This window comes from Sarcophilus harrisii, chromosome 6 (assembly GCF_902635505.1).
Source record: "Sarcophilus harrisii chromosome 6, mSarHar1.11, whole genome shotgun sequence".
In the NCBI taxonomy this organism is placed as follows: Eukaryota; Metazoa; Chordata; class Mammalia; order Dasyuromorphia; family Dasyuridae; genus Sarcophilus; species Sarcophilus harrisii.
The window spans coordinates 147,733,550-147,877,728 of record NC_045431.1 but is presented as its reverse complement, the minus strand read 5'-3'; the positions used below and the strand labels follow the sequence as shown (position 1 = coordinate 147,877,728).

General features: G+C 33.5%; 1 protein-coding gene across 1 annotated transcript; it reads right to left on the bottom strand.

The window, feature by feature from the left end:
• Window positions 1-57,013: 57,013 nt before the first annotated feature.
• On the bottom strand, window positions 57,014-134,104 carry LOC111721305 (B-cell scaffold protein with ankyrin repeats-like). The gene is made up of 9 exons (XM_031943851.1): window positions 134,013-134,104; window positions 127,588-127,869; window positions 123,053-123,352; window positions 87,902-87,970; window positions 64,986-65,164; window positions 62,372-62,435; window positions 60,827-60,856; window positions 58,863-58,918; window positions 57,014-58,221 (listed from the first exon to the last, which is right to left on the bottom strand). The coding sequence occupies exons 1-9, from the start codon at window positions 134,050-134,052 to the stop codon at window positions 58,162-58,164; spliced, it is 1,080 nt and encodes a 359-aa protein (XP_031799711.1). The 5' UTR covers window positions 134,053-134,104; the 3' UTR covers window positions 57,014-58,161.
• Between the last annotated feature and the right edge of the window lie 10,075 nt (window positions 134,105-144,179).

The window sequence follows — 144,179 nt, the reverse complement described above, 5'->3', positions numbered from 1 at the left end:
TCTTAATTTGTATTTCTCTGATTAATAATGTCTTGGAGCATCTTTTCATATGGCTAGAAATAGTTTCCATTTCTTCATCTGAAAATTGTCTGTTCATATCCTTTTACCATTTATCAATAGGATAATGGCTTGATTTCTTATAAATTAGAGTCAATTCTCTATATATTTTAGAAATGAGGTCTTTATCAGAACCTTGGACTGTAAAAATGTTTTTCCAATTTATTGCTTCCCTTCTAATCTTGTCTGCATTAGTTTTGATTGTACAAAAGCTTTTCAATTTGATATCAAAATTTTCTATTTTGTGATCAATAATGATCTCTAGTTCTTCTTTGGTCACAAATTCCTTCCTCCTCCACAGGTCTGAGAAATAAACTATCCTATGTTCTTTTAATTTATTTATAATTTCATTCTTTAGATCATGAACCCATTTTGACCTTATCTTGGTGCACAGGAGTACAGTGTGGGTCAATGCCTAGTTTCTGCCATACTAATTTCCAATTTTCCCAGCAGTTTTTTGTCAAATAGTGAATTCTTGTCCCAAAAGCTAAAGACCAGCATCTTATACCACATTCTGCAGTTTCTTTTTTTTTTCTTTTTCTTGTAGTCCTTCCTTTTGTTCTGGTTATTCATGTACATTTCAATATACATTTCTTTATGAATTATGTTGGGAAAGAAAAATCAGAACAAAAGGAAAAAAACAAAAGAAGAATAAGGGAAAAAAAGTGGATATAGCATCTGTTGATTTACATTCAGTATCCTGCAATATGTATCAAATGGATACTTGATTTAATTATTAGATGTCACATCATAAAAATTTGAAGTAAAATGAGTGGTGGTATATTTCATAGATATGACTGGGGAGCAGGGTAAAGTTTTCTCCAAACAAAAGATAGTGGAGATTATCAAAGAAAGAAAATATATAATTATGATTACATGAAACAGAAAAATAAAATGTAACCAAAAGGTTACATTGGCCAAAAGGGGGTAAATGAATTTTTGCAACAAATAACTCTGAAAGGGGTTTGAGATCCATTATATATAGGGAATCAGCACAATTAAATAAGAGCAATAATAATTCGCCAATGAATGATTATAAGATATATGCAAACCTTTCTCAAAAGAATTGTGAATTGCTGGTAACCATATGAAAGTTTATTCCAAATCACTAAAAAAAAATGCAAATCAAACAACTCTGATATTTTATCTCATACACAGATGATTGGTAAAGAATGACAAAAGATGGGAATAGTCATTGTTGGAAGGATTATGGGAAGACAAGCTGTGAACTGTTCTAACAATTTTGGAAAACAATTTGGAATTATGGAAGAAAAGTGACTAATTTGTTTACCTGCTCATATTAAAATCCTAGTGCTCTTAGGAGGTTAAAGAAAAAAGTAAGCTCTTATATTCATGAAAATATAAACAGTATCAATTCTTTTTTTTTTTTTTTTTACAAAGCAAAATCTAGAGGCAAAGTGGACACATTATTTGGGGAATGGCTAAACTAATGGTGGTATCTAAAGAAATAGATAAGTAGATAGATAGATACCACATTTATTAAATACTCATTCCCGGTTATTATATTCAATGTGTGGGAAACCAGTGGGGTTGGATAGTAGGGGAAGGATACAGAAGAGGAGCCAAGTCTATTGGCCAGGAGGTGGAGATATCCAAAGAATAAGTTGAATTGAGAGTGAAGTGATCATTGACTGTTGCAGCTTCTGAAATGATGCTCCAGATTGATTTAGGTTAAATGGATAAGCTATAGAGCTAATAAAAGTCACAAAACTGCTTGCTATTAAGAAAGAAACACCCAACCCTCTATTTTTATAATGAATGCAGACACATTATTTCAATCCCAAGGAAATTTTCATCTCTCTAGTGCTTTCTGCATGCATGTAGCATAAACTGACATAGAGACATGATCAAGTACCTTGGAGTAAATAACTCAGGCCCTTTGTGGATTTCACTTGACAGAGTAAGAGTTAGCAGAGAGGACATTTACTGGTTATAATTGGCTCAACTAAGTGAAACAAATGCTCCAAATATTATATGTCATATTAGTTACTTAGCACAGAACAAATAGAAAGCAAACTAAAATTTTAAAGGCAGTCAACTAAAAATCAAAAAGTTCACTTTTTAAAAATAGGATATAGGTCATGGGAGTACTCTAGTGAAAATTTTTTTTAATTTCATACTTCATCATAAAATGATTTCATGGTGTCAGTTTTGGCGGACCTCAGACAAATTCTTGTTCTAGATTTGGAATAGACAAAAAAAGAGATTGTTCTATTTTTTTCTCTTTTCCATCCTCCAGAACTGGTGTTTATTCACATGTTGCTAAAAGCTAGTTTGTAACTTTATGCCTTGCAATTCAACTTATTCTTCAGATTTCTTATCTTCTTCCCAGGAACCTTATCCCACTTCTGTATCTTTCCTCTTTCACTGTCCAGATCTGCTCTTTTAGTGCCTTCTCCTATTAAGATGCAAATCTTGTGACGGAAAAGTCTACCTTGTTTATTTAAACTTCTATTCCCAGAATTTAGTGCAATTCCTAAAACATAATAAGTACTTAAGTCCTTTCTCCACCTTCCTATCTAATCATCTATATTCCAACACAGTTAACTATTGCTCAAATCATTTTGTTCCATAAAACTGTGACTATTGAATATTAGACTTTTCTATCTTTGACCTCTTAAGAATACATGGCTAAATGTAGGAAATTAGTATCAGAGGGTATCAATAATTTAGTTATTTTCCTCACATAATCCCAAATTATTTCCCAAAATTATGAGATCAATTCATAACCTCTCTTCCCCTGGCCATTGTCAGCATGCTCAGACTCTAGAGTAAGTAAGAGATGTCTACACCAATTTAAATAATATTTTAAGAGTGACCTTGGTGGTCTGTTTCTTGTCTGTGTTCTTGAAATGTCCTAGATGAATTTTTATTTAAGAGATTTAAAAAATCATCTTATGTTGGGAATTTTAGTACTAATAGTTTGTTTTTCCTTTTCCATCTAAAAATTAACAAATTAAACATTTTAAATATTGGCATAGCATATAAAATGATATGAAAATTGTTTTTGTCAAAATTTAAAAACAAAAAATTAATACTGTTAAGGCTTGTAAACTCATCTAATATATGTTTATTATATTAGAAGTTCCACAGTATATCATAAATATCTTTCAAAAGTTTAAAATTTGATACTGGTAAAGCATATTGGTATATATTTATATAACATATATATGTTTTTAAAAATTACATTAAATTTTTTAATATTAATTTTTTTCAAAGTTTGAACAATTCAATGCCAATAATATAAACTAATAGAAATTAAATTTTTACAGTTTTTCTTTTCAAAATAAAAAAATAAAATTGTATAATGACATAGTATATAAATATGTGGTTTATAAGATTTCTGTTTAAAAATAGGCAATTTTCATCTGATACTCTCTTCCTTCTCTCCTGGATACACACACTTACAGTTATTATTGATAGAATACATTTTAAGTAGAGGCTCTCCCTCTCCTACATCTTATTTAAATTAAATATTCTCAAGTCCCAGCGATGTAATCTTCTCTGACTGTGGCTAGTGTTCTGTGCTCCTTGCCCATGGATAAGGCCCCTCAAAAATTATGGAGAAGCTGGGTCTCTGCTGTACTCAAAGCCATAATTGGGAATTTTTGCATTCAGGTTTAAAAAAGAAGAAGAAAATATAATCACCACTGGAGATATGTTGGAGACAAAAACCCTATGATACTTGTATATGGCCAATGGAGAGGGGAAAGAAGCGCTCACTTTTTGGATCATCAAGTAGCTTCCAATACAATAAGTATTTATTGAATATATTCTAGGTATGAGACACTAGGTAAGTAAAATAAAAATTAGTCAAAAATAAAAATTAGTTTCTTTCCTCAAGGAAGTTGCATTTGATTGGATAGTTTCAAAATGTAAACATATAAATATGAGCATAGAGAGAACATTAATAATTAGGGAGAAAAAGATAAACCTACTTGGTAAAGGCAGTGACTGAGTTGAACTTTGAAAGAAGATGGAGCTTCTAAGAGGCAGTGGTGAGAAGAGAGCATCAAATGAAACATTAAATTTGGTGAATAGCAAAAAGACCAGTTAGGTTTTTTAATAGATTATATAAATGAGAATAATGTAAAATAAACTGTTTGAAATACTAAACAGGCAAGTGTGCATTTTATGAAAATTTTCTAGAATATGGAGCTGCTCAAGATTCTTGAGAAAAAAATGATATAGTTGAATTTGTGCTTTGGGTACATCGATTCAACAATTGTGTGGTATTAAAAATGGACTGAAAAACAAGGACATTGGAAGTCAGATATCCCACTTATAGGATATTGAACTAATCCAAGTGAGAAATGATGGGGGTCAGAATGAGGATGCTAACCATGGGAAGGGAGAGAAGGATAAATATGATGGATATTTATGGATAGAAATATAATTAATAAATTTTAACAATTTGGCTAAGGTAGGCCAAAGAAAAGGAAGAGTGATTTTAAGAATATAAATGTGAGGGAGTAGAAAGATTGTGGTACCCTCAAGAGAATTAGGGAATACCAAGATATATTATGCAATGAGATGATCAAATATCTCATTAGAAAGTGATTTCTTTTATATTGATTTACAAAGATACATATGCTTAAATATATGTACACATACAAGTATAATTTAATGAATGTTATTAATAGTAATGATAATACAATAATAATAACTAACACTTATCCTGCATATGCTACATGTCACTCATTGTGGTAAATACTTTATAATCATTATCTGATTTGATCCTCAGAAGAACCTTGAGAAGTAGGTGCTATTATTATCCTTATTTTATAAAGAAAGAAATTGAGATAAAAAGAGATTAAATGATTTGTCCAGAATTGTACAATTTGAAAGTGTCTGAGGCTAGATTTGAACTTGGGCATTATTATTTCTGCTGTTGTTATTTATCTCATTCTTAGCTTTTAGAATTTGATTACTATCTTATGATTTTTCATCACCTCCTCTTCTTCCATATTCTTCTCTTTCTCTCTGCCCTGAGAGCTACACCATATAATAAGAATATTTTAAGAAAAAAAGAGAGAAAAAATTGACAAAACCTATCAATATTTTAAAAAATACCTGAAAATAGACTTTCTCTATTGATAAGCAACTGCTTTGTTGCTAGTTCTTTACTACCAAAACAGTACTGCTATAAATAAATATCTTGATGTATGTGGGGACTTTCTCCATATCAGTGATTTCTTTGGAGTTTATGCTTCTGATAGAATATTTGAGTTAAAGGATATAAGGAATTTAGTCACTTTATTTGAATAATTCCAAATTGTTTTCAAAATGCTTGTCCTTACGCATATCTTCACCAAAAGTGTACATTTACCTATTTTCTGACAATCCTGTCTCATATTTTGTCATTTCCCCCCTAATTTTCTGAATGTAAACTGAAATATCAGGGTTGTTTTGATTTTCATTTTTTCTCATTAGTATTTTGGAACATTCTTTGGGTTGATAACAGTTGTCAATCCTTATTTTGAGATGTTTATTCATGATATTTGATCACTTTTTAAAATTGGGAATAGATAATATATATTTACATGTATATAGATATACATTTATATATATATATATATATACAAAATACATACATACACACAATCATATATATTGTGGAAATTAATTCTTTTTCCAAGAAATTTTATAAGAATGTAAAAAAAAGGTTTATATTGAAAAACACATTATTTGATAATGTTCCTTCTTATTCTAGATACATTAATTTTGATCTGCAGAATCTCAAAAATTTTGTGTGATTAAAAACTATTCATTTTATTTTTTAATTGCCTATTTCTTTTGTTTGGTTTTGAATTTTTCTCCCATCCTTAGCTGGGAAATGTGTGTGGTTTGGTTCTCTTCTAATATTTTATGGCATGATCTTTAATTGTAAGGTCATGTTTCTATTTTGAATTATTGTGTGATATGGTACAAAATAATGGTCTAACTAATTTATGTCAGACTGCTTTTCAGTTTTCCCAATAATTCCTATTAAGTAGGAAGTTCTTTCCTAAGAAATTTATGTTTTCCCATTTACTGGAGCCAAGTTATTAAATACTAGTATTTCTGATTCTCACTTTGTCAGGTCTGTTCCATTGATCTTTTTCCTTTTTTAAAATCTGTACCAAATGGTTTTGAAGAGTGTTACTTTGTAATATAGTGTGAGATCAGAAATGGAAAATATTATCCTTTGTTTATTCTTACTTTTTAAAAATATTTCTCTTTATAGTTTGAATCTTTTGCTTTTCTAAATTAATTTTGCTATTATTGTATTGTGTTCTGTGAAGTATCCCTTTGATAGTTTGATTGGTTTAACATTAAAACAATGAATTAATAGCATTGTCATTTTTTGTCAAAAGGGCACAAACCATCCATTGATGTGGAAATAGCTAGACTATTCCTTCAGTTACTTAAGTTATTGTTCAGTTATTTAAGGGCAAATCATAATTCAGTCCATATAAGTATGTTATATGTTTTGGTGAATTGACTCCCATATATTGTGTGCATTTTTGTAATTATTTTGAAGGTTATTTCCCTTTCTATTATTGCCTCTTAGGTTTTGCCATCATATTAAAATGCTGTTGTTAATTTTTGTGGGTTTATTTTGTGGCTTGCAACTTTGTTGAAGTTATTAATTGTCTCAATGTCATCTAAAAAGCCTAAGCAAAATATATTTGGCTTATCTTCCATACAGAGAAATATGAGAATGATAGATTACTTCAGCTTAAAATGTAAATTTGCTTCTAAAGTCCTATAGAAAAAATAATGGAATGTTATTAATAGTTTCTTATTACCAGTAAAGAAGGTAAAATCATTAAAGATACTTAAGGAAAAATTTTCCCTAGGCATTTAAGAGTAAAAAGGAAAAGAAATAATACAAAGAAGAAAAATGGAATGGATAGGTAAAAATTCTTATAGCATATTTTCACCTTAAATCAATGGAGCCACAGCATTAAGTTTTCTGCATCACAGTTCTGAATGTTCTCATAGAGGAGTTAGAAATACAGTTTTCTATAAAAAAGAAAGATGGGAAAAGCAAATGAATTGGACCAAGGGTACATAAGGGAGGTGACACAATTGTAAAGTTATTGGAGGATTAATTCACACGATATCTGAAAGATGGAAAGGTGCCAAACATATCTCATTAATAATAAGAAAGAGTAAATGATGGAAAATTAGTAACTTTTGAGCTATATGCTCACTTACCATCTGTATAAGAATGTTTATGAAGGTAATCCACAGCAGCAATGAAGGCATTTTTGAGACATGAACAGGAAAGTTTTCATAAATAATACACCACAGTAGAGCATATCTTGAATGTCACACACTGACTGAAACATTTAGGAAACACAGGATCCCACTCTTACTGTTTTTTATCATTAAATAAAATATTTGATTTGGTAGAGCGGAAAGCCACTTGACAGTTTCCTTTCAACAAAGGTTTCTCTGCATATACTGAAATTGTTCAGGATTTAAAAAAAATAAATACAATAGGGATAACTTTGTTTCATGATCCAGGGATCATTATCATGGAATGAATAAAAAAGAATCCTTTGTTTGTTAAAGTCATTTGTCACTGTTCTGAATAGAGGAGATACAGTTCAGAATCCAAGTTGAAGAGAATTTCCCAATAGATGTTGAGGTCCTTCAGATGCTTCTGTTTGTGAATCACATTGTGCTGGTTGTATAAAATTATAGAATATTGTTGGGGCTATTAAGAGACCTATACATTCAAGTGAGTTTAACCTAATCATTCACATAGATAAGACAAGGTAGATGAAGAATGTCTATTAGTCAAATTATGACTTGTAGTTGAGTAAACAAGCCAAAGAGCAGGGCTTCTCAGCATTTTTATATTTGTCAAGGACCCCATATACTGAAGCACATAGATTCTTTCTCAGAATGTTTTTAAATGTATATAATAAAATATATAGGATTATGAAGGAAACATTCTAATTAAACACTGTTAACGAAATAGTAAAAATAAAATAGTTCATGGACCCCAGGTTATAAGAAGCATTGCTATAAAGCTCACCCTTCACTATAAATATCTTGAATGAACACTGCAAATGGATAAGTTGGATCCATAATTAAATAGGAGAATGAATTTCCTTTTGTAACTTGCAAACCTCCCAAACTACTACTCCCTGCAACAAAATACCATATTTTTATTTTTTAAATAGTATTTTATTTTCCCAGATACATGAAAAAATAGTTTTCCACATTTAGCTTTGCAAAGCCTTGTGTTCCAAATTTTTCTCCCTCTCTCCCACCCTCTCCTCTTCAAAAGGCACCATCAATAATTTCCATATTCATCATACTGTGCCAGAAAAATCAGCTCAAAAGGGAAAAAAAGAGAAAGAAAAAAACAAACAAGCAAACAAATGGGGAAAAAAATGAAAACACCATGCTTCAATCCACAGTCAGTTTCCACAGTTCTTTCTCTGGATGCAGATGGCATTCCCCATTCCAAGTTCATTGGAATTGCCTTGAATCATAGCATTGTTGAAAAGAGGCAAGTTCATAACAGTTGATCATCACATAATCTTTGTGTTACTGTGTACCATGTTTTCTTGGTCTTGCTTACTTCACTCAGTATCAATTCATGTATGTCTTTCCAGGCTTTTCTGAAATCAGCTTGCTCATCATTTATTATAGAACAACAATATTTCATTACATTCATATATCAAAACTTAATCAGTTATTCCCCAACTGATGGGCAGTCCCTTGGAACTACAAAAGGGCTGCTATAAACATTTTTTGCACATGTGAAGACCATATTTTTTAATATCAATATTCCCAGAATGTTGTTATTCAGTTGTGAATTTTAGATACTACAATCTCTGAGGAATTTTGAAATTGTATGATTCTCAGAGTGATTGAAAGGTAAATGATGGGTATAAATAGGCAGCATAATAAAGACCTATGCAGAAGAAGGGAATATCATCAAAACAATATGTAACGAAAAAAAGAAGATTGTCTGGTCACTTGATGAGAGCAAATTATAATAGGTAGATAGGCCAATGGCTCCACTTTTTTCCTTGAAATACCATGGAAAAAGCACAGAAAGCCCTCCTGCATGTTGGGTTGCACCTCCTCTCTCTATTCACTTCCCTCCTCCCCAGCCTTCTCCTCATGAAGAATTTCCTAAGAGTTCCTAAGAGTATGCAGGAATAGTAGGTTAGGAAAGGCATTGCTGGAAGAGATGTCCTCATTGATAAGATCATGAACACATTTGAGTATTTTGAATACTCAGATGTGAGAGAAAGTCATCCCTGAGGGAATACTAGTCTATGGCAATGGCTGAGGAAGAGAAGAAAGTCAAATGAAGACCTATATCAGGCCATAAGATATTAATTTATGGGGGCAATATTCTGTGCTGCATGGTTATTAAATTTTGACAGATGTGATGTATTTTGACCTCAAAGGGTTTTGGGAATTTGGCCAGACTTCTGTTCATCATCACCTGTCTTTTTTATTTTAAGAATTCAGACTGCAGTTAATAGTTTTGGTGGACCTTTCATCATCTTTATAAGTTATTTCTTCCAGGAGCTGTGATTTGAAGGTTAATATTATTATTCCCATTTTATAGAAACTGAACTGAGAAAGTGATGATGATGATGTTGGATAACATTTACATAGTGTTTCAAAATTTCCCCAGCACTTTACAATGTTCACTCAACTGATTCTCATAACAACTCAGTGAAGTAGATGCTATTATTACCCATTTTAAAAATGAGGAAACTAAGACCCAGAGAGGTTAAACAAAAACCTTGCCCCTAGTCACAAAGCTAAGGAGTGTTTAAGAAAGGATTTGAACTCAAATAATCCTACTTGTATTTCCTGTCTACTATCCACTGCAATACATTTGTATAGCACTTTAAGGTTTGCAAAAGTATCATCTCATTTCTCCTCACAGCAAACCTGCAGGTACTATTATTATCATCATTTTATAAATGAGGAAACTGAGGTAGAGAGGGATTAATTGATTTGTCCAGAGTAACCACATCTTGTGTCTCAGGCCATGTTTAAACTTAGGTCTTGCTCATTCCAGATTGTGTGCTATTCTTTTTTTTTTTTTTTTTTAATTTAATAGCCTTTTATTTACAGGATATATACATGGGTAACTTTACAGCATTAACAATTGCCAAACCTCTTGTTCCAATTTTTCACCTCTTACCCCCCCACCTCCCTAAATGAGGATGACCAGTAGATGTTAAATATATTAAAATATAACTTAGATACACAATAAGTATACATGACAAAACATTATTTTGCTGTACAAAAAGAATCAGACTCTGAATTATTGTACAATTAGCTTGTGAAGGAAATCAAAGATGCAGGTGTGATAAATATAGGGATTGGGAATTCAATGTAATGGTTTTTAGTCATCTCCCAGAGTTCTTTTTCTGGGTATAGCTAGTTCAGTTCATTACTGCTCCATTAGAAATGATTTGGTTGATCTCGTTGCTGAGGATGGCCTGATCCATCAGAACTGGTCATCATCTAGTATTTTGTTGAAGTATATATGATCTCCTGGTCCTGCTCATTTCACTCAGCATCAGTTCGTGTAAGTCTCTCAGGCCTTTCTGAAATCATCCTTTGGTCATTTCTTACAGAACAGTAATATTCCATAATTTTCATATACCACAATTTATTCAGTCATTCTCCAACTGATGGACATCCATTCAGTTTCAGTTTCTAGCCACTACAAAAGGTGCCACAAATATTCGTGCACATACAGGTCCCTTTCCTTCTTTATAATCTCTTTGGGATATAAGCCTCAGTAGTAACACTGCTGGATCAAAGGGTATGCACAGTTTGATAACTTTTGAGCATAGTTCCAAACTACTCTCAAAATGGTTGGATTCGTTCACAACTCCACCAACAATGAATCAATGTCCCAGTTTTCCCACATCCCTCCAACAATCATCATTATTTTTTCCTGTCATCTTAGCCAATCTGACAGGTGTGTAGTGGTATCTTAGAGTTGTCTTAATTTGCATTTCTCGATTAATAATGACTTAGAGCATCTTTTTCATATGACTAGAAATAGTTTCAATTTCTTCATCTGAGAATTGTCTGTTCATATCCTTTGACCATTTTTCAATTAGAGAATGGCTTGATTTTTATAAATTAGAGTTAATTCTCATAGATTTTGGAAATGAGGCCTTTATCAGAACCTTTGACTGTAAAAATATTTTCCCAGTTTATTGCTTCCTTCTAATCTTGTCTGCATTAGTTTTGTTTGTACAAAAACTTTTCAGTTTGGTATAATCGAAATTTTCTATTTTGTGATCAGTAATGATCTCTAGTTCTGCTTTGGTCATAAAACCTTCCCTTCCACAGGTCTGAGAGGTAAACTATCCTATGTTCCTCTAATTTATTAATGATTTCATTCTTTATGCCTAGGTCATGAACCCATTTTGACCTTATCTTGGTGTACGGCGTTAAGTATGGATCAATGCCTAGTTTCTGCCATATTAGTTTCCAATTTTCCCAGCAATTTTTATCAAACAGTAAGTTCTTATCCCAAAAGCTGGGATCTTTGGGTTTGTCAAAGACTAGGTTGCTATATTTGTTGACTGTTTTATCCCTTGAACCTAATCTATTCCACTGATCAACTAATCTATTCCTCAGCCAATACCAAATAGTTTTGGTAACTGCTGCTCTATAATATAGTTTTAGATCTGGTACAGCTAAGCCACCATCATTTGATTTTTTTTTCATTAATTCCCTTGAAATTCTTGACCTTTTGTTTTTCCATATGAACTTTGTTGTTATTTTTTCTAGGTCACTAAAATAGTTTTTTGGGAGTCTGATTGGTATAGCGCTAAATAAATAGATTAGTTTAGGTAATATTGTCATCTTTATTATATTTGCTCGCCCTATCCAAGAGCATTTAATATTTTTCCAATTGGTTAGATCAGACTTAATTTGTGTGAAAAGTGGTCTGTAATTTTGCTCATAAAGTTTCTGATTTTCCCTTGGCAGATAGATTCCTAAATATTTTATATTATCAGTAGTTACTTTAAATGGAATTTCTCTTTGTAACTCTGACTGTTGGATTTTGTTAGTGATATATAAGAATGCTGATGACTTATGTGGGTTTATTTTATAACCAGCAACTTTGCTAAAGTTGTGGATTATTTCTAAAAATTGTTTAGCAGAATCTCTGGGTTCTCTAAGTATACCATCATGTCATCGGCAAAGAGTGATAATTTGGCTTCCTCATTGCCTATTCTTATTCCTTTAATCTCTTTCTCAGCTCTTATTGCTATAGCTAGCGTTTCTAATACAATATTAAATAGTAACGGTGATAGTGGGCAACCTTGTTTCACTCCAGATCTTATTGGGAATGGTTGCCGTTTGTCTCCATTACATATGATGCTTACTGATGGTTTTAAATAGATGCTGCTGATTATTTTAAGGAAAAGTCCATTTATTCCTATACTCTCAAGTGTTTTTAATAGGAATGGATGTTGGATTTTATCAAATGCTTTTTCTGCATCTATTGAGATGATCATATGGTTTTTGTTAATTTGGTTATTAACATGGCCAATTATATTGATAGTTTTCCTAATATGAACCAGCCCTGCATTCCTGGTATAAATCCTACTTGATCATAGTGTATTATCTTGGAGATGATTTTCTGTACTCTTTTTGCTAATATCTTATTTAAGATTTTAGCATCAATATTCATTAGGGAGATTGGTCTATAATTTTCTTTCTCTGTTTTCAGCCTACCTGGTTTAGGTATCAGTACCATGTCTGTGTCATAGAAGGAATTTGTAGGACTCCTTCATTCCCTATTTTATCAAATAATTTATATAGCATTAGGGCCAATTGTTCTTTAAATGTTTGGTAAAATTCACATGTAAATCCATCTGGTCCTGGGGATTTTTTCTTAGGAAGTTGTTTAATTTCCTGTTCTATTTCTTTTTCTGAAATGGACTATTCAACAATTTACTTCTTCCTCTGTTAGTCTGGGAAGTCTGTATTTTTGGAGGTAGTCATCCATTTCACTTAGGTTATCAAATTTATTGGCATAAAGTTGAGCAAAATAACTCCTTATTATTTCTCTAATTTCCTCTTCATTGGTGGAAAGTTCTCCTTTTCATTTTAAGACTACTAATTTCATTTTCCTCCCTCCTTTTTCTAATCAGATTTACCAAAGGCTTATCTATTTTATTGGATTTTTCATAGAACCAACTCTTAGTTTTATTAATTAGTTCAATAGTTTTTTTACTTTCAATATTTTTAATTTCTCCTTTTAATTTTAGAATTTCCAATTTAGTATTTGATTGGGGTTTTAATTTGGTCTTTTTTTAGTTTTTTTAGTTGCAAGCCCAATTCATTAATCTTTTCTTTCTCTGTTTTATTCAAGTAAGCCTCTAAGGATATAAAATTCCCTCTTATTACCGCTTTGGCTGCATCCCACAAATTTTGGTATGATGTCTCATCATTGTCATTATCTTGAGTGAAATTATTAATTGTATCTATAATTTGCTGCTTCACCCAATCATTTTTAAGATGAGATTGTTTAGTTTCAATTACTTTTTGGTCTATTTCCCCCTAACTTTTTGTTGAATGTAGTTTTTATTGCATCATGATCAGAAAAGAAAGCATTTACTATTTCTGCTTTCTTGCATTTAATTTTGAGGTCTTTATGTCCTAATATATGGTCAATTTTTGAATAGGTTCCATGAACTGCTGAGAAGAAAGTATATTCCTTCTATCTCCATTCAATTTTCTCCAAAGATCCAACATACCTAATTTTTCTAATATTATATTTACTTCTTTAATTTCTTTCTTATTTGTTTTGTGGTTTGATTTGTCTAATTCTGAGAGTGCCAGGTTGAGATCTCCTACTATTACAGTTTTGTTGTCTATTTCTTCTTGCAACTCTCTTAACTTCTCCTTTAGGAAGTTGAGTGCCATACCACTTGGTGCATATATGTTTAATATTGATATTGCTCGTTGTTTATGTACCCTTTAGCAGGATGTAGTTACCTTCCTTATCTCTTTTAATTAGATCAATTTTTACTTTTGCTTGATCTGAGATAGGGATGGCTACCCTGCTTTTTGACTTCACCCTGAAGCATAATAGATTTTGCTCCAGCCTTTTACTTTTACTCTATATGCATCCCCTGCTTTAAATGTGTTTCTTGTAAACAACATATTGTAGGGTTCTGACTTTTGATCCAGTCTGCTATCTGCCTCCTCTTTATGGGGAGTTCATCCCATTTACATTTACGGTTAGAATTACTAAATCTGTATTTCCTGCCATCCTAATAACCCCAAATTGTGCTTTACTTATTCTTGCCTCCCCAACCCTCTTTCCCTTTTAAACTTATGTAAAATCCCTCTTGTATCATGATCTTATCCTCTTTATAATCCCTCCCTCTCCCCCTTTGAGTCTTTCCCCTTCCTTCCCTCATTACTCTTGTTCTTTTTCCTTTTCCTCTCCCCTGTTTTTAATGAGGCGAGAGAGAATTTTCTCTAAAACAAATGTCAATTTATTTTTCTTTGAGCCAACTCTGATGAGATTAAGATTCCCACAATGTTCCTCCCCCTCTCTAAATTCCCTCAGATATGATAAGTTTCCTTAGCCTCTTTGTGGGATGTGGTTTCCCTCTTTTTATCCCTCCTTCCCACGTTATTCTGCCATCATCCCTTTTCCATATCTACTTCCCTTTTTATGTTATATCAGTACAATCAAATTATACATGTATTCTTTTGTATATCCACAACAGAAATACAATTCTCAAGAGTTATTTTACCTTTTCTGCATCTCTTGAGTTCTATTCTTGGAGATCAAATTTTTGTTTAGTTCTGGTTTTTTTCTTCAGAAACAAATGGAATTCATTTGTTTCATTAAATGTCCATCTTCTCCCTGAAGAAAATGCTCAGCTTAGCTGGGTAGTTTATTCTTGGCTGCATCTCAAGTTCTTGTGCCTTTCGGAATATCATATTCCAGGCCCTTCTTTCCTTTAATGTAGAGGCAGCCAGATCTTGGGTGATCCTTATTGTGGCACCTCGTATTTAAATGGTTTTTTGGCTGCTTGTAAAATTTTTTCCTTAATCTTATAGTTCTGAAATTTTGCCACAATATTCCTTGGGTTTTATTTTAGGGTTTCTTTCAGAAGGTGTTCGATGAATTCTTTCAATGCCTATTTTACCTTCTGATTCTATTACATCTGGGCAGTTCTCTTTGATGATTTCTTGTAAAATAGTATCTAGGCTCTTTTTTTCATCATAGTTTTCAGAAAGTCCAATATCCTCAGATTATCTCTCCCTAGATCTATTTTCCAAGTCTGTCGTTTTGCAAGTAGATAATTCGTGGTTTTTTCCAGTTTGTCATTTTTTGTTTTTGCTTGACTGATTCTTGCTGTCTCAATGAATCATTAGTTTCAATTTGTTCAGTTCTAATTTTTAAAGAATTATTTTCTTCAATAGCTTTTTACTTCTTTCTGTATATGTCCAATTGAGTTTTTGAATGTATTGTTTTGGTCTGTGAATTTTTTCCATTTCACTAATTTTTTTAGTGAATTATTTTCTTTTTCCAATTCACAGATCCTACTTTCTTGCGAGTTCTTTATTTTTTCCATTCCAATTCGTATTTCAGGAAGTTGTTGCTCTCTTGTAAGGCTTCTCTTTCCTTTCCCCATTTATCTTCTAACTCTCTTTTGAGACTTTTAATGGTCTCTTCTATGAGAGCATTATGTAAAGGAGGACAGTCTGATGCATTTTTGCTGTTTGAGGTCTCTTCAGGTTTGCTGACCTGCTCTTTTTCTGCATAGAAGCTGTCGATTGTTCTTTTCATCTTTTTATTCATGTTTTAAAGCCTTTAGGGTAGGTCTCCCTAGGCAAGGGGGTTACCAGCTTCCTCTGCAGAGCAGGGAGAGATGTAAACCGATTTCCGCCTCCGAGGTATGGGAGTGCTCTGAGTGAGAGTTTTCCCTTCCCCCAACAGGAGGTGGATTCAGCACTGGCTGAGCTATCAAACTGCTTAGTAGGGCTGAGTGGATTATTGATTGCCCTCGGCTAGAGACTAAGTGGTGAAAGTGTCACCGCCCAGGCCGGAGCCTCTTGTGGGACTGTGAGTATTAGCAGCTGATTGCAGACCGCCACAAACTCTGCCCAGTGTCTCTGCCTGATGCAAATCGGCCCTGGAAAAGCTCTATGGCCCCAAGCCGAGCTCCCCACTGCGCAGATTGGAGGCTAACCCCGGCTGCGTCCCTCCTGCTGCAGGATCACAACTGCCCCAAGGAAAAGCCCTGTACTAGGGTTGGGGCTGCGCAGCTTGTGCTGAGATCTGTGCCTTCACCCTCGGTTTGAGACTCCTCGGAACCCAATTTCTCTCCCGTCTGCGCCGATCTCCCTCCTGGCCCCGGAACCAACCTTTTTTGGCGAGACTGCAGATTTTCTTCGCGGTGAGTTAGTTCTACTTCTTATCTTTACGAATTGTAGCAGTCAAGACTATTTTTGAGGCTCGATATAATATTGATAAAGAGGGTAAGAGAAGAGCTTAGAAAGTCGCGTGTGTCTTCTCCGCCATCTTGGCCGTGTGCTATTCTTAATACCACTTAGTTGCCTCAATATAATTGATGGAAATAAAGTCTCAAAAAAGGTGACAATTTTGGATGATGAGATAGTTTGGTACTAAATTCATTGCCCTGTTGACTGAAGTCATATTGCTGTTCAGTTATTTCCATTGTGTCTGATTCTTTGTGACCTTATTTGCAGTTTTCTAAACAAAGATACTGTAGGGCTTTGCAATTTCTTTCTCTAGTTCATTTCACCAATGAGAAAACAGGCAAAATAGGGTTAAGTGACTTTCTCAGGGTGACATAACTAATAAGTGCCTGAGGCCAAAATGAACTTTTTTATTCTTGCTTCCAGGCACAATACTCTATCTTACCTAGCTGCCCATCTCTTTCTAAAGTGAGCTCTGCAGATTATAAAAGAATCAGTACCATCTTTGTATTATTTTGGTTTATCATTTTTTTGGGTGGAATATCAATAAATCCCAAGAATATCTTCTTTACTTTTTAGTTCATCTGAGAGCTCTAAAATTTGTCTTATTCAATAAAAGAAAAACTCAAGGAAAACCCTTATTCCTATCAGCTGAATAAATATAGTTCCTTCTCCTCCCTTACTTTTCATCACAGAATATTAGGCTAACAACTTTTTTGACTCTTAGAAACTCTTATATTCATTCAGTCTACATTGGAGTTTCAAGTTCTCAATACAATTGCATTCCTATCTAGTTACCAACATAATGCCTCTGGTAAAGGGGAACCAATAATTCTCTTTTCTTCTGTAATGGGTGGATTTCTTGATTTGTGCAAAGATAGGAAAGAAAAAAATTCCCTATTTTTTGGAAATAGCTAATTTGATTAGGCAGATTGAGTTGAAGTATGTGTAGGGGAAGAATTAGCATAGATGACCCCAAAGTTACTTAGGCAACTAAGTAAGTTGCCTAATATAATTTATCAAAATTTAATATAATGTATATTTCTGAATGAAAAAATAACATATGTAAATTATGTTCCAAATAAAAACTTAACAAAAGTACTAAAATAGGCAACCAAGTAGAACTACTTCTTATTGAAAATTCAAGTTCACAGCCATGATGTGACCAATAAATCAAAGTCAGATATCTTTAAATTTTATCTCTTCTATTTTTTGTCTTTAACAAGATAACCAGTGAACAGTGAAATGATAGAAGATAGCTGAAACTGAGAATTGAAAAACAAAGATTCTGGGTCATCTACCAACTGAATGATTGAGAGGTATTACTAAAAAGATCCAGATATGTCTAACAATAATGCCTTACCTTGGTGGGGAAGCAAACTTGGGTTCTCAAAGTTATATCACAGAATCATAAAATTTGAAAATTAGAAAGCACCCCAATGGCCATACAGCCTAACTCAAACACTAAATTAATCTCAATTATAATGCCATTATCATCATAATCATCACTAGTATTCATAAAATGTTTTAAGGTTTAAAAATTACAAACATTTTGTACTCGTTATCATTTATCCTCACAAAATCTTGGGAGGTAGATACTTTTATTATCCCCACTTCATAGATAGGGAAACCGAGGTTGACTAGCATTAAAATTACTTCATCAGAGCTAGTAAACATCAAAACTAGGATTTGATTTCAGATCTTAATGCTTCCAAGTTTATAGTGCTAGCCATCGTGCCATCTAGCTTTCACCACCATCAGGATCATAATTATATCATCATCATCATCATCATGTTCTTTTTCTTCTTTTTCATTATCTTCACCAATCATCATCATTATCATTGCTAGCATTTATATGGTATTTACATATTATCTTCTTTGAATCTCACAACAAGACTATGATGTAGGTGACAGCATTTTTTTGGTAAATATTTAACAACCAATTCTCAAAAAACATGAAATACTTTTAAGTTTCACCTATAATATTGATGTTTACTCCATTTATGCCTTAGGTCCAGATATCAATAAAACAATAAATGAGGACTTTATTTATGGTATTTTCTGATTTCTGAGATACAAAAACATACATTGAATATCTAGCAATTGGCTTTTGAAAGTCAGTATGAGTATATTCTAGGAGCTATATTCCCCAGTCTAATAGATGAGAAAACTGAAGCTGAGAGGAATTAATTGAATTTTTCAAGTTAACATAATTAACAATTATTTGAAGCAGAACTTGAAGTCAAGTCTGCCTGATTCTAAATCAACATTGAAGCCACCTGGTTCTTACAGCTCTTGACAAGTATTTATCTAGCTTCTTTTAGAGACCTCCAAGGGGGCACAATCCACTGACTCTCAGAACAAGTCATTCTTTTTTTAGACAACTCTGATTATTAGGATTTTTTTTCCTGATTCTGAGCCCAAATTCTTATCTTTTCATATGCTCTATGGATTTTACTATGTTGGATAGGCTTTGAAGACAAGACTAATGAAAGATTATACATCAGCCAATTGAAACTACATCTTGATAAGTAAAAAAAAAAACTCATTTTTATTTGCTTGTTGGTGATTAGTTTTCATTCAGGGACCCATAAAATCGAAACTAAATAATGTCAGATGGCCTCATCCTATGACATTTTGAGGGACAAAGTCTATTACCATCACTGGTAGAAAAGGGGACCAAAGGTTCTAAGAATCTCATAGTTTTGAGGCCATTAACAACTTTAACTTTATAAATTTAAACAGCAGGAACTGTTTTTCATTTTGGTCTTTCTATCCCCACTGCCTAGTACGGTCATACTTTCAGAAGAAAATTAGAATGCCTTCAGCATGGGGAGACCTTAACAATACCATTTAAAAAAGATAGACAAAAGATGTAGTGATATTTCATGATAAGCTATTTAATTGTAGTTAAGATCAAATGGTCATAGTCAAGGTCAAGGTAGACTGCAAATTAAAAAGAATACAAATTAGAATTTGACAAAGATTTCAACACAACCAATTCAAAAAAATTGGGAAATAGTTAAATGTAAATATTTTAGTTCTATCATCATTTTTGAGAGATGCAGAATAACTTCCACAATGAGCAATCATGACTTGATTTTTTTTATTTGAATATTGCTTTTCATTAATTTCGTTTGAATACTTCCCCATTGTCTTTGATCTTATATATTTGTTCTTGTTCTTATATATTTACAGCAAATCCATATATATCTTGGATGTCAGATTTTTGTTAGAAAAATATGTGACAAGTAATCCCCAATCCCCCATCACTAATAGTTAACTATTTTCTAATTATGACTGCATTGATTTTATATGGGTTTTTTAATATAGTTAAAATTTTCTGTTTTATATTTATGTTTCTCTACAACAGACTAAGGATTAACGGTTTATTTTTAGGATACAGTTTCATCACTGCTAAAACTAGTGCTTCTAAATGCTGAGAAAATCACAATAGCACAAATTGGAAGGTAAGGGGTGAGTTTTTAGGATTGTGGTCTACACAAATTACTTTTTAATGGCTCTCACTTAATGATTTCATTGCTCAGAAATAGAGAGGGTGCACATTAGACAATGCTGTAAAATCACTTTAATTAGACTTACTGTAGCTTTGCTCCATTGTACTAAAGACAATTTGAACCATCAAACCCTTTCCTTCATATCATGTCAGTTATTTACAGTAACAACTGCCTTGATTTCTGAAAAAAATTAGGAAGTTTTTCTCAACAAATATCCAGATTTAATAATCTCTCATTTTAAAGTAAAGATAGTAATCCCTTTTAATTTGTTCTTATTTTTTATTAAGAAATATATCTATTCTTCCCCTCTAATTTGTTTATGGAATGAGATTTTACATTTAGGTTACATATCTTTGTGGAACTTATTGTAGTACATGGGGTAGGTTACTGGTATAAAATAATTTGTTAGACTTTTTTCTATTTCAATTGCTTCTGGATCTTCTGTGCCTAATTTAATTTTTGATCAGCCTTTTTTTTTTAAACATCACCAAAGGATTCAATGTTATTACTTATAGTATTGTTTCAAATCTACTACTCTTAGACCACTACCATTCCTATGTTTTGTCATTTTCCCCTAGAGATTGTTGACTTCCCCCCTCCCCCAGATACATTTTATTATTATTTAGTCTAGTCCTATAGAATAATCTTTCTATAGATTGGTTGGTATAAACTAAATCAGGAAATTAATTTTTTGTTATATTTAAATGATATAGCTATTGGCTATCAGTTTTGTAGTTGCTTCATAGAACTCCTTAATGTGTTTTGATAGATCTACTTGGATACTTTATATATTTTGTAGTTAATTCTAATAAAATTCATTTCTTTCTTTTCATTGGGTTTTCTCCCAATATTGGCAGGGGATCATTTGATCATTTTATCTCTACTTGACCTTGCTCTTTCCAGAGAACCATATCATCCTCTCATCATAGAATTTCTTCAGGAATTTTGTGTTCTTCAGTTTCTTGTTTATTCTATGTTGCAACTTGTTCATAGTCACCATATGCTTCTCCATTTCTCCCAGTGTGATATTTATTTTTTGTTTTGCAGATACAGTAGTACTTCATGTTTTGTTGCTATGTAGCAGCATCAGCAAAACATTAGAATTGAAAAGAAGGACTTTCTGCTGTATAGAAAGCTTTAGTTCAGTAAAAGAGGTTTTCACTTTTCAAAAAGCAATTCACCCTACTCTTCTTTTCCTGTTCAACTCAGGACCCAGTCAATTTGTACTGTCCATTTCAGATACACACACTATTGGAGCAGTTCTGTGGGAGATTGGGAGATGAGTGGAGGAGGTTTGTCCAAATGTATGTTGATACCTGGGCAATAGAAATTCTTGATACACTTAATCTTTCCTGTGTGGATGGACAGGGTCAAACTCCTTTGAATTATAGATATCTTATGGAGGTTTTGCTATGTTTGAATGCAATCTGCAAATAGGAACATTCTGGAAGACTTCAACATCCATAAGGAATCATTTTTAGACATGTCCTTGGTATTAGATATCTTCCATTATAATGGTGATGGCATTTGGTGAGCATATATGTTCTTCTATTAAACTTGCCTAATGTTTGTTGCTAGACAGTCAGGATTATTTCTGTTATTACATCTTCTGATCACTCTTGAATAACCTTGATGTATATGTAGTTTCACTATCAAAAAATAATAAGCAAAATGTAATTTTATATTCCTACATCTTTTTAGTCGATTGTGAAATAGTAAACATGTGATCTCCTATTGAATATGACTTAAGAAAACCTCCTTGCATGCTGCTAATAATACTCTCATTAACACTATAGGAATTGATTCATGTATAGGTGAATGTTGAAGATTAAATAGTTATTGTTTACTCACTCAATTTTTTTATATTGTTTGGGATTTCCCTCACATTTTTGGCAATTATTAATTAATTAATTTTGTTAATATCTTGAAATCCTCTATATATTGGTCCCTCACTGTTCTCCTAATAGTATTGCCTTCAATCAGATATCATGTGTATGTGTGTGTGTTTTATACACATACATATAATAGATAGATATAGATATATAATCAAGTTAGCTATCTTCCTTACAATTGTTTTCGTTAGTGCCTTTCCTTCATCATCAATAAAAATAAACAGATCAAAAATTGTGATATTAACATCCACATATTTCCATCATCATTAATGGAGAAAACAGTTTGCAAAAGTTATATTTTTGCTAATATTTTTGCATATTTTTCTTTGTAATATTCCTTTCATTCTCATCTTTGAAGTATGACTGTTTATATATCTTATTCAACTTATTGTACTCTCTATTGCTTCTCTTTGCTTTATGAGATGATACTGTTCTACCCTAATCCATCACCCTTTTTCATAATATTGTACATATGAATTGGAATTATAATCTGGTGCCACTATTAATAGCCAATGATCTCTTTTAATAAAAAAATCAAATTTTGCTGACAAAGATGCTCTCTAAGTTTATTTGCTTTCCCTATGATAATTTATTCATACTGGTTAAACTTCTGGGTGAAATTATTATAGTAGATGTTCATGTTATTTCTGTTGTCCATTTCCCATTTTTGATTTTCAATTACTTAATCAATTCAGGCCTAAGTTATTTCAGTTATATGATACAATTTCTCTTATTACTTAATTTGTTAATTTTGATCTTGGCTCTTTGGAAGTGATGGTTTGAATATACACAGACATTTGACTCAGGATTAAGTCCTACATAAGTAACATCTTTTCTGTCTGTTAAAATGTAATCCAATTCCACTTTTTTGGTGTTATTTGGTGTTCTTCATGTACAATGCCCACCAATTCTTTTTAAGTAAAACATTCATGATATAGGGATCCTGTAAGTCTTCTGGGTGGAGATTGATAGCATTCAATTACAACCTCTTGTCTGTCTATATATGGTTATTAGACAAAAAAATTCATATTTAGAGAACCAATAGTAAAATAGAAGTTTATTGATTGTATAAAAATTGTGATTCTTAGAAGCCTTTCCCTTTTTCTTTCCATTTTGGCAATATCGCTTTTGAAGACGGGAACTGCAAATGATTAAGGGACTTTTTTGTTTTGTTTTGTTTTGCATTTCATTATTTATTTTATAACTTGTGGAATAAAACAATTATTTCTGTAACATAGTATAATAAAAAATGATTGCATGTGAAACTTCAAATCTTTTATATACAACTTGCTATACCTTTTAAATCATGTAAATTTCTTTTTTCCCTTTATTTCTCTCTTCCACCTAGAGATTTCTACCATCAGAAACAAATATGCATTTACATATGTATATATGGAAATAATTTTATACTTTGATTTATCAGATGGTTGAACAAATTTATAATATATGATTGTGATGGAATACTACTGTGCTCTAAGAAATGATAAGTTCAATGATCTTAGCAAAACATGGATAGTTTTGCTTGAAATAATGAAGAGCAAAATGAACAGAACCAAGAGCCATTTTATTTTAAGAACAACTTTGAGCAAATAAATCATTCAGACTGGAGTATTTTAAATTTGTTTGTTAGTTTCTTGCATTGGCTTGACAAAAAATAAAAAAACAAAACAAAAAACAAACAAAAACAAAAACACTACCCCCACAGAATAATAACAAGAACAAACAAACAAACTAAGAAAGAAACAAAAACAAAAAGCAACAAGAATAAGAAGCATCACCAATTGGCTAGCCTCCTGACATTCTTCCTTTTTGTAGTTAGGTTGATTAGCCTTCAGAAAAAAGCCTGCTATAGCATATGTCTCAAGAATATTGCCTTCATATCCTCTTGGTTACCTCCAAGTTACAATAGAATATGGAGGATAATTTTGTGGAGATATAAACGATGGTAATAAAACTGAACTCATAGGTGATAAGCTAGTGGGACTACCAGTTTTTGGTTAGGAAGATCCAAGTTAAGACTTCATACATAGTTATGTGTAGTCTCAGAACTTTTCAGCAATAATTTACCTCAAAGCCAAGGATGAATTGGATAATGAGTTTCCTTCTTAGTCAGTCCACTATTAAGAAATGTCTGTACTTTTGGAAATCATCACTATTTTGATATCTCTAAATAATTCTTCAAAAGTGGCCATATGAGGAGATGTCTTCATCACTCCTTGATGAGGTACTATATGACAGAGTTATAATTTATTGATTAAGCAATCTGAAGCAAGGAACCCAGAAATGCTTTGGCCCATGTGCTTAAATTGGGAAAATTTCACTGGATATGATAGAGTGGAGGGAACAGAGAAGTGAGTTTGGAGTCAAGAAACCCTAGCACAACCTTAGCCTTAGGTACTTACTAGCTGTATGACTCTGGACAAGGAGATAATAAAATATTTTGCACATATTAAAGCATTAAGTGAATGTTAAATATTATCTTCAACATCATTTTCATCATCATCTCCTTGCCATGAATATTTGTCCTAATCTAACAATGGAAGTGGAAGAGGAGGGAAGAAAATAAGCATTTATCTAATGATTACTATGTGTCAGAACCTTATAGTCCATCCTTAGCTTACTCCACAGAAAGATACTTTTAAACAGGAGCATTGCTCTTCAGATGGAAGAACAATGATCTGAAAAGAAAATATATGTTTGAATTTGCAACTTTTTCTTTTCTTTTTTTCCCTGGGAGTAATGAAGAAAAAGTGTTTATCACCTGAAATTTCATCATTCTGCTAACTCAGCTTTGGAAATTTACCCAGTGTCTCAGCAATCTGCTCTGATCTCAGAGCTAGAGGGTGAAGTGTTGGACTCTTCTTAGGATTTCTTTTATAGAAGAAAGGAATCTGGACCTATGAGATTATTCTGTATCCTCCATCTATACCTCTGCTTGATTTGAACTCTAATGAATACCCCCTTTCCTAGTTTTTGGTATACCCCCTCTTTCACCTTCTTTTTGTTCATTGTTCTCCTATTAGATAATTATCTTCTCCTATTAGATAATTATCTCCTATCTTTGGTGTTTAGCATAATACCTGGCACTTAATAGGTACTTATAAATGTTTATTGTATTGTATTTTATAGTATTAAATTAGGGAAGGAATGCTTGGAGAAGTAGGCCTCAAAAATAAATAGAAATACATCTTTAAAAAATTTTAAATTATGGAATAATTTTCATGACATAATATAATAAAAAGATGATTGCGTATGAAAACACAAATCTATTATGTACACTTACTTTTTCTTTTAAATATATAATAACATTATTAAGATTTTTTTCCCATTTCTTTTTCCCCCCACCCTAGAGATAGCAACCATTAGACACAAATGATATTATATGTATGTGTGTGTGCGTGTATAAAAATATTATATATATAATTCTATACCTATTTCTATTTGTCAGTTCTTTCTCTGGATGCAGATAGTATCTTTCTTCATATGTCCTCTGGAGTTAATTCAGGCATTTATAATAATCATCCTTAAAATTTGTCATTACTTTAAAAGTATTCTCTTGGTTCTGTTCATTTTGCTCTTTTTTGCTTTATTTTGTGCAATTTTTGGTGCATTTTTTGTGCAAGTCTTTTTATGTTTTTTTCTAGGATCACTAAGCTCATCATTTCTTATAGCAAAGTTGTATTCCATCATAACCACATACCACAACTTGTTCAGCCATTTCCCAATTGATGGACATCCCTGCAATTTCTACTGTTTTGCCATCACAAGAAACTACTATAAATATATTAAAACATGTAGGTTCTTTTCCTTTTCCCCTAATCATCTTTGGAAATAGACCTAGCAGTGTTATTGCTGAATAAAAGAGTATACACCATTTTTTGTTTGTGCTTGATCCAAAGGAAACAAGATATTTAATATATTTGCAATAAAATAAATTTTGTGTTCAAATTATAGGAAAAGATGAACATATCATATTTTCAATTCAGGAAATATATTTTAGGGGCTTTCTATATATAAGAAACTACTACATTTTTGGGGTTTTACAGAAGATCAGATTCTTAGAATTGGAAAGGGCCTTAGAGGTTTGGCAGTCTAACAAGAACAGGAATCATCTTTTCCATATTCCTGCCTAGTTAATCAATTAGTTAATAAAGACTTTGTTAAGCCTCTCCAATAGCCCAGGACCTGTGCAAAGTTCAGTGACATAAAAACATGCAGAAAGAAAGAAAGGCTCAGCCCTCAATGAAGAATTATATCTAATGGGAGAAAACAACACATAAAATGAAGGAGGTGAATGGGAAGAAGACTTATCATTAGGGACATGATAGAAAAAATCCAGAGTTCAACCAGGAAAGTAATGGTTGTTGGCTCCTGAAATGGAGGCTTCTAGGAGCTATCCAATAAAAAGGAGAGGTTGGAGGGACCATGGATCCAATGTGTGAATTCCAGCAGATGCTGCTGCTCCATGACTGGAGGAGAGTGAGACTGATGACTGCATAGCTCTGCTACACTTAAATTCAATTCACCAGCAAATCAAGACATCACCCTCTTGAAAACATTGATCTAGAGAACCAAGGATGATGAACAATGAATACTAGGGCTAAAGGGGACTTCCAAGATGAAGCTTTTGACACATGGTGGAGAAAGACTGCAATTTAGCCTAGAAAATAGGAGGTTATCAAAGATTTGGAACCCATTTCTACCCAATCAGCCAATGTCTCATCTGATTAGCTCTGATTTTAGGAGGCATTTCTTACTTCAAGCCTAAATTTGTATCTTAGTAACTTTTCCCTAAAACTACTAGTTTTGCCATCTGGGTCCAAGTTGAACAAGGATAATCCTTTCTTAACTGCAATTTTCCTGAAGTTGATGAGGACAGCTGTCTTGAGAAAAAATCTTGAGAAGATTAAAAAAAAATGTTTTGTAAAGGAAGAAATTACATGGACCATGCTGATTAGGGCTTGTGTTACATTATTTTGAACTTGATTTTATAAGCTGTTTGAGCTCATTTTGAGAGTTTGTGTCTAACAAAACAGAAGGAAATGTGATCTGCAATAATGCAGAAATAATAAACACCAAAATGAACTTAGCAAAGCAAGTGGGTGGAAGGTTTCTCAACTTTCTAATATTTAAAAATAATGAGCTTGTAATGCCACAATCAAAGAGACAAGAGCGTGGATTCTACTGAGGTGATTTCTGCCCTCAGTATAATGTACCACTTATATGTCAATTTAATCAATCAATGAGGTCTCATTTATTCATTTATCTATTTATTTATTTTTCCTTAGTCTGTGGTTTCATAATGTGAGGAGCTTTGCTAATTCAAATCAAGACTTTCTCTATAATTTTTAATCTGAGAGTTGTCTGAGGACATGATTGACCCAGAATATAATATCCTAGATGCTTCTTACTCCAAGGCTAGCTCTCTCTCCATTAGGTCATATTGCCCCTCAATTTTAATTTATGTATCATGATTGAATCAATTGGTTTTCCATGAAATGATCTGCAGCCTTCTCGCTGACTCAATTTCTTTCTGGTAATGGTAATTTGCTCTTCTTTATATCTAAGAGTGTTGGTGAATTATTGCTCTTGAAAGAAATGATTATTTCTCTTTTGTATTTAAAAACTAATTTTTGAATTAGAGTCAAGGTTTTCCCCCTTTCTACTTTTGCATCCAGAAATCAACCACAAACACAAAAATGGGAATTTTGGTTGAAGACTTATCCATTTTAAGATCTAATCAAAAATAGTAAAAGAAACTCTAAGTTTAGGTGAATAAATAGACTCCTGCTTATTTTGTTTACTCAGACAAATCCTGGAAAATATGGGTCTTCCCTTTTGTCAGATACATAATATGGAAATTGATAAATCTGACTAAAATTTGGGTATTCACTGTCATGTCCCTCAAGACACTCATTATAATATAACTTAATCTCTTGTAATATTTATTTTCTCATTAATTATTAACCAATCAGAGTTGTTTGCCATCTTCAAGAACACTCACTCTTCCAAGGTTATATAAATGTGAGACTTCCCCATAAGGGGTCTTTGGCAACCAAAACTTCTTTTATTAATAACATGCTAGTATTATTAAAAATGATTAGTTAACTAGTCTCTCAAACTTCTAAAATGTCATACTTTTATACTCTCTTACCTGACTCCTATTGTGATCAATAGTTAACCATTTTTGAGTTGACCCGGTAGCATAAGTCTATGGGCATGCAATAAAAAAGAGAGAATAACAGAAACTCAAAGGGAAAATCAACTTGTGATTTCAACCTCAGCATTATTCTGTAATCAACTAAACTACTTGGTAACAATGAGTTTTGTTGGAACTTATGGTTACTTTTTCCCACGTTGAAATATGGATTTGATATGTATACATATATTAGATTTAACATATATTTTTATATATTTAACATGTATTGGACTACCTGCCATCTAGGGGAGGGAGTGGGGGGAGGGAAGGGATAATTTGGAACAGAGAGCTTTGCAAGAGTCAATGTTGAAAAATTATCCATGCATATGTTTTGTAAATAAAAAAATTTTTAAAAAGAAATATGCATTTGACTGGGTAGAAATGAAGTGGCTTTGTTATAAAAAAGGGCATAAGATTATTTCTGCACATTCTTCTCAGGGCTGGAGGAAAAGCTACTCGCTTATTTTCCTCCATATTTTTCTGCATATAAGGTTAAAGTACCAGATTTCAATAGCATACAAAAGCAACAAATACTTAGCTTAATGTTTAAATTGGGTGTTGGTATTATAAAAATAAGGTCCTATTCTAATGGCCAATGAGTGGATCACTGGAAGAACTGACTCCTATCAATCAGAACATTCTTGATAAAAATGAAGCCAGAAGATAGAAGGCAGTTGCTACAAAATGGAAAAATAGCTCACAGATTGACTTTGGATAGTCATTTGGCAGGGTTTATTTTATCATTTATCTAAAAGGAAAAAGAAATATTTCATAGAATTTTTGGTCATTTGCAGCGCTGATATAAGTACATCAAAAAGAACATGGAAAATAATTAAAGCTTATGTATCAATATCTTTTACAATTTTTTAAATAAAGAATTCAGTGACTACTATTCAAATTAAATAATACCTATCTATCTATCTATCTGACTTGGCAACTTTAATATAAAAGTGGGAAAAGGAAAGGATGACAAAAATAGGTTGAAGAATATGGCTCAAGAATAAAGAATGAGAGTCCAAAAACTTTGGAGTTTGCAGATGCTTTTTAATTGTGCATACTTTTTTTTTTTTTTTTTTTTTTTTTTTTTTGAGAAGAGCAATTCAGGAAAGAATATAGAGGTAGCTCAAATGAAGGACTCTTCTTACTCTTACTTTTAGGTTCACATGCCTTTTAAAAATCCAAAATATTTGATTCATTGTTTGAAGCATAAGTTTGAATAATGTGCTAGACTTGAAGTTAGGAAAAATCTGAATCCAATGTGGCCTCAAAAACTTATTAGCCAGATAAGTTAATTACTTTTTTGTCTGACTTAGTGTCTTCATCTGTAAAAATATGGTCGTAATAGTATCTGCCTCTGAGGACAGATTGTTGTTGATTGTGAGGACAAAATTAATGTTTCTAAAGCGCTTTGCAAACCTCAGAGTTTCTGACATTATTTTCCAGTTTTCCTAGCAATTTTTGTGAAATAATAAATTCTTATCCTAGAAGCTAAAGTTTGGGGGTTTATCAAACACTAAATTATAGAGTCATTAATTATTGTGTCACATATATCTAACCAATTTCACTGATCCATCAATCTATTTCCATCATGTGGTTTTGATGACTGCTGCTTTGTAATAAGAGTTTTAGATCTAGTACTGCTAATATTTGTATTTTTTCTTTTATTTACTTGATATTCTTGACATTTTGTTCTTCCAGATGAATTTTATTATTTTTCTGGAACTATAAATAATTTTTTTTAGCAGTTTTTGACACTGAACAAGTAGAATAATTAGGTATAATTGCAATTTTTATTATATTATTTTGCCCTACCCATGAGCAATTGATAATTTTCCAATTGTTTAGATCTGATTTTATTTGTGTGAGAAGTGTTTTGTAATTGTTTTCATATTATTCCTGGGTTGTCTTGGCAGGTAGATATTTATTTTGAACATAGTAATTTTAAATGGAATTTTTCTATTTCTTGCTTCTGGGTTTTCTTAGTAACATACAGAAATGTTGATTATTTTGTGGGCTCATTTTATATTTTGTAACTTTGCTAATACTGTCAATTGATATGATGTTTTTTGGATGATTATCTAGAATTCTTTAAGTAGACTATCATATCATCTGCAAAGAATGGTAGTTTTATCTCCTTGTTGCCTACTCTAATTTCTTTAATTTATTTTTCTTTTCTATTTCTAAAGCCAACATTTCTACTACAATATTGAATAACAGTGGTGATAATGGACATTCTTGTTTCACTCCTGATCTTATTGAAAATGCATCTAACTTCCCCATTACAAATAATGCTTGCTGATGGTTTTAGATAGATGCTGCTTATCATTTTAAGGAAAACTCCATTTATTTCTATGCTCTCTAGTGTTTTTAATAGAAATAGGTGCTGTATTTTGTCAAAAGCTTTTTCTGCATCTACTGAGAGTATAATATGATTTCTGTTAGTTTTGTTATTGATATGATCAGTTATACCTATAGTTTTCTTTGCATTAAACCAGCTGTACATTTCTGGTATAAATCCCACTTGGTCATAGTGGACCCCAGTTTAAGAATATTTGTCTAACATCAATGAATTTAAAGATGTTTTGAAGTTTTAAAGAACTGATAATTAGCTATTGTACATACAGATTTTTTTTTTTAAAAAATCTTAATATGTGAGAATGTTTAGCTTTAAATTTTGCATAAGTATTTCAAATTTATTTCAAAATTGTGTTGTAGAATTGAAAAAAAATTTCTGCTCCTTCAGTAAGTGAAGGTGAGAAAAAGAGAGAAAGAAAGGAAGAAATGAAAGAGAGAAAGAAGTACTTCTTAATTTTCATTTATTATTATTGTTGTTTAGTTATTTTAATGTTTCAACATTCATTCCCCCCACCTTTACTTTTCTATTTTTTTGGCAGGGGAGTTGGAGTTAAGTGACTTGCTCAGAGCAATACAGCTTTTATTAAGCATTCAGTATCTGAGGCTGGATTAAACTTAGATCTTCTTGACTCTAGAGCCAGTGATTTGTCCACTGAACCATCTAGATGCTTCTTAACATTATTTTTTTAAATAAAAGTTTGAGTTCCACATTTTCTCCCTCTTTTCCTCATCTTCTTTTTTCCCTCCTCAAGATAGTAAGCAATTTGTATAGATTACATATGTCCATTCATGTAAAACATATTCCCTTATAAGTCACATAATAAAAGAAGGAAAAGATCAAAAAGGAAAAAAGTAACATGAATAAATAAGGAAAGTGAAAATTTTATGCTTTGAATTGCATTCAGAATCCATCTGTTCTTTTTCTGGATTTGGATAGCATTTTCCATTAATGTGTTCATTAATTGTCTTGGATCATTGCATTACTAAGAATAAATCATAATTGTTGCTGGGTATAATATTATCCTAGCCCTGCTCACTTCACTTAGCATCAGTTTGTATAAGTCTTCTGTAGTTTTTTTATTTTTTGAAAGCACCCTGCTCATCATAGCACAATAATTTTTCATTCCATTCATATACCACAACTTGTTCAACCACTCCCCAATAAATGGGCAACTTTTCAATTTTTTGCTACTAGAGAAAGAGCTCCTATAAATATTTTATATATGTAGATTCTTTCCTCTTTTTTTAATAATTTATGGGGTGGAGACCTAGCAGTGGCAATGCTAGATCAAAAGATATTCAAGTTTGATTGCTATTTGGGTATAGTTCCAAAATGCTCTTTAGAATGGTTGAATCAGTTCCCAACTCTACCAATAATGCATTTGTGTTCCAATTTTTCTGCATTCTTTCCAAAATTTATCATTTTCATTTTCTACAATATTAGACAAGCTTGATAGCTGTGAGTTGGTACCCAATTGGTATCAACTGGGGAATGACTTGTATTCTTATAAATTCAACTCAATTCTCTATATATTTGAGAAATGGGGTCTTTATCAGAGATATTTCCCATAAAAATTGTTCCCAAGTTTTCTGCTTCCTTTCTAATCTTGGTTGCATTGATTTTGTTTGGGCAAAAGCTTTAATTTTTTTCTGGGGCAATTGGGGTTAAGTGACAACCCCAATTAACAATTAACAGAACTAGGAAATTTTAAATATGTGAGGTGAGATTTGAACTCAGGTGCTCCTGATTTCAGGGCTGGGGCTCTATCTGCTGCACCCACTAGCTTCCCCTAAAAGCTTTTACATTTGGTCATAAATTCTTCCCTTCTTCTTAGATATGACAAACTATTTTTTGCTCTTCTGATTTACTTCTGGTATCAGTCTTTATGTCTAATTCATGTACCCAACTTTTGAGTCTTCTATGTATTGATTGTTTTATAGCAGAATGCCCAAAACAGATAATTATAAATGCTGAATAGTCAGTTGTGCAAAATCACACACACACATAAACACACATATATGTATATATGTATGTAGTGCTTAGGTACAAATGGGAGACAAGATTAAAAAAATTAACCACAAATTTATAATCCTCACAAATGAGTATTTAAATTAGATGATCCAAATTGATCTGCCTCCTTGGACTCAGTGTAACTGTAATTTTCTCTGAAACCAATAGAATCAATATACTAAATCATCATCAGTTTCACTGTGTAATCAATCACAACAAATTCCCTCTTCTAAGAGCTTTTCTTGGATTCTTTACAAACATGATCTGGTCTGGATGAAAAGACAACAGAAATTTCTTGATGATCAGTAGTCCAAAATTCTAAGAATAGTTAAATATTCTATGTGATCTATATTCACTGTTTCAGTTTTTAGTTAGGATGTACTTAGATTACTTTCTATAATTCCAAGCATGAAAGCTCTACCCCTGGCCCTAAGAATATTAGATCAGAAACTCTTGAAGAAAGGTTTGTCATCCTCATCTTCAGATATCATCCTGCAGTTCATGGTCCCAGTGTGCAGAATATCAGCTCCTTTGTACTGAGACTGCATCATTATGCATTGTCTTACTGAATCAAAGGGGAGTCATGCATCCATTTTTGATTTATTTTGGTATATGGTATATAGTCTTTACTCTACTGTTTTTCAGCTTTGCCACAATTTTTTCAAGTAGTGAGTTCTTATCCCAGAAGCTGGGGTCTTTGGGTTTATCAAACACTATATTACTATGATCATGGAATACTTAGTGTTTTGTGTACCTAATCTATTCCACTGATTAACTAGTCTGTCTCTTACCCTGTACCAGATAGTTTTGATAATTGCTGCTTTATAATATAGTTTGAGATCTAGTATGGCTAGGCTACCTTAAAGGAAGGATTTTTTTTTTAGTGCTTCAAAAATTTTGGTTTATTGATTGATTGATCCCAAATTACAAATGACTATGTACATAAATTTGGTTCTTTTTGTAAAAAATACCTTAATATAGCTGTACTTTCATATGGTTATTGAATATGTTGTAGACTACAATAAATCATTAACTTTGAATGCAATAAGACCTTAGACTTAGAGCTTTCAGAATCATCCATCTTTCATGCCCTAAAAAGTCAACTTGGACCTCCCTGTCTTCATTTTTGACCGTAGGAGGCAACCTTCTTTCTAGCTTGACAAAGTCTACTTTTGCCATTTCTTTCTTTCTCATATTTTCATTCCCTCTTTTTCAGGCCATATCTCTTTAGTACCAGGGTGTCTCTGCTCTTCAAGATGACAGTTAACTAATCTGATTAACTGATTGCAAGATGGACTTATTAACGGGCATTCCAATTGTTGGGAATATAAATATAAACAAGAGGAAAGGCAATCTCTTGAGGAACTTATGTTCTAATGAAGGAAAACAATACACAATGAAAAGATGAAAAACAGAGGGTTGGATTGGGGGAAGGATGAAAGGACATAGTTTCAAAGTCAGGAACAGGACTGGGATGGGCATGAAAGCAGGATTTCTTTACAAAATAAAGACTTTAGAAGGAACTAACCAATGAAAGGGACATTGCAAATGAGCATGCCATTGGAATAGTGAAATGTATCAAGTCAAGGAGGTTCTAGGTACTGAGAAAAGTTCAAAGATGAGCCAGAAGTAGAGGTAGGATTTCAAAATCAACAAAATCAGAAACAGGTGTTGCACTAAGATAGAATGGTAGTGTGGAAATAGTGACAAATTTGGGTTCAAATCTTGCCTTAGCTGCTTAATGCTAACCTTGGCCAGTCAATCATATTCCTCTCTGGATCTTAGTTACCTCACCTCTGAAATAGGGGTTTTGAAGTGATGGCATCTTCTAGTTCTAATCTCCCATCTTCATATATAAGTTAGTGATAAAATCTTAGTAGTTCATTCTATTTTAAACCTTTCCTCTCCCCCAAAATTCTTGAGACTTTTTTTAATCATTACTAATCACAATACTATTAATATCCTTTATTTGCCTGTATGCTATTTTACTTAAAAATAATTAATTTGTATCCAAACCCAGACAAAAGCCTCCACAAACAACCTCAGTTCACAGAAATGGAAGCAATAACGGAAAAATGTTCATGCCATCTGACTTGGACAGCTCTGCCAAAGAAATACGAAGGCCTGGTACTGTTCTGATGAAGAACTGAGAAGAAGAAAAAGACATTTCCTTTGTTTCTGACAAGTAAAACAGTATTAATCTGTGACATGGGAGAGCGACTTTCAGCTGTGATGATACAAGAAGTACGAAGAATAACAGATATTTGATCCTGACACTGATGTGGAAAGGGGCCTTGGCTGATTGCCTGACAAAGCATGTCAAAGATAAACAGGGAAGCTATTCTTTTTTTGTTTCCTGGTGGAGAGCAATAAACTCTTTTTCCTAAGGAGACAGTTTTATTAAGAGAGCAATGTGCTTCCTGAGGATCCTAGCAGAGACTGAGGCTGTCAGGAAGATCCAAGAAGAGAACTGAACAACCTCTCATTTAAGAGAGACTATAAATATTTTCAACATGGCTAGATGATATTAAACTGAATCAAAGGATGAGGAATTGAGTATAGGGAATTTGAATAGCCTCCTAGCCACATGAAAGTAGCTTAAAGACTAGATTGCCTGATCTCCTGATTGATATGAAGAAGAGCCTTGTCATTGGCTGCAGGAAGTCTCTTCCCTTAATAATCTGATACTAATACTGTCTTTTATTTTATTTTTAATTGTTTGATATTAGATCTGAACTTACTTAAACTGAAAGTGCAAAAATTTAGTCCAAGCCTACTGATTATCATCCAGAATCTGCATTGTTTCTGACCTGGGCTGATTCACCCTTCCTCAGGCAGTACACTTACCACCCTTAAGACTCTGGTGTATTGGTGTAGAAATTTGAGCATCTTTAGCATATTGCAGCTCAAAATTCCTGAACCTTGAGCAATCTGTCAGCCTCAGACTCTCCCATATCAGTAGTTACTGTTTTACCACTATAGTCAATTTACAACATACTATTTTAAATTCAGGGAATTTAGGGGTGGATTTTGTCCTGGAATCTTAGTCTTTCAAGTGATACAGATGTGTGAGATCAGAAAAAAGATTAGAAAACTTGAGGCCAGGATCTAACATCAGAAAATTAGCATCTTTTGGAGGAAACAGAATTTGTACCCAGGTCATTTCTGAGTCCAAATCTCAGAACTTTTGCCCTGACTATTCAGAACGCACTATGAATCAAAGAATGAGAACGGTAGGGCTTCAACTTTGGAAGCAATATGGTACAGTGGGAAAAAAGATATGGATTCAAATTCCACTTTTGATGATTGGTACCTGTGTAATCTTGGGCAAAGTAATTCCTGGTCTTAAATTTAATCACCTTTAAATTGAGATAGTTGGGCTAGATGGTTTTTGTGGTCCATTACAACTCATAACTATGAACTTTTAGAAGTTTAAAAGCCTCTAGTTGTCAAGCATACCCTATTTTACCCTCTAAGAGTAAAAAAAATTCTATCATTCTATCTACAAATCTTTATTCAGCATTTACTGTGTGTCAGATATTGTGATAAATAGCAAAAATACAGAGAAAAGAGTCTCTGCTTTCAAAAAGTTTATATTTATATGTACATATAAAAGTTTATCCAAGATACATACAGATTAGATACCTTAAATATAAAAGCATTAGGAGAAAGTAAGGGAAAAGATTCTCCCAGAGAATATATCTATTTTAATTTTGAGGGGTACCAATTCCATGACAGTTTCTCTTGTTTAACACATTCCTACCTTTCTTTCCTTCCCCCTTTCCTTCCTCTTTTTTTCTTTCTTCATTGCTTTATTCTTTTTCTACTCTCTCTCACTTTCCCTTTCTTTCTTATTCTTTCTTTCCTTCTCTCTTTCCTTCCTATTTTGTATTTTCTAGGAAAAAAGCTTAACATGGTGTGTGTGTAAGGGAGTGTTACATTCTCCTAGGTATGTCTCTCACAGGTGGCCACTAAAGGCAATCCATTACTTGTTATTTGCTGTGATTCAAAAGCTTCTAATCTCTAGTATGAACTTCTCCAGTCAAGTTCTAAGTAAGAGTCTTTGCTTCATGAAATGATTTTCTGCTTACTGTTTCTGCTTTTTTCCCCTGGATTGAAAAATACAGTATTGTTGTTTAGTAGTTCCCACACCCAGAACTAATATTTTATTACAAATATATTTTTAGGTATAGGTGTGTTTGCACTTCCACATTTTCCCTTAGATTAGCAGAATGTAATATATTTTGAACTGTGGACCAAGACAATGAAGAGAACAAAATGAACTAACTACAAAGATAGGGTATTGCTACTTGAAGAGACCATTTGGGAAGCAGCTGTATTTTTTTAATAAGTTAGTTTCCAAGGGCTTTTCTTTTTGACAAAGATTGATTTTCCCTTATGGGAAAAACCTGTGAAAGAATATTTCATATATATGTAATAGGGGACAGACTCTTCCTTGCCCTGAACTATCATGAAGACAAGAAAGAAGGATGAGTTAAAGGGGGAACTGGCTAATAAGCGCAGTCCTCAGGAGCAAAAACTTGGCTGATGCAATATCCCAACACGGATTCTGGAGCATTTGTAGACATTTTATAATTGGTTTAGGTCTGTTAACTATGAACAGGAGTAACCTGTTTGATTGGTTGTGTAGACTGAGCTGTCATTCTTTCAAAAGGAATTAATCATTCAGAGACTATTCCTTCTTTTTATACCTGGTAGTCTCTATACAAAAAAAGAAAGACCTTGATCTCTCTCTTTTTTTTTTTTCCTCTTCTTTTTTTTTTATTTTTTATTTTTTTATTTTTTTATTTTTTTTTATTTAATAGCCTTTTATTTACAGGATATATACATGGGTAACTTTACAGCATTAACAATTGCCAAACCTCTTGTTCCAATTTTTCACCTCTTGCCCCCCCACCCCCTCCCCTAAATGGCAGGATGACCAGTAGATGTTAAATATATTAAAATATAACTTAGATACACAATAAGTATACATGACCAAAACATTATTTTGCTGTACAAAAAGAATCAGACTCTGAATTATTGTACAATTAGCTTGTGAAGGAAATCAAAAATGCAGGTGTGCATAAATATAGGGATTGGGAATTCAATGTAATGGTTTTTAGTCATCTCCCAGAGTAAAGACCTTGATCTCTTCCCATCTGTGGTCAATGAATAAGGGCCTTCATTATTTGTCTAAAAGAATCTTTCATTATAGATAGAGACTTTTAAAGGCTACAATCTTATGAATTTTGTCCAATCATTTAATCTTCCTGGCTTCAGTTTATTAATCTATAAATTAAATGGATTGTACTAGATGAGGTCTCTTTTAGCTATGATTTTATGGTTTTGTGACTCAGTATCTCAGGGATTCTTCTCAGGCTATTTGGCAGGTAATTATCATGGCCTTCACAAGAATACACACACAAGCATATATGTATGTATGTGCATATATACATATAAATATAGATATACACATATATTTGTTGTTGCTTTTTTGTTGAGTTGTTTCCATCACATTTGAACATGACCCCATTTGGGGGTTTCTTGGCAAAGATACAGGAGAAATTGAAATAAACAGCACTAAATGATTTGCCCAGGGTCACATAGCTAGTAAATATTTGAGGCTGGATTTGAACTTAGACCTTTCTGACTTTCAGCTCAGACCTCTATCAACTATGGCTATGTGCCATATGGTTGATAATAGTAGGTTGTAACATGTTTCCATTGATGACTATAATAGAATGTAAGTTTTTTTTTAATTTTTATATTTGTATCCCCAGTGCCTAACAGAGTCCTTGGTATATAAGTGTTTAATCAATGTTTATTTGGTTGAACTAAAAGGATTAAACTATGTGCAAGAAATGGCATGAAAGATAACATCAGTGAAATGAACTATGAAATAAAGAAGTGGGCCAGTCAAATGAAGCATATACACAGGCTGAGAGCTCCTTTGAGTTCTTGTAAAAAAAATTTCCTACTTTTAATGTATGAAATTCCAATGAAATGAATTTCTACTTTTAATGGATGATCTTTGGAAGAACAGTTCTGTAATCACACTGACTGAGACACAAAATCACAGAAACACTGGAGTCTGTTGAAAAATGTTTTCCATATGTATAGAGGAATTGCACATGGTTAACATAGATTACTTGCCGACTGGGGAAGGGAGTGGGAGGAAGGGAGGGGAATATTAGAACAGAGTTTTGTAGGGGTGAATATTGAAAATTATCCATGTAAATATTTTGAAAATAAAAAGCTTTAAAAATGTTTTCCATTTTCAAAAAACCATCATTTTATAGGGGCTTCACAACAAATCATGTGATTTTTTTTATTCCCATTTTTCAGATGAAGAATTTATGTGAATTTATGTAAGAAAACCATGTGGCAGACTAGACAGAGAACTGGATTAGAAACCACGAGGTCCTGCTAGCCATGTGACAATAGCCTTCATATAGATAAAATTTGAAGGTTTACATAATGCTTTACACATATTTCATTTTGTCATCACAACAATGCTATTATCTCCATTTTTACAGATGAAGAAGCTAAGAATGAGAGAAGTAACTTAGACTTGTCTAGTATGACATAGCCAGTAGTTGTTTAAGGTATATATGTGTGTGTGCGCTCTCTATTTCTCTTTCTCTCTCTTTCTCTCTCTCTCTCTCTCTCTCTCTCTCTCTCTCTCTCTCTCTTAATGTATTTATTTATTTTTCTGGCTACATATGTATATTAATTTTTATAACACATTTCTTTATGAATCATGTTGAAAGAGAAAAATCAGAACATGAAAAAACCATGCGAGAGAGAAAAAAAAGAAAAAAGTGAACATACTATTTGTTGATTTACATTCAATGTCCATAGTTTTCTCTCTGGATGCAGATGGCATTTTTCCATCCAGAATTTATTGGGACTGCTTTGGATCACTGAAACACTGAGAAGTTTTATAGATGATCATCACATGATCTTTGCTATTACTGTGTACAATGTATTCCTGGTTCTGCTTGTTTTGGTCAGTATCAATTTGTGCAAATCTTTCCAGGCCTTTCTAAAATCAACTTGTTTATCATTTTTATAGAGCAATAATATTCCACTACTTTCATGTACCATAATTTATTCAGTCACTCACCAACTGATGGGCATGTACTCATTTTCCAATTCTTTGACACCACAAAAAGAGCTGCTGCAAATTGCTTTGCACATGTATATTCATTTCCCTCATTTTTTTTTTTTTTTTTTTTGTGATCTCTTTGGGATACAAACCTAGTAAAGACACTGCTGGATCAAAGAGTATATACATAGTTTTATAACACTTTGGGTATAATTCCAAATTGTTCTCCAGAATGATTGGATCATTTCACAACTTCACTAACAATTCATTAGTATCCTAGTTTTCCTACATCCTTTCCAACATTTATCACTGTCTTTTCCTGTCATCTTAGCCAATCTGAGAGGTGTGAGGTGGTACTGAGGTCATATTTGAACTCAGATCTTCCTGACTCCAGGCCCGGCACTCTAGACAATGTGTCACTTAGACTACCTATTTGATCTTTGTGGATATCACTTTTCCAATCTGTTACAAGAGTGAGTTGGATTTGACAAATAAATTCCTATTCCAGCTGTCAGAGCCTATGTTCTTAAAACCTAGGTCTATTTATTTCAGAATTGGGGAATTAATTTTCTTCTCCTGACTTCCATTCCAGTCCTTATTCCATGTCATCAAGCTTCCTTGCTGTACAAACATATGTGTTGTTCTGCCTTGTTTTTTGGTATTTAAAAAAACCAAAAAGTTCTGTACCTATCAGTTTGTAATAATACTCTCTGCTAAGTTTGTTGGTGGAAATGATTTATTGTACTTCATGTAATTTTCACTTTCAAGATTGAAGAACATTAATGGAAAGTTAAATCCTACTCTATAGAGTTTATCCATATGAAATGTGTATTGGGGTTGGTTTTTTTAAATCCCACTTTCCCCATGATCTTTTCCAAACTGAGAAATATTTCCATTTTAAGACAAATCAGCCTGTGATTAGACATTAGAGGTAGCATTGGGCCAGGAGATTTGCTGTTAGGATTCTTACAAGTGCCAAGTCAGTTATCTAATTTAGCATGGTACTTAACAGTTCTCTAGTTCACTAATGTACTCAGTACTTATTAGAGTTCTACAAGATTCACACCTTTAAGAGAGCATATATAAGCTAGGAGCCTCAACCAGGATTCAGTCCAGGAGATTCACAAGTCAGAGAGGACAAAGCCCCACTCTCAGAGGCAGAGAGAGATTCATTCCATTTTCCACCTTTGTGCTGGCTAGAGGCTGAAGTACAAACCTTTGGATTCAGAGACACTGGGAGGGAGCTAGAGACAGAAGCTGGCAGAAGCAAAGGACCAGAGGCAAGATCCGGAAAGCCTCCAGAAAACTAGCCGAGCCCCAAGTGAAAGAGATAAGATTTTGATGGAGACAATAAAGGATCTGAACTTTTAACACCTGGCTGCATTTGAGGTAATTATTACATTGAACTGAAACTAAGGCTGCCTCCAGAAGTCCTCCCAAGAAACTTGTTCCCAGAGAACATTATATTTTAGGGAAGAACATTACAGTTTCTGGAGGCACTTAAGTACTGACACCAACTGAACTTCATCTGCTTCAGATTAGCTGCCAGTTGAAGACAGAAATGCAGTCTGGTGTTGGTTAGACATCCTGTTCTTATCTTCTCTCCATTGGGTGCTCACTAGACAATCAATATTCTTTGTCTTGACACTCTTTTAATATTGAGATCCCTATTTCACTCAAGTTGGAAATGCAGAGTCTACACATGGATCTACTCCCATTACTGATGGCTCAGGATTTCTGACTTCCTCTGCTGGTGACTTGAACAGTTCATCTCAGAATTTCTAAGTAATCTAATTGTCCACCCCTAGGGGCTCAGCATGTTGATACTGAACTTCATGTCCATATCTGCTCTGGTAGTCTACTGAAGCACCCAACTCCTACCCTCAAGTAATCTACCAGTCTCAATCTCTCTAGTAGCTGAGATTTCTATTCTCCAAGAGGAGTCTCAAAAACTTTTAAAATAACAAAGCATCTTACTAAAAGGATTTTTTAAAACATATTCCCAATACACATATATTTGTTTATAAATTGGACACATATATAACTGTGTAGCAATAATTATCTACATTACTTAATGAGTTTATTGGATTTGTTAAGTAGGGAATCAACATGACTAAAAGTTCACATTAAGTTACCACTTTTGGTAGACTAGGAGTAGGAAGGATTTGGAATAGAAAGAAACTGGAAAAGGGGAAAATATTTAGATAAATATTGCAATAGACTAGATGAGATATGATGAGGGTCTGAACTAGGGCTATGACATTCGAGAGAAGTTGTGTGCTAAGAATGTTGTGGAGGAAAATATAACATGTGGCAATTGATGGGATATGTGTGGTGAGTTATCAAGGACTATAGCAGGGTTGCAAGCCTAGGATAATAGAAGGATCTTGATAAGCTCAAAAGAAATATGGAAAAGGGTTTGCTTTGGGGGGAGGGAAATTATGAGCTCTATTTGGGAGAGATTGAGTTTGAAATGTCATGAAGACATCTGAATTCTTTAGGTAGCTTAATATTGCCATTTTATTTCTCTCCATTTTCAAATCCTCATTGCACCATTCATTGTACTATGCCAGTCTCTGGGCAGTCTAATGTTGTCCCTTCTGGAATAATTCAGTAACTTCTAATTAGGCTTCTCAGATGACAATGTTAGATCTGGCTTTCTCCAATTCTATCCTGTACATTTTTGTCAGTTCTTTCTATTTCTTATCTTTGCTCATTTTCCCTCTACCTTTTATCTTCAATATATAGAGAGTTCAATAGAAATTAGGAATGGTGTCTTTGTTCAGTTGATTCTTTTGAGTTTTGTTCAACTCTTTATGACATCATTTGGGTTGTTTTTTTTTTTTTTTGGCAAAGATACTGAAGTGGTATTCTATTTCCTTTTTCAGATCATTTTACACATTAGGAAACTGAGGCAAACAGGTGAATTGCCCAGGGTCACACAACTAGTAAATCTCTGAGCCAGATTTGAATTCAGGAAAATGAGTAAGTAAGTTGTTTGCCCAGCCTTCTATCATAATCGAGGCAATATTCAGGAAGACCTGAGTTTAAACCCTATCCCTAACACTTACTTGCTGTATGTGTGCAAGTCACTTCATATTTCTCAGCCTCAGTTTTCTCATCAGTAAAATAGGCATAATAATAGCACCTTCATCACAGGAATGAGTAAGGACCAAATGTAATCACATACGTAAAGTGCCATTGCCAGTCATCTTGACTTTTTTTCTTTCCACTGGACTCTGATAACTTTAAAGAAATGAGGCTGATGACTTTGTGTAATTCTGCATTACTTGAATTCAATTCATGTCCAAGTCATGACAAAAAAAAAAAAAAAAAGTCACGACAGCCCTTATGATATCCTTGGTCTTCTTTAAAAATAATGAAAAATTATTATTTTTTCTTTATAAATTTTTTTTGCATCAGCTCATGTATTTCTAGACTTTTCTGAAATCAATTTGCTCATCATTTCTTTTAGAACAATAATATTCTAATACCTTCATAGTCCGTGACTTATTAAACTATTCTCCATCTGATGGGCATCTACTCGATTTCCAGTTCTTTGTATGGTTGATTTCTAAAGAACATGCCACAATATTTTAAAAATATGCATACTATTTAAGATTTTCATTTTGTAATTGTCAAAGATCTATGATATTTTTATTTTAAAATATTCTGTTCATGTTTATTATATTTCTTGTTCATTGTTTTGTTGTATTTATCTGTGTTTAAAAGAAGCATATTGCTATATTTCAAAGTTATTGCATTACTATAATTAGGTCTTTCTGTCATTTAGTTAACTTTTTCTTCAATTATGTATGTGCTATTTGAATTGATGCATATATGTGTATATATATATATATATATATTTAGTATTATATTTTTCATTGTCTATGATGCCTCTAAACATAATGTAGATGCCCTGCTTCTCTCTCTTGATTATACTGCATCTATTTTTACTGTTGCCTAAAATTAAAATTACTGTTCATTTTATTTTTATAGTCTAAGGCACAATAAATTGCATTCTAGCTCCTCATCTTAATTCTATATACTTTTTAATATATTGTTTGTTGCTTGCAAACAACACATTATTGCTTCCAGTCTGCTTCCAGTCCTTCTTATAACTCTCTTCTGCATTGATTGATTTTAAGCCATGCAGATTTAAGGATAAGATAGAAAAAGACAGAATAGGATAAGATAGGATAGGATAGGACAGGATAGGACAGGAAAGGATAGAGTAGAATAGAGTAGGATAGGATGGGATAGAATAGGACAGAGGAGGATAAATTCGGATAGATAGAATGAACTAAGTGGTATACATAAATATGTTTAAGAACCCTTGCTGTAGGATCATCTAGGAAAGATATTCATTTCCCAAGAGAAAACAATGAATTTTAAAGAAAAATTAGAAATTGGTTGCAAGGGCCAGAAGACTCTTAGAATCAAGACTTGAAGAGCAGGCCTTGTTGTGATGGAGAATTGATTTGTGGCTCTAAATTTTCTTCAAGAAGGCACATGTGACTTAGGGAAAGGAACATTGGATTTGGTTTCAGAAGTCTTGGGGGACGGCAGCAGATAATGGCAGAAGTTCTGGGTTTGAACTCAGAAGATCTCAAATCTTAATTTTGCCTCTTTTAATTATAATATTTGTGACATCTTGAGCAAATTACTTCTCTCTCTGGATCTCAGGTGCTTCATTTGTTAATTAGGCACACTTTAAACTCTTTCTGAGGATAGAGAAAACTGGAGAAAACTATATATAGAGAGAGGAATTGGTGAGATTTAAGTGGAAACTAGAGTGTAAATTTTCTTGGAATTTTACCTAACTGTGAATTGAGGAAGAAAAAGACTTCTTTATGATGCTCTTGTGTCTTAATCAAATATTTGCAACTGAATTGGTATTTCTTCATAAATGAAGACTTAAAGAAGGATTTGCAAAGTTGATTAGTCCAAAAAAGGCCAAAGAGAACCTGGAAAAAGTAGCAAATGAGTCTAAAACTGGAGTTTTCAAGGAGTCCTCAGAGAACTCATATTAGAGCTACATGGGCAGAACTTAAACTTAAATGTTCCAACACTATTGCATCACTCTGCAATTATTCAAAAAGTGTACCTATTTGGCCTCAAACCTGTGGTATTTTTAATTGATTCAGTGATTTCTTTAAGGGAGCCCCTTCTATCTATGCACATTTTCATGTTTTATACAAAAAGTGAAAATTATAGAGGGTTGTAAGTGGTACTAAAAGTTTTTTTTATTAATCTTCCATTTATTTATTTATTTGTAGGTTATATATGTAATTCACTTTTTACATATTTCCATATGACTTATATTGATTTTTATTTATTTATTTATATATATATATATATATATATATTTATTATAGCTTTTTATTTACAAGATATATGCATAGGTAATTTTTCAGCATTGACAGTTGTGAATCCTTTTGTTCCAACCTTTGTCCTCCTTCCCCCCAACCCCTTCCCCCAGATAGCAGGTTGATAGTTTCTTCTAGGAGAGCCTTTTGTGTTGGGGAAAAACAGTTGTCTGGAGACTGTCTCCTATTAGTCTCCTTGGGGTTGAAAACCTGTTCTCTTTCTGTATAGAAGCTATCAATAGTCCTTTTGATTTTTTACTCATTTTTTAAAAAAAGCCTGTAGGTTATCAGCTTCATCTGCAGAACAGGGATAGGTGTATGGATGGGTAGCTGTCCTGCCAACTGCCCACAAATAGCAGCGAGGTACGGGAGTGCTGTGGGAAAGAATTCCCCACCAAAAGTAACTCAGGCCAGCAGAGCTGCTGAGCAGCGGAAGTGCCCTGAGAAGAGACCTGCTGTGTGGGTTAATGACTGCTTTGGGGCTAGAAGTTGAGCAGTGAAAGTGTCACTATCCCAAGCCAAAGCCCGCAGTGGGGCTGTGGGTATTAGCAGCTGACCAGGTAATAGCCCTGTAGAGACCGGAAGTGTCCCTGCCCAGGGATGCACTGCCATGCTGCAAAAGTTCTATTGCCCCAGGTTGAGCCCCTCTCTGTGCTTCCTTGGCTGTGCCTCCCAGGCTGTGCCCCTCTGCTGTAGAGATTTGTAACTCCTTGCAGAATGTAGCTGCACAGCTGTGCTGTGGTCAGTGCTGAGTTACTTCTGGTTTTGAGTGTGTATAGCCAAATCTTGTTAGGTTCTGGTGTTTTTTATAGTATCCTCTGTCTTTGGCTTTAAATTCTCTGCCAGTTTACTGCTTTGTAATCAAGGTAGAGCAGTCAGCCTATGCCAGAGTCGTCTCTATAACTTTACTAGCCACAGAGGTCACCCCTGCCCTTGGTCTGCTCAGGACGCTAGTCTCTCCTATCTCCCTGCCTGCACTGGTCTGTTCCCACCCCTCAGGGCAAACCTGCTCTGGCAATCTTTCAGATCATCTTTGGTTGGTAAATTGTTGTGCTTCTAATCTCTGTGAATTTTAGCAGTCAAGCGCTATTTTTGAGGCTGAATTTAAGGTTGGTTGTGAGGGCATGAGAGGAACATAGAAAGTCGCACATACCTTCTTCACTATCTTGGCTTGGGCCTCCTCCCCCCCCCCCCCCCCAATATGAATGATATTGGAAAGAAAAGCCAGAGAAAATGAAAAAAAAAACAAAAGGAAAAAAAAAGAAAGGAAGAAGGATAAAAATAGTATGTGTTACTCCCCATTAAGTCTCAATAGTTCTCTCTCTGGATGCATGTGGCATTTTCCATCCATCAAGTTTATCAATATTGCCTGAGAACACTGAATTGCTGAGAAGAATCTAGTCTATCATAGTTGATCCACACAATTTTAATTGTTGCTGTGCCTAGTGTTTTCCTGGTTCTGCTTGCTTCATTCAGCATCAGTTTATATAAATCTTTTCAGACTTTTCTAAAGTAAACATATTCATAATTTTTATAGAACAACAATATTCCATTACTTTCATATACCATAACTTATTCAACCATTCCCCAACTTTTGGGCATTCACTCAGTTTCCAGTTCCTTGCCACTACAAAAAGGGCTACTACAAAGATTATTGCACATGTGGGTCCTTTCCCACTTTTATGATTTCTCTGAGCTACAGATACAATAGAGGTACTGCTGGATGAAAGGGTATACACAATTTTATAGACCTTTGGACATGGTTCCAAATTGCTCTTCAGAATGGTTGGATCAGTACTTGAGAGGTTTTAATGGATCATGATACAGTTATTATGTGTCAGATATGAGATTTGAAATCAGGCCTTCTTGACTCCAAGACTAGATACCCTCTACCATAAACCTGTTGTGAAACTACTCTAAATAAAAATTGATATTTAACTAACAGGATACTTTTTCTGGAAGTAGATTATGGTACATTGGATCTCCAAATTCCTAGGTTTTCTTTTGGTTGCTAATATTTGGCAATTTGATTACTAGAATGAAATAGTTGAAGGCATTCCTAGGTCTTAAATTAGATTTGACCATGACAGATGTTCCTACAAAAAATATAGGCTGAATTTTACTATTTCATAACAACATCTGGGCCATGTTTGTCACTATAGGACAGAATAAAGAGTAAGAAGAATTTTTGTGTTAGTAAACTTAAAAGTCAAGAATGTACTTACCATCTGGGATTGCTTTGACAAGAGTGGCTCACCATGCCCACGGAATTACCCTAACTGAAATATTCCCATGGAAAGATAATGTGCTTTGCAACCGGTTCCTTCATATTCTTCACATATTCCTCAATTCTGTTTATTTTCACTGTCTATCCCCCATGCCTGTAATTTTCATTCTCCTCTTATTTGTCTCCTGTTTTTTTGGCTTTCTTGAAATCCTAACTTTTGCAAGGAGACTTTCTCAATCCTCCTTAATTCTAGATAATTTGAAAGATTATTTCCAGTTTATTTTGAATATATCTTTTACACAATAGTTTGCATGTTGTCTCCCATTGAACTATAAGTTCCTTAGAGTGTGGGTTATTTCTTGCCTTTTTTGTATTTTCAGCATTTAACAGAGTGTCTGTCCCAGAGTTAGTATTTAATAATTGCTTGTCAACCTAAATTAAGTGGAATTGCTAGTAGATAAGCTAAACTGGAATGTAGAATACGTGAAGGAGAATAATATAAAATAATGTTGGAAATATAGGTTGAAGCCAGATTGTGGAGGGTCATAAATTCTAAAATGTTTCTATTTTATACAAGAGGTAATAAGGAACCACTAAAGATTTATGAACAGGGAAGGGAAATTGCTTAGATCTGTTTCTTATGAAGATTGTTTTGAAAGCTTTATGAATGATAGATTGGAAAAATATGAGACTGCAGGCAAGAAGACCAATTAGGATGTTATTACAATGGATTGGGTAACAGTTAGTAAAGATATGAATTAGGCTGGTGGCAGAACAAATGGTGAGAATGATGGATACAATAGAAATCATGGGAGTAGAAACCATAGGGCTCAGCAATAAATTGCATATGGGGAAAAGGAAGAATCAAAAAGAACTCCAGTATTTTGAGCCCAATAGCTTTGGAAAATGGGGATGTCTTCTACAGAAAGAGAGAAATTGGAAGGAGATTTATGGGAGGGGGACAGGGAAGGCAAGATGATGGGCACAATCCTGGACATATTGATTTTGAAGTCCCAGGAGGATATCCATGTTAAGGCTATCCAATAGTAAATGAAGATGCAGAAATGGAGGTTAGGGAAAAGATTATGGATGAACATATATATTTGAGAATTATTAGTACAGAGATGATAATTGGACCAGGAGGAAAAAGGAGATAATCAAAAAAAAAAAAAAGAAACTAGAAAGAGAACTTAAGACAGATCCTTGGTAGGGAGAGACACTCATGAAGAGAGAGAAAGGGAAGGACAAACCAGAAAAAGAGAATAAGTAGTCATCAGTTTTCAGTAGAATAGAGAATGAACAGTATCATAGAAACCTAGGTGAGAAAATGCCACAGGAGGAAGGGGCTAAAAGTGTTAAATGCCATAGGTAGATTAAGGATGATGAGAACTAAGAAAAGGTCATCAGACTTAACAACTGAGAATTACTGACCTTTGAGAAGTCAGCTACAATTTAGTGCTAGGGTTGGATGTCAGATTGTAAGGAGCAAAAAAGTGAATGAGTGGTGAGGAAATGGAAGACATAAGCATCCTTTGCTTTTTATAGCAGTTTAGGAGGGAAATGAAGGAGTGATAGGCAATGATAGTTGAGCAAATTGAAAACTGAAAGGGAAAGTGTTTTTCCCCCAAGTATGGAAGAGAATGTTTTTCAATCACTTGAAATGAGTCAATAGATAAGAGAAGATTAATAAGAGAGAAAGGGAAAATGATTGGAAAAGCATGCTCCCTACAGAGTTGATGATGGATGGTATCAATAGCCCAAGTGAAAAATTACCCTTGAAATGGCAAATAAAAAACTTTAAGTCTTTGTAATAGGAGCAAAGAGGAAGAGTTTGATGAAGTTGTATAAAGATTTTGGGATATGAAGGAGTAAAAATGAGAGAAATTATGATGGATAGTCTGCCTTTTTCTTACAGAAGGAAGAGAAGTCCCTTTATAGGAAAAGGTTTTCCTCATCTGTAAAAAAGGGAAAATAGTGCTTACCTCTTAGAGTTGTTGTGAGGATGAATTATATTAAAGTGAAAATGAATTATATTAAAATGAAAATGATTATACATCACTTTACAAACCTTCAAGCATTATGTAAATACTAGATATTATTGTTGCTGTTAGAAGTTGTGCTTTTGCAGAAAGAAGTATGGGATCATTGAAAACACTAGTTTCCTAAATGTAATCTTGCCTAATCTCTTCCTCTTATTCAATTATGGATCCAAATAATTGTACATTTTCTGGCTGTGTTCATGCTGGTGGAGTGACTGCATTGGTTGTCTTCCAAATGTGTATCATGATATGGGCAAGAGTCATTCTTTATCAAGAATTTATTTGTGTTTTCAAATGTCATAGGGTCAGAATGGAGTCAGTCTAATCTCGTGAATGATCTTTTGCATTATCAAAAAAAGATTAAAATTAGTTTTAATATTCAGTTTGTGTATTCAGCATATTTTATTGTTTGAAAATCGATAATCCATGAATAACATATACATGACTTAACTCAAACATTAAGTTAGTTAAGTCATACATTAAATTATTCAGAATGATCCTGAGGATTTACTGCTATGAATAATGAAACTTTATTTGTTTTTTCCAAAGTGCAAATAGATAATAATTCAATAAAAAGTAATACTAATAGCAATACTAATACCTCCAGGGCTTCATTGAAAGGAGTGAGAAATCTTCATCTTCAAAATAAAATATCTGCCTGATGTCTCTCATCATATTCTTCCCCCCAATACATACTTCTGCCTCCTGGCTTCCTTCAGTTCTCAACTCAGTTCCCACCTTCTGTAAGAAGCCTTTCCCCCATTCCCTTAATCTAAGTGCCTTGCCTCTGAAATTACTTCAAATTTATCCTGGGTATAACTTATTTGTACATAATTGTTTGTATATTGTCTCCTCCATCAGACAGTGAACTCCTAGAAAGCAAGGACTCCTTCCATCCTCCCCCACCCCTTTGTTTCTCTAGAATTATTAGGTGCCACAATGCCTGGCACCTAGTAAATACTTGCTAATGAATTGACTGACATAAAAAGGTTAGAATCTAAGATTCTCTGTTGAGTACATTATAGATATGACTGTGAAAGGTACTGCATAAATGCAGGCCATGTGAAAAAATGAATTAGTCTTAGAAACTTCCTGAGATAAAGTCTAAGACACTGTAGTATGATTATCTCTAGATTCCAAAATTACCTTTAAATAAGGTATAGAATTAGAATGTGTTAGCAAGGCCTTTGTGTATGTGTATGTTCTCTAAGTTACAGATATCTTCTTTTTGACATACTGTAAAAAAGGAATATTAATAAAGGAATCACAACCTGTTTAACCTATAAAGTCTTCAGACATCCCTTCTAATGATGATATTATGATATGAATGTCATTTTTGTCCCAGTCATTTTGTTGATGCAAAAGGGACATGCTGGACAGTGTATGACTTGACATGACTAAACTAGGCAATTCTCTGTGGTATGATATTATAACAAATGCCAGTGACTTAGTATAGAAACTGAAGCTCAATGATAATTAGGATTGCCACTGCTTGTACTGGAGTGGTAGGAACATATGCTCTAAACCCTGCCAATTATCTTTTTTGTTTTTCCTTCCTCCCTCGTTCTTTCTTTTCCTCTTTATCTTCTTCCCACTCTCCCTCCCTCCATCACCCCTACCTTCCTTTCCTGCCTCCATCCTTCCTTCGGTCCTTCCCTCTCTCCTTTCTTCCCTCCTTTATCCCTCCCTCTATCCCTCTCTCCATTCCTCCCTCCCTCCTTCTCTTCTTCTTCCCCTCCTTCAATTTATATTTCCCTCTTTCCTTTCTTGCCTCTTTTATTCCCTCCCTTCCTTTCCTCTTTCCCTTCTTTTTTCTCTCTCATATAAGACAGGCCCACCACAACAGAGAGCTTGAATATAGTTTGTAAGCCACACAGTACACTCTAGAGGATCAGGTCCTTGAAGTCTGAAGCTTTGCCCTCTACCTGTTTGCTAGCCAACTCTAAATTAAAGTGAAAACTGAAATAATTAAAACTGTCACGAGCTAACTAAATGTGTTTTCTCTTCCATAACAGGTGAAGTCTTTGCTTTTAATCAGAAATTTGAAAAGTCCAAAGGGTCATGGCATGTAGGTCTTTAGGGTAATTAACATTTAGTATATTTCCTTTTATCTATCTTTTTCCCCCTTTGTTCTAAAATCCCTAAGTATATTCAATCAATCAAGCAAGCAACTAGCATTTTTTAACCCTCTAGGGGTCCTCAAACTACGGTCTGAAGGCCAGATGCAGCAGCTGAGGATGTTTCATCCAGGGCTATGACGTTTCTTTATTTAAAGACCCACAAAACAAAGTTTTTGTTTTTACTATAGTCTGACCCTCCAACAGTCTGAGGGACGGTGAACTGGCCCCCTATTTAAAAAGTTTTAGACTCCTGGATCATGGGCCAAGCTGGGTGCTTAGGATACAAAATTTAAAAAAAAAAAACGCAAACATTTTCTTCTTGAAAGAAGCTTCCATTCTATTAGGAGAGTTTACATTTACACCCATACATAAGCCAGTATGTATCTAAAAGACATTTAGTAATTTTGTCAGAAAAGACATTAATAACTGATTGGACTTAGGAAAGGCCCTTCCTAGCAGTTGAGTCTATCTTTTTAGCTGAATTCATAGGAATTTAAAGACACAGATGTGAAGATGCAGTGTGTGTGTGTGACAACTTCTGTAAAAGTATGGAGATAGGAGATGGAGTGTCATGTTAAGGAAAAGAAAGAAAGCAAATTTGCGTGGGCTGTAGAGTATGTGAAGTATGCGTAACAAACCTGAAAGGCTGTGTTATTGCCAAAGTATCTTAAAATTCTCTTCCTTTATTTCTTCTTTAATATTTCATCCCCCCTCCCCACATGCCTTTCCTGGACCTATCCCAGAATCCATTCCAACTGCTTGTTTGAGATGGAAGTTGCCAATTCATTTCCTCCCAGAAGCTTGGAGAATTGCTGTATCTTACCATTCTCCCTGTAACTGCTTCTTAAGGTTCTCCAGGCTTTGACATCTTTTCTGTTTCTTTGACTTGTCACTAGTCTGCACCTTTATTACTTCTGGGTCTTTCCATCTGTTCTGTGGAAGAACTTTTTCTATATGTTGTTATTCCATTTGGAATACAAGCTTCTTGAGGGAATGGATTGTCATGGTTTCTCTCTTCATATCCTCAGCATTTGGCATAATATTTGATACAAAGTAATCACTTAATAAATGCTTAACAAATAATAAAAGGGCATTGGATAGAGTCCTGGGTCTGGAGTCAGTAAGACCTGAGTTCAAATTTGTTTTCTGATAATAACTGTGACTCTGGACACTTACTCTCTGCCTTAGTTTCCTCAACAGCAGGGTTGTTGTGAGGATCAAATGAGATAAAATCTGTAAAGATTTAGTACAGTGCATGGCACATAGTAAGCGCTTAATGATTGTTTCCTTCCCTTTCATACATTAATTCTTTCTGCTTTTAATAGGCCTTTCCCATATAAGATTGATCAAGCAGTAAAATTTAGAGTAAAGCAAGATAGTAATTAAGGATTGCTAGCAAGAAAAAGCACATGATTTTTAAGTTATTCAACTACACAGTCTAATGACTTAAATTTTTTCCCAAAATTTTACATGTTATAAATCCCAAATCATCATGAATCAAGAAAAATTCAGAGAAAAAAGAATTAAAAGCATACCCTTCATATATTGTTGACAGCAGGATTTATCTGATGAACAAATGCTGGGTCAACAGATAGGATGCAACAAATTCCCATACAAGAAGAATTCAGTATTTTAATAATCCGCATTTGTGAAAATAGGAGGAAATAATGTGTAAAAGATCCTCTAGTTCATAGATTTGTTGAGTAGCTATTGGGCTACACTAAACTCCTACTCTGCTGATTTATTGTAATATAGAGGATCATAAAGTCAAAGATCTTGAAAAGACTTCAGAGGGCCATCTAATTCAATCAATTCATTTTGCAAGTGAAGAAACTGAGACCTATGTATGTTAAAGGGATTTTCCAAGATCATACAGGTAGTAGTAAATAGTATAATTTTAGAATCTATTGATTCCCCAGGTTCTTCAAGAATCTGGAATTAATATGACAATAATAAACAATCCCTCAAACCTAGACTTAGTGATTAATGGTAGGAACTGTACAATAAATCACTGCAATTTTTAAAATTTTATGTCGCTGAATAACTAGCTCTAAGACAGATGACCTGGTGATCTACAACTCAGAAGCTCAGTTTTTCACTGACTGATTATCCCCATACTACAAATATAGACCTCAAAAAATCCTGGAGAACCTAACCAATAAACTAATCTTGATTCCTAAATATTTAAGTAATGTTTTTAATAGATGTCAGAACACTATATCATCATTTCTAAAATACACAAAACATAAAACTTTCAAAATGTAGTGGTGTGGGTGAGATAAACATTTGAGAGCAGGATGGAGTCATTCCTGTTAATCTATCTTTTCGCTTAACTATGGCAAGAATATTTCCAATGAGCTTATAGAGGTTGAACATACATTCTAATCCTTTTATTCAGTTTTAAAACATATTTATTCTATAACCATGTAAGCATTTCTAGAACATTGAAAGTAAAAGAATAACAACAGGGTAGTGACTTATTCCTAAATATATCTATGCTTTGTCTAAAAAAAATGAGGATAAAATAATAACAATTGATCAATTAACAAATATTTAATAAATGCTTGCTATATACTTACTATGTGACAGGTACTTTGTTAAGCACTGGGGATACAAAGGCAAAGAAAAAAAAAATTTTTAAGTTAATAAATACAAGAACAGATTGATTGAAAACTTTACCTAGCTTTAAAAAGAACAGTGCCCTCTAATGGCTTAGAGCTTGTAATGTAGAAAAGATTTTATCTTCAACCTTCAAGAAGTTCTAAGAAGATGACTATAGAGATGATAGTAAAAAGGATGTTTGTTAATTACATGGGTTAGAAATTATGGGAAGGACTACCAAGTTCACATACCTATGGTGGGTTCAGGAGCATTTTGGCAACATTTTCTCCCTCTTACCTTTTTTCTCTTCTTTTTCCATCCTATACTCCTTCCCTCAATTTTCTTTCACATTTTCTCCCTGCCAGGTTTGGAGCTGGGAGACCAATATAATCTTTTTCTTTTCTTTCTTTCTTTCTTTCTTTCTTTCTTTCTTTCTTTCTTTCTTTCTTTCTTTCTTTCTTTCTTTCTTTCTTTCTTTCTTTCTTTCTTTCTTTCTTTCTTTTTCTTTTTTTTTTAAATCAAAATAGGTCCAAAAAGCTTGAGAAACAATATTATTCTATTCTAAATGCATCAGTGCTTGTGAACTTAGGAGTTACTATTGAAAATTATCTCTTCAATTTATGAAATTGTATTTGATTGATTTGAATATTTGTCCTGAGATAGAAATTTCCCTGAAAGTACTTTCACTTGTAAACACTTATAAAATGTTTCTTTATCTCGAATTCAATTGTGTGTTTTTTTCAGTATCATTCAACCAGTCAAACATTCTATTGTCTATTGCTTAATGATGAGAATTGTGGGCTGGGAGAGGATAGAGATAATCTTGATAGCCAAATCCTGTACTAGAACAATGCTCTTAACAAACTTTCAGTCTTGTGATGCCTGCTAATTGGAGTGACAGTCAATGAGCAAACTTATACAGCAGAACCATCATTACTCTGGAGTGTTATTTATCTTAATCTGGTGACTTAAACTAATAGAAGGTAAAAGAATGCTTTCTTAGCAGTTCCTTATTTATCATGGTTTATGACTCTTTAGCCACTTCTGTTTTATTTTTCACAGTTCACCGATTGCTGTGGTAGAGAAAAGAGAAGAAAAATAAAATCTAAATAGGTCTGCATTTCTCCCATCCATTATGTTCTAAGCTGTGGTATTCTTATCCTCAGTGTAAGTACAAAAATCATATTTGTTGTTATTGTTTTTCTAAGCTCTTGATGCTATATTTATATGAATATATAACATTAAAAAATCCTCATGTATTTTTTCTTCCATATATTGAAACACATGCTCTGAGGCTACTCTCCCATCTTTTATTTATACTGGCAGACTGGGTCTCCGGCCTCAGGATTGCAAGCCTAACTTGGAAGGGCTAGAGATGGCTTTCTAATACTTTGTCTCATAAGATCCTACTTCTTTGTTTTCTCCATTGATTATCATGTGATATTAATAGTCAGTCAGACTTAATAGCTATTAGAAACAGGTACTTACTAAAGCAGCATAGTTTTTAAAAAGAAGTTGGTTCAAAAATCCTTTTTAACTACAAGCAAATTTTCTTTCAAGTGAATATAGAGTCCAAAGGAAAGTGGCCTCAATTTTAGGGTGCATGGAGCAAAAGGGTAATAAGCAGCTCCACTCTGGAGCTCCTGACTAAAGTCCTTTTTTTCCCCTTTGGGAAGGTATGGTTTTGTATAGCTGTCTTCTGGGTTTTTTGTAGGGTCTATGTATCTAGTGTCTCTTAAGCTCCCAGTGTAAACACTGCTGCCCACTACTGTAGTATAGGTGACAGGGCTAGGATATCCATTAGGCATCCTAAAATCTTCATTTTTGAAAATTCAGAAGTTAATTCTCTGAGTTTGGGGTGTGGGTGTGGGGGGTAGGACAAGACAAAAGTTATTTTTACCTTTTTCTTTAGGAATCTGGCTAGATTGTTTTCTCTTTGTAAGAGCTTAATAACTGCTTTTTGACCTTTTACCTAATCCTCCCAACAATGATTTGCAACATCCATAAGAATCAAAGGAAATTTCCTTATCATTTAATTTTGAATGCTCAAAATTTTTGAAAAATTCTTTATTCTCTATTTCGGAAAAAAAATTGAGTTTTATTTGAGATCTTTGAGAAGAATTTGTTGTATAATTTTAACATCTGAAAGGCATAGAAAAAAGCAAGGTAGCCTATATTACAAAATATACTGTATTTATTTGGAAAAAATCAGGCATAGTTTTAAACATTCAATTTAATTATAGTAAACGAACAGGCATGTTTACAATAAGGACATTGCATTCTGTTATGAATTATTGAGGTTAGGTATAAGATGGTAGAACCATTCAAAGGAAGATACAGATCTTGAAGTAATAGTTATTCACATTGAGCAAAGAGAGAAATAAAAAGATTTTTTTGTCCTTCATGGCTATACATTTACATACACAGAAGAGAATAGTAGTTATTTAGTAATAGTTTATAAATGTCATGGACACAGTTTCAAGTTGATGAATTTAGAAAATGAATCTATAAAGTCTTTAAACTTTAAAAATAGGATTAAAGTACAAACATTTCAATATTCAAAGAAGAAGATTACAAAAGAAACTGTGAACTTTTCATTTAGCTATTTTTTTTCAGTTGTGTCTAACTATTCATGACTTCTTTTGGAATTTTCTTGAGAGGTTTGCCATTTTCTTCTCCAGCTCATTTTACAGATGAAGAAAATGAAGCAAATAGGATTAACAAATTCCCAAGGTCATACTGCTAGGGAGTGTCTGACACTATATTTGAACTCAGGTCCTTTTTGTCTCCAGGCCAGACTTTCTATCTATTGCACTGCATAGCTCCCTATAAGTTTCTTTTACATTTAGTTTTTGAAAGTATATTATGTTATATTTAACAAGGTGTAACAAAGCTATCTGTTTTTCTCCTCTTTTGTTCCTTTTTTGGTATTTTAAAAATGTTTTATTGATTTTTAAAATTTAAATCTATTATTATCCACCAATTTCCTCCCTTCTCTCTCCCCCCCCCCCCCCCGACTGAAGTTCCATATAATGGAATGGCTCTTTAAGGGAAATAAATCAACATTTGGGCTAATTCTCAAGATGTGTGTCTCATTATCTACCACTTATTCATCACTTCTCTGACAAGAGATGGGCATAATTGATCACAGCTTTGATTGGAATTAAGTAGTATTTCAGAGTTGTTTCCTTTTACATTATTTAGCTCAAAATAAATCCTAAAACGTAATATACTTTCAAAAATTAAAGTTGCCCAAATTAACATTTGTACTTCTTTCTTTCCCCAACAAGGATGCAAAGAGTGAGGTGTCTTGCTTTATTCCTGGATTAACAATTTTGATACTGTTAAAATCACATAACTATATTCTTTACCTATTTGTAAAAATGGGAGAGAAAAGCTCTAATGGCATTTGATTTTGTGAGATGCAGTCCCAAAGACTGCAATTATGCCATTTTTCATATTTTAAGACAGCTAAGTAGATAGAGCACTAAATAGAGCAAGAGCTGAATTAGAATCTGATCTCCAATATTTACTAGCTATGTGATCTTGGGCAAATTATTTAATCTATATCTGTATCAGTTTCCTCATAATAATTGAGATAACTGACACCCATTTCCAAGATTGTTGTGAGAATGAGATAAAATAAGATCTGTAAAGCATGTTGCAAATCTTAAAGCCCTACATAAATATTATATATATTTTTTATCATTATTATTTTGCCTTAATTACAGAAATGTTCACTTTTCCACTCAGTTGTAGTCTCATTCTCAAATTCAAGGGCAATTTAAGAGAGAGATTTCTTTTGCCATAATATAAACTAGTCTTTGAAAAATCAAATTATCCAAATTCAGACTTGATCCATTTATAGGCTCTCAGACTCCATTCAAATATTCTGAAAAAATGATAAGGAAATATATCATTTAATAATGGATTAACAATAGAAATGCTTCATCTAATATCGTGACAGTTCTATCTACAATTTTTTCAAAAAATCAATCAGAGCAGTAAAGTCACAAGTGTTCATTCATAGAGGAAAAACCAATGAAATATTTGAAAGTTCCAAATGTACTCAGTTGACCATTTTATACTGAGTCATAGTTATGTAGGCTTATGCCTACCTGTTTTTCCATTTGCATATCTAAAATGTAATTGAGGATTTACCTCCTTAATTATCTTTTCTCCAACAGAAACCATAATCCTTTTCTGCCTGGGATCGAGGGGAAAACTGAAAGAAAAAAAAGAGACAGAATAATATTCCTTTATTTCAGATAAGGGCAGTGACATTAGATTGTGTACCCTTTGTCTTTCATAATCAAATCAATCAATCAACAAGCACTTTTAAATATCCTTACTATTCACCAAGACATATAATGACATATGAATATATATGTACACAAATATATACAAAATATGTAGAAGATAAGCACATTTTACTTTTCTTCTCTTTTAGTTTGAAAAAAACTTTGCTTTATGAATACATTGAATTAGTGTGGCATTTTGTTTTGTAGATGATTCTTTGAGTAAGAACACTTAACAAAAATTCTAAGGAATTACAGATCTTCACAAAGAAGGATCATCTTCCTTATGTCAAAGAAACAATATTCAGAGCATCACAGACAGGTGGGAGATCACTTTAATCTTAAATCTTTGTCCCTACTATTTAAGGGGCAGTTTACTTTTTAAAAAATTTTTAATTTTTTATTTTAAAGAGAGTTTGTCAGGGCACATTTTGGTAAAGCCAGTTTAAGCCTTTCATTATGTCTCAAAGGTTCTCTTATTCATTCTTTATTCTTTCTTTTTCATTGCCTCCCAAAAAGGAATCTTTTCCCTTTGGTTTTGCATAAATTAAGGTAAATCTACACATACCTTATTGGTAACAGATGTTCCATACAAACTGTTTTCATTTTGGGTAGTTTCTTTAACTGGAAAACAGAGAATTTATGTTAGTGTTTATAGTTCATTTTATAGGGAATGGACAGAAAAAAAAAAGGAAAACCAGTGATTAAAAACTTTATCACCCATAAGGAACCATGACATCATAAAATGTATTTATCTGTAGGTGGAAGTAGAGAGGCTACAAGAGTTACTCCTTGTGATGTGAAAGCGAAAAGGACCTGGTATCTTTCTCCTCTTGGCATTAGTGAGTCCAACTTTTAAACTAGGCTCAATTTCAGTTAAATTACTAGTCACATCTAGCCTCTAATATTTATATTTTCATCCTTCTATTTCCCTACTATGCTAGTCAGAGAACAAAAAAAGTTGCCTTTTTGACATTCTATGAAGGTCAATGATAGAGAAGTAAATTGCTGCTTTACCTCTAATTCATAAAAAGACTTTTCCATTCTTTGGCTCATATGCATTCTCAATTTCCTTCTGTCTCTGTCTCTGTCTCTTTTTATCTATTTCTTCCATTCTTAGTCTCTCCTCTTATGCCCACATATAATATTGGAAGGAAAAATCTTGTAATCACGGTTCCTTTAAATAATGTAGGTAAGATGGCAATGGATTGAGATTCTACTGCCATACTTTTCAGCAGTGCTTCTTTCCTTGATATGCACTCCAAATTTGTAAACAAAGGTCCTTTTATTATGATAATAATCATCTCACAGCTGGCTCATTAATCTCCATTTCATCATTACTGCTATCCTCCTCCCTTAGATTATACCAGTGCACATAGGTGCTTTGGGTGCACTTCTTAGCTGGCTATGATGTTTAATACACAGCAGAAATTTCCAGCTGAACTCTTAGGATTTTTGTTTTTTGAGAAATCTTTCCCAATTTTCCTCAATACAAGTATCTTACTCTGATATTATATACAATTTGTCTTATCTGTAGCTGGCTTGGACAAATTTGTTTGCACATGTTCTTCTCCTTTAGACTGTGAACTCATTGAGGGCAGGGACTATCCTTTGCCTTTGTATCTCCAGTGCTTAACACAGTGTTTGGAACACAGTCCATACTTAATAAATGCCTACTGACTGAGCAGACCATTGCAAAGACAAAATTTCCAGCAATAGACTCTCTATTCTTTATGGTACAATTCTACTTTCAAACTATCTCGGTCTATTGTCGTAAAAAGCACATTGGATTTGGAGTTTAGGGTTTCTAAACTGACTTTGCATTCTGTATTTATTACAGCAGTGGGAGGGATTTCCTTTCAGTGGACTCCAGTTTTCTAAAATGAGGTGTTTGTACTAAAAGTCTAAAAAGTTCTTTCCAGCTCTTAATTCTATGATCAATTTCTATAATGCCGACAATTCTTATGTTTTTTTCTTAATTTCCATGGCTATAGGTCAGGCTTTAAATATAGTATAAAAACATCCCATTAAATGAGTCTGAAATGGGAGATAAATATTTCACATTGTCAGATGTGTATTTCACTAGGAATTTTCTAAAACAATGAAATCACAGATCCAGGTTTTTTTTTTTAAAGGCCTATAGATGATCTCTAAGATACTGACCTAAGATTCAATTTTTAATTTGGATTTATTTCATAGATGTTTTATTCATATCAGAATTACTTCCCTCCTTAAGTTCTTCAGGCCAAGCTAGAAAAAGGCATCACTTCTTTAAGAACTCTTTTGTCCTCCCCTTCCCATTACTACTAGTAGCCCAAGGAAATTTGAACCTCAAAATCAAGACCAGAGTTGGACCTAAAGTAGCTTAAATGTTGCCTCTGCAAATACCTTTACTCATTTTCATTATTTACTGTTTATAGTTCTTTCCAAACAATCCTAGAGCACCTAATAGCTGCTATTAAACTGGAGGCATTGGGGTCTTAAATTTTTTATGCTTATGATTTGGACAGCTTTGTTTTTGGATATACTTACAATCTGGATGGTGTACAATGGTAATTTTATCTGGAAAGAAAAAAAAAATATGGTAAATAGTACTGCTTAGTTTGTTCTGAGGGGTTAAGTTTAAACAATGCTCTCCTTTCCCCTCCCTCTTTCCCTCCCTATTGGAAGTTACTTTTTCCCTTTTAAGTAATTATGAAATTTCACAGAGGATTAAAAAATAAAATAATAAAAATTCTAATATTAAACCACTACATTTTAACTAATTTTTTAATCACCCTGAGAGCAGGGATAGAGTTCTTTCTTCTCTCTCTTTCTCTCTCTCTCTTTCTCTCTCTCTCTCTCTCTCTCTCTCTCTCTCTCTCTCTCTCTCTCTCTTTACAGTGTTTTGTAAACCTTATAGTGCTATATAGATATTGGTTATTAATAGCAATTATTGTTTTGCATTTTTCCTTTTTCAGTCTTTGAATATACTAATGCTTGTTAATTGAAGATATTCATCCCTGATACTTAATGATACTTAAGAATATGTGAATTTCTAGTCTTCTTCAGCACAGTTAGGGTCATAAAAATAGTTTAGTCAATTCTCAGCATTCTTTGTGAGTAGAACTATGGATAAGAATGAAAAAGCATTGGTAATAATTATCCTAGTAATTTAAATTAGGCTTCAGGAAGCATTGTGATTTGGGATAAATTTAATTTATCAGTTATATTTTCTTTAGGGTAGCATTAAATTTGTTTTTCACCATTGAGCACATGATAATTAATGTCAAGGAAAGTCTTCCCTAAAGCATTCTGGTATATGTGGGAAATCAGTCTGAGTTAATATGGATAATTAAGAATAGACCATACCTGTGTGATAGAGAAAAAATTGATAGCTAAGAATGATATAGAATTAATTATAAAATTTTTAACATGAGTAATAATAACTAATTATTAGCATGGTTGTGTGGCTATTGGTCATGGAACACTTTAGTCGTGGAAGAATTAAGCTTGAGAGTAACCCAGAGGGCAGAGTACATGGTGGACAAGTATACTATATCTAAGAAAGAGTAGTACAGAAACTATGGACTCAAGAATATTATCTGGGAGATATATAAATGGAAACTAATGTGAGTCAGTCACATTTTAAGAGCAAGGGCTACCTATGTGCTCAGTGATCATACAAAGAGATTTTGCAAAATATTCCTCCTAGCATAGTGGTTGGAACCCATATTGAGAATTTAGAGATGAGGTGAACAAAAATTAAGCAATGGAAAAGTCATGTGCCTTTGTGGAGGGAGTAGCAACATTGATAAGTTCCCAGTGCTAACAAAGAGAATGATTATAAGAGCTCTGGGATTTGGAGTCAGAGGACCTGGTTTCAAATCCTTATTTAACTAGTTACTTGCTGTGGCAAGATTCAACCTCTCTGGACCTCAGTTTCCTTACTAGTAAAATGAGGGAATTGGATGGGATGATTTCTGAGGTTTCTTCCAGCCCTAAATTTGTGCTCCTATTCTCCATGTGGTAATTAATAATTTTCCCGAAGTTTTTCATATCTATTACTCATAAGTTTAAAAAAATTAGCTAATTTACCATAGAAGTGTTCTTCTTCTGGTCTCTTTCCAATAATGCAGTCTCGGAGCTGTCGTAACTTTTCCTTAAGAAGAAACATATCCTCAAATAAATGTTAATAATTATAGTTTTGTCATTGACTAAAATGGAATGCAGAAATAGATTTTATTTTAATTTTACCAAGCTATGGTATGTTTCTGTGCTGTAGCAGCATTTGAAAGCTACTCAGGAACAAAAGTAATAAGTCTCAAAAGAAGGCCAGCTCTGACCTTCTTTTCCTTCCTTGTTCCTGCTGCCAACCAACTAGCATGCAAGCCAACATGCAGTGTGTACTTATATCTCTGATTATTTAATATTTTATATCTCATATTCCCCAAGGCTATATTCTGGTCCTCTTCTCTTTCTTTTGTTATTCAGCTGTTCAATCATGTCCAAGTCTTCATGAACACAGTGTACCAAGCCCTTCTATCTATCCTCTGCCATAACAAAAGATTATCCAAATTCGTGTTTGTTGTTTCCATGACACTACCCTATGCTGTTTCACTTGGTGATCTCATCAGTTCCCATGGGTTTAATTTATCATTTATATGAAGATGATTTTCAGATTTCTTTCCAGCCCTAATCTCTCTCCTGATCTCTACTCTCATATCTCTGTCTATTAAATATCTTGAATTGATGTTTTTCCTTTTTAAAATTTTAATTTAATTTATTTTTAAATAGTATTTTTCCAAGTATATGCAAAGATAGTTTTCAACATTTGCCTTTTCAAAACCTTGTATTCCAAATTTTTCTCCCTCTCTCTCCCTTTCCACTCTCCCCTCTCCCCAACACAGCAAGCAGTTCAAAATCCAATAATGCAAACATATTCAATTCTTCTAAACATATTTCCATATTTGTCATGCTGCACAAGAAAATTCAGATGAAAAAGGAAAAAAAAAACCACATTGAACTGACATTTTAAACTCCATATGTTCCAAATTGAACTCATTATCTTTTCCTCTAATTTCTTCCCTCTTTCCAACTTCCTACCAAGGATACCATCATGTCCCAGTTATTAGGGACACAACCTAGCTATTTAGGTCTTGACTCTGAGTCTGGCTTACTATCTTATGCAATTCAGTGATGTCAAACTCAAATAGAAATCCTCAATTCCTCCTTCTCTTCCACCCCTCATATCCAATCAGTTGCCAATACTTGTAGCTTCCACTTTCATAATATCTCCCATTTATCTCTTTTCTTTCTTTGGATACTGATACTACTCTGGTGCAGAGTCTTACCACCTTGTACCTAGAATACTGCAACAATTTTCTGTTTGATTTCCTGTCTCAACTCTCTCACATCAGTCCATCCTCTACTCAGTTATCAAAATGATCTTCCTAAACCATAGTTTGATCATGTCACAACCCTCTTTCCTCCTTTCAATAAACTTCAGTGACTCCCTATTACCCACAATTTGGTTTTCAAAGCCCTCCATAAACCTTCTTTATGTGTTCATGAAGATGACCAGTTTTGCTACTCCTACCTCATCAGTATACTCAGTTGCTTCTGCTTCTCTGATTAGAGCTCTGAAGAATGGAGCAAAAAAAAAAAAAGTCTTTCCTTTACAGAAGACTTAATATGCCAGCCTTCTTTTCTACCTTCTGATAGTATCCTTTTGAGCTTCCTTTTGTATTTTGTCTTCACTCATTAGATTATAAGTTTCTTGAAGGCAGGGACAGTCTTGCTTTTTTCTCATTTTGTCACCTTCATTTACTACAGGGCCTGGCACATCTCACAGAAGTTTATTGTATCATATTGTGCTTCTGTAATTCAGTGATACTCTTCTTTCTGTTCCTTGAATTTCCCAAATTTATGCGTTTTTACTGGCTTTCTTTTATGTCTGTGATTTTCTCCCTCATTATCTCTGCCTTTTGGCTTCCTTCAAGTCTTAAATAAAATCATACTGCCCACGTGCAGCAGCCTTTTCTCATCCCTTTTAATGTTAATGGGAAGAAGGCAGTGCTGCCATTTCCAAGACTCCTGTGTCTAACATGAAATACTTCTTATCCTTTAGAATTTATTTGGCAAAGTACTTTTTACAGTCTTTTTTGGTCTGTTAAGAAAGTCTTAGACTTACTATAATGCTTATTAATGTGTGAAACCCAAAGAATATCAGATCTAGCCACCTTTACCTACAACTAGGACTGGAATTAGACTAAAATAGAGTAGACATTTGCTAATGTGATGTGATTTAAGGACAGATCTCTGCTCTGAATGATTTCCCTCCTGCCACACTGCATAAATAAATTAGGGATTTGTTCTTTTGGTTAACTAATTATTTCTAAAGATATTTTCTTTTACATGAAATTTTCTTTGGGATGGGCAATATAGTACACTCAATCAGTCACTTCTTATTTGGTATAGGTTATTGTACTAATTGTTTCCCCTTAAGAGTATTGAGAGAATGGATTTTTTTTTGTGGTAAGGAGGGCAGCATAACTTTGGAACTAGACGGACAATCCATGGAGATTAATCTTAGACTTTCATCATCAGAACTATATAGGATATCTTGGTGGTGAGTAGGGCCAAGACATGAAGAGGTGAAAAAAAAAAGTTGAGAGACTAGAGATAATCTCTGAAAACAGGGCCTGGTTACCTGCTGAATAACTTCAAGTCCACTTTTTTCAGTTTGCCACTGTTTGAATTTCTTCAAAGCATCATCAACAGAAAGTTCTCCAGTTTTTACTTTTTCTTGCAAGAGGATGAGTTCTTCTTGGCCAGAGGGGATGCAGCATTTCAGGGCAGAACACTGTTGATTGTCTATTCGGATTCTATCTAGATTAGTGCAAGGGAGAAAATTTCAAAACATCAGTCAACAATTAAATGTTTTTATTTGTCCCTTTCTCTTTAAATATTTATTAGCAGTTGAAGAGTAGATAATTGTAGGTGATTTATGACAATTGAGACCCTGGAAGATTCATGGGGCATTAAAAATAGAGAATTCACTTTATAGGAAGAAGATTACTACCTTTTTATTGTGTGTTGAAGATTGTCTAAGCTGTCCACCAGCATCTGATTAGTTCTTTCAGGCAGACAGTGATAGAAAATGCAGAAACATCAGAGGAGGCTAAACCTAGCTTTTCTATTTCACTTCTGTTGATTCAACACATGAGAAAAAAAATTTCCAACTACAGATGGTGCTAGGTATAAAGCACTGGACCTAGGGTTAGAAAGAGTTGAGTCCAAATGTGATCACAGATAAATAGCATCTATGCTACATTGGGTAAGTCACTTTTCCTGGTTTTTCAGCTGTAAAATGGGATTAATAGTAATATCTACCTCACAGGGATTGTTGTTAGAATCAAATAAGATTATTTATAAAGCACTTAGCATGATGTTACTACACATAGTAGGTTCATTTAAATACTTGTTATTTTAAAAAATAATATTTCCCCCCATTACATATTAGAATAATTTTCAATATATATTTTTATGTGATGAATTTCAAATTCTTTCTTTATTTCTCCCCTTTCCCTTCCCTGAGATGACAAATAATCAGAAGACATGAACAAAAAAATGAAATGAATGAAAGAATGAAGGGAAGAAGGAAGAAAAAAGAAAGAGAAAAGTAGTATACTTCTGTCTGTAGTCAGACAATATCAGTTCTTTCTCTGGAGGCATATAGAATTTTTCATAATTCTATGATTATTGTGGAGCATTGTATTGTTGAGAATAGCTAAGTCATTCACAGTTCATCATTGTACAATATTGCTATTACTATGTGCAATGTTTGCCTAGTTCTATTTACTTCACTTTGCTTCAGTTCTATTAAATTTGTCTAGATTTTTCTGAAATCATTTTGCTCATCATTTCTTATGGCATAATGATATTCCATCAAAATAATATATCAGAACTTATTCAGGCATTTATCAGTGTATGGCCCTCCCCTCAATTTCTATTTCTTAGCCACCACCAAAACAAACAAACAAACAAAAACTCTATAAATACTTTTGAACATATAGAACCTTTTCCTTTATTTATTTATTTATTTATTTATTTATTTATTTATTTATTTATTCAGTCATTTATTTGTTTGCTTGTTTATTTATCCATTCATTCGTTTGCTTATTTATTTATTCATTCATATTCATTATTCATTCATTTATTTATTAAATTTCTTTGGGATACAGAGCAAGTAGTAGTATTGTAACTCCCTTTCCCACTTATATAAAAAAAAAAACAATCATTAGTGAGTGATAATGAACAACATGATTTCAGAGTTGTAAGTGATCTCAGAAACTATCCAGTACAATTTTTGTCTGATTAAGAATCCTTTCAACAACATATTCCACATGTGGACATTTGCTTGGACATCTCTTGTGAAGAGTAATTCAAAACCTCTCAAGAAAGCCAATTCCATTTTTAGATAGCTGTTATTGAAATAAAGTTTTCTAAATATAGATCTAAACTTGCTTCTTTGCTACCCCTTCCCCCACTGCTCTTTATTTTATTTTCTGGGACTAAATTGGAAAAAATCCAATTCTTCAAAAACTTGAATGCAATTCTCATGACCCACATTGAGATTTCTTTTTTTTTTTTTTTTTGTGATAAATATCACAGGTTGTTTTTTGTTTGTTTGTTTCTAAATCTATCTTTGACATGACTTTGAAACTTTTATTATTCTAGTTACTCTATTATTAAGCTTATCTATATTATTTTTAATTTATGATGCCTAGAACCTAAACCAGCACCATCAGCCAAGGGCAAAATATAGGAAAATTATTACCTACTTAGGTGATAGCCCTCCTTTCATGTAATCCAATACTGCATTTGTCTTTTTGTTTGAATCACATATTCTTAGCACTGGTAAGTACTACCACTTATAGTAGTAGTGTACCCAAATACTCAGGTTAGAAAAACTTCTGTGTAGCTATGAATTCCTATTTTATGCATTTGAAATTAATGTTTTTTAATCCAAAAGTATCACATGCATCCTTGCAATTTCATCATAATAAAGTTGTCCCAATGCTATAGGTTGTCCACATTTTCTGAGATGTTGATTCTATCATCTTCTATATTAGTCATTCCTTCTAGCTTTCTACAGATAATGATAAGCATGCCATCTATGTTTTTAAACTAGTTATTGATAAAAAAAATTGTTGACTAACACCAGAATAATACAAGAGCCCTGAGATTCTTTTTAAATTGGCAGGAAAACAATGGATCCAACAATATAACTGGTTTCAAATATCAAATAATCTGGCCACTGTCTCTTCATTTTTTCCACAACATTAGTCGGGAAGATGGTTACTGAGTCAGAGAAAAGATATTGAAATTTGCAGTTTCAGAACTGGGAGTTACTTTGAACACATGGGTTTTCTTCACTCTTGTGACTCTGTCAAGTAGTGTCCTTACCAAATACTGAGTGCATCAATGGGAAAGTATGGCCCAAGTTTATGTAAGGATTGTGATGTATTTATAAATTATGCATTTACTTTGATATTTGTGATGATTATGTTTAAGCTGTAAAAATGTTATTATTATGAGTAGTTGGTGATATAAATAGAACACAGTGATATTTAGCTGAGAGCGAAAGTGGTGAATAAAGAATATTTCCTTACAACAGTTTTTGCCCTGGGATTCTGAGAGAATTTGAATGAATTTCATGCTGATGGTGTTTTTCTGGGAAACTTATTGTGCTATGTCCATATAATCTCTATGAGAGGTACTATGTGCAGGTTTTTTCAGGACCTTAAAATATAGTTCACTTGAGTTGGTAACTTGAAATTATCAAGGACAATTTAATTCTTTCCTGATAGCTCGTGCATAAATTTCTTATTATTTCCTAGTTTCTTTGTCCTTTCTAGTCCAAAGACACTTCTCTTTGGAATTGAAAACAGAAGCATAATAAAACTGGATAACTTTTCCTTCTTTTTGATTTGAATTATCACATTATCCACCCCAAACAATATTCTCATCCTTAAATTTGCTTTCCTGCAATATTGCCTTAAAAAAAAACTTTTTTGCCCTGAATTTTATTAGCTTCAGTTCATTCTTATATTCCTGATGTTATTTTCATACATTGTTGTATTCTTTTGTATTCATTTGTATTCATCCTTTGTTATCTATTGTTGTTTACTTTACTTGTGTTTTACTTTTTAGAACACTATTTAGGTTTTTTCCTTTTATTTTTATTTATTTATTTTTTTGCTGAGGCAATTAGGGTTGTCACTTGCCCAGGGTCACACAGCCAGGAAGTGTTAAGTGTCTGAGGCCAAATTTGAACTCAAATCCTCCTGATTTCAGGGATGGTGCTCTATCAACTACACCAAGTAGTTTCCCCTATTTGGGTTTTTCTTGGCAAAGGTACTGGAGTAGTTTGCCATTTCCTTCTCCAGCTGATTTTACAGATGAGTAAACTGAAGCAAGTAGGGTTAAATGATCTGCCCATAGTCACACAGCTAGTAAGTGTCTGAGGCTGGATTTGATCAGAGAAAGAAAAGACTTTCTGACTCCCATCTTGGAACTTGATCCACTATGCAATAGTTGTCTGTACTTGCTTCTATTGTTGGTATATTTTAACAAATAAAAATGGTTATTGAATTGCCTATGCTTCCACATCATTACATTTAGGCAACTTCTCATTTCTTCTCTTTTTGTTCTTGAGAATACTGTTCCTGAGAGCTTACCATGTCTTTTAAGTTCTCTTGTGTAATTTAATATGGGCCTTTTTACTGATCACTCCTCTCTTTTGCTCTCCTAAATTAGAGCAGATTTCAGATCATTCTTAACTTTCCTCATCTTTTCTCTTACAAATTCAAATATGCTGAAGTAGTCATCTCTCATCATCCTCCCCATCATTTCCCATGCCAAAGCAATTTGTTTCTCTACCTTTTGAATGATGGAATTATCATTAAGGTAAGTCAAGAAATGTTTGGTTGCTTTGCTTTTGATTGAGGGAAAAAAACTTCAACACATGTCTGTGTAATCAGGGACCTTGATAATTACTATGTTATATCACCATGATAAGTTTTGTGATCTGTTTCCTAAATTCTTCATCTATTTTCTCTTTCTAGGTTATTCATAGCAAGTGTCAATGACCATATTGCTTCTCTTTGTGCTTCTGTTAATCTTTACCCAGATGATTTCCTCACTATTTCAATCCCTCTAGTGTAAAGGTCTGAAACTCTGAGTTGGTGCACTGGAATCAGACAACAGAGCACTTAAGGCTAATTACTGATTGGACAATACTCTATTAGCATATGCTTGGAAAATGGCCTTTCCCTCTATTCTGTGCTGGCTCGATCTTTTGGTGTATACAGAGAATTGTAGGAGGGATTAGTGGATGGAGTAAGACAAGCCAGAGTCACTTTGGCTGTGGATGAGGAGAAGGGAGGTCGCGGAGATCCTGCGTCCATTCCCTTCACTTTCCCCCCTAAAGACCAAGAATAAAGGCCTAGGACTTTTGCTTATCCTGATTCTGGCTGATTCTAAGGCATCCAGGGTGCTAACTTGGACTTCACATTCTAGTATCCACATTCTTTCTTGGTGTAATCTTGGCTTTCACCAGTGTTTATTATATTATTTTTCATTCTGGACTAAGAAAAGTATGCTTAGGACTGGCATACACTCTATCATCATTGTTATTAAGGTACCAGAAGAACACAAAAGCCTCTGTCAGAGTATCATTTGGGAGTATTTTTTCAACAGTATCCTCTATTTTATTTGTAAAAGTCATTATAAAGTATTAGTTTAATAATTTGTTATTAATAATCTTTAACAATCCAATGAACTGCTATTTTATGTCCTAGAAAGCATTTTGATAAACCTGATAAATTTTTGAGTTGCCTTCTTATTTCAACTTTCAGAAAATAGAAAAAGATCTGAATATGGCCAATGAAGTAGAACCATCTGAAGAAATGAAAATGAACATGAAAGAAAATATGATAAAATGATTATTCCATTTTAACATTTGGAACAGATAAGAGCAAAATGCTTAGCCCATTAAGACATGTGCCCTAGACATGGAGACAGTGCACTTCAAAAAGATAAGAAAAAAACCCAACAAAAATGGGGCCTGAGGAATAGAATGTCATCAAAAATTATTTCAAAGAAGACTGAAGTAATTTGTTAAGAAACTCATGAATAAGCCCAGATTTTAAAAAGACAGATACAAAGAGTGAAGTTGAGTAGGGCAGCTAAAGAAACTTAAAAATTTGCATGATCTTAACAGCAGGATGATGGGAAAAAAGGCCTATATATAATTATTATCTCACTTAACCTTCTGTCTCTTCCCATTTTATGTAAGATCTACAAGACACAGCAACCAATAGGAAGATGGAAAGAGAGAGTGGTGAGGGCCAAGAATGATTCTAAAGTTAAAATTTGTATAAAAAGGTGTGCTGTTAACAGAGAAGGAAGTTTCTTCCCCAGGATAAATATCCACATGGTGAAGTAAGAATCAGAATATTTAGGATTGAATCCTGGCTCTGCCATTTACAACCTTTGTCACTCTAAGCAAGTTAACTTTGATTGTGAAAGATTTAAGAGACTCATTGAAGTTTCCTGAGTATATGTGTGCATCTTTGATGATGGGGTGGAGATAGGAGGAGGGGAGGCATGGTCAATCTTGTGGCTTAGGAAAATCCCTTTGGCAGCTTTGTGGAGGATAGAATGGGAGGCACCTTTCTTGTTCCTTAAAAATACACCCTCATTGCCTCCATATTTAAAAACACTTGATTTTCACCATCCTTGAAAGCTAACATATATCTCCTTTTCTTTTCTTTTTTTCTTTTTCTATTTCTTTTTCTTTCCAAAAGAAGAGAAATGAGACAGGAAGAGAAAATAGATGTTAGTTAATTGAAAAACATTAACCTAAAAAAATAAGTATTTAATAACTATCTTTTGCCTCTAGCTTAAAAGATAAACTCCTCAGAATGTCTTTTAATAATAATGGCTTACATTTATATAGAATCTTAAGATTTGAAAAGCACTTTGCAAACATTATCTCACCATATCCTATAACATCTTTTTGAGATACATGTTATTATAATCATTTTCCAGATAAGGAAAATGATGCACACAAGGCATGCCTAGGATCACAAAGTAGTAAATGTCTAAGCATATGGTTGAATTTAGGCCTTGTTTACTCCAGATTCAGAGCTATAACCACTGAGTTACTTAGCTTCCTCTATAGAATATTTAACGCTCTTCACAATCTGGCTCTTATAATACTTTCCCATTTTATTTGATATTATATACCTTTCCATATTCTCTATTCCAGAATTAACGAGTTGAGAGTTGATGATAAAAATGCACTTTCCTCCTCTCAATTCCCCCCCCCCACATTGTCTTATATTTATTCCATACCTATTCTATATATACATTTACATACTATTTATAAGAATAGAATGTAAGCTTCTTGAAATAAACTCCTTTGCCCCTTTCTCCTTTCTTTGTATGACTATCACTTGGAACACAGTGGGAGTTTAATAAAGACTTGTTGATTGGTTACTGATTTATTTTGAATGATTTATGTATTTTTGGATTAAGCAACTGTTATCTGTTGTCTTAATAAATTTTTTCTGTATTATATAAGACCAGGTGCTATGGGGAAAAAATGAGTGCATATTGGGAGTAACACATGTGTGGAACAAAAAAGCTAATAAAAAAATTTTAAAAGAAAAATGTCCATGTCATTGGAGTATTTTTGTAATGATGATGGTGATAATAACTATTGTTCAGTCATATCCACCTATTTGTGACTCTGGCATTTTTCTGGCAAAGATATTAGAGTGGCTTGCCATTTCTTCTCCAGCTCATTTTATAGATGAGGAAACTAAGGCAAAAATCATTAAGTAACTTGCCGATAATCACACAGCTAATAAGTGTCTGAAGTTGGATTTGAACTCAGGTCTTCCTGAATTATGTTTTTAATTAGACTCTTACAACAACCTGAGAGGTATTATTATTCCCATCTTATAGATAATGAACTTGATAATCTAAGAGATTTAATCAGGATCAATAATTGTATAAGGCCAAATCTGAATTAACATCTTCCTGATTAAATTCTGTGTATCTGATTCTCAGTTAGGGTTTATATGGCTATTTCCTATGTGTCCAGATATGCATAAGTCTTAAGGACCTCTAATGTCTCTTTTAGCTACAAGCAAGATAAGATAGTTCTGTGAAGTTACTACTCAATCTTAAGTGTCTGGGAGGTGGAAAAGTATAACAATTATTTCAATATTAATGGCAATTTGTATTCCCTCTTTATTCCTTCAGTATTGTTTATTTACATTTCACAGGGAAATTTTCTCTTCCCAGAATTGTTTTTGTCTTTTACTGTATGGGAACCCATGTTTGTCACTCTTAGCAGAGCTAGTTTGTGAGGGCATCCCTTTGTGGTAGAATTTTGTAGAATTGTGGTAGAAAACTGGTAGACTTGACATGAGACCAAAGTGAGTGACTGATCCAGACATTGAATATAAGGCAACTATTTAATTCCCCGAATTGTTAATTTTAGCCATGTGGGACTGCTTAAGTCTTGGAAAAACTTTGTTAGGAAATTAAAGTGAAAGAGATCTAGAACTAAAATGGGCATCATTTTTAGGGAAACCAGCACTGAGGGAGTTTACTTTCTCAAGCTACGCATTGCTTCCTGTGCATACACAAGAACCCAATTATCAATCATCTTGATTTTTCAGAAACTTTTTTGTCTTGTCTTGTCTTTTCGGAAGTTCTATGCCTCATGAACTAACAAGATGTCAACACATTCTGTATTCTAAATCTTTTTCTTCAGGGATGATGGAGCATGTGATCCCCAGGGAACACAACTAAGCCGTAGGGCTTACTAGCTGAGCAGCAAAAGAATAGTTAGCAATTGAAAATCTGTTCCATACAGCACTTGTTCTTGACAAACCCCCAAGCTGAAATTCAAAGAAAAAAATTCATGAGATGAATTGCACTCGAATTTTAGGTATTATTTCTGTCAGGATACACAAGGGTTAGTGTATAAGGATCCAGCTTTCCTAGTACTATGTCTGTTACCCTAAAGCCCTGATACTCTTCTGGCTGATGGTGAGTTTTTTTCTTTTTTTCATTATAGCTTTTTATTTACAAAACATATGCATAGGTAATTTTTCAATACTGACCCTTGAAAAACCTTCTGTTCCAACTTTTTCCCTCCTTCTCCCCCAGCCCCACCCCTAGATGGCACATAATCTAATACATGCTAAATATGTTAAAGTATATGTTAAATCCAATATATGTATGCATATTTGTACAGTTATCTTGCTGCACAAGAAAAATCAGATTTAGAAAGAAAGAAAAAACCTGGGAAGGAAAACAAAAATGCAATCAAACAATAACAGAAAGAGTGGAACTGCTAGGTCATGTTCCACACTCATTTACCATAGTTTTCTCTCTGGGTGTGATTCTCTTCATTACTGAACAATTGGAACTGAATCATCTCATTGTTGAAGAGAGCCATATCCATCAGAGTTGATCATCATATAATCTTGTTAGGGTGTGTAATGATCTCCTGGTTTTGCTCATTTCACTTAGCATCAATTCATGTAAGTCTCTCAAAGCCTCTCTGAAATCATCCTGCTGGCCATTTCTTACAGAACAATAATATTCCATAACATTCATATACCACAATTTATTCAGCCATTCTCCAATTGATGGGCATCCATTCAATTTCCAGTTTCTAGCCACTACAAAAAGAGCTGCCACAAACACTTTTGCACACTTGATTCCTTTCCCTTTTAAAAAATCTCTTTGGGATATAAGCCCAGTAGAAACATTGCTAGATAAAAAGGTATGCATAATTTGATAATATTTTGAGCATAGTTTCAAATGCTCTCCAGAATAGTTGGATTCATTCACAACTCCACCAACAATTTATCAGTGTCCCAGTTTTCTCACATCCCCTCCATAATTCAGCATTATCTTTTCCTGTCATCTTAGCCAATCTGACAGGTGTGTAGTGTTATCTCAGAGTTGTCTTAATTTTCATTTCTCTGATCAATAATGATTTGGACCACCTTTCCATATGACTAGAAATAGTTTCAATTTCTTCATCTGAAAATCGTCTGTTCATGTCATTTGGCCATTTATCAATTGGAGAATTACTTGAAATCTTATACATTTGAGTCAGTTCTCTCTATATATATTGGAAATGAGGTCTTTGTCAGAACTTTTCTCAGTTTATTGCTTCCCTTCTAATCTTGTCTGCACTAGTTTTGTTGTACAAAAACTTTTTAACTTAATATAATCAAAATTTTCTATTTTGTGATCAATAATGATCTCTAATTCTTCTTTGGTCACACGTGGCTTACTCTGAGGTCTGAGTGGTAAACTATTCTATGTTCTTCTAATTTATTTATAATCTCATTCTTTATGTCTGGATCATGAACCCATTTTGATCTTATCTTGGGATACGGTGTCAAGTGTGAGTCAATGCCTAGTTTCTGCCACACAAGTTTTCAATTTTCCCAGCAGATTTTGTCAAATAGTAAGTTCTTATCCCAAAAGATAGGGTCTTTCTTTGGGTTTGCCAAATACTAGATTGCTATAGTTATTGGCCATTTTGTCCTATGAACCTAACCTATTCCACTGATCAACGACTCTATTTCTTAGTCAGTACCAAATGGTTTTGATGACTGCCACTTTGTAGAATAGTTTTAGATCTGGTACAGCTAGGGTATCTTCATTTGATTTTTTTTTCATTAGTTCCCTTGAAATTCTTGACCTTTTATTCTTCCAGATGAATTTTGTTGTTATTTTTTCTAGGTCAGTAAAATAGTTTCTTGGGAGTTTGTTTGGTATAGCACTAAATAGATGGATTATTTGAGATAGTAATGTCAATATTTATTATATTTGCTCGCCCTATCCAAAAACCTTTAATATTCTTCCAATTGGTTAGATCTGACATTATTTGTGTGGAAAGTGTTTTATAGTTTTGCTCATATAGTTCCTGACTTTCCCTTGGCAGGTAGATTCCCAAATATTTTATACTATTGACAGTTATTTTAAATGGAATTTCACTTTGTATCTCTTGTTGGATTTTGTTAGTGATGTATAAGAATGCTAATGATTTATGTGGATTCATTTTGTATCCTGTAACTTTGCTAAAGTTATGAATTATTTCTAATAGATTTTTAGTAGATTCTCTGGAGTTCTCTAAGTAAATCATCATACTTCTGCAAAGAGTGATGATTTGGTTTCCTCATTACCTACTTGAATTCCTTTAATCTCTTTTACATCTCTTATTGCCAAAACTAGCATTTCTATTTTTTTTCCCTTTTAAACAATTTTATTTTATTTTTTAATAGCCTTTTATTTACAGGTTATATGTATGGGTAACTTTGCAGCATTGACAAATGCCAAACCTCTTGTTCCAATTTTTCCCCCTTTCCTCCCACCCTCTCCCCCAGATGACAGGATAACCAGTAGATGTTAAATATATTAAAATATAAATTAGATACACAATAAGCATACATAACCAAACCGTTATTTTGCTGTACAAAAAGAATTGGACTCTGAAATATTGTACAATTAGCCTATGAAGGAAATCAAAAATGCAGGTAGGCAAAAATATAGGGATTGGGAATTCAATGTAATGGTTTTTAGTCATCTCCCAGAGTTATTTCGCTGGGCGTAGCTGGTTCAGTTCATTACTGCTCCATTGGAAATATTTGGTTGATCTCATTGCTGAGGATGACCAAGTCCATCAGAATTGGTCATCATATAGTATTGTTGTTGAAGTATATAATGATCTCTTGGCCCTGCTCGTTTCACTCAGCATCAGTTCGTGTAAGTCTCTCCAGGCCTTTCTGAAATCATCCTGTTGGTCATTTCTTACAGAACAATAATATTCCATAATATTCATATGCCACAATTTATTCAGCCATTGTCCAATTGATGGGCATCCACTCAGTTTCCAGTTTCTAGCCACTAGAAAGAGGGCTGCCACAAACATTCGTGCACGTACAGGTCCCTTTCCCTTCTTTATGATCTCTTTGGGATATAAGCTCAGTAGTAACACTGCTGGATCAAAGGGTATGCCACAGTTTGATAACTTTTTGAGCATAGTTCCAAATTGCTCTCCAGAATGGTTGGATGTATTTACAGTTCCACCAACCCTGCCCCTGTTTTCCCACATCCCTTCCAACATTCTGCATTATCTTTCCCTGTCATTCTAGCCAGTCTGACAGGTGTGTAGTGGTATCTCAGAGTTGTCTTAATTTGCATTTCTCTGATTAATAATGACTTGGAGCATCTTTTCATATGACTAGAAATAAAAACTAGCATTTCTAATACAATATTGAATAATAATGGTGATAGAAGGCAACCTTGTATCATTCCTAATCTTTTGGGAATGGTTCAGTTTATCCCCATTACATATGATGCTTTCTGGATGGTTTTAAATAGATGCTACTGATTATTTTAAGGAAAAGTCCATCTATTCCTATACTCTCTAGTGTTTTTAAAAGAAATGGGTGTTGGATTTTATCAAATGCTTTTTCTGCATCTATTGAGATGATCATATGGTTTTTGTTAATTTCATTATTGATACAGTCAATTATGCTAATAATTTTCCTAATATTGAACCAGCCATGCATTCTTAGTATAAATCCTACTTGGTCATGGTGTATTATCCTGGGAACGATTTTCTGTAATCTCTTTGCTAATATTTTATTTAAGATTTTTGCATTAATATTCATTAGAGAGATTGGTCTATAGTTTTCTTTCTCTGTTTTTGTCCTACCTGGTTTAGGTATTAGTACCATGTCTATGTCCCAAGGGAATTTGGTAGAACTCCTTCATTCCCTATTTTTTAAAATAGTTTACATAATATTGGGGTTAATTGTTAAATGTTTGGTAGAATTCACATGTAATCCATCTGGTCTTGGGGATTTTTTCTTAGGGAGTTGATTAATAGCTTGTTTTATTTCTTTTTCTGAAATGGAACTATTTAAACAGTTTACTTCCTCCTCTTTTAATCTGGTCAACCTATATTTTTGTAGGTATTCATCCATTTCACTTAAGTTATCAAATTTATTTGCATGAAGCTGGGCAAAATAACTCCTAATTATTGGTCTAATTTCCTCTTCATTAGTGGAAAGTTCTCCCTTTTCATTTTTAAGACTAACAATTTGATTTTCCTCTTTCCTTTTTCTAATTAAATTTACCAAAGGTTTATCTATTTTGTTGTTTTTTTCATAAAACTATAAAATAAAATTCTTAGTTTTATTTATTAATTCAATAGTTTTTTATCTTCAATTTTATTAATTTCTCCTTTTATTTTTAGAATTTCAAGTTTAGTATTTGATTTTTTAAAAAAATTTGCTCTTTTTCTAGCTTTTTTAGTTGCAAACCCAATTCATTCATCTTCTCTTTCTCTATTTTATGCAAGTAAGCTTCTAGAGATATAAAATTTCTCCTTATTACTGCTTTGGCTGCAGCTCACAAATTTTGGTATGTTGTCTCATTATTGTCATTCTCTTGGATGAAATTATTAATTGTGTCTATGGTTTGCTGTTTCATGCTTTAAGATGAGATTATTTAGTTTCCAATTACTTTTTGGTATATTTACCCCTGGGTTTTTATTGACCGTACTTTTTTATTGCATCATGATCTGAAAAGAATATATTTACTATTTCTGCCTTTCTGCTGTTTGATTTTGAGGTTTTTATGTCCTAATATATGATCAATTTTTGCATAGATTCCATGAACTGCTCAGAAGAAAGTATACTCCTTTCTGTCTTCATTCAGTTTTCTCCAAAGATTTATCATATCTAACTTTTCTAGTATTCTCTTTACCTCTTTAACTTCCTTCTTATTTATTTTGTGGTTTGATTTATCTAGTTTTTTTTTTTTTTCAGTTTATTTCTTCTTGCAGCTCTCTTAACTTCTCCTTTAGGAATTTAGATGCTATACCACTTGGTGCATATATGTTTAGTACTGATATTGCTTCATTATCTATGGTACCCTTTAGCAAGATATAGTTTTCGTCCTTATCTCTTTCAATTAGATCAATTTTTGCTTTTGCTTGATCTGAAATCAGGATGGCTACACCTGCTTTTTTTTAACTTCACCTGAAGCATAATAGATTCTGCTCCAGCCTTTTACCTTTACTCTGTATGTATCACTCTGCTTTAAATGTGCTTCTTGTGAACAACATATTGTAGGGTTCTGGCTTTTAGCCCAGTCTGCTATCCGCCTCCTCTTTAGAGGAGAGTTCATCCCATTCACATTTATAGTTAAAACTAATTCTGTATTTTGTACCATCTTATTATCCCCAAATTATATTTCTCTCTTTCCTTTTCCCCTTAACCCCATCCCCAATATTTAACTTATGGGCACCACTTTCCTCAAGCAGCTCTCCCCCTTTAGAATACCTCCCCTTAGCGCCCCTCCCCCTTTCTTATATCTTTTCCCTACTATTTCTATTTTTCCTTCTTTTTAGCCTACCCTTTCTCTTTTCACCTTTCCCCTCCTACTTTTCAATAAGGTGAGATAAGTTTCTCTGTAAACCAAATATGTCTAATATTTTTTCTTTGCGCCAAGTCTGATGAGAGTAAGGTTCACACAATGTTCATCCTCCTACCTTCTTTCCCTCAGATACAATAGGTTTCCTTTGCCTCTTAGTGGGATGTAATTTCCCTCTTTTTCCCTCTACTTTTTCCTTTTTCTAGTATAATCCCCATTCCACCTCTAGTTCCTTTTTAAACTATAAGTGTAAAATCAAATTATACATGCACTCGTAATGAATTGAACCAGTTACACCCAGTGAAAGAACTCTGGGAGATGACTATGAACCACTGCATAGAATTCCCAACCCCTCTATTTTGTCTGCCTGCATTTTTGATTTCCTTCACAGGCTAATTGTACACCATTTCAAAGTCCAATTCTTTTTGTACAGCAAAATAACTGTTTGGACATATATGTGTGTATATATATAATTTAACCTATACTTTAACATAGTTAACATGTATTGGTCAACCTGCCATCTGGGGAAAGGGGTGGGGGGAAGGAAGGGAAAAGTTGGAACAAAAGGTTTTGCAATTGTCAATGCTGAAAAATTACCCATGCATATATCTTGTAAATAAAAAGCTATAATAAAAAAAAAACCAAATTATACATACACTCTCTATGTATACCCATGACAGAAATACAGTTCTCAAGAGTTCTTTTTACCTTTCTATGCTTCTCTTGAGTCCTATATTTGGAGATAAAATTTTTTGTTTAGCTCTGTTTTTTTTTCCATCAGAAATAAATGGAATTCACTTGTTTCATTGAATGCCCATGTTCTTCCCTGGAAGAAAATGCTCAGTTTAGCAGGGTAGTTTATTCTTGGCTACATTGCAAATTTCTTTGTCTTTTAGAATATCAGATTCCAGTCCCTTCAATCCTTTAATGTGGAAGCTGCTAGATCCTGAGTAATCCTTATTGTGACTCCATGGTATTTGAATTTTTTTTTCTGGCTGCTTGCAATATTTTATCCTTGGTACAATAATTCTGAAATTTAGCCCCAATATTACTCGGAGTTTTAATTTTGGGGTCTCTTTCAGGAGGTGTTTGGTGAATTCTTTCAATGGCTATTTTACCTTTGGATTCTATGACATCTGAGCAGTTCTCTTTGATAATTTCCTGAAAAATAGTGTCTAGGCTCTTTTTTCATCATAATTTTCAGGGAGTGCAATAATCCTTAGATTATCTCTCCTAGATCTATTTTCTAGGTCTGTTGTTTTCCCAAGTAGATATTTAACATTTTTAAAAATATATATTTTTTATTCTTTTGGTTTTGCTTGACTAATTCTTGATGTTTCATTGAGCCATTCATTTCCATTTGTTCAGTTCTAATTTTTAATGAATTATTTTCCTCATTTATGTTTTTTACTTCTTTTTGTATTTGTCCAATTGAGTTTTTAAATGACTGTTTAGTTCTATGGAATTTTTTCCCATTTCACAAAACAATTTTTAAGGAGTTATTTTCTTTTTTTTCAATTCACAAATTCTGTTTTCCTGGGAATTCTTTACCTTTTCCAATTCACAAATTCTGTTTTTCAGGGAGTTATTTTCTTTTTCCACTCTATCTTTTAATGAGTTATATACCTTTTCCAAACCCTCTTGCAAAGTTTTCCTTTTCTTTCCCCATTTTTCTTCTAACTCTTTTTAAGGATCCTTTTTAATTTCTTTTAGGAGAGCCTTATGTGGTGGGGACCAAGTTATATCATCCTTTGGGGCTTCATCTGGAGACAATCTGCTTTTTGTCTCCTCAGGGTTTAAAATCTGTTCTTCTCTTTCACTATTGAAACTGTTTATAGTTAGAGCTCGCTTTGCCTTTTTACTCATTTTTTTTTTTTAAGTTGGGATCTACTTTTAGAGCACTGAAGTTCAAAGCTTCCTCTACAGACATCCCAAAGCATTGATGGCTGTGCTGGGATCACACTGAGTCACTCCCAGTGCTGGGTGGGTGTGTCTAGGTTTTATGAGACTCTGGAGCTTTGGGTTACACTCTTTACCTTTTGTGTTTGTGTTGGATGTTTTATAAGTTCTCTGCTGATCTATTGGCTTGCAACTATGGTAGAATAGCAAACATTGTGGCAGAGTCCTTCCCATAGATTCTCTGCCCTGTAATGACTACACCCATCCTTGGTCTGCTCAGTGTGGGTTGGAGGTGTGCTCTGCCTCCTTGCCAGCACCTGGCCTCCCGTGCCACGCTGGATCAAAATAGACCTTTTCTGGCCATCTTGGAAATTATTTTCTGCTGGTAATTTGCTACACTCCCAATATTTGTGGATTCTACTAGTCCAGCTGGTAGCTTAAGTATGAGTTATGCTTGTTTTCTCTGACTAGGATTTGATGGTGATTCTATTAGAGAGATGCCCAGAAGATAGGCATGGGTTCAAATGTTGAGAAGATAACTAATAATGGGACAACTGAGAGCTAGATGTAATCAGCAGTATTCTGAGATAATCACCATTTAATGACAGTTTCTGTACACTGACACATATTCATCTCCTACTTTTTATATCTTTTTTTAAAAAACAAATCAGTCAATCAATAAGCATTTATTAAGTACATTAGATTTATTTTAGGTCCTGGACAAAAGCAAAATATCTCCTGCTTTTAGCACAATTATTCTCTATGAAGGAAACATATATTCATATGGTTAAAAAACACAAATTCATATGGTATCTTATGTAACTATCTCAAAAATCAGGAAAACTTTGGTTTAAGCTTCACCTCTGACACATATTGACTTTATGACCTTAAGCAAGGCATGTTACTTCTTTTTGCCTCAGTTTCTTCAATCATAAAATGGGGGTATTCACTTTCTATGAGGGTTGTTGTAAGTATCAAATGAGTTAATAATTACAAAGTACATAGTACTATGCCTGGAATATAAGGAGTCCTATCTAAATGTTAGCTTCATTATTATTATTATTTTATTTAGTTTTTCAGTGTCTGACCAATTTTTATTGGTAAAAGGTGTTTCTTCCCTAAGAACGTTTTATTTTGATCAAATATCAGGTCTTAAATCAAATAAATAGTAAATTTTGGGGTACTTTAGAAACTGAAGGGTTTAGGAAAACTCCAGATGCAGCAGGCAGGCAGCACTTGAGGTGTATTTTTGATAAAGCAAGAAATTCTAAGAAATAGAAGTGAGGGAGGCATTGGGGACAGTAAAGGTAAAAAGTCAGGGGTGTCTCCTATAAAAGGGACAACATGTAGGCCTCTATAATGAGCCTGGAAAAGTTTGTGAAGCATGTGAAGAACTTTATATTTGATTTTCGAGGTAATGAGGAGATCCTGGAACTTTCTGAGGAGAGGATTGATGTGCTCCAAATCTGTGCTTTTCAATTAGAAAGCTCAATTTTTTTTTTAAATTGCCAATTAGGCATACAAACATCAAAGAGTAAAACTGGGGATGTACTTCATCTTGTATACCTTAAGAAAGTAAAGGATAGCAAAAAGCAACACAGAAAAAGAAACCAAACTATCAACAACTTGTGAGCTGTTAATTACTTGGTAGGATCTTTTAGATCACTGTTGTACATTCAGAACATTTTTAAGGGTAAAATTCTTTTTTTTTCATACGTTTGAGTCTAATCTTTGATACTTATTAGTTGTGTGACCATGAACTTTCGACTTTCGACTTTCTGAGCCTCAATTTTCTGAACTCTAATATAATAGCATTAGTACCTACCTCACAATATGGGAATGTGAGCCTCAAATGAGATCAGACATGTAAAAGTGCAAAGGGCTATTTATATACATGTCATTTATGATTATTATTCAATTATGGTTTCCCAATATATTACTGTAGAAGTTATTATGGCATCTATTATTATGGCTATTAACATAATTTAATTCAGAACACTTCTCATTTAAGAACTGGGCATTGTATTGCCCCCTTTCTCTTGATAAATGTTCTGTTCTTCCCTTTATTCAAGGCCCAACTCATATGAAATCCTCATAAATGTGCGCCTATAGGAATATGCTTATAACTACTTTTAGAATCTTCTCTAATTCTCACTTGAACATCCTATCAGCCTCAAATTTTTCATAGTTCCTTTTTCCGTTCCTTTGTTCTTATCTCATTTCCTCTTCTATCATAGTTAGGTGGAAAAGTGGACAGAATGCTTTGCCTATAAGTAAGAGGTCTTGCATTTAAATTTGGCCTCAGACACCTAAGAGATGTGTTACCCTGGTCAAGTCTCTGCCTCAGTTTCAACTGTAAAATGGAGTTTGTCATTTTCTTCTCTAGCTCCTTTCATGATTGAAGAATTTGAAGCAAAAAAGTTAAGTGACTTGCTCAGGGTTATATATCTAGTAAGTATCTGAGGCAAGGTTGAGATTCAAGACTTTTTAATCCTAGATGCAGCATTTATCTTCCAGGGTTATTATAAGGAACAGATGAGGTAATATTTGTAAAGTACTTAGTACAGTTCTTGGCACATAGTAGATAGACTATAAATGCTAGTTATTATTATTTCTATAATTATGAGAGTATATAATTTATATTTGCTATTAATTGAAACGCTCCATGAGGGTAGAAATTATTGAATCATTTTTGTACTTTTAGCTGTTGATATACATTTCTTGAACCGAATTGCATCAATTCCCTGAACAAGTAAGTATGATATTTCTATGTAGAAGCCTATTGATTATATTTTTAAACCGTCTTTTTTTTTTAGTGAATAATAACAATGAACAGAAATTATTTTCTCTCCCTTCTATTTTAACTCCTTTCCCTAGTTTGTTGATTATGTTTAAAAAATGGGGATTCCCTTCAGGGATTCCTTTTTCTTGAATTTCTTAGCAAAGTTCCACATCTATCTATTTCCCAGGAGAAGTATTGCATTCTGTAATCTCATCTAGTAGATTGGAGAATGAGTTAGATGAATAAAAGGCTGGACTAATCAAATCCTTATTACATTTCATTTTCTTATACTATGACTTTCCTATTGACTTTATTTTTTCAGTTGCAAAAATAGAAAGTTCCCCATTGAGAATTCCTACCAATAGGTTCTCTCATTAATTAAGAGCCTGGTAACTTTGGGAAAACAATATAGCCTCTTCAGATTTCATTGACCTGATCAATAAAGTGAAAGGGTGAAACTTTAAAATCTCTAAAGTATTTTAAGGATCCCTAATTTCATACTTTTTTCATCTGTGTAGGTCATAGTACCTTTCAACCCCTGATTTTTTTTTTTTTTTTGCCTTAATATATGAACTTCATGAATTGCTTCAACTAAAGAAAAAGTTATGTCATTTGGTGGCCAGCCATCTGGTGATGAGACAAACTGGTCCTTGGGTAATCAACGATTATACAAGCCATTGTTTGACCCATCCTTGAAGCCCTTAGATAGGAACAGAATCATGTAAACATTAAGCTTTGCTGTCATGTCCTTTACTAAATGCCACAATGATGTGTTATACTTTTTCTGTCCTTGTGTTTATATGTAGTGGGAAATAATTGAAATTATGAAAACTGAATAATTTTAATGTGAATATTTATGGAGCTTAAATCATTGCCTATATACTTACTTGCTCATTTAACTTTTAAAATAGTTCTGTGAGATATTTTGGGGTACTCATTGGGGATAATAATCTTATTGGTTTCATCCAGCCTCTGCAGTAATTTCTGGGATCCTAATTGCATAGCAGTTGCATTTACCTGCAGGCCTTTCATTTCATTTTTTTTTTTTTTTTGAAAATTGCAGGTCCTTAGGGAGAATAGAAGTAGATTTTAAGGAAATAAATGTCTTACCTCCAACTATTATGACATCATCAAAAATAGAGTCCATAAATTATATGAGTTTATGATAATAAAATAATCAATAGGCAGAAAATCTAGGTGCCACATGATAGATAGTCAGAAGTGATATTTATTATGTATTGCATTAAAATCCTTTCTTTTTTTTTTAAATAAAAGAGTACTCTTAAAAACTAAGAATTTGTTCTGAATCAACAGTTGAATTGATGAATGCAGACACATTTAAAATCACTTTAATATTTTTATATACTTTGCAATATTAATGAAAGTGGAAATAGGCTGGAAATAAAGTCAGGAGGAAACCAAATTCCAGTAAGAGCCAGAAGATGGAATGAAAGAGGAAAAGGTTTAAGATGGAGGTATTTGTTAATTAATAGAGCAGGCATTCCAACAGTGGGAAGTTGGGTAGATCTCCAGTGGAATATTGGGGTAGGGATGGTTAAGGTTGAAGGGAATGGGTGGGAAAATAAAATTGTGCATAGGGGATCTTTGAAAGAGAAGTAGCAAATCAATCAAGTTTATTATTATGGGAATTTTTTTCAGGTATAGATTGGGCTAGATTACTGCTCATCTCTCACATAAAAATATATTCTGAGGCATAATTAATGAAACCAGGGGGTCTTAATTAAGAGGATGGAGTCTGGTTGAGGGAGGCAGGTGATTAAGATAGAGAAGGTTCCCCTCAATCTGGTAGCAGGTAGTCATTTTCATTTTAAAAAATTAGGGTATAAATCATTATTGATTAGAGAAATGCAAATTAAAACAACTCTGAGGTACCACCTTATACCTCTCAGATTGGCTGACAGAAAAAAAATAATGAAAAGTGGTAGAGGGGATGTGGGAAAACTTGGGACACTAATACATCATTAGTAGAATTTTGAAATGATCCAACCATTCTAAAGACTAATTTGGACTAAATGTCCAAATAGCTATAAAGCTGTGCATAGTCTTCGATCCAACAGTGTCATTACTGGATCTGAATCCCAAGGAAATCATAAAGGAGGGGAAAGGATCCACATTTGCAAAAATATTTGTAGCAGCTTTTTATGTAGCAAAAAATTGGAAAATGAGTAGATGCCCATCGATTGGGGAATGGTTGAATAAGTTGTGTTATATGAAGATAATGGAATATTATTGTTCTATAAAAATGATGATCAAATTGATTTCAGAAAGGCCTGGAAAGATTTAAATGAATTGATGTTGAGTGAAACAAGCTCAACCAGGAATACATTGTACAGCAATATTGTTCAATGATCAAATATGAAAAACTTGTTTCTTCTCAGTGGTTCAGTAATCCGAGGCAATCCCAATAAACTTTGTATGGAAAATGCAATCTGAATCCAGAAAAAGAACTATGGAGGCTAAATGTAAATCAACACATGCTATGTTCACTTCTTTTTTTGTTTTTTCTTTCTCTCATTATTTTCTCCTTTTTTCTGATTTTTTTCTCTCAACAAGTTTCATAAGGAAATGTGTATTGATGTACATGTACAATCAGAAAAATAAAACAATTAATGAAGGAAAAAGATATATAATAAAAAAATAAAATATAATTTCCCTGGAAAAAAGATTTAGGGTGGCTTCTGGCATTAGAATCTTCCACCTTCTACTCAGCTTCACTATGTTCTAGAAGAAGGAAATGTACTCACTATTGTTCTTTGTACAAAAGGAATGATTCATAGGCATGTTTGGGTAGCTATTCTCCAATACCTGATTTTCTTTGTCTATTTATGAATAATAGCATAGAGGCCAGGTATCATGATTTGAGAACTGAATCATTTCAAAAGCTAATTGAGATAAATTTTGATGAATTGTTAAGGCCAACTAGTAAATTCCTTTTCAACTTTTTGATATTTTTTCTTTCTTTTTAAAAATTTTTTAGAACACAATAAGGGTTAAGTGATTTGCTCAGGATCATACAGCATAAGTGTCATTTTCTGAGGCCATATTTCTGTTCAGGTCTTCCTGACTCCAAGGTCACTGCTATATGTACTTCACCACCTAGTTGTCCCAGAAATTTTTTCTTAAAATTTTTTTCAGTAGAAAATGAGAAATACATTCCTTACTTTCCCCCTCTATATACCTTAGAAAGAGATGAAGAGCATTGTTTCTTTCCTATGCTCTCTTGAAACTGGGTTTACATTGAACTTCAGAAAAAAAAAATATTGTCCTTGAGCTGGTGGTAAATGAAACTTATGGCTCTAACCCTTCTCAATGTGGATTGTATGTCAAGGATCTCTTGTCAGAAGAAATCAAAAAGGAAATACCATTCAAATTTGGTACCAGAGCAAAAGTATCACAAAGAAAATTACTTATTTTGACTGTAAGTTGGATGAGGTCTGCTTCACCTAACAAAGTATATAGTCAGAGCTTCCTTCTAAACCAGAGATTCTTAAAAAAAATTTAAAGATGATCTTTGGTGGTTTGGTAAACCTGATGGACCCCTTCTCAGAATAATGTTTTGAAATGTATACAATGCCTAAGATTAACTAAGAAAACAAATTATACCAAAATATAGTCATTAAAGTATGAAATAAAAGACCCTCAGTTAAGAATGTTTAAGTATTTATGAAAAATTAGTCTCAATACAAATCTCAGAGAACTTGGCTCTCTATTCGCCCAGTAGAATTGTTTGATCTAGCAGATGGAGAGCCAGATTTAGTGTTACAAAGAGATAGGTTCAAATATTTTCTTTGCCATATGTTGATTTTTGTCATCCTGTGTAAATCACTTAATCTTTCAATTCCCATAAGACTATATGATCATTGGGTTTTAAGTTGAGGTTTGGAAGGTATCTTGAATCCATCTAATCAAAATTACCTAAGTTTAAATATGACATATCAGGGAGTTAAATGACCCATCAGAGGTTCAATATATAGGAAATATCAGAAATGGATCCAGATTCTGTTACTACAGATGGTCAGGAAAGTGTGTTCTGTCATAATTTGTTTAAGAGGAGGTTTCAGTCTACCTAGGTAGAACAAGTTTCCTCATTGGGAGTTCATAAGTCTAGCATGACAAAAAATAGTTGGTTAAATAAGCCACATTCTCCCAAGTCCATTTCTGGCTTTCTTGGGTAAACATATTATTTTTGTTTCATTGCTCTTCCTGGGAAGGATAATTGGAATACAACTTAACCAATGCAAAATTATATGAAACCAATCAAACAGCTGCTTTTGTTCCCTAGCTAGGAGACTTTTGCCAACATCAGGAAGCCAAGGAAATATTCTCATGGTGCTTTTCCAGAAATAATTAGCAATACTGGCTAGTTTTAATACCTGACTTTTTGACAGGACCCTGGAGCTTGTTACCTTCATGCTGGAGTCTGGTGGTCTTCTGCTGAAACACTGAAAAATACATAAAATTCATTACTCACTGAGCCCAAACATCTCAACCTTAGTGTAGACATCTCAGTGTTGCTGGATTGCTGTACATCATTTTCTTTAATAATTCTTGACAATTTTATTTTCTGAGTAGGATGTCTATTACATTTTCAATTTTGTCATTTGTGCCACTGATTTGTCATGTCATATAGTTCTTTCTTGTCTAGAAAAACATCTTGCTGATACCAGGCCTCACTGATTTACTAAAATCATGATTTTATTTTATAAACCCCATGCCCTTAAAAATGCTAAATCCAGCACTTAGGTAATATTAAAAATTTGCATAGAAATGATTCATGTTTCCCTTCCAGTGCTCAGCAAGACTGATGACTGTTTTCCCTTAAATAAAAGCAAATGATGCATTTCATAGATAGAAAAACTGAAGTAATCTTTAAACATCTTTAGTGTTTTAACTTTTATTTTTATTAAGAGCTTAATCATTGGTACATGTAAACATGTTAAAATTTGAAGAATATTTTTTATTGCATAAGAAACTGAGCACTTTAAAGGAAGTCTTCTAAGTGTATGTGGGGAGGTGATAGATTAGTAGTGATAGAAATGTAAAAAAAAGCACAAATAAAAGAAAAAAAGAAAGGTAAAAGGGGATACACACATAATATTATTTAATGTTTAGTACCAGCTAAATTGGCATTCTGATTAATCTGGGTGTGAGGGCAAGTACATGAGGCAGGAGACATTTAATTTTACAAAATTTCAGAATACAAGAATTAGAAAATAACCATCAGCCATCTATTACAACACATAACAAAAAAAAAAAGGAATACCCATTATCATTTCTATTTTTCCTTTTGGGGGACAAACAGAAAAAAAATCAGCTCATATCTTTCACATGATAGCTTTCAAATATTGAAGCCAGATCTCATGTCAGCATTTGCTGTTCCCCAATTCCTTTACTACATGGGTATAGGGAAATGTCCTTCAATGTGAAAGTTTGTATTCATTTTATAAACTGATAGGATCATATGATGAAAAAAAGTTTATAGAATAGTCAAGGGGATTTTTAAAATATAGATAATGGTAATGTTCTCCTCTAAAATGTAAACTTCTCTGGGAGCAGGTTTCTTGGAGGGCTTCTGGAGGCAGCCTTCATTTTAGTTCAAAGTAATCACCCCGAATGTAGCCAGGAGTTAAAGTCCAAATCTTTTATTTTCTCTTCCAAAATCTTATCTCCTTCACTTGGGGTTCAGCTAGTTTTCTGGAAGCCTTCTGGATCTTGGTTTCAGTGTTCTCCACAGGACATCCTGCCACCACTTCTCTGTCTTCCTTTGTTCTGCAGTCTGCCCAAGTGCCATCTCTGGCTTGTGAATCTCCTTGACTAAATCCTGGCTTGTGAATCTCCTAGAGTCAATTCTAGTTGAGGCTCCTAGCTTATATATGCTCTTTTAAAGATGTGAATCTTGTGGAATTGTAGTAAGTATTAAGTACATCTAGAGAACTGTTAAGCAGCCTGCTAAACAACAATTGTCTCTATCAATTCCAGTGATTTAGCACCTTGTAAGAATTCTAACAGATAATCTCTCTACTCAGTGCAGGTCAGAACTGTTTATTTCTTAAAATCATTGAGAGTTACCTGGAGCTCTAAGAAGTGACTCAACTTGACCATAGATATAGAATCAGTATATGTGTCAGAGGTGTGACTTGATCCTTGATTTTCCTGATTCTGAGAAGAGCTTTCCATATTAAACCACTCTGCTCTGGCTATAATAAATACCAAATAATCTTGCTTCATTCACATTCTTTTTTTCCTCACATCAGTCTTGTTAAGTAGGTATAGATAGTTCTCATCTTCTTTTATAGATGGAGAGATAACTTTGTCTGCTAAATGTCAAATGAAAACTCAGAAAGTTTTGCAAACATTCTACCTTTGGGGATTTGCATTCTAATGTAGTCACTGGATGTTCTGAGGTTCCTTATCCCAACTTCCATTCTTGCTAATTACTAGGATTCCCAAGCTTAGTTACTTCTTCCTTTCAGGATTCAAAAAGTACCCTTCATGGGTCAAGAGTAATTTTCTAATTCCAATGGCTTGAACCTCCACTGGTATGCTTCCCTCTGAAGATTATGAGTTGAGAATCATTTAGTTAGCCAGCCTTGCAAAATTATTCTTTTTAGAAAGGGGATACAGTAAACATAGTTGGTATAAACTATCCACCCCAAATGTTTCTGTTTAATTTCTTCCAAAGTACAGAATCAAGGGGAAATTAGGCTCAAAGTTATTTTCTCCTATTTGTGTTTATTTTAAGCATGGTAAGTCTCTGTCTATATTCTCGACTCCTTATGCAGATATTATCATCAGAGAATTCAAGGACACTTTTTAATATACCAATGGGAATCTAACAGAGTCTAGAAGGGCCTTCTTCAATCAAAGGTGCTAGGAAGGAGATCTGGTCAAGGTTAAAGCTGAGGCCTTTCTCCATTATCCCTGAAAAGTTTTTTTTCCCTTAAGAATATGATACAAAGCTATACTTATTTCAATTTCTAAGAAAAAAAAAACTATCAAACCCTACACAAAATCCTGAGGAAATGGCAAACTACCACAGCCAATTGGAACAAGCTCTCTTGTTCTGTCACTTCACTTGGTTTACAAAGTTGATTATAAAATAAAGCAGTTGAATTAGATGGCTGCTGAGGTCCCTTGTATTTATAATTCTATATGCTTAGCATAAGTACCAGGAAGACATTGTAACATAGGTGATTAGAGGGGTAGCCTTAGAATCAGAAAGATCTGAGTTCAAATTCTACCTCTGACAAATATTAACTCTGTGGTCCTAAGCTAATCATCCAGCCCCAGATAAATATCTTAAAATAGGTTGCTAATGTTTGTCACTGCAGTGACTCCTTATGTTAGAATTTTCCATATCAGTGAAATCAAAGATTTGGACAAAATAAAGAGCATATAAGTCACATTCCAAATAACAACAACAAAAAATTAAATATTGGTAAAAAAAATATCAAGGGAAACAGTGACTGTGTCAAATTTTGAAAAGAAGGAGCAATTAAAATAATTTTCTTAAAATATGAAATTTCTTTTTTATTATTTTTTATTATGCCTTTTTATTTACAAGATATATCCATAGGTAATTTTTCAGTATTGATATTTGCAAATCCTTTTGTTCCAACTTGTTCCCTCCTTCCCCCCACCCCTTCCCCCAGATGGCATGTTAAATATGTTAAGGTATAAGTTAAATAAGTTAATAAGTTAAATAAATAAAGGTATACATAAAAAACAGTTATTTTGCTGTATAAAAAGAGTCAGACTTTGAAATAGTGTGCAATTAGCCTTTAAAGGAAATAAAAAATGCAGGCAGACAAAAATAGAGGGATTGGGAATTCTATGTAATGGTTCATAGTTATTTCCCAGAATTCTTTCACAGAGTGTAGCTGGTTCAATTCATTACTGCTCTATTGGAGCTGATTTGGTTCATCTCATTGTTGAAGAGGGCCACATCCATCAGAATTGATCACCATATAGTTTTGTTGTTGAAGTATATAATGATCTGGTCCTGCTCATTTCACTCAACATCAGTTCATGTAAGTATCTCCAGGCCTTTCTGAAATCATCTTGTTGGTCATTTCTTACAGAGCAATAATATTCCATAATATTCATATACCACAATTTATTCAGTCATTCTCCAATTGATGGGCATCCACTCAGTATCCAGTTTCTGGCCACTACAAAGAGGGCTTCCACAAACATAAAATATGAAATTTCCCAGGAAAATCTATGTATATCTTGGAAAATTTATTAGTGGAAAGTAGACTGATATCTCAATTGACATGTGGGAAACATAATTTTCTCAAAAAAACAACAACCTAAGGGTGGTGTTTGCAATTTAATATTTTTCTAAAATATTAAAATCATACAGTCTATGGTTCTGCTGATCAATGAGTTATTAGGAGAATTGGAGGTTTAAAAATTATTTCTTTTTTGGCCTCTTCAAAATATTAAAAAACAACAAAATACTTTCATTATTTTAATCACATATTGAATCTTCATTCTTTGCCAATATTGTTAAGATAATGGCTGGGAGTGCTTGGTATTAAAAATCAGCTGACATCATCAATTCAGGAAATAACATGAATCCAAAGTAGAAATTTAGTCAATAAAGCCTCTAATTGAAAAGGGTAGTAATTGATAGGTTTGGAAGATTCTGCTGAGTTTTGTAACCATTAATTAATCAGAAATTGATTTGGTCTTCTGTCTGTTCAGAGTCAATTTGTTAAAACCACTTTGTACCTTGAAATTTGCTGAAATACCTTCAATTGACATCAAATACTCAGCATGAATGAAATACAAGAAATACCACGAACTCTTCCAGTTTATAGAATGGATGGATATATATTCTGTGGTGGTGAAATCTGTTAGGCAGTGTTGTGCTTGGGGCAAACCTACCAAGGAAAGGGTATGGGGATATTGTTAATAAATTCATCTTGCTGCCTGAAGTGCTGATATGTGTGCACACACATACTGTGATACAACAACCAGTTGTCAATAATGATTTTCGGCTTCCCAGGGCCTTATTGATGTGACTTATTTTGAAATGAGGAATTGATACTTCCAGACTAGCATTCTATCTGCACTACTTTGAATTCTGGACTCTCATCTACTACATGATCTTGATAGATTAGGCTATTGGGTTGACTCTAGTATAATGAAATGCATAGTTTTTTTAATTAAAGCTTTTTATTTTCAAAACATATGCATGGATAATTTTTCAACATTAACCCTTGTAAAACCTTGCATTCCAATTTCACCCCTCCTTTTTACCCCCTCTATCAGATGGCAAGTAATCCAATATATGTTAAACATGATAAAATATATGTTAAATTCAATATATACATACATGTTTATATGTTTATATGATTATCTTGCTGCACAAGAAAAATCAAATCAAAAAGGGAAATATGAGAAAGAAAATAAAATGCAAGCAAATGATAATAAAAAGAATGAAAATGCTATGTTGTGATCCACACTCAGTTCCCACAGTCCTTTCTCTGGGTGTAGATGGTTGTCTTCATCACAAGATCATTGGAATTGGCCTGAATCACCTCATTGTTTTTTTTTTTTTAAATTAATTGTAACTTTTTATTGACAGAACATATGCCTGGGTAATTTTTTTTTTTTTACACCATTATCCCTTGCATTCACTTCTGTTCTGACTTTTCCCCTCCCTCCCTCCACCCCTCCCCCAGATGGCAAGCAGTCTTATATATACTAAATGTTCTTTCTTTGGGTGTAGCTGCTTCTGTCCATCAACTGGAACTGAATTAGATTTTCTCTTTGTTAAAGAAATCCACTTGCATCAGAATACATCCTCATACAGTAGTGTTGTTGAAGTATATAATGATCTCCAGGTTCTGCTCATTTCACTAGCCTCAGTTCATGTAAGTCTCCCCAGGCCTCTCTGTATTCATCCTGCTGGTCATTTCTTACAGAACAATTATAATCCATGACATTCATATATCACAATTTACCCAACCATTCTCCAATTGATGGGCATCCATTCATATTCCAGCTTCTAGCCACTACAAATAGGGTCGCCACAAATATTTTGGCACATACAGGTTCCTTTCCCTTCTTTAGTATCTCTTTGGGGTATAATCCCAGTAGTAGCACAGCTGGATCAAAGGGTATGCACAGTTTGATAACTTTTTGGGCATAATTCCAGATTGCTCTCCAGAATGGTTGTTGAATCATCTCATTGTTGAAAAGACCTATGTCACTCAGAATTGATCATTGTATAATCTTACTGTTGCCATGTACAATGATCTCCTGGTTCTGCTCATTTCATTTCATCAGTTCATGTAAGTCTCTCTAGGACTTTTTGAAATCATCCTGCTGATCATTTCTTATAGAACAATAATATTCTATAACATTAATATACCATAAATTATTTAGCCATTCTCTAACTGATGGGCATCCCCTCAGTTTTCAGTTTGTTGCCACTATAAAAAGGGCTGCCCAAACAGTTTTGCACATGTGGGTCCCTTTCCCTTCTTTAAGACCTTTTTGGGATATAAGCCCAGTAGAAACACTGGTAGTGGAATGCCCTTTGGGCATAGTACCTAGTTGCTCTCCACAATGGTTGCATTAGTTTACAGCTCCACCGACAATGTATTAGTGTCCCAGTTTTCCCACATTCCCTCTAACATTCGTCATTATCTTTTCTTGTCATTTTAACCAATCTAAGTGGTGTGAGATTACACCTCAGAGTTGTCTTAATTTGCATTTATCTTAACAATAGTGGAAATGCATAGTTTTAGAAAGCTTTGTTTTTGTTTTTTTATTTTTACATCATTTCCTCTAAACTTTTATGATAATCTTTCTTGTTACTTTATAGTCACAATGTGGGCAGATTAAAAGCAATATTGGTCTTATACATAAAGGAATGCTTACCTGGAAGGTATGAGTTTAATACAAATGATAATTATTAAAGCAAATTCAAATCTCTTAAAATGGCAGCAGATTGTATGGATGTCTCAGATACTTTTAGAGGAGCCTGAACTTTTGGAAGATGAAGAAAGTTTTTCCTTTTTCTCCTTAAAAAAAAAGGATGTTTCATTTTTATTTTGTTTTCCTTTCCCCCCTTTCTTTTCCTTTCCTTCTTCTGAGCTTTGTTTCTTTTGTTTTGAAGTGTTTTCTTCAATAGAACTAAATGAATAAGACTTCTTCCTTTACTTTTACAATTTAATATTCTCTTTATTTTTTCCTTTCTTTTTCCTCATTTGTATTTTTCCAGGCAAAATGCAAATTATTGAATTCCCAGCTTCTTTCTTACTATTTTCAATACTTGTGCTGTTAACATCTAGAATTTCATTTCTTTTGTGTTATATTGAAGAAAATTATAGCATTCAAAAGTCATGTGACCAGCTATTACAGTATGAATCAATTCATAGGAGATTTCTCTTATTTTTTGTATTAATCACATTTATTATTACATATAGCACATTGGTATTCAATTATACTTATGAATCATCCTTTGTTTAGGCATTCCTTAATTGAATGGAATCCAAGATATCTGACTTCGAAATCACTAGTCTTCCTAACACTTGGCTATGCTTTTCAAACTGCCATTTTATTTTGATAGCTTAAATTTTTGCATCCAATTCTGATATTGTCCTTGTTTCCACTGGAGGACTTGAATCACCTCAATCTTGACACTCTTGCTATAAATGAAATCAGGAAGAAAATTGCAACTTAATGGATAGAAGGATCATAGGTACTCTTTAACAATCTCTAAAGAATTAAAAATGATTATCACATGGAGGATAATGTCATATTGTCTGAGCAGGCAGGTATGAGCGGCTGCAACTTATAATCAATGATGAATTCTGGCAGAGCCAAGGCCTGAAGAAGGGACCTTCAGTGAATTTTCTTGTAATAATTCCAAATTATTGATTAGCTGAAATAATAACTATAATAACATCCTATTAATGTGTCTGTTTTCCCATATACTCTCCCTCATTGACCATTTCTGTGTATCGCTTGAATGAGGGATATAAACTCAAAAGTTGCATTTGCTTTTTAAAAAAATAGTTATTGTTTTAGTAAGTTGAGCATTATTTCATATGGTTACTCATAGTTGGCATTTCTTAAAAATTCTTCCTACACTCTGAGCACTTAATATTTTTGTCAGCACTGTTTTTGTTGGATATTAGACTTTTGCCCAAGAGATGAAATTTGAGATGGAGAAATAGAAAGTCTTGGGTTTAAAAGAATAAATGTGTACTTAGGTACAAGAAAAAGAAGTGTGGTTTAGAAGAGGAAAAATTAGATCTAGAGGTTTTTAGTGAACTGTAAGCCAAAACCAAACAAATGCAATCTTGGAGTAAATGAAGAGTGACATAAAATAAGGAATGGGTGGAAACATTCTCACTGTTTTCTGTTTGCAACATATGTGGAGTTATGTGTTTAATTTTGTGGACCCCATTTTATGAAAGACATTGACCACGTGTGTCTAGAATAAGACACCAGGATGATTAGGAATTTTGACTTTATGACACATGAGTACTGGATAAAAGAATGAAATGAAATCTCTAAAACTTTATGATTCTATGTTTGTGTGCATGATGACTGGTCTTCTACAATTAGTGATGAAATAAAACAAAGTATTTTGAATCAGGAAGTCTTGTGTTCAAATCTGGCCTCAGACATTTATTAGTTGAATGACTCTGAGCAACACACTTAATCCTGTTTGCCTCAGTTTTTCATCTCTCAAATGAGCTAGAGAAGGAAATAGCAAACTGGTATTTTTGCCAAGAAAATACCAAATGGAGTTGTGAAGTCAGACACAGCTAAAAATAACTGGACAAATAATCTATCTGGAATACAGGGAATATTATTGTATGGGAAACATCAATGCAAAGAGATATATTTCAACCTATGACCATAAAGAACAAACCTTAGAAGTTTAGATTATTCATTAAGTATCATGGAACCTTGGAGTTAGAAGTTTTAAATTCTTTCAGACTATCCATTGCAACATTCAATTTAGAAAGAAGTACATTTTATAATAATCCCTTACAGGTGGTTGGCTTATTAAGTCATTTCTGGAATCTTTCTAGTGTTGGGAAGCTCACAACATTTCATAGTAAATTTTAGCACAGTTTAATTGTTAGAAAATTTTTCTTTTTATTGAGTTGAAACATTCCTCCTCATAATTTCCATCCATTGGTCCTATGTTGGAATCTTTACAAAGTGTTAAGACATTGGAGTTGATAGAGATAATAGTTATGTGGTTTGGCATGGTTCAGTGTGATTGATTTGATCTTAGAAAGAGATATTTTGGGCCGGAATTTGAAACAAGGTACCAAGTAGAACTGATAGAAACAATGGTTAAATCTAGTTTAGCACTGATTTAATCCTACAACAAATAATGGTTTCCCAATGATATAATGATGGGTGTGTACTCAGTGCACGGCATATAAGCAAGAAGCTCTCAGGGCCACAGGACACTGGAAGAAAGCCTGCAAGCCCTGTTTTCGAGGCAAGAGAGATTCATTGCATCTTCCAACTTGGTGCTGGCTGGAGGCTGAAGAAAGCAGAGGCAGAAGTCAAGGACAAAGCTGCAAGAGCTCAAGCAGAGAGATAGGTCTCTGAACTAACCGGGCTAATTTGGAAGGAGAAATAAACGTTTGCAATTTTTACCAGCTGGCTGCGATTTTGGAGTAATTATTTATTTCAACTGAGACTAAGGCTGCCTCCAGAAAACCACCACAGTCCTAGTTTTAGCTTCTTGAAATACACAGAATAAACCTACTTCCTATCCTCTTTAATAGTTTATCCAATAATTGCTGACATTGATTATATTTTCCTTAAGTCTTTTCTTCAGGGTAATAATTTATAGATGCTTCAAATACTTTCTTACTGGAATTGCATGTCAGATCTTTCACCACTTTGTTCTCCTTTTCTCTGAATATGTTTCACTTTATTCATTTATCAGTTAAAATGAGATGCTCACAGCTGAATACAATACTGCAGATATGTTCTAACAAGTTCAGAGTACAAAGGGGATATTATCCTTCTTTCTTTTAATGGTATAGTTATATAGCAATAGTTTAGGTTTACATTAGCTATTTTTGTTAACCATATAACATTTGATTCATACTGAATCAAATGACAAAAAAGAAATAACAAAAACAGCACTTCTATATATTTTTCTTTATCACCAACATTCTCATCCTCCTCAATATTATGATAATGCACATTTATATAATGCATTAAGATTTGCAAACACATTTTCTTTACAACATTTCTGTTGAAAATTCTTCCCCCTAAACAAGAAATTCTTATAAGGAAACAGGCTATAAGATGTTAATGTTTTACCATGATAATGTAGTTTATTATGAACTTATGATTCCCCATTTCAAATCTAACTAACTAAATCTGTCCTTTCCTGTACTTGTAGAGTTGATTTTCCAAATGTAGGATGTTATTATTATGAAGTTTAATGATTATTTTCACTGACAGGAAAGCTAATAGTCTAATAAGAGAAGAAACATTTAGTTAACTGACTTTGGGTATAATAAAGAGAAAAATCATTTAGAAAGTGGATAATTATTTTTCCTCCCTATAGATATTAGCAGACATTTCATACTATTAACACTGGAATAGAAACCTTTCTTCAAAAAATCTCTTTCTCTCTGTATGTGTGTGTATATATGCACACACATATATATCTCCACTTAATGAGGGAAAACTTTCCCTTTTTTCCTTTTAAAATAGTAATTTATTTTTTCCAATTATAGGTATAGACAACTTTTAACATTCATTTCTTTTAAAATTTGAGTTCCACATTTTTTCCTTCTTTCCCTCACCTCCTTGCTTCCTAAGATAGAAAGCAATTTGATAGAGGTTATATTTGTGCAATCATGTAAAATATATTTACATATTAGTTTTGTGAAGAAAGAAATTGATCCAAAGGATGGGAAAAATAAATTGAAAATAGAATACTTCAATCTGGATTAAACTTCTTACTTCTTTCTTTGAATGTGGATACCATGCTCCACCATGAGTCTTTTGGACTTGTTTTGGATTATTGTGTCATTCATAATTGATCATTACACAATGTTGTTGTTACTGTGTACAATATTCTCCTGGTTCTGCTCACTTCACTTTGCATCAGTTCATGTAAGATTTTCTAGATTTTTTTGAAGTCTTCCTACTTATCATTTTTAAAGCATAATAATATTCCATTATATTCATATATCACTACCTGTTCAGCTCTAAACGTTGGGCATAAAGGAAACAGTAACAGTTAGTTGTGAGGTTTGGATCCTAGCTCTGCATCAGAAAAGGTCTTTTTCTCTCCTGTGTGGCTCCCTGAACTATTCTTCTTGCCATGAAAGGGCACCAGAAAATGCAAGGACAGAGTCAACCATAGTTGTTTATAGGAAATAATTTCTTGCCGTACTGCTACCCAAATTTCCCACTTGTTCCACTGATTTATTTTATGATTTTATTCACCAGCAAGTAGTTCTGCTGATTTTCCCTGAATAGAATGAAATCTGGCAGTCTACATCCTTCCTCCTTTGTGTTCTCTTAACATTCTTTTTTTTTTTGTTTGTTTTCTCATATAAATTCTGCTCCTACTCCATCTTATTCTCTGAAGTACCTCATTGGTGCTTTTACTGGTATTTCATTAAAAACAGAAATGAATTAGGGTAGGATTAGTGGGCATGGTGTAGTAGAATAAATACTGGATTTGAAATCAGAGGCAAATTTCAATCATGTTTCTACTTGGTGTTACAGTGGGCACAGTGCTGGTTGCAAAGACGTGAATTCCTACAGATATTAATAATTCTGTGATCCTGAAGAATTCCTTGACCTTTGTCTTTTTACTTTCTCAATCTGCAAAATGAAGGTGAAAAATAGCACTCATCTTCTGGGGTTGTCTTGGAGATCAAGTGAGATAATATTTGTAAAGCTTAAAGCAAATGCTAGTTGCTGCTGTTGTTCCATGTGTCTTTGTGACTCTGTTTTGGGATTTTCTTGGTGAAGTTACTGGAATAATTTGACAATTCCTTTTCCAGCTCAATTTACAGATAAGGAAACTGAGGCAAACTAGGTTAAGTGATTTGTCCAGGGTCACATAGCTATTAAGCATCTAAGGAGGACTTTGAACTCAGAGTCTCTTCTTATGACAAGCCTGGTGCTCTATCCACCATACCACCTTGCTGTTATTGCTCTCAATGCAGGAAGCCTAGTACTACCTTTGCTTCTCAAACACCCCAGACTTGGAGTTAGGAAGAACTGAGTTCTATACTGACATTAAACAGTAGCTACATACGACTCTGGGCAAATCTGACAGACTGTTTCCTCCTCTGTAAAATGAAGATCATAAAAACACCTAATTGTCTAGAATTGTTGTGAAAATCAAATGAGATAATTACTTGTAAAGTAATTAACACAGTATTTAACATGTAGTAGGCACTTCGTTAAATGTGGAAATATGTAAAAATTATGTAAAAGGACAAAAATATTACTTTACTACTCTATTATATTCTACTATACTACTTGAACAAGTCACTTGATTTTCCTTACCTCAGTTTCCTGCTCAGGAAAATGAAAGGATTAGAAGAGATGATCTCAGCCATTCTTTCAGGATCTTGATCTATGTTCCTTTGGGTCTATACTGCTATGCTTATCTTTGCCTTGTTGGCAATGGCTATTGTTTTCTCTCAAATTACTGTTTTCTTTCTTTTAAACATTTTGAGATACAGGTCTTGTTTTAGATTAAAGTCAAAGAAACTATAGTATAGTGGAAAGAACACTTAACAAACTTTCTATTTGATAACTATGTAGCATTGGGCAAGACATTAAATCTCTCTAGGCCTCAGTTTGCTCATCTATAAAACTGGTAAATTGAACTTGGTGATTTCTAAGATGCCATCCAACTCCATAGATAAACAATGTGGAGTAATAATAAATAATAATAATAATGACTAACATTATTAACACACACACACACACACACACCACATACACAGACACATATGCACACACACACACATCCCACACACCTTTCTTGGGTTGGGGGGGAAGGAAAAAAAGGGGGAAAATAAATTTATATAACAAATGTTGTATATTGGGAGGCAATAGCAAATTGAACATGGTAGATTGGCAGTTTTCTATGTAACCATCTTTTTTTTTTTATTATACTGTTATGGAGATGCTTGTTTTGTTCTCTGAATTGAGAATAAAATGAAATTTTAAAAAATAGTGGGCAGTTAGGTTGTACAGGAGCATTTCTGAGGCTCAAAGTTGCTTCTAATTGGCTAATTGTTGTATAATTCCCTTGTTCTGTTCCTCTATGAAAAAGAGCATTTCTAACAAATAGTATAGTCATTATAGGGCCTGGGTTAATATGGTAGATAGAGCACCAGCCCTTGAGTCAAGAGCACCTGAGTTCAAATCTGACCTTAGACATTTACTAGCTGTATGACCCAGCATAAGTCAGTTAAACCTGTTTGTTTCCAAAAACTAAAGTACAACAAGAACAACAATAAAAAAAATAATAGTGGGAGTAGACAGTCTTTGTAAGAATGACAAAATAAATTTAGTAGGAATTAGTAAGGACTAAGATTTTGAAATTTGCATTACATGATCTATGAGAATCTGCTAAAAAAAGAACAAACAAATCATCCCCCCAAAATAAGCCAAAACCAAATAGAGTTTGAATAATAATCAGAAAAATCAACTTAAAATTATCCTAACTTACTTTTTATTTTTCTGCCTAAGCTATTCCCAGACCAATCTTGGGCACTGATGGTGTTCCTAAATGATTAAATTTTCAAAGAGAATACCATATTTCAAAGAAGGACTATATTTGATTTCCTCAGGCCTGGACTAATGAGAGACTAAATAATAAAATAAGATACCATCATTGACATATATGAAAATGTTTTACTATGATTTTAAAAACACTTTGAAAGAAAATGATGTTTGATCAACTTTCTGTGCATCAAAATAAAGGGAAAAAGTTATCAAAGCAGTTCTAACATTTTCAACTTCAATGCCTTCCTCATTTTTTGGCTTAAAAAGGCTAAAGTCTCCCTTCCACTGCATCCTGGGTCACCTCCAGTCCCCTGGACATAAATGGTTCCGAAAGAGAGATTAAGGCTGGTGATTTTCCATAGCCCTCCCTTACTTAAATCCAATTCACTTGCAAGTTCATGATATCACTTTCTTGATATGATTTTCTTTGAGAACAAGGGAATAATGGAATTGTATTTTTTCTCTTCTTTTCTACAAGTGTTGATTAAGAATAAAACTGAATAGTTTATGACTTGTCATCTTATAATAGTAATAATAATAATAATAATAATAATAACAATCCAAATGGAACTCTCTCTCCTTATAAAACCCTCATCATTTTTGGAGATTCTTCAAATCATCCAACAGTTAACATTCCTCAAGACACCATCTCTATCCATGTTTTTTTTTTTTAATGTTAGTGAGACAACTTTGGTAGAATTTGCTTTGGAATGAAAATGATGCTGAATGGGAGAAAATTTACATAGTGTTGCATATTCAAGACATTAAGTCAAATTAAGCAGAAGAACAGAGGCGGAGAAGGTGAAAATGTGACTAATTCACTAGAAACTGTATTCCTTTTTGAAAGTTGACAGCAACATTTTACTTGTCAAACTCATCTTTGGCCTCTTCAAATAAGGAAATTGTTTCTGAGCTGCCCTTCTTAGAAAGAGTTGATGAAACATGTTTTAATTATCATTAAAAAAAATTAAGGTGATACAAGGTCTGTACAGTAAGCTAGTGCAACAGTAAAGGTGTGAATTAAAATCAAATGTAGTTGAAAACCAAAAATTAACTCCTTGGTGCCTATCCCTGTAAGATTTATATAGACATCTGAAGTGAACCAGAACAATTTATTAATCAGAACTATGACACTGAATTGAACACATTACAAAGGAGCCAATTTTTCCTCATTTTCATCAACTTAAAAGCATCAATTTCATCTGATGGGTAAGAAATGCTCATATTAGTTTCCCAATGCCATTTTTACAAGTCAAGAAGGTAATAATATACACATTGGGAGCAAGAAGTCTTACTATTAGTTACAAAACTACTAATCAGTTTCTAAGTTCCTCATCACCTCATACCTAATGACCTCCTAATTAATCTTCTTGCCTCAAGCTTTTCTCTAAAAATCCCCTGTTTATTTATCTGTTAAAGAGATTTTGCTAAAACACAGTTTCCATCATGCCTTTCCCCATACCAACAAATTTTATTGGTTCTCTATTATTTCTTGGATAAAATATAAATTCCTCTGTTATGTATTCAAAACCCTTTACAACATAGTTCATGGTACATAGAGCACTTGACAATTTGTAATCAGTAAAATCAGGAATGAAATTCCTAGCTTACTCCCCATTCCTCAATTTCTTCATCTGAATTACAATCTAGATGGAAGCCTTCCAGTTGTAAATCTATAATCATATGATCTTAGAATAAATTCAGATTTATGACATTATTCTTCTTCACACATATGAGAGATCAAACTGTTGTAGGGTACATAAATGCTACTACATCTCTGGTGTAATAACTGCTCCTCATTCCAAGTATATAATTCTTCATCTCCTTTACCACCTTAGACTCCCTAGTTTTCTTAAAAGCCCAGATCACATGCCTGTATTCTCTATGGAGCATTTCCTGATCTCCCCGCTATTACTGCCTATCTTTCTGAAATCATCTTGCATATTGTTACTATTCAGTCACTGAGTCATGCATAATACCTTATGACTCCATGAATTATAGCATACCAGGGTTTCTATCTTCTATTATTTCTTAAAATTAATCCAAGTTCATGTTCATTGTTTCCATGACATAATCTATCCATTTCATCCTTTGCTATCCCCTTTTCTTTTTGCTTTAAATCTTTCTCAAAACCAGGGTCTTTTTAATGCATATGATATTCTTACATAATGACTAGAGAATTTAAACTTCAAACTTCAGTTATAGTTTTTGACTTTTCAGTGAATAGTCTGAATTATTGGACACACACACACACACACACACACACACACAGAATTCCCAATAAATAGGTGCTTGATTGATACTACTTGACTGACTGATTGGTTAAGCCATTTATTTGTCATGCTAACAATTGACCAAGGGTTTATGGGATATGCTGCCTCCCAAAACCAGAAAGCACGTGGTCCCAGGGACAATAATGGCGAGTCCTTCAGATCACTTCCTCTTGTGGTGCTGAGACTCCAAGTCTGTCAGGATTGAACTTCAGGAGAAGCTCTTTCTAAGTTTGATACTAGGCTATAATACCATTTCTGTGGGTCATTTCTTTCCCCTTTTAGGGAAAAGAAATTGTTATCTGAAGGGAATAGAAAATTTTTGTATTTGATGATTTATTTTTATCCTCCTTTGACACAAAGGAAAATAAGTTTCATTCTGATGATGCTTCTCAAATTGGGAACCTCAGGGAATTTCTGAGGAAGCTGTAGGGATTGGAGTTCTGGCACATTTAAATAGCTATTCTATGGAGCCCCTGCCATGAGGCTTATTAGCAAAACTGCCTTCTTCCTCCCACACCATCGCCCTGCAGACTCTTTTCCCTCTTGTTGATAGGCAGTCAATAATATTTATTGAGCACCCTAGCTCCCTCTGTGAACACTCTATGAGATGCTTATCACCTCCCACGGTTCCTTGTTCCTAACTCACCCCTTCCTCATAGCCTAACTTCTTTTTTTGTTTAAAAAAAAAAGAACACATTAAGAAAGATCTCACTTTAGTAATATTCCATCTTTAGAAAAAAATGGAAATGAATTCAAAAGATCAAAAGGTTTTCAAAAATAATTTAAAAAGACAAGATCTAGTGTTTTAGATAACCACTCACACTCCATACTCTAGAAAATGCTCTTCTCTCAAGTTCTTTGTCTCCCTTTACTATTACCAAATTTCCTCTGCCAAGCCTCACTTTTTGGGATTAATACTATTCTTGCATTGTTACTGCTATTTTCTACTGCTTTTTCTTGTTCACATGCCGGTGAATGAAGTAGAAAAAAATCACAAAAACCTGCTGAATGGATCCACTACAAATTTATGTTATACAGTTCCAACTGGGACTTCCTGTAATAAGGCAATACATTTGTATCTCCCCAAGTGATTCATCACAGTAGATTTTCCACACCTTTTCATCCCTCCTCAAATCACTACTGGCTGCCCTCCCCAATCCTTTCTGTTGACAACCTTGTTCACAGAGAAAAAACTGAGATCACTTACTAAGAGCTTCCTCTTCTCCCTCTCCTCATCTTGCATCATTCAGATTTTTTGAATTCTGTTTCTCATTAAGAGATGTTTCTTTTCCTTAGCTTTTACATAAATAGATATTCCTATTTCATTTCATTATCTCCACTATCTATCAGTACCATCTCTCAACCTTTCCTATCTACAGGCTGCTTTCCTACTGTTAACAAGTATCCTCATGTCTTCCCTTCTCATAAAACCCTCATTGGATCCACCCATCCATTCCTGCTAGCTATGGTTCCAAATGCCTCCTGCCTTTTACAGCTAAAAGTATCTACAATCAAAATCTCCATTTCCTTTCCTCTCAGTCTTTTCTTAATTAACTCTTTACAATCTGACTTCCTCCCTCATTATTCAATTAAAACTGTTCTTTCCAATGTTATGAATGATATCTTAATTTCTATATCTAAGGGCCTTTTCTCTGTCCTCTTCCTTCTTGTCCTCTGAAAACTTTGACTCTATGGACCATCCTCTTCTCATTTATATTCCTTTTCTCTAGGTCTTCATGACTTGGAAATACTTTGTTTTCTTTCCACAACTTTTATCATTATTCATTAAATCTCCTTTGCTGGACTTTTAGTCATGTTATGATAATAGTAAAATCCCCCAAAACTCTGTCCTTTTCTCCTGTATCTCTCTATACTCTTTTACTTGGTGATCTCGTCAGCTTCCATGAATTCAGTTATCATCTCTATCCACTTATCCAGTCTTAACAGTTCTTTTAATGTACAATCTGGCACCTCCAAATGATTATTAGACTTCAAAATGAGTATCTCACGGATATTGTAAACTCATCATGTTCAAAACAGAATGAATTTTCTTTCTTTTTAATTTTTTTTAAACAAATCTCCCTCTCTTCCTGACTTCCCTATTGCTGTTAAAGATAAACCATCTTTCCAGTCACCAGTCACCAGTCACTTGGGTGTCATCCTCAAACTTTTACTCTTTTTCTCACTTCTTATGTACAATCTGTTGTCAAATCCTGTTGATTTTATTTTCATAACATTTCTTGTTTATACTCTGTAATTCTCTTCTGACACTGCTACTACCTAGTAGCAAACCCTCATTATGTCATCTCTATAGCAATTGCTTTTTAGTTATTCTCTTTGCCAGAGGTCTATTCCCACTGTAGTCTATCTTCTACTCAGTTGTCAAATTGATTTCCCAAAATTTCAGGTTTGATCATGTCACACATCCTATCAATAAACTCTGGTAGTTTGCTATTAGCTTCAGATCAAACAGAATATCCTCTATTTGGCATTCAAATTCTTCACTCAGAGTCTTCCTCTTACTTTTCCATTTTTTGCTGGTACTCCTGCATTGGGGTCAGAATGGCGGTGGAGGGGAAAGAGTAAGCCAGGTGACGTTGCCCAGCCCTTCCTCACTTAAATCCAATCTACTTGCATGTCATGGCATTACCTCGCTAATGTCATAGTCCTCTTCAAGAATGAAAAACAAAACAACAACCTCCTGCATTGTATTTTATCAGATGACTGTTTCACAGGTATTCCTTAATATCTAGAATTTTTTCCCTTCTTATCTCCTCCTCTAATCTTTTTTCAGTCTTAGCTCAAATTCCATCTTCTACAAGAAACTTAATTCTAATACCTTCCCTTTGTTTATTATTTCCAATTGATCCTTTCTATAGTTTATTTGAGTATTGTCTCTTCCATTAGATTGTAAGCTCTTAGAAGAAGGGACTTTATTTTATCTCTTTTTCTATTCCTAGCATTTAGCTCTGAGCCTGGCACATAGTAAGTGGCTTAATGGATGTTTATTGAATGAAGAAATAGTTGTTTGTATGTTGTCTCCTACATTAGACTGAGAGCCCTTTAAAAACAGAGATAGTCTTTTGTCTCTGTTTTCCATGATTTAATAGAGTGCCTGGCACATAGCAGGAACTGAATAAATGCTTGCTGATTGATTGACCTTTAGGCCAATAATAGATGGCAAAAAAGTGACAGCCTGTTCATATTTTGTCATGAAAGAGGATGAAAATAGTGAATAGAAGTCCAGGATCTATTTATGATGACATCCACAGGACCAAGAATCTTAATTATGCCCTTTTCTCTCCTCTGATACTGGTGCAGTATCACCACCCTGGTACAGATCCTTATCATTCTTTTGGTAATTATCAGCTGGTGGGTCTTTCTAACAAGTCTTTTCCCCATTCCAATCTATCAGCCATTAAGACACCAAAGTGATGCTTCTAAAGTATGCCCAATCAAGTAACCCTCCTACTTAACAAACTCCAATGACTTCCTACCACCTCCAGTATCAAATGCAAAATCCTTTGATATTCAAAGCCCTCCATAATATAATACCCTCCTACCTTTCTAGTCTTCTTATACCTTAAGTACTCTTTGATCCAGTAACACTGGTCTCCTTTCAGTTCCATTAAAAAAATTCTATCTTTGGCTCCAGGAATTTTCTCTGGCTATCCTCCAAGCTTGCAACATTCTCCTTGTTCATTTTTGCCTTTTGGCTTCCCTGACTTCCTTTAAGTTCTAAATAAATGCTCATTTTTCTACCTGAAACCTTTCCTAATTCTTCTGAATTATTGTCCTTTCCCTTTCTTAATTTTGTCTTATTTATCTTCTATGTAGCTTGTTTGTACATATATGTCTGCTTGTTATTTTCCCATTAGATTGTAAGTTCTTTGAAAGCAGGAACTGCCTTTTGCCCCATTTTTTAGCATAATGTCTGTCTGGCACATAGTAGGTACTTAGTAAATATTTCTTAACTGACCAATTCTGTATTTTTTTTTTTTTGGATACAGACCATCTCCTTATGTTTACTTCAAACAAATAATTCTGCTTAAACACATCATATTGCAGAAGGAACTGCAAGTTCCTAATAGGGCAAGGGCAGTGTTAGAAAATCATAGAATTTCAGAATTAGAAGGAATCTTGGTGACCATCTAGTCCAACTAGGCCAGTGGTCAGCTGTCTATGAGCTAAATCTGACCAGATGCTTGTTTTTGTATAGATGAAGCTAAGAATAATTTTTACACTGGACCAGAAATGACCCTGGATCATATTCTGTGAACTTTTGGTCTATTTAAATCCATACCTGATAAGGAGCTGTCCACTATAAAATATCCTACAAGCGGTCATCCAGACTCTGCTTAAAGACATTCAATGTTGGAGAACCTTCTACAATTTAAGGAAGCCCATTCCATTTGTAAACCACTCTATTTATTAGGATATTGTTGGTCTTTTTTCCTGTCAAGCTGAAACTGGATTTTTTGCTACTTTTGCCCAATGCTTCTGGCTCTGCCTTCTAGGGTCAAACACAAAAGGTCTAAAAATCTCTACCTACTGTCTCTGCTTCTCTCTTTTTCTGTCTCATAACAAATGCCCTTCAAGTAGTTGAAAACAAAATGTCCTCTCAACAACTAATCTAATCAACATTTCTTAGGTTCCTTCAACTGAATGTCATATGAGCTAGCTTTAATGTCTTTTACAATTTTGATTATTTTTCTTTGAACATATTCCAGTTTATTAATGTCTTTCCTAAACTGGATCATCCAGAAAAGAATGCAGAACTCCAGCTACTGAGGGACCAGGACAATATATTGGAATTATGATCTTTTTATTTATGGAAGCTATAACTTTCTCCCTCTTCCCATTCTTTTTTCTCTTTCTCTTTCTCTCTCTTTCTCCTTCCCTATCTTTTTCCCTCCCCCTCCCTTCCTCTGTCTCTATCTCTGTGTCTCCGTCTCTGTCTGTCTGTCTGTCTGTCTCCTCTCCTTCCTCTCCCCTCTCTCTTCCTCTCCTCTTCTCTATCTTCCTCCTCTCCTTCTCTGACTCTCTTACTCTTCTATTCTTTTTGTATCCCTCCTTCCTTTGTGTCTCCTTCTGCCACATACATATTACTGCTGAATCAAGTTTAATTTGCAGTCCACTAACAGCCCTCTGGGGTAACTAGGTGGTATAGTGGAGGAACACTAGATTTGGAATCAGGAAAACTCATCTTTCAGAGCTCAAATCTGATCTCAGACACTTAGTAGCTGTGTGACCCTGGGCAAGTTACTTAACTCTGTTTGCCTAAGTTTTCTTATCTATAAAATGAGCTGGAGAAAGAAATAGCAAAAATATTACAGAATCCTTTTTTTTTTTTTTTCTGCTGAGGCAATTGGGGTTAAACGACTTGCCCAGGGTCACACAGGGTATTAAGTGTCTGAGACCAGATTTGAACTCAGGTCCTCCTGACTTCAGGGCTGGTGCTCTATGCACTGGGCTACCTAGCTGCCTCATTATAGAATCTTTGACAAGAAAACCCAAATGAGGTCATGAAGAGTTGGACTCAACTGAAACAGAAATGAACAATAATAAAAAACTGGCTCTTCTGCAATATCTTTTTTTTTTTCAGGCAAACTGTTATCTAATTATGCCTTTCTTACCTACTATTTATGAAGTAATTATAACCTCCCCCAAATCTATTTTTCCCTATTAAGTGTTACCTCATTAGATTCATCCTAGTGTTCCTGTAAGTTCCTTGACATAGTGACTGAAAAGGATGCCGACATGAGTATTTTTGGTCTTGGAGGCAATCCTATAATTTTCTTTTCCTGAGGCAGTTGGGGTAATTGCCAAGTATGACTTGCTTAGGGTCATACAGCTAGTAAGTATTAAGTGTCTGAAGCCAAATTAGAACTCAGGTCTTCCTGACTCTTGACTTTACTGTACCACCTAGCTATCCCACAATACTATAAATTTAAGAATTTCTGAGTTCCTAGATCTTTCAGTTTGTTAAAGCTTTATTTTGGAAGAAATCTCTGTGACTACTACAATGTTTCATGGAGAAGATGGCTCTAATGGGAAGATGAGTTCAAGCTTGTCCAAAGATATGGACCAGTGTAAAGCTAAAGTGCACAAGAAACGTTGATTCATCAATCAATCTCACAAAAAAAAAATGTGATGTTCTCTGATGTTCTCAATATCAGTCTTATAGGAGAGTATCATAGTAGTTATAAATTTACTACTATGTGTTTGTCAAAAAAGTGCTAGAAATCTTTTGTGTTTTCAGCATTTCTTTCTTGGGAAAGAAATCAGTATCTAACTGTTCTATGTCATATATTGAGTACCTTTTGACTCTTCCTCTTAGAATACTTTAGAAAAGTGTCAAACTTAAGCTTTAAATAATTTTCTTTGGGGCTTCAGAATGGATATGTGAAAAACCAGAGCTTTTTTTTAGGGAAGGGGGGGAAGGAATGTCTCCTTTTATGGATCCAGGACTGAGAGGCACCTTTTATTGAGGGAAGGACAAGAGTGGGCCCCAAATCCCTCTGGACCTGATAGTGATTAAGTTGTTATGCTATGGTTCTTTGAGATCATCTGTTCTTACAGGTAGGCTGCATTTCAGGTTCTGCTAGCCTTATTCTTTTGTTTTGTCACAAATTGTAGAAGATAATTTTGCAATAAAGTTGCCATCATTTCCACTTGAGCAACCTATTCTTCCCTCTTAGTGAGATTCAGGTCCAGAATAGAATTTCTCCTCTTTAGGGAAATCCTCTTCTTTTAGAAAGATGCAATTATCATTAAGGCAAATAACAAAGTCATTAAGTGCTCTGTTTTGGCAGAGAGAGAACTCTAGCAGATGTCTGAATAATGGAAGGCCCCCAGTACTATTATATCTTGTCAAGGTTATGATCTGATTACTCATCAATTTCCTCTTGCTGCCCAGGCAGTCTCTAGTATACTCTGACAACAAAATTGTTTCTGCTGTTCTTTCTTAGGGTCATGGATTTTTCAGATAGTTCCCTAAAACACAATGCTACTGTATTCTTCACCACTTCCTTGCTCCCAAACAGGCTTTAATTATCCTCATTTTTTTTGAATAAAGCATAACCTTCCAGGGCTATATTCTGGTCATGAGTGTTATTCCAACAAATATCAGTGATTGCTCTGTGGTCAAATTTGCCTCCTTGTATTTGGATATCCAGTATAGTTTATTTGGATGCTTTGAACATGTTTGTACGGACATTTGAAGCTAACAGCTTTTTAATGGTTCCTTTCTTGGATTCTATCTTCTATGAATGTTGGATGTCTCAACTGCTATTTTTTCTAGATCACAGTTACTCTATATAATGCTCTAAAATAAGTACTTAGCAAAGTATCTTGAATATTTTTAGAGAGTATCTGGATCCATGATTTCTGTAGTTTAAGGAACTGTAGAGTAGCATCAGGTGAGTCATCCCTCTAAGACAGAGAATTGCCTAAGCACATTAATTGGTTAGTGCCTAGCCCAGGGTCATACAACTAGTACTTGTCAAAGGCAGGAGTTAAATGTAGATCTTTCTTCTTCTTTTTTATGGTTTATTTACTTTCTTTTTAACTTATAAAAAGTAGTAAATCTAAGATTGTTCCTTGTTAGTCAATGAACATCTAATTGTTTAAAGATATTTTCTTTACTTAATTTTTTATGTAATAAAAATTTCTTAATTTCAACTGAGAATAGCAATAAAGCTTGTCATATCCATCATGTAACACTGCTTTTCTTCATCTTAAACAATAGGCCTATAATAAGCATTTGTGAATGGAACTGACAGGGAATCACCGAGGAGCTACTTAATTAATAATTAATTATAAATAATAATAATAATTACTTGACAATAAACAATTATTAACCAGAAATAGTTAAAACTATGACTTCTAACTCAAGGGAAAAGAATATACTTACATGTAGACAGAAGAGGCTTGGTGAACTATAGCCTTAGTTGTTTTTTATCTGTTTATCTAATCAGGATAGGGAAACTCCTGGATATGGTATTGGGCAGAGAATCAGGAAGGCATATGTCCAAATCTGGCTTAGAAACTTACAAGTTGTGTGACCCTGGACAAATCACTTAACCTGTTTGCCTCAGTTTCCTTATCTGTAAAAATGTGGTTAGGCATCTACCTCCCAAGGTTGTTATAAGGATCACATGAGATAATAGTAGTAAAATTCTTAGCATGATGCCTGGCAGATAGTAAGTACTATATAACTATTATCTATCATTATTGCTACTATTAAATTACTATATTATTTGCAACTTATCATCTTTCTTTTCTAGATACTCATTTAATTATCTCTTTATTGATAGAAAATTCTACAAGTTTTCCAGGAAAATTCACCACTTTGCCTTCCCAGCATCTCATGAGCTAAAAAACCCTCCAAGGGGATTCATCCCAAAAGAGAGGAAAATTTAGAGAATACAATCTGAAGATAAAAAGAAAACAATTCCAGTGAGGATCATAATACTGAGAAGTTGTAGTACTGCAGTACTGAGGAGAGGAGTAGTTCAGGAGCGGAGGAGGTGAAGCCAGGACCACATCCCAATACCTTTTACATGGGGGAGCTCAATCTCATTTCTTTTACTTTAAAATCAATTTTCTGTTTTCTTTGTCATGCTGCTATGTGACCAATCAATGTCAAAGAGAGATGCTTTCTAGTATGTGTATCTGCTTGAAATCTTTTGTTTCTTTTCTTTTAACTATTCTAGCCAAGCTTAAGTCAAACATCAACATGTGTAGTTATGGTGGGAAATATTGTGAACTTGAAGTTAGCTAAAAAGCTTAGAGGCAACACAATATGAGTGATGAAACAACTGTCTTTTCAGGAGCTTTCTGTTTTGCTGAGTCTTCTTGATAAAGGTCAGAATTTTATTCCAGTTCAAATTAGAATCCATTTGACTTCTTATAAACATGAATTAAGAAGTAACTCAAAGGTGTTTGCATGCTTTTCAGAGGAAAAAAAATACTAGAAGAGTAGGAAGAAAAAAACTTAAAATGCCCAGACTCCGGGAAATCTAAGATTGTTCCTTGTTAGTCAATGAACATTCAATTGTTTAAAGATATTTTCTTTACTTTAATTTTTTATGTAATAAAAATTTCTTAATTTCAACTGAGAAGTACCATGACAAAGGAGATAAAATTCTGGACATGGGGTCATGAAATAGAAAGAGATCTCAATGGCCAAGTGTACCATCATTGTACAAAGGGGAAACGGAGGCTGCAGAAGGTTAAAGGACTTGCCTGTTATCACAAAGGTAGTAAGTGAGAGAAAAAGGATTATAACTCAGGTCTTCTGATTCTTAGACACTTAACTAGTTTTGTGATTCAGGGAAATTCACTTAATTTCTCACAGCCTTAGTTTCCTCACCTGTATAATAAGGTAATTTGATTCCATGACCTCCAAGGTCTGTTCCAGCTTAAAATCTATAAAATCTAGCCCTCTTTTAACTGTGCTTCTGATTTCAAACTAGGCTTTTGACATCTCAATGTGGTAAGTTGCTCATTTACTGTCTATGCTTGCCACATTGACACAATTATAGAAACAATTGTGATAATGCAATGATGAAATATCAGATATTTCTACCAATACTTGACAAATAATTTCTGCCTAACTCAGAAAATGAAACTGAATCAAATGGAATATTAATTAGGGCACAATCATCATGTGCTTGTAGAAAGTGATCTCAGATTTAGTCCCATGGAAAACAGACAATCTCTTTGAGACTCATTTTTCTATCTGTAAAATGGCAATAATAATACTTTACTGCTGCATTGCTATAGAAATATGAGGTTAAAGCCATTTTCCAAAGCATTTCCCAAGTTTAACCCATTTCTTAATGTTTCTGGGAAAGAGGCAGGGGTCAATTCTATTCTGTAGTGAGTGCCAGAAAAGTAGTTGGAGGTCAGAATTATAAGAACTATGCCATGATCCTAAGTTGTTTTGAGAGTGATCTATATGAGAAAGAGGGGCAAAGAGAAAGGGGAACAAGGAGAAAGTAGAGGGGAGAGAGTAGTTTCTATTCAGAACTCCTTCAGTAGTTTCACCTATTCAAAGACAGAGTTAGGAAATTTTAACCATGTGCCCTAGAAACTGAAAAGTGAATTTGATCTTCTTTTGATCTTCTTTGATATTCCTTCCAGGCACATTTTTATGATATGAATGAATTTTCCAAAGGGCTTGTTGAAAAGTCCTCTTTTATTTATTTATTTGTATTTTAATTACGTTCTGCTTGGTCATTTTCAAGTATGAGTGAATTGCATGTGGAACATTTCTGAGTGTCAGTGAGTTGTACTTGATTTTGGGGTCCCAATAGCTGAACTACTCTCAGAAAGATTTGTTGTACTCCAAATGCTACAGGCAATTCAGTAGTAATGGAGAATTGAATAGAAAGTTATATTGTATCCTAAACCAGCCACATAGACTCTCAGGAAGTGACCTTGTCCTTTTAAATCATGTATAAGGAAAATGAGAATTCACAAATTGAAATATATGGCTGGATAGAGCCTCATCTTTTTTTGTTGTGATTTATAATATATAATTTTATTAACAGTTACTCCAATCCATTTCTGGTACAAATTTCTATCCTTTACCATTAATCTTTTTTATTGAAGATTGTCTTAATTTTGCTTATTTGTTCATTTTCTTGAACTTTACTGTAGGTAGGGTTATTGCTTATCCTTTGTTCTCAAAGAGAATCAATGACAAGTCTTGACTTGTGAGTGAATTAGATTTAAGTGAGATAGGACTACGGGAGTGAGGAAGGAAGAATATGGATAGAGAAAAAGAAAAGGTGATGGGATAATGGAAAACTGGGACTTGTTAATGATTGTTCCATATATATAATATTCTTTGATTATATTATTGAAAAATAAAAGATTAAATTTATACAAAAGTAACAGAAGTACAAAATTCAAATTCTTGCCTTTTTACAAACAGAAAAGAGTGTCTAGTTTTTTAATTTGTTTTTTGCTTTTGCTTTAACGATGAATCTTTCTGGAAATCATGGGAAGGAACAAGAAAAGTCTTTAGTTACCTTTCCATGTTCTCTGAGTCAACTGAAGCTATGTTTAGTTTTAAATTTGAAAGATACTGGCTACCAAAGCAGTGGGCTCGTAGGCCACTATATTTAGCTTCTTCCACACATCAGCAAATTGGAACGCACAGAATGGCTTAAAGCATGGAGAGCTAGGTAGGACCCCAAGACATTCTGAGTAACCCTAACATCTCATTCAACAAATCTTTAAACTATATAAGAGGGGTTCTGAATGGAAGACTTAGAGACTTTGGTTTTAATATTTTGTAATCTTATGTATTTCATTTGGTGCATTTAAAAAAAAATCATCTAATAAGTATTTGCAGACTTTATTAGACTGCCAAAGGAGTATTTGATGCCAAAAAAAAATGGTGAAAACATCCCTATTCTTCACCAAAGCTATAGTTTGTTGTTCTTCAATTTTAAATCTAGTTTATACATTCAGGTATTATTTTCTTTGCTTCTATTCTTTTTCATTTTTTATTCATTCCTTCAATCTTCAAAGTTTGGAAAATCAGTAGCTTCCATAAAACAAATCTTTTCCTTCCCATTTTTAAACTATTTAAAATATTCAATGGGATAGCACAGAGGAGCTAGGGAATGATTAAGCATAAATTTGTCATATATCTGCATTTCATTTCTGGCACATCTTTTGATTTTGGGATCTTCCTGAGCTGCATTCTTGGAAGTCTGCTCTAAACTGTGGACACGTGTGGGATACCAAGGAATCAGTATATGCCCAATGGCCATGTAGTTCAAGCTTTCATTAGGTGAAAGATAATTCCCTCTACAAAGTACCCAACATGTTTTAATCCCATCTTTGCCTGAAGAACTCCAATAAGGGAGAAACTAATGAAAGAGATTCTTATCCTTTTATTATTCCCCTTTCTCTTGGTACCTGGTGAACTCTGTATAGCTTTATGACTTTTTATTGTGCCCCAAAAAAGACCTGTGGTAATTCATGACTTTTAATTGAATGGGTTGCTTTCTGGAAAACTGTGGTAAATATTTCACAAGATTGCCAAAGCTTTGGAAGAAAATTAGAGAGTTGTGCTATAAAATATCTACTCTCTGAAAGAAAAAGACCATTAAGTGTTAAGAAAGATTGTTGATGAGAGAAAATAAATATCATTATAAGAACAGCATGCCCAACAATATTATAATGAAAATTAGATGAATGAAAACATTATCCATTTTGAAAAGTAACAATTTAGTGGAGAAAAAAAAGTTAAACAGAATTGAATTCTAGAGATTCTGGTTTTAGTGTAACCACTACTTTGATTTTTGATTTGGGGCAGGAAACTTACTTCTTGGGAAGATAGGAGGCACGATTGCTGGGCCTGCAGTTAGGAAGACTTCAGTTTAAATCTGACTTCAAATATTTACTGTCTATGTGATCCTGGGAAAATCACTTAATACTATTTGCCTCACTTTTCTCACCTGTAAAATGAGCTAGAAAAGGAAATAGCAAACTGCTTTAGTATTTTTGACAAAAACAAAAACAAAAACAAAAACAAACAAAAAAACCAAATGTGGTCAACAAAGATGATTAAAAAGTAATAACTTATTTCTTAGTTCCATTGATAAGATCAGCTAAAGGAATGATTGTAGTTTAGCCTTCGAAAAGAAGACAAAGGAAGTGCTTGTATTAAAAATTATTAAACTACATTTTTAATAAAGTATTTAAACTATTTTAAGTATTTGAGGGCCTATCTTTTGGAAGAAATATTACACTGAAATTTTCTGTTTGGTCCCAGAAGAATGGAGATTTATAAAGAAGTAAATTTAAGTCAGAGATTAAGGGAGGAAAAAGTTAACTAAACTTCCTAACAATTGTAACTATATCAAAAGGGAACAAATGGGCTCTTAATAGAACCCTTCCAACTCTGCAATGCTTTGCTTGAATTCTCATATTTTGGAATCAGTAAGATAGAGATACTTACTGTCTACTTAATAGATACATTGTAGTAATAAATGAAATAAAGTATTCTATAAATTTATACAGCTATTTTAGGTGAGACATAGGTAGTAGTATATTATAGAAAGAGCACTAATGAAGTCAAATTATACCGTAGATACTTCAAAGCAGTGTGAACATGGCTAAGTTACTTAGTTCCTTGTGGGCCTTAATTTTTCCATCTGGAAAATGGAAATTATAATTATACTTATACAAACAACCTAGTAATATTGTTGTGAGGAAAGTTCTTTGAAAAATTTAAAGAATTATATAAATATGAGTCATCATAAAGGTGTGTATTACCCTTTAGACTTTATTCTTCTTTTTCTATTATGAGCTAAATAAGCACCAACACACATATGCAAAGAATAACAACAACAAAAAAGAATGGAATTCTGTTTGAAACCATGTTATGTGAGATATTTTAAAATCTATGTTAAATTTAACAAGGTCCAAATTGTTTATTCTTGTTTCCTTGTTAACTCCTTTAAAATCATATTTATTCTTATTTTCTTCTTAATTTCTTTAAAAAAAATATGATCTGCTGGTATTATCCCTCTCATCCTCTTTCCTTCCTTTTGTTCTCCCTCTTTCTCCTCTTTCTTTCTCACCTTTCCTCCACTCCTCTCTCCCTTTCCCCTTCTCTCTATGTCTCTGTCTCCCCCTTCTGCCTCCTCTGTCTTCTTCCTGTCTTTGTCTACACACTCTCAGTCTTTATCTCTGTCTCTGTTTCTCTGCCTCTGACTCTTTCTTTTCCCCCCTCCTTTTCTCCAATCTGTCTCTGTCTTTATCTCTGCCTCTATCTCTGTCTCTGTCTCTCTGTTTCCTTCCCTCTCTCTTTCTCTCCCCCTCTCTCTCACTCCCCCTTTGTCTGTCTCATTCTCTGTCTCTCTCCCATTTCTTTTTATAACTATTACATTTTTAAAAAAATATTGGGTATTTATCTGTATATGTTGTGAAATTTTGTCACAGTTCACCCAATTATAACTGCTTTTCTCCCTGCAGAAATTCATATATTCTTTGGGTCAAATAAGGCACTCTTGTTTACCTTGAATTATATGCAATATGACATAGTAAGTCTTTTATGTGGATTGTTAATGTTTACATCTTCTTTCCCTCCCTCCCCAAAAAGAGCCTTTATGGTGACAGTGCATACATCCAGTGACAATCACATCCATGCCATATAAGGGTAAAGTTGGGGAAGTATTCTTTCCAAAAAGATTTCTGGCTTTTCTACAGCAACAAAAGAACTTAGGGTATGGGTTAGGTGACTGAAAGCATGCACTGGTGAAGTAAACTACACAAAATTCTAGATCTTAATAGTAGGTGGTCTCAAATATTCTCCCTCTCTTCATCCTGTAAAAATAATTCTGACCATAGCATAATGAATTTTGGAATATTTTTCCCCTTGGGAGTTCTCAAATAATTTTTCAAAGCACTCAGTGTATGTATTTCCCAACAGGAGAATTTCAGTAAGGCAGTTGTTGCCAGTGATTCCCGCATCAGTACAATAGCACAGAAAAAAAGACTAGCCCAATAACTATAAAACCTGGTTCCAATGCCTGGCTCTGCTATAAGCTAGCAATGGTGTTCTTGGCCTTGTGGATTGAATTGTGCTCTGCCAATTCTGTGATGTATAGAATCCAGGCCCTCAGGAAACTTATAATCAAAAAAAGAAGGTGCCACATTTAAGTGTAATGAAAAGGAGGAGAGATAGTTTTCTAAAGGGAACAATCAGGGGAAACTTCCAGGAAAAGGTAGTAGGGGCTGTGCTGAGAGTAAGGGAAAAAAATTCTTTATACAGAATGCTTGTATGAATAAGCCAATGTCTCTTATATAAGACCTTAAGTTAATTTTATTGCGAGTTAATAATTTTTTCTTGTATAGGTCACTAAATTTTCCTAGCATTCCAGAAGGTTTTATCTTAGCTTTCATGGTTACAGCAAAGTCTGGACACACTAGCTTAGTGTTATTTTCATTTTTATTTGCTTTCTAACTTGAAGTTAGGAAATTCCATTAATGTAATTGTAGTATTGTGCTTAATGACCAACATTATTCAAAATCATGAAATGACTGGAGATCTAGCTCTGGATTTAAAATCTCTAAAAGCATCACACTGAGAGATGGGCAAATCTGCTGGAATTAATTGAATACTAATTCAAAAAATTTCTTAGAGCTTTAACTAATCATAATCCTTTAAAAAAATAAATGTCATAGAAAAAGCTTTGAAAAAAATTCTGATTCCATATTTAGAACCTAGGACAATTTTGCTTTTTTAGGGGAATCACAATAATATAGGGCTTCTTTTCTCAACCCCAAATGAAACTTGAAACTGTAGATCTATGAAGCATTTAGATTTTCTACAAATAGCTGCTAAAATTTAAAGAAATATGAAATATATGCCACCTGTTAAAATTTTGCTTCATCATGTCATCATAGCCTAAAATAACTGATTACTTAATCAGTAATCAATAAGAAAATCAAGACTTCAGCCCTTGTTTTCTTGCCTCCAAGTCCAGTTTTCTTTCCATTGAAGGATTTTATAGTGATTTATTTACTTTGATTTTATTGTTGTGAAAATCATTTCTTAACTATTATTTTTCTTAACTATTTCTGAACTATTCTTAACTATTTCTTCACTAATTTAAGCAATTAAATCCCAAGCTTTTATCTGTGATTTCTAAACTGATAAATTATTTTAAAAAGGTTAAAAATACTCCTTCAGCATTTCACTTTGCAAGATTTTTGTAAAAAAAAATGTTTTATTTCCTAATTCTGAATATTTTTCTTCAAATGTCAAGAATATTACACCAGCATTTTTGCCAAACATTTCTAAAACCATATTGTGGTCTTGGTGAACCTTTCTCTGATCCTGATGAAAAAAATGACTATCATTCAATACTATTATATATTTGGATACCCCCTATTCTTGACAGTTTGTGCATAATTGTAAACAGACATGAGGACTGATGCAAATGTAGAAATGACAATTCTTTTGTCCTATCTAGATGTGTGGTTGTAGTAATCTGCCATCCAATAAATTAATTGAGATTTATACTTGTACTCATAGACCATAGGTGTAATTCATTTTGTCAGTCAAGAATAAAATTTTAAGTTTTATTTTTTTAAAAGAAGAAAGGGTTGTTGGCTTTGCTGATAGACTAAAATTTGTTATTAGATCTTCGGAGAAAGGAGGAATTTATGACCAAAGTAGAACTAGAGAATATTATGAAAGGCAAAAATGGACAACTTTGATTACATTAAAGATTTTGCACAAACAAAACCAACAGAAACAAGACTAAAAAGGAAGTACAAAGCTGAGAAAAATTTTTACAGCCCAGTGTTTCTGATAAAGGTCTCATTTTTAAAATATATAAAGAACTGTGTCAAATTTATAAGAATGAAAATCATTCCCCAATCGATAAATGGTCAAAGGATATGAAGAGACAATTTTCAGATAATGAAATTAAAGCCATCTACTGTCATATGAAAACATGCTCTAAATCTCTATTGATTAGAGAAAGGCAAATTTGCAAATTAAAACAATTCTGAGGTACCACCTCACACCTCTCAGATTGGCTAAGATGACAAGAAAAGATAATGATAAATGTTGGAGGGGATGTGGGAAAACTGAGACACTAATGCATTGTTGGTGGAGTTGTAAAATGATCCAACCATTCTGGAGAGCAACTGGGAACTATACTCAAAGGGCTATAAAACTGTGCATACCTTTTGATTCAGCAGTTTCACTACTGAGTCTATATCCCAAGGAAATCATAAAGGAGGGAAAAGCACCCACATGTGCAGAAATGTTTGTAGCAGCTCTTTTTGTGATAGCAAAGGATTGGAAAATGAGTAGATTCCCATCAATTGGGGAATGGCTGAACAAATTGTGGTATGTGAAGGTAAAGGAATTTTATTGTTCTACAAAAATGATGAACAAGTTGATTTAGAAAGGCCTGGAAAGATTTTCACAAACTGATACAAAGCAAAACAAGCAGAACCAGGAACACATTGTATACAATAATAGCAAGAATGTGCAACGATCAACTATGAAAGACTTGTTTTTTTCTCAGTGGTTCAGTGATCTAAAGCAATCCTGATAGACTTTGGATAGAAAGTGGCATCTGCATATCCAGAAAAATAACTATGGAGAGTGAATGTAAATCAACATATTCTATGCTCACTCCTTTTTTCTGATTTTTTTCCCTTTGGTTTTACTCTCCCACAGTTTTTTTTTTTTCTTTTGTTCTGATTTTTCTCTCCCAACACGATTCATAAAGCAATGTATATTAAAAACTAAATAAATAAATTTTAGAAAAGAAGGTAAGTCTCTTGAGAATGAGGACTTTCTTACTTTGTCCTGTTTATCTCTCAGCAGTTAGCACAGTGCTTGGCACATAGTTAAGTACTTAACAAATGCCTTTTAACTTATTCCTTCCTCAATATATTTTGTATGATCACTAGTAAAATCATTTTCTCTCTTGTGTATTCCTTTACTTTATATGTCATTTATCACATTTTATGTTCTATTAGAATTATTTGTGCATTTATTTTCTTTCTCCTACAAGATTATAGCTATTTGAGAGCAGGGGCCATGTCTTATTCAGCTTTGTTTCCCATTTGGCTGATTATCTTGCACAGGGTAAGCATTCAATAAATATTTTTTGAATGACTAAATGACTGAGTTTGAAATTTGCCAACGATTACAAAGCACTCTGATGGAAAGTACCAAACCCATTAGGAAATGGCATCAACAATAACAACAACAACAACAAAAAATCTCAAAGTTCCAGGTGAAGTCATCTCACAGGGGAGCCAGACAGTCAATGGCTACAGGAATTTCTAGGTTTGCCATCAATTAATAAGACTAAATGGTACCACTACACACTTCTCAGATTGGCTAAGATGACAGGAAAAAATAATGATGATTGTTGGAGGGGCTGCAGGAAAACTGGGACATTGATGCATTGTTGGTGGAGTTGTGAACGAATCCAACCATTCTGGAGAGTAGTTTGGAACTATGCTCAAAAAGCTATCAAACTGTGCATACCCTTTGATCCAGCAGTGTTACTACTGGGCTTATATCCCAAAGAGATTATAAAGAAGGGAAAGGGACCTGTATGTGCGCGAATGTTTGTGGCAGCCCTTTTTGTAGTGGCTAGAAACTGGAAACTGAATGGATGCCCATCAGTTGGAGAATGGCTGAATAAATTGTGGTATATGAATATTATGGAATATTACTGTTCTGTAAGAAATGACCAACAGGATGATTTCAGAAAGGCCTGGAGAGACTTACACGAACTGATGCTGAGTGAAATGAGCAGGACCAGGAGATCATTATATACTTCAACAACAATACTAGATGATGACAGTTCTGATGGATCAGGCCATCCTCAGCAACGAGATCAACCAAATCATTTCTAATGGAGCAGTAATGAACTGAACTAGCTATGCCCAGAAAAAGAACTCTGGGAGATGACTAAAAACCATTACATTGAATTCCCAATCCCTATATTTATGCACACCTGCATTTTTGATTTCTCACAAGCTAATTGTACAATATTTCAGAGTCTGATTCTTTTTGTACAGCAAAATAACGGTTTGGTCATGTATACTTATTGTGTATCTAATTTATATTTAAATATATTTAACATCTACTGGTCCTCCTGCCATCTGGGGGAGGGGGTGGGGGGTAAGAGGTGAAAAATTGGAACAAGAGGTTTGGCAATTGTTAATGCTGTAAAGTTACCCATGCATATAACCTGTAAATAAAAGGCTATTAAAAAATTTAAAAAAAGACTAAATGGAAGAAGATAAGGAGCTAAAAATAATTAAATTTTGTAAGCCATAAAAAGACACAGGTGTTCTTCACCTGTATACCCCACCCAATTCCCCTCAACACACACATACACACACATGTGCACACACACACACACACACACACACATTCACTCATTCCTTTGCAGCTGGAGAACCATTACCAAAATGAGTTACCTGATTTGCTTCAAATTGTTTAAGATTTTAAAATGATCTAGAATAATGGAACTAAGAAAAATAATTACATTTATAAAACTTCTAGAAGAAAGTACAAAGAAAAAAAGTGCTCTTAAGTCCCTTAACTATATTTTTACTGAATTTGTGGACAATAAAATAGTTTAATTTATTCTACTTGCATCACATAAATAGATCAGAATTTAATTCTTTGCTATCATTTGCAGAATTATATTCCATGGTTGATTTATTAAAAAACAATCCCTTCTGCATGAAGAACTAGTATTAGAGTCTAATCAGTTAACCTTGTTTTTCTTTTTCATTGTCTTTCTGAAAAGAATTAAATGGAGCATAAATCATCATTTCTCTCCCTTATTATTCCCTGGTTCCCCAGGACCAGTACTTATCCCATTAAGTGCTCTAAGCGTGCTTCCATGCAAACACACATACACATATGCATTCATTCCTATTCTCACACTTTACCTTGAGCTATATAAGGTATGGTCTCCTCTCTAATGGGAACACTTCTTGGTCTTGGGGCTGGGGCTGGAGGTCTGTTTATAATGAAAGATCTATTGCCCATTTTCTTCTTTATACTCTCTTTGGCCAAGATTATATCGTATTCATTCTCATCAATTTCTGCAGAAGCATAAGGGTCTTCCTCCTCTTCTTCCTCATCTTCTTTCTTTTCCTTCTCCCTTTTCAGCTCACCTTCTGTCTCTTTTTTAATTCCAAGATCACACTGGGCCCAGCTTCGTTCGCTTTGTCCTTCTAATATTTTCCCTGCCCAAAAAAAAAAAAAAAATAGGATGCATTTAGCCCCATGTTACATACTGTTTCATAAAAGTACATTATATATATTACATTCCCCAAACAGTTTTGTTTAAGTGTAGAGGAACAGTATAAGGGAGAGTAAGTCAATAAATAAGTATCAGGTATTTACTATATGCCAAGAATCAGCTAGATATTTCAGATGATAGGATGCTGGGCCTGGAATCAGGAAGAACTGAGCTCAAATTCACCCTCAAATACTTTATTAGCTTTAATAAATTTGACTACAAAGTCAAAAACAGGACGTCTTTTTCAGACTTCCGCTTTTTCAAGTGCTACTTCAGAGTATATTTACATGTGAAATATAGAGCAATGGAATGAATTTATGGAAAAAAAACAGAGTACTTATGGTAAGAAGAGATCTAGAGAGCTAAGTTTCTCTATCTGGTATTGTGATTTACTTGCATTTTGAAAGGAACCCAAGAGGATATCTGACAGAATTCCCAAGATAATTCTGTGAATTAGAGGGGACCTCTTTTAATGGAAGAATAATGTTCATTGCTTTGACTGAAGCATTGCAAATCAGCAGTGGGAGGGAGGTTTTTCTAAGTGTTCAGGTTTCCAAGTGTGAATTAAAGCTCAACGGATACTCTTTCTCATTGATTAGTAGGGTATCAGGGGAATAATCTTTATTTGATGTAAACATATTTTGGAGGGGAGACTAAACAGAAAGGAAGGAGCACATTCATAAAAAAAGTGGTCTGGTTCTTTAAGAAATAGTATTAGATCTTAGATAAGGATTGTAGGATGATTGTTCTAGAGCTGTGAATTTACCTTAGCTCCCCACTCTCATTTTTGCAGATGAAGAAAATCAGGCCTGAGTAAAAAAGTGACTTGCCCATGTTAAACAGTAAGCATCAAAGTGTGATTTGAAAAAAAAAAAAAAACTAACTCCAGATTCATTTTTTTCAGTGTAGATAGAAGTGTGAGATATAATCAGTTAAGTTCAGGTCAGCACAGTTCAACTTAATAGATATCAAGTGCTTAATAAGTAGCCGGCACTCACTCTTTTTATTCTTACTGTGATTTAGCTTCTGAATAATTTGCAATGTTGAAATTTTGACCAAATGACTTGTCTTTCCCTGACAGCATCCCAAGGTGAAATCAAATAAATGTATGGGGAAACATTTTTTTCATGTTCTACTTTTAGGTTGAATGTGTCAGATATCTTAACTTTCAAACATCTTTACCAAATTGTTTGAGCTTAATTCTTATTTTATATCTCATTACTTGACAAGGGAACTTATAAGGGCCTTGAATTAAATGCCTATGAAAATTATTGTTAATGAGAATCAAGAACCATCATGCTATTTGGAATTTTTAAGGTCACATACTTAAATTTTTTATTATAGACTGAGAAGTGATTTTCTCTCACTGCAGCCTCAAACCTTATGGAAGAGCTAACTCAGACAATAACCCTGCTTCAAAAGGTTAAATGATTTGCTCAGAGACATACAAATCCACACAATTTTCTACATGCCTCTCTGATAGTCTTGTTAGTCTCTTTTTACTGGAATATCACTTATTCATCACTTACCATGTGCAGAGCACTGAGAGTGATGCAGTTTAGATAAGACATAGTCTCTGCCATCATGGAGTTTTCAGTTTGGGGGGTGGTGGTAGCCATATAAAATACAAACACAAATAATTCTAATGCAGAAGATTAGAGGATAAGAATATTGAAGTTTTGTAAAACAATGCTATGTCAAGTATATAGGGGTTGATGTCATTAAGAGACAGTTTTGCATGCAGACCTTAAAAGGATTTGTTTTGTTTGAATATATATATATTTGTTGCAAAAATCTACTTCTTTTCTTTTTCTAATGGGTCAGGAGGTGGAAAGGAATGATAATAGATGCCTGTTAATTAATAAATGAGAGTTGAGTGTGATACTACAGATATGAAAAGTTACTTAAACTTTCAAATGAGGTTATGTATTATTAGTTTTTCTAAGTTATTTTATTTTCATTAAATGAGACCTCTTACAAAGTGGGAATAATATATACATGTTTGTAGTCTATAATGTAAAACAAAAACATATCAATAAAATTTTAAAAAATTGTGAGGAGGATATTAAGAAATCTGTCATTTGAGGTACACTAGGGTTTCTTAATCTGAGGACTATAGACTTTTTTAAATACTCAAATACTATTTCAACACAATAATGTGATTTATAATCCTGTGTATTTTACATTATGCATTTAAATTTATTCTGAGAAATACTCATAGGATTCATCATATTGCCAAAGGAATTCAGGATACAATGAAATTTAATAACTTTTGAGAAAGATTTTAAAAAGCAGATTGAGGTTTAACTGGCAAAGTTGGAAAAAATTGACTAGTCTTAGGGAAGAGCAGTGACACATAGTAGAGAGAACAGAACAATATGGTACTAGAGGCAGAATAATCCAGTACATCTGGATTATGGAATAGGTATTTGGGAGGCATGATTGGAAACACAGATATTGTCTTCACAACTTACAAGTCCAGACATAGTGAATCAAGGCCTTGAGCTTTCTTAGTCTTTCCATTTGGCTTAGAATTTATTACTTCCTGTGTTACTTTGGACATGTCACCTAACTTCCATTGGTCTCTCTAGGGATATCTACATCTGTAAAATGAGGAGTCTGCATTAAATGATGTTTGAGATCTCTTCTAAGTCAATGGATTTTATGATCCTTCAGTTTCAAAGTACTCTTTGGTTTTTCTTTTATTTTTATAACTTACTTCTCTACTGATTCCTCATCTTCATGGAGGGAGAAATGGCAAACCATTGCAGTATCTTTGCCAAGAAAAGTCCAAATTGGATCAAGAAGAGTTGGATACAACTGGAAAGTGCTGAACAATAACAACAACTTCAAACTCGACATGTCCAAAACTGAACTTATTGCTTACCCCTTTAATCTATGCCTTATTCTAACTATTTCTATCTAAGATGCCATCTTTCACTATTTTTCCCATGTTCACAAATTTGGGGTTACTGCTTTCTCATTGCTCTTGTATAATCAGCTATCAAATCATAAACATTACACCTCTGTCACATTTAATATTCTTTCTTTCCTCTATATTTCCATTTCCATTAATATCAGCTTAATGAAGTTCTCATTACCTGTATGTAATATTTCTTATTTTTCTATTCCCTCCAGTCCCTCCAATACATCTTTTAGGTCATTGCCAGAAAGGGAAAAAATCATTCTTACATTAAAAATCTTGTTATTTCGCTCCTCTGATCACAAAGTTTCAGTGAAACCATACTAGGTTTCAAATAAAGTTAAAACTCCTGTGACTGGAATGCAAAAAATGTTTATAACCTGCTGCAATCCTATTTTTCTATCCTTACTAATGGGATTATAGATCTGGAATTTAAAGAAACCACAGAGGTATTCTATTCTTTCCTTTTACAAATGAGGAACCTGAGGCCCAGAAACATTAAGTTCAAGGTGGTACAAGTAGTAAAGGGCAGAGGTGAGATCGGATTCCAAGTTCAGTGCACTTCTCCCTGTACAAGGGAGATAACCTTCCCTGATATGCTCTCTTAGCTCTAGCTAAATTAGATAATTCTTTGCCCCATGAACTTATTCAATTTTTTGGTGTTTTTTTGGAAACCATTCTGTTTTAAATGCCTAAAATTTCCCACATCCATACATTTATCTATAAAAATTCCTATACACTAATGCTAGGAAGCTCAAATTATATCTAGCACCTTCATCATAGGATAATATATATTTGATCTAAAAGAAGTTTTTATAGATGAAGAAACTGAGATTAAGAAAGATTAGAGATTAAGAGTGATTAGAGGTTAAGTAATCTGCCCAGTGTCATACAACTAGTAAATCCTCTAAAGCAGGATTTGAACTAGGTTCCAGTATGCACTAATCTCCATTGCTTCTACAAATCTTTCCTAATCTTTGGAGCTGGTAACTAGTTCCACCGCCCCCATTTGGTACAATACCTTTTTTTGTTGTTGTTGTTAATATTGCATTTAACTGCATTAATTCTAGAAATATCTTGAAAACAGGCACAAACTGTATTTTCTTCATTGCCTCTACTCCATAGCTACTTAATAAATGCTTATTGTATTCATTGTATTGTCTTGAAAATCAGACCTAAGTTGTATCTGTGTTTGCATCACATCACGGGAGAGTACTTCATCCAAAACTGGTTTGCTATATTGACTCAAAACTTACCTGGTAACAGACAAAGCGGCTTTTCTAGTCCAATGGGAGAAACCACAGCTCGAGGTGGGGGGAGTGGAGGTCTGTCAGAGAACAAGGGGTTTTTTGAATTCCCTTCTTGATTGTTCTCAGTGAAAATAACATACAATTCATCTTCTGACTCAAGCCCAGTGCCTCTCTCCTGTCTACTGTCTTCATCATCTTGTTCCTTTTCCTTTTCCTTTTTTTCTTCCTCTGCTTCCTTCTGGTAGATCTGCTCTCTTCCTTGATGATGTGATGGATGCTGCATCATTGCTATTTGGGAGAAAGACTGTATTATTTAATTTAAAATACACCATCTGGAAGCATTTCATGTTTCACAGTTTCCCACAGAAGTAACCCCACTACTAATAAAACTTTTATGAGCCGATACAGCAGAAAGCTGTCAAATGCAGAATTAGGGTGTACAGCAGTTTCTGGGTTTTTAAAATATTTACCAAATGAACAGTGAAAGCTTCCATCATATTTTGCCACCTCAGTACACAACATACTCATGCATATAATAATATTCTGATTCTGTCGGCTTCTTGTCTGAGCAAAGCCCTATGTTTGATAGTATCACTGAATTTTTTATTTCAACAAAAAAAACTGACTTAATAAAATAAGTGATAAGTACAAGATGACAAAGATGATGACAATCAGTGGCAAGCTAATCTTGATCTGCATATGAATGAAGGCAAGAAGAAAGCCTTGAGTTTTCAAATATTTATTCTTTTAATGTGCTTGGCCTGATGCATGTTTTGGATCCGAGTTCAAATTGCAATTCTGCCACTCTAGAAAGACATATGACTTGCAACAAGTCATTTCACTTTTCTCATTTGAAAGCAGGAATTGGCCTTTACCTTCCACTGTATCCCCAAACAATTAGCATTGGCCCTGTCAAGCATTAGGTGCTTAATAAAGCTGAATAAATTTATCTAATTGTAAATTCAACCCTAAATTCTCATCTTATTAATTCTTATGAACAATAGTTTTTGTTTTCTTTTATGTTTCTCTTCATAATTTACTGCTTATTTGATTTTGCATAAGTTATTTAAACCATCTCAACCTCAGTTATTTCATCTATAAAATGTAAAGACATGAAGAGAGTTCTGATGATTACAGGATTTTCTTTCTCATTATAAGAAGGATGGATTCTCTTGGATTATAAGAAGGATGAGTTCTCTTACTCAACCGTAGTGGTTGAGTAAGTTTGGGCTGAGGTACTCTCACAAACTTGCAAATTCTGATCTTCTGTGACCACTTTTTTTTTTTGGTTATTTTTCAGTTGTTTTAGTCGTGTTCAACTCTTTGTGACCACATTTGGGGCTTTCTTGGCAGAGATACTGGAGTGGTTTGCCATTTTCTTTCTTTAGTTCATTTTACAGATGAAGAAACTGAGGCAAACAGTCACATACCTAGCAAATGTCCAAGGAAGGATTTGAACTCAGGTTTTCTTGATTCTAGGGCTATATTTTTTCTGCTGTTCCACCTGGTTTCTTATGACCCTTATAAATTATATAAATAATTCCTTGCTAATTGACTATGTAAAAATGTCGTAGCAGCATGAATCTGTAATGAAATTTTGCTTTCTGTAAATCTATGTTCAATAGTCTAGTTTAAATTTTATTTTTAAAATGCTTTATATTATGGGTGGTGAAGGAGATGAAGGGAGGAAAAACAAATGTGAAACTGAAAATAACATAAAATTCAATTTAAAAAATGCTTTGTAGTATATATGAGATTCAGAATTTTTATTCAAGGAGTCCCAGAAACCACAATATTGGAGGCATTTTCTGAGCTGAACAGAAGATTTTCAGGTAAGAAAATGTTTAGCATAATCTGTGTCCACCACAATTAAAGATATTAAAGAGAATAAAGGAAGGAGGAGCTTCTAGCAAAAAAATACAAAGACAAATTGATAGAGCATCTTGCAGTGACTAGAGGATTTTGCACTGTCATTATTAGAATGCCAACATCCATTTTATTTATATGTTTCTGTCTTGTGTTGAGAATGGAATTAGGAGAGAAGTCAAATGAAGTGATCCTTTATTTAGCTTAAAAAATTCAGAAAATGTTAACCTTTGGTTGAGATAGATAGAGAAAAAAAACCCACTCAGAATTCTGGGATGCACTGACAATTTTTGAAAAGAACTACCACTTAAAATAAGCAGTTAATTCAAAAGCTAATGTTGTAAATGAATGAAAAAGGTTACCAGATTCAATTATGGGCATTTGGTTTTTTTTAATTTTTTAATTTTTAAAATTTTGAATAAGTAAAAAAAGGAACCTTTCCATATATACAGTAGAAAGCACAAAAAAGATTCTAAATGAAAATATGAATCTCCATTTTATAGACTTGCTTTAAAAATAAGTTGTTACTTTCAAAATTCTCCTATTTGTCTATGCTTCATTCTGAACTTCCTTCTGTTCTCTTCTGTGCATTAAAAAATCAATAGCTTTTTCCTTTTTAAAATTACTATTGCCAGTGCCTTTTCCCAAAGGACTGAGAGAAATAAAAGAATAAAATTGTAATAAACAAGCACAATCAAGAAAGTTGAGTATATATAGTGTTTGTGTCTAAAATTGTAGGTTTCTGTACTTTGTGCCTATTACCTAACTCTTTGGTAGGAGATGGTCATCATTTCATTATAGCTCCTTTGAAGATGTGATTGGTTACTGCATGAAGCAGAGATCATAAGTATGGTGTGATCATTTTCCTTTAAATGTTATTGTTTTTTATAATAAATTGTTCTGACTCTTTTCACTTCATTTGCTGTCAATATCACTCAGAATTTACTGAAATTGTATCTTTCATCATTTCTTACTATATATAAACATCCCATTATATTATAATTTATTCTATCACTATATGTTCATTATATCATATCATAGTTTGTTCAACATTCTCCAACTGCCTAAGAGACAGTCTAACTCTGTTTGCCTCAGTTTCTTCATCTATAAAATGATCTGGAAAAGGAAATAATAAACCACTTCAATAGCAAATAAATCCCAAATGGAGTCATGAAGAATCAAACATGACTAAATACCAACTATTTGCCAAGAACTATGCTAAGCATTAGAGGTACCAAAAGAGACAAAAGCCTGTTCTTGTTCTCAAGTAGCCCACTATCTAATAGGAAAGATAAAAGGCAAACAATTTTGATTAAGCAAGCTATATACAGGATACATATAGGAGAAAATTAAAAGAGAGAAGTTATTAGAATTAAGAGGGGTTGAGAAGTATTTCCTGTGGCATTTCAGCTGTGGTATAATGTAAGATGAGGGAAGTTAGTAGGTAGAGATGAAGAAGGAGAGTATTCCAGGTATAAGATAAATTTAGAGCAAATGTTTTGGGTCAAGAGATGGAGTATCTTATTTATGAAAAAGCAAAGAAACTTGTGTCATTGAATGGAAGATTATGTGACAGGTAATATGGAATAAGAATGATTGAAAGACCAGAAGGGTTTAGGTTGTGAATGTGAAACAGATGATTTTTTATATAATTTTGGTTACTGAATAAAGAGGTGACATGGTTAGACCTACTTTGGAGAAATCACTTTGGTGACTGAATGGAAGATGGATTTAGAGTATGGAGAAACTTGAGGCAGGAAAAGCCATCAACAGGTGGCGCTGCAAAGGTGAAGTCAATAGGCCTGGCAGCAGCTTGGTTATGGGGGGGATGAGAAATAATGACTTCTGGATGACTTCTAAATTGGGAGCATGAGGAACTTGGAGGATGATATTGCCATCTACAATAATAATGAACATAGAAGGTGGGTAGGATTTAGGGGATATTGTGCTTGTTTTATTCATGTTGAATTTAGGATATCTACTAGTCATTCATTTTAACTTTTCTAAAAAGCAGTTGAGGATTCAAGATTGGAAGTCCCCAGAGAGATCAGGGCAGGAATAGTAGATTTAAGAATCATCAGCATAGAGTTAATAATCAAATTCATAGGAAGTAATGAGATAAGCAAATGAAATAGAAGAAGGAGAAAAGAAAAGGACCAAGCAAAATTGTGAGACCCCTAAGGTTAGAGAGTGTGATCTGGATGAGAATCAAGCAAAGGGATGCTGAAGTGGTATGAATTTCAGATTTGATTTCACTTTGCAAAAAGATGAATTTCTGGAGATCAAGAAATCCAGGAAATCAGATGTGTGAGAAATGAAGGAAATAGTAGGTTTGGGCAGATTTTATTTTTAATTCTTGAAATATAGTGTTCAGGCTTTTTTGTTATTATAATTAAGGACTTTCAATTCTTAAATATTTTTCTTTGACCCATTTTGTAGTTCAGTTTTTTGATGGTAGAGATTTTAAATTTCCTTCTGTTTTTTAATCTTTTGAGATTTGTTCTAATTTTTCTTACTGCTGGATTTGTTTTTCTTTGTTCTAATTTTCATGGATTCCACCAACTCAGATAAAGATGGACACATTCTGTTCTATTCTTCTTATTGTCCTTATAATTCTTTCCTTTAAGATAATTTTTTTCATATCTTTTGTTTCGTTTCTTCTAGATATCTACATAGTTGTTATATAGAAAATCTATTTTTTCTTTTGATTCTCTGCTTGCCATTGCTATGGAGTTAGATTAGCAATAATTTTTAATATCAATCGGTTCTTGGTCTCACCTTTTGTTTTCTACATTCTTGTGCTGACCTGCTATAGTCAAGAATTTTCAAATTCAGAGTATAGATTATTTGCAACCCTCTCTGGAATCTTAAGACAGTATTTTAGAGATCACAGAACTCCTAACTTTATGCTTTAAAAGGGTTGCTGACTAACCACCACTTGTTTGATGTTCTTCCACGGGACTTCCAAGGTCCTCATTCTGGGTTTTTTTGACTACCTCATACATATGTAAGGTGTGCTACTTACTCTTCATGTTTCAAAACACAGAACCTTGTCAGGTACATATTTCTCATCTCTGATCATATTTATTCTTAATTTGCCTGAGGTGCCACATTTTCTATTACCTATGGACTTTTGGATGACTTTTTATGAAGAGTTGGGGTGAATGATGACATTTAACATGGTTTCTCATTGGATTTCTTGAATATTATCCAGTATGGGAATATATATTTCTTTTAAAATGCTCTAATATATCACATTTATCAATAGTTTTGGTAAATAGTATTTCTAAGTATTGCTAGAATTGCTAAGTATAGCAATTTTAATGAGAATGACACTGTAATGTAATGGAAGAGCTCTGAATTTGAAGTCAGAAAACTTCAGATTCTTCTATCCTTCACTAGTCTGTCCATGGTCACATTTGTGGTTGTCATGGCTATTTATCCATTTCATTCTCTGCCATCTCTTTTTCCTTTTGTTTTCAAGCTTTCCCAACAACAAGGTTTTATCCAATGAATGTACAAAGGTCAGGAATTACTATTATAAGAAATCATTAAAATTACTATTATTACTAATTATGATGCTGATGAAAATTATATTTGATCTGTCAGAATTTGACTGGAAACTCTTTTTTTATCTTAACATTGGGAAAGACACCAGCCTTGTGTTTTTATGATTTTATGATATACTCTATAGGTGCTTGAAAGGGAGGGAATCTTTTTGTTTGAGAGAAGTAACTACTTTTTAAAAAGCTGAATTTGAAAATCTCAAGTTATAAAGTCACAGCAAATGTCTTAATATAGTATTATTTATTATTTTTGTTATTATTGTATTTTTTAATGAAATCTGTGATGTCATTGGTGTAGGGGGTATTCCAGAAGCAAACTCATCCTAAAAACATTGCTCTGTGAATTGTAGTCTTGGAGAATTTCCTTTGGTACTTCAAAACCCAGGATCATGAAGCCAATAATTGCTAGAGAAAGAAATAGGATCCAGGTTTCCCTGAGTCTGAGGTCAGTCTTTTGTCCACTACATCCCTTTCCCTCAAATGATCAGGAATACATTTATTTCATTATTATCCCCATTTTATAAATAAGGGAACTCTAACCCAGATAGTTTAAGTGACTTGTCTCATGACTGTTTAGTGTTTTAGTGTCAAATGAGAGTGAATTGTGGAACTTTAGAACTGGAATGGCTTTAGAGACCATCTAATCCAATTTTTTTTTTTTTTCATTTTGTAGCATATGAGGTAGAGGAACAAATAAGCTGAGTAAAGTCATGTAGCTAATTAATAATAAATTTGTAACTTAAATCTCAGTGCTCTTTCGAATAGATTACATGGTCTTTAGAAAATAATGGAATAGAGACATAATATTTATTTTCTTTAAGGAAATTAAAACCATTCAACTAATATTAAGTGGTTAGACACAAAATGGCAATAATAACTTTACAAATATAATTTGTTACTAAATATATGTAACTCAGCTATATTGTCACTGAACATAAAATATTTATTTAGATTTCCCACAATGATTAAATTATATCTACTAAGAAACATAAAACTTACTAGAACAAAATAGAGGGACTTTAGATATCACATCTTCCATTTTTTCTGCATACTGACTTTCAAGATCATCATTTCTGTTATCTCCATGAATCTGAAAAAGAATAATTTGATTTAATAGGTAATGTTATTCATTTATTTGGATAAATCTTCATTGCTATATAGTGTATAGAATATGTGACAGGAAGGTTGTTACCTGGGGAAAAACAGAATCTCTTTTCAGTTTTTAATCAAATACTTCATCTTGCTTATTTTAGGGCTCTCAATGTGTCCTGTTCAATTAACCTCTAATTAAATAGTATAGAAACACATTATCTGTGACAACACATAATTTAAAAGCATCTACTCAACTGAATGAAAAATGAATGCAACTGCAACTATCAGAGGACTGGTTTTATAATTTTTGAAGAAAAGAATAAAGTATTTCTAAAAAGATGCAGATGATTATGGGAAACATCCTTTTCAAAATCTGAGTATTCCTTTAAACTTAAAATACTTGGTTTACTTTTAATGACACAGAAAGATGAATGTTAAGTACATGTATGTTATATATAATATTTTCTCAATGAGCTTGTCAAGAGATTTGGGGAGTGGATTGTCATATTTATCTTTCTGAAACTTCTGGATATAATTTCCATTGAATTTAAAGGAATTTACAACAAAGAAGGAAGATAAAACTGTCTTTGGAAGTTTTAGGCCTTGCACGTACTCAGGAGATTTTTTTTTTTTTCAAAATAATCATGTCAGGTAGCATAAGTATCATTATCCCCAATTTTCAGAAAAGAAAAATGAGATTTAAAGTGGTTAGGTTACTTGTCTAGAGTAATGCAGCTAGTAGGTGCCACAGATCAGATATGAATTTAGATCTTTGACATTAAGTTCATTATGCCCTCCATTGCAGCTGATATAAATTATTCAGTTATAAGACATATAATAAATAGATAACATTTACCTAGTGCTTCAAAGTTTTTAAGACTATCATATATATTTTCCCATTTCACCCTCAAGATAATCAGGTGAGATAAATACTATAATAAACATTTTAATTTGGGGGCGGATCTGGGAGGAGGAGGAGGAGGAAGAGAAGGGAGAGTGATAGAATTCTGGTAGAGGTCTCTGATTGATTGGAAGTAGACAACCAAACTCTCACATATCACATTCTACTCTAGCAGAAATCTAAAAACAGTTCCATACCAAGAAACAGTCAGAAATCTAATGAGAAACCACATCAAGTGACTTCAACTCAAGAACTACATAAAAAGTCAAACAGAAATCCATGGCCATTAAGAAATAGGCCCTAGCAGATAAATAAATGTTAACATAGGCCAATAACAATAGATTGAAGCATTCGGAACTTCAGATGCCGGAAAAGGCCTTAAAAATCCAGTATTGTGAACTTCAAAAATCTACAAATGCGGGAACATAAGAGGTAGAGTTTATCATAAGAATCTAGTGGGCCTAAGGCAAGAACATGCAGGGCCCATCACCTCACCCAAAATTACAATAATGAGAACAGTTTGGCCCTAGCACAAAGCTCCAAATCAGTAATCAAGATCGGAGAGATGAACAAATCAAAAGGAAAAAAAAAGATATAAAAATGATTGTTACTCTAACTTCATAACAACTGCAAGCAATAACTTTATAAAGGGGGAAAAATAAATTTTCTTGAAATATAAGAATACCAAGAAGAAAAGAAACAAAAGATTAAAAAAAATAAAATAAAAGCTTTTAATGAAAGACTTCAAAAGAGAATAAGAAGCTTATGGTAAATATGCTAAATCCTACTTAAGTAAGAGAATCCCTGAAAACTAGGAGAGATAACATAGAAATCCATCCACAACTCCACAAAGAGGAAAAGAGATAATAGAAGAAACTCAAAACATTGAAAAAAAAACATAAGAAAATTTAAGGTATCTACTATCAAAAACAACTGACCTGGAAAACAGGTAGAGATAAGAATCATTGGATTCCCTGAAAATTAATATAATGGCAAAATTGGACTTTTGCAAAAGCTTAGTACATACAGTCTTATAGAAGGGAAAACAAACCTTTAATAGTGAATTTTAAAGAATTCCTCATTAAAAATTAAAAAGATTTGAAACGCAAACACAAGCATCAGGAGAAAACTAGAAACAAATTTATTTGAACAATTGGAAGGGATTTTATAAAGATAAGGGCTAGCATTCTGATAGAGGGAAATGAAACAATTGTCACTTCAGAACCTTAAAGTTTTAAAGGACATTAAGGATGTTAAATAGGACACACAGAGGATCAGAACTAAGATTAATCCTTTTCTGATGATTTTAAGAGCAGAAAGAAAAGAGAAGTAACAATAATATTATGCAGTTTATATAAAGTATTCCAGGTAGACATATACAAGGACTGTATAGGATAAGAAGACATGGATGTGCTGTCATCTTCACACTCTGGAGAATGAGGTAAAGGAACCAAAATATCAAAGTATTTTAATGAGACTAATTCATTTAAATACCATAGTATAATATAATTTGATATCAGAAGGGACTCTAGAGGTTTAATATTTAAATCTTTCATTTTATAGATGAGGAAACACACCCAGAAAGATAATTAAGATAGTGGCTTAGGACAGGAGAAATTTTTCCCCTATCTCACACCTTATTAAGAGGAAATGTTCTTGGTACTCTAAATGGCATAGTATAAAATAAGAAAAAAATAGAGATTATAAACTAAATATAGAAATTGTTTTAGATGCCTATGTTTTAATAAGTAATAATTGTCCCTCAAAACCTGTTTTGCATATTTCATAAATTAATATGAGAATATAGGAGAAAAAAGAATTTTCATTCTTATTCCAATAATGACATGAAAGGTATTTTTTAATTCAGTAAGAGATGTATTTACTTCAAAGCTTTTTAGTTTTGTTGTTGTTTCTGGTTTTTAAACGAGACTTGTACCATGTTCTTCACAAACCTAAAAGTGTTACTATGAGCAAGAACTTTTAAACAAACTGTAATTAATGGAACCTTTGCATGTGCATATATACATATTTGTTTGTGAATGAGAAAGGGCATGAATATGCTAAACCTGAAACTTAAATAAATCACTTTGCTCATGCATAACTATAACTGTAGGAAACAGAGAAAAACTAAAAATAATTCTAGAGCGACCTTCTATATAAATTTCCAGCTAGCAGAATGTGTTTATTACAGGAGGTAACTCTGTCCTACTTTAACACTGAATAATTAATTTTAGAAAAATGCAAACTGTGTACAGGAAAGTGACATTTATATTCCATGATCATAAATGTATAGACACTCATGTTATCCAGGAAACAATTAATTTCTTCAAAAAATGTGAGTGATATTTATAGTAAAATGCTGACCTTTGTAGCAATTTTCCTGTCTGATAACTTATATGACAACCATCTGATACATGCTTATTTTAAAATGTTACCAATGTTAAATGTTGATATTAATGAATATTAATCAAAGCAACACTTACTTTAATGTCAAATATGTAAACATCACAGACTAAGAGTCAATGTTGATCCTTCATGTCTAACCTTTTCAGCATGCATTATGTGATCTATAGAATCTGATGGTCTCTTCATTACTTATTTTTATGGAAAACACAAATTCTGGAAACTGTCTTAGTCAACTGCCCAACTAATCATCCCTATACTTTCCCAGTCTTTCTCTAGCTATCACTTCTCTATGTATGTCTTCCCCAATTAGAATATAAGTTCTTTCAAAGAAAGGACTTTTATCTCTTTGTAATTTTTTTTCTGCCTGACATCAACATCTCAGCAGACATCCTATTGCAAAAGCTACTAATAGATGCCTTTAGTTAATGTAGTAATACACATGTTGAGATTAAGAAAAAAGAAAAAATATTTAATTCTTAAATATTTTTCTAGGAGTCCATGAGTACGGATTTCCCTAATATCAGAATAGCTTTCTTAAAGCTGAAATGAACAATTGGAAGATATTTCATTAATCAATGTACAAGAAAGTGCTTGGTTGTTTTGTCTTTTTAAATAGAAGTATAATTATATAAGTGGTAGACATTAAATTCCACTTTTACTTTCTAATATAGATATGGCTCAAACCTCAAACTATCTAGGGAGATAACCATTAAAACTGTCTCAAGACTTGACATTTGATTATATATGTTGAGTTAGTAAGAGTAAGAAAGTGAGGCTGATACCATGATATATCAAATAAGATTAGTCTTAGTAATAGTAAAGACCTTAAAGATATCAAATGGAAACATCAATATTGAGACTAATGCCAATAAGTGTCCACATGACTTTTGGGAGAGCTTAGTACTGAGGAGAAAAAAGACAGTTCTGGATTCAGAGGATTCAGAGAGATTCAAATCTCATCTCTATTTCTATCCTTGTGACATCAAACAAATCATTGAAGGTTTTGGGGTTTGAGTTTTTTATTTGGAAAATGAAAAGGTTGGACTTAATGAACTCAAATATCTCTCCAATTCTAAATCATTGATGCTATGATTTTAATATCTTTCCATGTGGATGAGTTACATAATATGTCTTTATAATTTCTAAAGTAACTAAGACTGGTTAAAATATTGTACTTCAAGTCAATTCTTTCAAAGTTTTATAAACCATGGATCTTAAAAAATGTCTACTCCTTATATAAGCATAGGGTACCATTGTATATAATGAGTAAGAAATTTGAAATGTATTCCTAGGGGATGACAATTTTAACTGTGCACTATAATTATACATTGACCTATATGAAAGCAATAGACTACAAAATCTGGGCTAACATTCCAGAGGAAGATAATGAAGTTTGTTCATACCAGCTGTCAAGAATCATGCATAATGTAACACCCCAGATGCTAATAACAGCAAAAATAAGGTCCCAAATTGTTTTTTAAGGACAGGAGAAGCTGATCTTTGATGCAGGTCCCAATATGATTCCTTTGGCTCCAATTATATCTTTAAAGAGAGTTAGTTTTTCCTTTGGCCACACAGGAATATGAACTTGATGTAAGCTCAAATAACTTTTCACATGGGAAAGTTATATACCTTGAGAGTGAATCTTACACAGAACTTCCCTCCAAACTAAGTGAAGGACTAAGTAGAGGTTGTATAGAAGCGTGAGGGGAGCTGAAAGGATAATATAAGGAAAATGTCAACTTTGTTATGGATGTTGGGACAGTCAATGCACAAAATGTGAGAATTTATATACTCTTATCTCTCTCCAAAAATGGGAAGTAATGAGTTTTCTCTTATCATATTTTGAATAAGAACAAGACAAGATTGTCTCATTTATGCATATGATATTAATGACAAAGTTAAAAAGCTGCTCAAGTTTCATTTTTCCTTCTATTTTCTTCTTTCTTTTTCATGAAGTCCAATGCTCCTTAAATTGGAAGCAGGTAAAATAAACCCAATTAAGAAGGAATTGAAATTCAAGTGTAGAGTGCATTTAAAACATTCTCTTGACTTAAAAGGAGCTTACATTTAGAGGGTGGCAAGAAGAAATCACAAATTATCAGGTAATGTAGATGAAGTCAGATTATGTAGATATTTGAAATACTAGACTTTGTAGGTAATTTGGGGCTTCAAGTAATAGCAGTAATCAGGTCAGAAAGCATTTATTAAGCATCCATGTACTTAATATCCTATGTGCTAATAATGCAAAGAGATGAAAAAAAAGAAAAGAATCCCTGTTTTCAAGGAGCAATGAGCAAGGGATTCTCAATACATATGGAAAGTGATATTTTATGAAAATTAGGTAAGTAGTTTGAATTTATCAGAAATAAGATAAAAGGCTAATAGAAAGATGAATGAAAGATGAATTAGGCTGAAGAACATAAATAATGATCAACACATAAGTAGTAATGCAAAAATCATTATCAAGGGCAGATATAACTATAAAGCATTAACATGCTATTTTGTTGTTTGGCCATTTTGATAGTGTCCAATTCTTCATGATTCCATTTGGGGTTTTCCTGGAGTTTTTCCATTTCCTTCTCCACTCATTTTACAGATGAGGAACTAAGGGAAAGTGGGTTGAAAGACTTGCCCAGGATCCTTTAGCTAGTAAATGTCTGAGAATAGATTTAGACTCATGAAGATAAGTCTTCCTTACTCTAGGTCTGGCATTCTATCTCCTACACTACCTAGATGCTCCATGTATTTAGAAAGAAACCACAGAGTTGGAAGTTCAAGTGCTTTTTGACTTTATGGAATGCTGGAAACTAAAAGAGAGGTAGTTTGGCATCAGGAAAATTTGGGTTTAAATCTCATCTCTGACATATTGGTTATGTGATCATTAGTTAATTATCAGTTCTCTGAACTACAATTTCCTTATATTTCTTTTCTTTTCTTCTTCTTCTTTTTTTAACTGAGACAATTGGGATTAAGTGACTTGCCCAGGGTCACACAGCTAGGAAGTGTTAAGTGTCTGAGGCCAGATTTGAACTCAGGTCCTCCTGACTTCAGGGCTGGTACGCTATCCACTGCAGTACTTAGTTTCCTTATCTTTCAAAGGAGAGGATTAACCTAGATGGTTTTTCAGGTCATTTGTAGCTTTAAATATCCGCCCTATTGAAAGATTTATGGTAAATAAACAAAAACACCTCAATTGCAACAAGAATTATTTTAATTTTTTTTTTTTGGCAATCCAGACAGATGGTTGTTTTACTTAAATAAAAATTGGACATAAAAATTTCAACTAAATCCATAAATGTAGATAGTTTTAGATCCCTTTTAAGGCAGTTTTCAAGCTGTCAGATTAGAGCTGGTTTAAAGGCAGACAAGCTATACTAAATGTTGTGAGGAAGCTTTTTGTTAGCTTGTACCTGAGCCAGGGAAAGTCTCTGTGTTGGTCCTTCACTATCAAATGGAAGAAACCACACATAGTAATGAAGTGCTAGAATTGTTGAGTCACAGTTGTAGTGCATCTCATTGGTCTAATGGACTATAACAGCTGGGTTCTGAAATCTCATCCAAGCCATAAATGGAGAGTTCTCTGTGTAAACGTAGTAATTTCCTACTAAGACTATACTCAACTATTATGAGAAAATAAGTGTTATCTGATGAAATAAACAGCATGATTCTATGGGCTTATGCAATTCCAATTTCATTTCGGATGAGGTTTTGAATAGCAAGTTGACTCATTTCTGTTTACCAAAAAAAATTAGAAAAATCAATTCTTAAGACATTGCAAAGATGAATTTAAAACATATCACCAATCAACAGATCCAAAGATCAAGAATTTCTTTAAAGGGAAGCTATGTGGCACAATGGATAGAGCACCAGCCTTGAAGTCAGAAGGACCTGAGTTCAAATTTGATCTTAGACATTTAACACTTTCTAGCTGTGTGACCCTGGGCAAGTCACTTGACCCCAATTACCTCAAGGAAACACACACACACACACACACACACACACACACACACCAAAAACAAAACAAAACAAAACAAAAAAAAAACTTCCTTAAAATATTTGGTGGAATGATAAGTAGACCTTTGGAATCAGAGAATTTGAAGGTCAGTAGTTTTCTAGTCCAATTCAAACCTGATAAAACACTTTCTCTGGGACATAATCTGTCATTCAGTTGATGCTTGAATATCTCCCTTGAGTGAGAACCTTTTTAAAACAGTATAAACCACATTAATTATCAATTATATGTTTTGCAAATCTTTCCCTTTTTCTAATTTTGCCTTCTATGGTCAAACAGAAGAAGCCTAGACCATCATCCATTTAATAATTTAAAATCATCTAAAGGTAGCTATCCTTTCTCCCTCAGTCTTCTTCATACTAAACATTTCCAGTTCCTTCAAATAGTCCCTTGATGTGAGTTCAATGCCTTTCATTTTCTAGGTTTTCCCTTCCTGAATGCTTTCTTAGATCAATATCTTTCTTTGGTAGCTGAATTTCTCACTAGCAGTTGTGGGTTCCTATGGAAATAAGTGGGAAGAGGGAGGCAATCACTCATCCCAAATCAACTCAGAATTTATGTGAGAATGGAGTATTTATTTCCAACCAGCAAAAAAAATGAAATAAAATGAAAATCCAGCACTTTCAAATATTTCTTGATTTTTTCACAAATGTGTACTTTAAAGAAAGAAAAAAATTATGGAAAAGGGAAGATAAACTATGACAAATTCTCTGTTGAGGTCAATTTTTGCAAATTTTAAAGCTATGATCCTTTAAAAGATGGCTAAAAAACAAGCAAAAACTGTGCATTACTAAAATAAGAATTACTTTAACTTGTGACTCAATCAATGTAAAACTTAAAAGTAAGCAACAAGGACAGGAATCATTAATACATCCTCAGATTCTAAATCCAAGGTTTTCTTTTTGTATCCCACAACTCAATTTTAATGGGTTGGAAGAAAGAAGTAAAAATAAGTCAGGAGCAATTTTAAATTTTATTTGTTACGATGATCACTCAAATAGTTAAAAAAGGGATTTAATTTAACTTTTTTAAAGTTAAAAGATAAAATTATAGCTGTCTTAAAAACAGATAGGTAGTATTGAAAACTCATTAAGAATAAAAGATTCTCCTCAAACCATCATCATAAATAACCATTCTCGTTATCTTCTCACTTTCCTCCTTCATGTAACACTATTGTTCCCCTAGCTCCTCTACTAGGGGCCAGATGTAAATATGTATCAAAATATATAGTAAATTCAAGGCTAAGATATCATTTTGCAGGAGGCATTCTCCTTTACCATGATTTCTGGTAGAATTCAAAACATTAAATGCATACATGATTGCTATCTAATGAATGTGGCAACTTTAAACAAGGAATACAGTTTCATTTGTCAAAGTAAATCCAAATGAGAAGACGATAAAATTTAATTAACTTTAGTTGACTAACTTGATAGTAGAATAAATCTGATGAAAGTTACTGTGAAGTCTGGCTAGGGTAAATAAAATGAAATCTTTCTTTTTTTCTGGTAGAAAAAAAACCAAACTTTTTTCAAAAATATTTTTCTCCTTATTGTATGTAAAATCAGAATAAAGGTGAATCAATAATGCCAATGTGCTCACTTATGGACTAAACCATTTTGTTCAGACTCCAAATCTGAAAAGTCAGAAGCTTATAATCTTGAAAACAAGTTATATTCAGTAATATCTACTATTAAATGGCCTGGGATTGAGTTCTACAATAAAATAAGCCTCATTCTTCATAATCAACTAGAAGGTATATGAGGTGTTCACTTAACTCAAGACACAGTGATTGCTTGAACAAATTGAGACCAATTAAGAAGTTCACATAAAAGATTACTTTCTTTTTTAGATTTCAGAGTGTCAATTGTGGGGAAGTGAGGGTAGGGGAAGATGGTCCTGTGAATCGAGGTTTGGGGCATAACCATTGAAAGAAACAACATAGAAGATGGGAAATGAAGTTTCTCAATCAGGAAGGACCAGTCCACCTCCCCCAGAACAACTTTACACTATGCTATGGTTAATTTTCAAATACAACCTTAGAAAAAAAGATTTAAGAATTTATAATTTTAGGAGCATTAAAAAATCTTTTTTCTACATATTTTCCTAAAAATCTGCTTGGTTACTATGTTCAGGGCAAATCTGTCAGTAATGCAGTTTTTGTTAACTATCATAAGGAAATGTTGATTCTAGAGTTATTAATTTTTAACATTTTATATGTTTAAGACATTGATATAAGTATGAATTGGTTGCATTGATGAAATTATTATAATATAGTCTTATAAATGGAGATCATTGAATCTGACCCCCTCATTTGATTGAGGCTGAGACATATATTAAGTGTTTTGTGCAGCATCAGACAGCTAATAAATTTCTGAAGCAGGTATGAACCACAATTTTTATGACTCTAATCCCAACTTTCCATTCATTGAATCACCTAGATCATTGAAATCTTGAGTCATGACTGTTATAGAAATGTTTTGCATAACTACACATGTATAACCTATAATGAATTGCTTACATTTTCATTGGAAGGTTAGGTGGGGAGGGAGGAAGGGAAGGAAGTAGGAACTCAAAGTTTTAAAAACAAATGTTAAAAATTATTTTTATGTGCAACTGAGGAAAAGTAAAATAGCAAATAAATTTTAAAAATGAAATACTGAATTAGAAATGAGGATTAAAGTGGAAACATTTTTGCATATTGTCGTAAAGAGAATCAAAAATGATAGCCAGAACCCATCCATTGTTGTGACAT

Bases quoted from the DNA above. Each gene is read 5' to 3' on its own strand.
- LOC111721305 (XM_031943851.1), bottom strand. From the start codon at position 134,052: ATGGAAGATGTGATATCTAAAGTCCCTCTATTTTGTTCTA. The intron at 127,870-134,012 runs GTAAGTTTTATG...TCTCCCAAATAG, and splicing joins AGTCCCTCTATTTTGTTCTA to CAATGATGCAGCATCCATCA. The intron at 65,165-87,901 runs GTATTAAAACTA...GCACTAATCTAG, and splicing joins GGGTCCTGTCAAAAAGTCAG to ATAGAATCCGAATAGACAAT.